Source organism: Semicossyphus pulcher, unplaced genomic scaffold (genome assembly GCF_022749685.1).
Source record: "Semicossyphus pulcher isolate SPU_LCO1_2020_fin unplaced genomic scaffold, fSemPul1.0.p SCAF_4, whole genome shotgun sequence".
Lineage (NCBI taxonomy): Eukaryota > Metazoa > Chordata > Actinopteri > Labriformes > Labridae > Semicossyphus > Semicossyphus pulcher.
In genome coordinates this window covers 2,674,678-2,797,542 of record NW_027211715.1, presented here as the reverse complement: position 1 = coordinate 2,797,542, position 122,865 = coordinate 2,674,678, and the positions used below count along the sequence as shown (strand labels likewise).

Sequence of the window (122,865 nt, the reverse complement as noted above, 5' to 3'; positions counted from 1 at the left end):
GTGACCACCAGATGTCACTCATTTGCTTACAGTATGTTCCAAATATAAGATTAAAAGCCTGCTTGAAAGTGAGTAGATAGAACACTTGGTATCTATACTATCCAGTACAAAGCGATTTTCCCCCACATCTCTTTAATAGGCTAATAAAACTGTAACTAAACAAACAGTTCAGCTAGAATTCAACAGAGAAAATCATAATTTGCTCTATGATAATGTAAGCCATTGTTTTCATTCGACTAACAACATAACATGCCCTTAGCTGTGACCCAATACTGAAATGAGCAAAACATTTTCCACTCCGCCGGGGACAAGATGCTGCTCTTTGACACATCATTAAATTTCATTTATACGATTCAGTTCACGCCCGTTTGACAACGCTAGACGCTGCCTTCAGGAGCTGTTGGATTTTCTAGTTTCACTTTAGTAGTACGATTTGGATTTATTTCCTCGGGTAGGAAATAGCCTCTGAGATATGGCTAAATCCTGTTATGCAGTAAACATTTTTTTTCATACGTTTTGCGGGAAACATTATAGATATTTAATTTGCATCATATACATATTGCTAAACATAATGATGTTTACCCTACAGTCAGGGAAACACACTCAGAAACTGTAATTGGGATATCTATGGGTGAATTGTCCAGACGCACACTCTGTGAAGGTGTTTTATTCTGTTAGGCACATATGAAGAATTATCAAAAACTTTAAATGTCCTACCGTATAACAATTTTCATTTCTTGATTATGTAACTTAAACAATACAAAAATGTGGCGTGTTTAATTGCAACCGTTTTTTCAACATATTTTCCTGACAAAAATGTAATAAGAATTTTGCTTACAAAAAGGGTTTTGTTACTCATGGTCATCTCTCATTATCTATAGAATTCACACCAGTATGTTGGTTGTCCAGGAAGGCAAAGTCACTCAAATTTGCAGACTATTATTTTTACTACAGAGCGAGAGAGAGAGAGAGAGCGAGCGAGAGAGAGAGAGAGGGACGTGTATTTACGCCTTCCCTTTGTAATTCTCCCTTTTCCCGGCAGCCAGTGAAGGCCACACACACTCCCTCCCCCTCTCCGCTTGTTTCCAGCAGCAGAACAGAAGTAGCGTACTAGCATGGCGCTGGGTGTAGTTGGAGTTCCGTTGTCTCGCCTGTTTCCTTTTCATGTTAGGTTTTTTTAAGTATCTAATAGAGCTGTCTTTTAACTAAACATTGTACGTGTCTTGACAAAACCTCCATTAGAAGAACACTTGTTTTTTGTGAGGCGGATACTCTATAGAAGTGGCTTGTAGAGTCTTGGTAGCTTGCTAACTAGCAGGAAAGCAGAAATTGGGAGATACGAGGCAACAAGAGGAGGAGTCCTGTTTTGGAAGAGGTAAGCTGACTTGTATTTAGTGAAAGATTGATTTTAAAGTGTTTTTGATTAATCACTTTCGTCTCAGAAGTTATAGAAAGCATATTTTCAAGTACGGAGGCTCTTAAAAACTTCTAGATACTTAAAATGTGGTCAGATTAAAGTAACCCCCCGCGAGCGAGCGATTTCTGCTGGTAAACTTACTTTAATTTTGCAGTTTTAATTTGTCCCGTTACGGAGAAAAACACTCCCGACTTCGGTAGAACTGCCATAAAAAGTCGCATAAGTATCAGTACATGTTTTTCATGCTGTAAAGTGTTACGTAATATTGACATTTTTCTGAGTAACGTTACGCTGCTGCTTAAAAACCCTGGAAAATTAGGATTTTGTTGTTGAAATGCCTTCTTGTGATGTCAGATTTCATATGATCTGTTACATTAGACTGATTTTCTTGTTGTTTTTTTATTGACCACAAGTTATAGTAAGTTGACGACATTCTGGGTACATTTCTTGCATGTTTTAGCGTTTTAAAGACAAATCACAGTCTCTCACTCCTGCACAGTTTCTGCAGGTTTTTCCTCTTTTCACGGCATGTTGACCGTGCAAAGATCCCGGGTACAATGAAACAGGTGTAGCTGTGCGTGTCCATTAAATTAGATTAACTAGGCAGACAATCCCGAAATGACTCCCAATAAAACAGTAGTTCTGTGTTTACCAGTGCTGTCACTTTGCTGCAGTATTAATGTCAGTGAATGTGTCAGTGTTTAGTGTGACAACTAGGGGTGCAAGAACACATCGTTAACCTGATTTTCAAAAGCATGATCAATTTATATACAATATTAAGTCCTTTGCTCAGATTTTCCCAAAAAAGTAATGCAATGATGTTGCACATGACATTACCTAAATCAGAATACATTAGTCTAATTTTTCTGAAAGTTGAATGTGAATCAGAGCTTTCCTTTCCTGACTGTTGGCAGTACATGAAAAATATTGCAACCAACTCTTTTCTTGCTGTTTCAAGTTGCGTCAACATCTCTGTAAATTTTACCATTAACTGGGTGAAGGATTTTAACCTGCTGGTGAGTTAAAGCGAGCCAAGAGTGTTGGAGAAATGCTGATTTTTAATGTGAAACTGCTTTATGTAGTGTTTGTACCGGATTAATTACCAGGTCTGTGTGTTTTGGAGACCTCTGTAGATAATTAGTCCCTGTCAAAACCTCATGAACAATGAAGAATCATTTTGACAGTCCCTGAGGTTTACAGCTTATCGTGCTGTTGCTCCTGCATTGCTCTGTGTACAATGAGGCTGCTACAAAACAAAAGGGCAGATAGTCACCAGGGATCTCTTCTCTGACAGCTCGAATAATCGACTTTTAGATGGCAGCATTTCCCATGCGCAACAAATGAAGCAACAGCGCACAGTTTAAGCGGTGTGTGGTGTCTGTTGGGTGCATACATTGACCTATTTCTTGTTTGTACAGTTGAGTAATTTGCATATCTTGACCCTGTTTTAAAGCTGATGCAGATGCCATGGCCACAGCCGAGGAATGGGAGTGACGTGACAGCACTGGTCCCTTATCATCGTCATGTTTCTCTGATGAAGTAGAGGCAGAACACACAGAGAATGGACGAGTCAGTGTTGTTGGATTTACTCGAGTGTCCGGTTTGTCTGGAGCGCCTGGACGCCTCGGCAAAAGTTCTCCCCTGTCAGCACACCTTCTGCCGACGATGCCTCCAAGGCATCCTGGGCTCACGTGGAGAGCTGCGCTGCCCGGAGTGCCGCACGCTGGTGGAGTGTGCCGTGGATGAACTCCCCAGCAACATCCTTCTCGTGCGCCTGTTGGATGGCATCAAGCAGAGGCCTCGGAGGGCTGGTCCTGGGGCCGGGGTCTGCACGAATGGTACGTCTGGAGCCGTGGCCAGAGCGCACAGCAGCGCAGGCAGGGACCAGGGCACCCCAGGAGCACAGCCCCAGCGCGCTCAGGCTAAGAGCACCCTTGTCCGGGTTAGTATACTCACCATGACTGAGCATGGATCAGTGAGCTTGAATATGTGTTTCCCATTGTTAGGGTCAAGCTGAAACAAAACAGAGAAAATCTGTGCGGATTAAAAGCAGCATGTTGCATTACTGCCTCTCTAATCTTTGCTGCGGATTAACGGTTATCATGGTGATCCCGAGCCAGCCAGTTGACTAGCAGTCCAACATTAGAATGGCAGTGATTGAGAGCAGTTAATAGTTGAGCCAATAAATGAGTCCGCTCTCTGTTCTGACTGCAGCTGGGCCCTGCTCGTAAGAAGGGTTCTCAGTTCTTTCTTAGCTGCTGACAATGCCGAGCGCCAAACTCCTGTCTTGCACTTGAGATCCCTGCTGTAGTGTGGCTTGTGAATGTACGTGAGAAAAGCAGGGTGGGACTACACTGTGGTTGGTTTATCTGCAACACTGAGAGCAGTTGTGAAGTATGTTGAGAGAAGCAGAGGAGAAGAGTGAAATGCTGGGAGCCTGTGTTTCAGCAGTGTTATTTAAACAGGTGAAACAGAGATGAGCTTTTTAACACAGGAAATGGGAGAATTATACCCAAGATTACATTTTCTGTAACCTTCTGTTAGAACAAAGACGTGAGGATTTTTAAGTGTTTTTTTGGTTCTTGTTGTCATGAGAATAATGAATATTTTAGCTTATATTAAAGGTGTTGCATAAGTGCTTTGGTACCATTTTATTGAGAGCCTGACCAAGATACATTGTTATAAGTCAATGTCATTAACGCTGCTCTCTTCAGTCAATACCCTGTGTATTATTTCTGGCATGTATTAGTAAAGAATTCAAATCATGCTTGTGTGTGAATGTGCTACTCGCTTTGCTCTTTGATTTTTTTTTGCAAAAAGTGAAGTAAATAATGTTGTCTTTAGTCTTAGAATATAAAAATAATGAGTATTTTGTGCTAAAGATGCACAAATAACACTTATATCTCTTGTATCGATCTCCAAAAGGAGGGCACATAAATGGTTGATAATGTGTGGACCCCGTTTTTCAGCAGCACTCTTCTCTCCACATAGAGAGGAGATGAAAAGATGTCAAGGTCCTGTGTAGAATTACTGGAATGTCAAAGAGCCGATAATGTGTCTGCCTGGCCGTGCAGGTACGGAGATCAGAGACCTCGCTGTAAAACTGCTACCGGGGGACCCGCCTCATTTGCCATACTAGTATCACTTCTGAGGATTCGTGCTCGTTTCAAAGCTGTTTGTGCATTGTGGAATTTCCCTCGATTCTGAGGAGCCTGTTTGTTGGAGATAAAGAGGTGGACACTTGAAACTACCACATTCTTTCACCTCATTCTTATGTTTTTTCGGATTGACAGTTGATTATAATCCCTCAGTGTAGGCATGGCGCGTACAATCCTCCCCCATGAAAGCGTTTTGTCTGAGTGTGTAATTGTGAAAAGCACTCAGAAGCTGTTTCCTATTTTTCCTGCGTTTCTAACAATTTTGCAGAAAGGACAAATGGCGTCCCTCACGTCTTTTCTGCACTCCTGAGGCGTTCGAGAAAGAACAAGAAAAGACACGGCTGTGCAGGTGTAACGTTTTTACAACATAAAAGGCAGAGATCAAAGCTGTCACTGATTGCCCGGCCTGATCTGTGGTCAGCGCTCTGTGGGGACTGAGCGCTTCACTGCCTCTGGGCGACACCCTCAAGTCCCACTTCTTTATTGTTCGTCGCCTGTCACCCGGTTTTTCGGGGGAATTTGGAGCCTTCAAGCAGCTCCTCCGGTGTCGTGCCCCCTGTTCAAGCACCTCCCAATTCTTATACGGCTGGGAAGAGAGGGAGGTGGGGACCGCCTGACAGATGCACAACAGGGTTTTGTCTCGGGCCCCCTCTGATCTTCACGACTGACCAACACGTGTAAAGTGGCCGGCAGAGATAGTGTTTGGTATGTAAGGCGACCAGTAACAGAAGCAGATGAGTGTTGAGTGCAGGCGTCGGGACCAAAAGGGACAAATGTTTAGTGAGTCAGCTTTCTGCCCCTCTCGCCATCCCCAGGGTTGCAGCAGTTGTTTGACACTCTGCGCTGGCATGTCTTTGATGAGGGGAATGAAAAGGCCCGTCCTGGTTGTGCTGTGGTTGTCTGGCCCTTCACAGTCAGGTCGGTGACTCACCTCGGCGGTGGTGCTCTGTTTCATGCATGTTTTGTCTTCCTCTCCGCCTTGTTGACTCATATAGCAGGGTATTTTGTTCACACAGATAGAAAACAGATAGCTCAGTGGTGTTTTATGCGTGAGAGTGAGTAAAGCCATTGGAGCTGTCTGGAAGCCAAAGGTCAGGGTTCAGGAGTCACGGCAGTCAGGGGTCGGAGCCAACGAGGGAAAGGGGAGAGGAATTAGAGAGAGATTTCTGCGGATGTCTTTAGTTATCATCAGGGTCCTCTGGACAGTTAAGCCATCACTACAAAGAGTGAAGATAGAGCGTCTTTTAGGACGTCATGAAAGCGTTACTGTTCATTTTAAGTGTTTGTCAAAGTTTAGGTTATGTTTAGAAAACCTTCATTCGAAAAGCTAAGCTAACTTTTGCTTTAGATACAAAGTCAATGCAAAGACACACTGTGCAAGTTGTATTTTTTCAGCGCAAGGGAGATATTCATGTGATGCCGTCTGTTCAGCCTATCAGTGTTGAGATTCTACAAATGTCCTGCTGTGCATCGGAAACGGTGGATGCAAATTCATTAAAAAAAAACTAGTATTTTTTAAAGTGATGTACAGCTTGTCTTGGACAGACCTCACAAAGCATAAACTTTTACTTCTTACTTATCTGCATTATAATGTCCGCATTTTGTAGGCGTGTGAATCTTTCAATATCTCACAGTTCGACTGGATTTCGATTCTTAAGGTCACGCTTCGATCCAAAACCGATTCTCGATTCAAACTGATTCACAATCACTTCCCTATTTGCCACAAAGGGGTGTTTATTTCAGGATTTACTTCAGTCTCCTGTGAAAGACAGAAAGTTTCAGTGGCAAATCATTGAATAACATTAAAGCACAGTAAAATGTGTTTTATATTTGATACAATAATGTAAATGCACAGAGGCGAACCTAAGACAAAAGATTATGTATTAAAAAAAATAAAACACTGTTTATTACTTGACTTCAACTGTAACATTTTAAGAAAAACAAGTTCACGTTATGAGAAATAAGAAATACTTGTACTTCAATTAAAAATCATATTTTTACCCAATAACTTTAAAACTTCTATTTTGTATGTTTTTCAAAACAATCACACAATAATGCTCGACAGCTCTTTTCAGCTTGTGTGTGGGCAACTGCAGATTCAGCTCAAAGCTGTCACTTTCCTGCGTCACTTGCGTTTGTATACAACACTTGAGCTGCCAGGCGTAGGTGATGTAGTGAGCGGTGAATGCATCGCAGGTAAGAGCTATTCTGTGGGCGTTGGTCAGGGCTTTCCCCCGTACATTACAGACGCCGAGAGCTAGCTAACGTTAGCAGCGCTACTGACTAGCCAGGACCGACACACTCCTTGCTGCAACTGTGTACAACAGAAGCTGGAAATGGTGCACGGCAGACAATGCATGCAGCGTGTTTGTCGTGCACAAACTGGCTGATGTTGAACATTAACTGAGGACGAAAAAAACGTATATAAAAATCGATTTTTGGAAGTTTCAAATCGATTCAGAATTGTAGAAATTAAAAATCGCGATTCTGACATTCGGCCCATTCGTTTGAATTCTATCACAACACAACTTGTTTATTCTGGTCTCATACTTTTACATTAAACCAAATTTCAGCTGACGTGACTTAGGGCTTCACGATATTAGAAAAAACGTGTCTTTTTTTGGTGCATATTATATATTGTGTTATAAAAAATATACAATACGTTTACAGATATACAATCAACAATGTTTGTATTTAAAAACTTCCTGTGGTCAAGCTCGTGTGCGAATGTAAGGCGAAAGTATGCTTCACTTTTGCTCTGAACACAGCTTGTTTGTGCGAGGATGCTTAGTAATGAGACTTTAATTGACAATAATCACTTCTCACTGCATGTTGAATGTGAGTGTGTGTTTGTGTCTTTGTGTGTTAAGTTGATGGGAAATGAGACGCTATTCTTTGCTCAGCTCTTGGGGATGTAATTGGGTCATTGTCTCTTCTTTGGTAATGAGAGTTTTATTTAAGGAAACTTTTTCTTCCTTTTTATAGGCCTCTCACATTGATGCCCCTCCACATGCTGTTAATTCTCATCATCTTTGAATCCACTGTTTCCAAACAAACAGGAAGCAGAGCGCAGGTTTTAACCCAGCAGACGTTGAGAAAGTTTTCTGCTTCAAAGTTATTTTTAAATCAAAGTTGTTCTGTGTTTTGTCCGACGTCTTTGTAGTTGATTTATTTCCCCAGAGAAGAAGAATGTTGTTTATGGGTTCCTCATGTTGAGCTATCTCATTAAAATTCCTGTGCACCTCCCTCGTCTGAGGTCGATGAGTCACGCTGGCCCTCTTTGATGACATCATATTGTTGTTGAAGCCTTTCCTCTTGGCCGGCTGGCTGACCTCTGCCTGCGCGACACAACCCCATCATTACACCCGCACACTGCCCACACACTGGCAAACACATACTTACTGCTTTCCACTGGGAACTTTTGGAGAGAGAGCTTGGGTCTATTCATTCCTGCTCTCTCAACACACTCACGCTTTTCTCTCGCCTCCTCTCGATTTCCCACGGAGGTCTACAAGTAGCCATGACCTTCTGGACAGTGCATATCCATGTGGAGTTTAGAGCCACCTGTAATTTTCTCCTACAAGACACAAGCTGTATTTCTTTCCCATATTCCTGCCGCGCTCCTCCTCCCTCCTTGCTGTCTGATCCGGGCTGGAGCCTGTTAAAGGTCTAATGAGATTAGAGTTTATTAGACAGTGAGTCGGCACTGCTCCCTGCTCTCCTCTTACTGCTGACTCTCATTCTGGGGAAACAAAACACTTGTTATTTAGTTAAGCTACCTGTGTGTCTGAGTCTCAGGTCGCCGCCATGCCTTTTTACACACTAATCTAATATCCCTTAAGTCAGCTTTGTTTGTTGTTGACAAGTGCACTTTTTCACTGTTGGATTATCAGTAATATTTTAGCTTTTTCTGATTGTCTTGTTGACTTAAGTATCACAAAGCATGTAGATAATAAGAGATTATTACACCACCAATTTGTGAGTGGAATAAGGTTATATAACCATGGCCAACTGGCGCGCGTATGTGGTCCCCAAATATCACATGTAGGTGGGCGTCTTTGGCCACTAAGTTTTATCCCCATATATTGCGAGCCTCCACCAACGCTCTTAAAGTTCCACAAAAACCCCGGTTCTTTAGCTTTACAGCTCTTGAACTCCTCCACCAGCGAGAGGATTTGAGCAGGTGTAGTTGACAGACTCATACAGCAACTTTTTACGCCCTAGTCTTGGGGGGCAGGCGCGCAACCAAAGTGTAAAAAGATCACTCCCCCGCGCTGGGTCGTCATCGCTTGTTTGGAGGTATTTCAGGTTTTTGGCCAGTGATGTAAAGCAAGAAAAAAAGAATACAAAGAGGTCATGAAACCTGCGTCTGCGCAACAAACGTCTGACGCTACTTCCCGTCATCCAGCGTCAAGTCGGACATGCATTACAGAGACGCTGTACGGCTCTATACCCTATCCAACTCCCAAAGACACTTAAATTACCCATGATGCACCAAATTCAGGTAAAGAAGCTGATTTTAAGTCTTAGTTTGATGAAAATTTGTACATGAGCCGGAATGCAGCACAAACAGCGACATTGTTCCACAGTTCAATCAGTTCCTCTCTCCTTTAGTTTCTCCCTGAACAGTTTGAACACCTCTGTGTTCTTGTGCGTTTCAACAAGCATTTGTGAAATTGTTTGGTCAGCCCATATTTCTATTTCCACGTCGCTCCCCCACGTCCGTCCTCTGCTCATCTTGCTGCATGTCTGTCCACAAGGCTCAGTGTTTTTGTTTGCTTCCTGAATCAGGTCCTACTTTAAGTCCGTTCATGTTCACACCTGAATCGAACGGGGCCGTGGTTCGTTTGGAAACGGACCGAGTCCCGTCTTATCTAGCGAACCGCGGTCCGGTTGTTTGGTTCTCACCAGAGTTCGAATGCGTGTTCACACCTGTACAAACGAACCGGACTTTCCGAGTAAAGTCCGAAAGACGTGATCTAAAAGTCTGTGAGAGAATATGGAGCATATATGTACCATGTACCAGTTAAGGAAGGCTGTGATAAGTTGTGCTTAATTATCTTCTGTATTGTTTTAAGTAAGCTGTAATTAAGGCCACTAAAAAAGGAAATTCAGGGGCTTGGTTCCCTGTGGGGGCCAGAGCTTAAAAATGTTAGCGCCCATCACCGTGGAACGTAATGATGTTGAACTCTGAAGGTTGTGAATCCATCCTTGTATTGATTTCCTCTCCCAGCCATCCCGCAAAAGCTCCCTGTGGGCTTGAGTCGCTGGGTAAGAGCAGGGGTACCTGGACATAAGGCTTGAACAGGTCAGCAGTCTGTCACACACTGCTAACACACACGAACACATTCATCATCACTTTCACAACTATTTGCAATTCCAATGTTCCCTTGCCAACGTTTTGGAAAACATACAGTGAATGAGCAAGTGGCCACTTACGCTGTGGAAAATTACTGTCCCCATGTGTGGTTTTCCATAATTCCCAGGGAGAAGTTCTAAAGACCTCATCATGTGATGAAGGTGCAGCCAAGGCCTCCTCATTGTAGTGAGGCTCTGCTCCCCCGGCGCAGGGTGGGTGCCTTTTCTTTTCCAGACTTTTAGAGGAAAGAGTTAAGTTGTTTTGCCTAATCTCCCTTTAACCTCTTTCTCCCAGACAGAGGAGGATGTTTTGTGTGTCTCTGAGGAATGCCGTGAGCACTCGCAGGTCACTGTTTCTACTCCAAACATCGGGCTTGTCTGGTCTCGTCCTACTTGCCAGCTCACGTTCACCTGCTTCACTTAGCCTACTTTCAGTGTCAACATGTATTTATGTGTGACTTTTTTTTTTTTTTGTTACACATGCAATTCTGTTCTCCCTGGAAAAGTTGTCATCTGGAAGGATTGAGTGCCTGTGAATGTGTCATGAGTGTGTAGTTTCGGTGATAGTCCTGCATGCGGTGACGTGCCTGTGCACCTGAAAGCCCCAGGGCGGACTCAGCTGTGGCGGTCGTATCTTGTTGCAAGGCATCTTTTATGCTCATCCAAGGTGTTCGCCATCTGGCCATCATTTTCTGCACAGTTTGGACTGTCAAATGATCTGGTAATTACATTTAATCTCATTTTGTAGCTTTCGTAACAAAGAAGTGTCAATGTTTGTTGTTATTTCCAGGTTTTTTACACCAATTCTGGGTGGTCCGCCGACCCAAAAATGCCACATTTGTCATTAGCCCCCTGCTTCTTCCGCCCATATCTCATCTCCTGCCAAGTCTGTCAGCATGACAATAGTTACTCAGGCAGCTATGACCTTCTTTACCGCCTCCTGTCGCACCTGTGGGGGCCAATGAAAGCCTGTCTTTAGCAGTAGCTTTACATGTGTGGTCCGGGGTTCCTCTGGAAAAATGTCTTGAGGTTATGTAAAGTTTGTTTTACAGACCACTTCCAGAGTACTTGCCAATTTTATACCAGTAGTTTCAGTAAGTTTATGTCAACTCGTCTCCTGGCCTGGGTGTCGGTGTTGACACCAAAAGTTTTACGAATTCATTCCTCTCACTGTTTTGTCAGCTGTTTGCCAACATGTGTCCCATTGTGTTCCTTCTTTATTCCCAAGGTGCCGCTAATACCTGCCTGGCCCTCACAGAGCAGTTTGACCTCTCACCCTGTGTTGTGATTGGTGGGCCAGGATTGGTCATCCATGGGCCGTTTGACTGCTGGCATGTTAAGTGTTTAGTTCCCATCCCTGAGGCAGAATCATGATTTGCTGGGAGTTTCGTTTTCAGTTGTTTGACCTTTGACCTTAAGCGCTATAACTGGCTCTTGATGCATCTTCAAGCAGCAGGCGGCTTCTCGCTCACCTTGAAGCGGCATGATTGATGTTTGTGATCTCAGACCTCCTTCTGAGATGAAAATTCTATCAAATATTTCGGAGTGTTTTCCTGAGATCTCCGGCCTTTCTTCTCTAAGCCGTGTGCGTGTTTGCTGTTCTGCTATGAGCGGAAAAGTTTCCTGTTTTTCTTTGAGGCCCAGAGTAGCAGTTAATCTGCATTTGTCCCCTGAGTGACATCTTTGTCCCAGCTGTGAGAGGGCATTAGGTCTACATTACAAAGAGGCGGGCTTGTATACTGTAATTCAAAGCAAATATGTTTATTCTTTGGGTATCATTTTTTCAAGATTCAGTTTTTTTTACCCAAATTCTTTGATTTCTCTTTAGATTTTCCTGATTTTATGTTTTAAGAACATTTTATCATCAGAAAGTGTCTCATTATGTGGTGTAAGAATAACATTTAATTATATACTCAAAATGATTTGATCTAAGAAAACATCGGACTATTTTTTATCAAGAGTGCTTTAGTCATTACAAAACACATGACTGCTTCCGTTTGTTCTCCTGACTCATTTGGATTTGGCTCTGCTCTTAGTGTTTGAGGTGTCATATTGACCAGCTGACGGTTTGTAAATAATGTGCCCAGGCAACTTTGCTACAAGCTGATTGGCTGTCCACAGGCTTTGTGCCTTAAATTTTAAAAGGCAGCCGCTGGTGACAAGACGAGGTGGGTGCAAGAAACTTCTTCAGCGTTGCAGCTCGACAGCTTGCTGAAAAATTTTCCCCGCATGATTTTGTCTCACCGCAAATCTTTGGTCTGATTTTAAAGCATTGGGCCCATTAATGACACCAGAACCATTACTGCATGTATCTTGCTGACTGCTGGGGTCAGCCCTACACATGGGTCTGTATGTGAGTGAGTGACTGAGTGAGTGAGTGAGTGACTGAGTGAGTGACGGTACTTTCAGAGCTGTAGAGAGAGAGAGTTGCGACATCGCAATGGCGGATCATGGAGCATATTGGACCTCCACTGACTCGACTCTCTGTCTATACGGCTCTGGATACTTTGTTCGGGGAGTAGGCGGGCCTGCTCCTCCTCTGTCCTCACCTACGTCCGTAGCGCGCACCTGCTTTCAAACACGTTGTCATTGGCCTCATACGGACAGTCCTTGTAACACATTGCCCACAGAAGCGCACAGTGACCTGATGCGGTCAGCCACATACGAGGTTTTGACCTAGTGTTGTTTTCAGTTTATTTAGCGTAGCTGCTGTGAAAGAAAAATCCAATCAGTTCAGGAAAAACTTAAAACAAGTATCCAATTATCTGAATAGCTGCAGAATAATCAGTTAATAGATATATTTTTTGAAGTCAAGCACGACGCAAACAATGTATTTTGTATTTTGAATGAATGTTTTGAATCCCAGCTTGTGAGAATCTGTGTTCTGAGTTCCTCCACATGTCCACATGTGTGGGGTCTCTCTGGCTGACAGTGTGTGATTAATTACTGAAGTGGACTTGAATAAGGGGCGAGAGCTGACAAAGACTTGGGGCTGGGGCTTTCATTCATGCTATGCTGTCTGCACAGACATCCCAGCACAAGCACTGTCTAGAGAATAACATTCACACTCGTATCCCATAATAACTGACTGTATGGAAGTGCACTTTGAGCCTAGTTATTTCACACAAACACAGGCCAAGCCCTCTGTGAGTACGGCCTGACCAAGCAAGGTCAATGTTTGTTTTAATGACTCACAGACTGATTTTAGATCTGCGAGGGCCCTTATACAGCACACGCCCACGAAAACACAGGTGTGTAGTCGGTACACAAACAGATGTGGGGCGACATTATGGTGAAATGTCAGCACGGGTTTCTGCCAAACCAGCCTGTGTTTATATCCTCCATGGTGGAAAGGTGTGATCTTCGTGCTCATCATGACAAGGAAGGGCCCATTAGCTCCCATGTTTATGGACATCCTGATTAGTTTTAGAGCCACCAGCAGCTGCCTCTCCTTCCTCCCAGTGCTTAATGGTTTTACTGTGGCTTAGATAACCACAGCAACCTGGGACTTGTGTAATGTGAGACTCTGCCAGCAGAATTTCCTGCCTGTCAAATGTCTCAAGTCTTATGAGACCGGCCAATGTTGCCATGACCAGTCAACGCCCAGATAGGCAGGAAAATGACAACTTTGCTCTTTGCTTCTTCCTTAACTTTTATGCTAGCTAAACTCCTAGTTACCCCCAAACTGACACCAGTTTAAAGATGATTTATTTGGCCTTTACCTTTGTTTATAGCACAGCTGAAGAGAGACGGGAAACATGGGAAAGAGAGAGTGGGGATTGAGAGTAAGATGGATCCCAGGGCTGATGCAGCGAGGACTTTGGCTCTGTACACGGGGCGCCTACTCTACTGCCTGAGTTAAACTGGCTCCCCAACAACAATTATATTTAAGGGTAGCTGACAGCTCACTGGGGCCAGGTACTCATTTGCGTTGTTTATTGACCGCCATAACAATGACTATATGTTTCATTGGTCTGCAATTATAAGAAGCAGTAATTCCTTACACTTCCAGATACTCACAGTGCTAAAACATAATTTAACCTGGCCTCGCTTTAACACACGTTCTTCACATTTCTTACTGTAAAGGAATAACCCGACTGTCTTACAAAGCATCAGCCTGAGGCCTCGTCAGAACAGAACTGACACAACTAAATAGACTAACTGCTCTGTAGGTGTTGCTTGTTGCTTTTGTCTGCCGATTGTGCATTGAATAAACTACAACATTTGTTGGTGAAATCTCAATGATTGGCTGATCAGCTCAGCGAATCAGTGCTTGAAAGAGAAACGGAAGTGAGGAAAGCAAGCAAAACAATAAACACCAAGGGCATACATCACCTGTGCAGTTTTTACCTTTTTATAAGCAGATTCTCAGTAAGAAGTAGCAATAATATGAAGACGTTTGAGTGGTGAGTGACAGTGATGTGAAAATGGTTAACATACTCCACTTTATCATAACAACAGATTGTATATCCCCAGTCCTCCTTCCAGTGAATGAATTATGACTTCAGTCATGTGCTGGTATGGACAGTTACACCCTCTCAGCCATGTGCAGAGAGTACACGCTATTTTGTGGGCTGTAGTCGCTGCGGTGTGTTCAAGTGCAACTTCTAGGCCAAGACACAAGCGACAAAATTTGCCTGTAGTTCTTTGATGTCATTTTGGTGTATCTGGGGTTTTATTGACTAACCTATCAGCGCACCTTTGCAGAAGAAAAAGAAACCAGTGAGGGGCCCAAAACTCCACAGATTTTCTGTACTTGAAGCCTCACTTTGCATTCAGCGGACATAAAGGAAGCTAGCAGCTACATGTTACATCTGGGCCGAGTCGAGGGTGGAATGGACAAACACTCGGACACTTTCTTAAGGAAGTGAAAAATGGTCAGTGCTGTGCTGCGTCTTGAGTCTGGGAACAGATGCAGTGTTTGTGCCTTGGCCCTTGGCCAGTGCTGTGTCAATATCCTGGCTTTGTTTGTCCACTGTAGAGGCGTACAAATGCCAGCCAGTGCAAGCTAATGTTCTTCAGATGCCCATCAGTCTGACTTGCAACACTGGACAATTGAAAGATAAGGAAGCAAATGAGAGAAGAATCAGACATGTAACTGCTGGGAGGCGACTTAAAGCAGCTTTTTAAGGGAATGATTGGAGTTATCCAGTTCCTTGACAAATTTCCCCTCGACTTGCATCTGCGTAAATCGAAGTCAGCCTGAGCAGAGCGGAGCAGGTGGCTCCCCCTGAAAGACTAAGAGGAACAAAAGGCCACAGACACTGCACGCTTTCACTCGCACAGTGGAGAGTAATGTGAGGAAATGCTTAGTATTCAGCTCATATTGACTGGTACTCAATACACAGATACTGTGACATTTGTGGACTAATCCCTCTGTAGCTTAGATACAAGCTAACTTCCTCCGTCCAGCTTATTAGATACCTGACTTTCAAGATGCCTCCGATCTCACAGTTTAATTGCAGAAAACATGAATGCCCTTCAGTAGGACTGTGTGATATATAGATATTAATCACGCTATGTCATTTAACATTGCTGCCTGTTTAAAGACTATCCTGATAATGACAGAGTGCTAATGGTAAAGTGGTTAAAGACACATTTTTAAAGGCTTTTTAGGAGTTTTGATTGGTTTTGAAACGGTCTCTAATTAACACAGATGCTTCTATATGACGTAACAAAGCAAAACAAACCATCAGCAAGAAGATTGACTCAACCTATGTAGTTATTTTGTATGAATGCCACTTGTAGATGTTTATATTTACCCCATAAACCTGTGTCACATGAAGTCGTATGTAAGCCAGTTAAAGGCTAACCGTTAAGAAGAATAGGGAGATTTTTCTTTGGTGCCAATATCGACACAAAATTAAAGTTCTTCTGAAGAGTCTGCAACACTTTTATGGTGGCACAGGACGTCAGTGTCTGAGCAGCGGCTAAAAACAGTGGCTCAGTTTTTATGTATCTTGTATTCATCGTAAACAAGGTTTCTACCGGCAGCCTAATTATCCACATCCCTCCTACTCGAACAGATCTGGTATGAAGCACAAAATAAAGCAGCGTCACATACAGAAAAATCTGTGTTGCTCCGACGCTCTTAGGTAGACCGGAGGGGTTGCAGGCTGAGCTGCTTCTGACTATCTTAGCTTAGTTTTTAGATTCAGATTTCTCCCCTGTTCATCGTCCAAGATGTTTCTTCAGAGAGCTGAATTCTCTGCAGAGGTCTCCTCTTCAAAGCAACGAACCGGGGGACTGTGTTTCCACAGTGCTCTTTAGGCGCGAGGGGCTGCTAGTGAAGCTGCTGCTAACTTCAGCCCTGCTTTTTTCTTCTTAACTTCCAGACATCAAATGACTAAAATTCTTCTCCCAGTAAAAAAAATACAGATTAAAAGGACCAAGATCTAAAAAGTCTTGTCTGCATGTCAAAGTCAGGCACCCGTATTTTAGGTTCAGGACGGCTTCCTCTCCCTGTCTCATTTTCTTTTCGCTCTTTTGATCTCGCACTGTTTCTCTCCCCTTTCTCTCTAGTTTGCTTCCTCGCTCTCGCTGTCAGCTCTGAAATGTGAGTGGGTTCCTGTGAGAACAGTTGTTAAGCCAAGTGTGTATGAACTGGCACAGAGTTTAAGAGTTGTTCTTTCGCTTTTTTTAGTCAGACAAGCTGACTGGGTGATCCCAGGGCCACCCAGAACAGCCTTTACCCCTCATCCGAGGCCAGCCAGGTAAAGAAAACCAGGCTGTACACACGAGGCTACATAAAGACAAGTGCCAGCTCATGTGCAAGTGGTTTCGTGCTATTGCATTTTTACAGTAGAGCCTACACATACACCAAAACACACGAGAGCTTCATGAAAACCGCATGTGTGACAGCTCTGCAGTGTGTGCATACGCTCGGCCATAAATCCATACCGGCTTCCTGCTGAAAAGCGTTCTTTCTGATGATTAATCTATAGCTTACTAAGTGCACTCAGCTCAGAAATGTCTTGATTGTATGTCCATGTGTTGAATGTTTTTATAGACCCCACCACCACCTTGAGAGAAATCCCAATGTTGGTCCTGGTTTTTGCACATGGCAGCCGTATGGGGCCGGTGTGATCAAAACCATTTTTCTTGGAGTTTGGACAGTCTAGCACCCAGATTCCCCTGGGCCCCCAGGCTGCACCTACAAGGTCAGGAGCTGGCATTAAAACTGGGGTCAGTGAGTGGTTAGCCCTCAGATGTGTTGTATAACTGGCCCTCTGGGATGTAGAGGACATTGTCTCTTAGTATCTTCATATGAGGTTATGGCTGTATTGAGACCACAACCTTTGCCATTCGTAAGTCTGGAGCAGCCTGTATTGTTGTCTTGTTGTTTTGAGAAAACGTTGTGTATTTAGGACTTGATTGGCTGCATCGTCTTGATTCTGGCTGAGAAATGTCCGTGTATTTGATGTCGTTTTCTAAATGTGCTGTTTTCAGAGCATAAACACGAGAAACACCGAGAATGATTCGGTCTCCTGAAAATAACATGAATAGGATTTACCAAAGTTTCACTCCCTGTCGTTCAGATAGTGCTGTCACACAGAAACCTTCAGATTAAATGAGCTGCTCTTGTCACAGCAGAGCCTCATGACACAGTTTACTCATCTGGAGCTGTTGTCTCGCTCGCTGTCTGAGACAAAAGAAAAACTCCCATTCTCTAGTTTCTATGGAAACTCCACACAGGGGCACTTTTTGGGGGGGATATTTATGGTCTCTTGACAGTGTTGTGAATCCTCTGAGACAAAGTCATCCAGTATCCAGTCTTCACTCTGTTCTCAGAGAGCTACCACCTTAAGTTAAGGTGGATAAATCCCAAAAGAAGTTTGTTTTATCTGCTTTCTTCCCAGTTTTTAGGGTAGAAGATCAATACTCCTGTCATATCTTTAAGCTGACATATCAGTCTTCTGAAAACAGATAGTTTAGCATAAACGCTGGAAAAAGGGGGCTGTGGCTAGTCCAACTCTCGCCAAAAATCTGCTCGCCAGCACTTCCATCCATCCATCTATCCATTATCTTTTCCACTTATACTGTTCAGGGGGGCTGGAGCCTATCCCAGCTGACATTTGGCAAGAGGTGCGGTACATCCTGGACTGGTCTCCAGTCAATCCAGTCAGGGCTGACACACAGAGACAGACAACCTTTCACGCTCACATTCACACCTACGGACAGTATTAGAGTCACCAATGACCCTACCGAGCATGTCTTTGGACTGTGGGAGGAAGCCGGAGTATCCAGAGAGAACCCACACATGCACGAGGAGAACATGCAAACTCACACAGAAAGGCCCACTGCGTTCGAACCACGATTCGAACCAGGCTAGCTGTGAGGCAACAGTGCTAACCACTGCACCACCGTGCAGCCCTCACCAACACCTCCACAGCGCAAACTAAATATCTAATGAAGAGGAGGAGGTACTTCTTACTTTTTGGAACCTTTTCTGCAGCGTGGTGTGGAGTGTGCCATATTGAAGCTAACAAGAGAAGCCTTAAATGTCAAATTAAACTTAAAACAAGCAGCAGACGTTAATCTTTAGAATTATATACCAAACTATACCGCTTTTCCTGTCCGTGGTAATGGGGCCAGAGCCTATCCTGTCATTGGGAGAGAGTGGGGTACACCCTGGACTGGTCGACAGCCTAATGTCTGTTTGTATACAACCCATTTTGTAAATGAATTAAATTGTTATTGCATTAGGGAAAATTGGATTTACCGGATTTGTGCATCAGTGTGATCATTCGCCCTGATTTGCAAGGTTTTCATTTCACTGGCAAAAAAGCAGACGTTTCCATTTGGTTAGATGTTCAGCCAGAGTCTATTTTTAAATGAAAAGTTGCCATGTTATTTGGACCAGTCTGCACTGTGCCAGCACCAGAATGTAATAAAAAGTATCAACAAGCGAAAATCAGATCAATAAAAACCTAAGCAGCCTATTTGAAGTGCGAATCATTATTCTACTTGACCGCAGTTTGTAGGGAGGCAATAAACCATTCAAGCTTTCCAAGAGCTTTACTGTATCACAGCTCACTGTGCTTGTTTGTTTCCCTCACTACATAGCAAATCAGGGCCCACACATTAGTCTACAAGCACAAAAACACTGGGAGCAGTCTGGAGGCCAGATGGAAGCTTGGATCACATGTGAGAAGAACAGGAAGTTTTAAAAAGCCCTCGAAACTCTCCTCCTGTTCCTCCTCATGTTCTTCCATGTTGCTTGGTCAGTAGAAGCATCTCTCATTTAGCCAAATATAGGGATGCCCCCCGGAAGTCGGGGATATGAAGCGTCAGTCTTGAAAACCCTGAATCAACTCACATTTTGTTTTATAAGCGGCGTCACTGCACACTGTATAATTCAGAAACCAAAGCATGGCTGGCTTTAGCTGTTTTTAGGTTCCCAGAATGACTCATCATTGTTCATCGTTCATGAGGTTTAAACAGGGAGCCAATTGTCTTCTCAACTCGGGATTCAAATAAACCACTTTTAGGGGGCGGCCCTTAACAATACAGGACTAGAATAAGATTTATCCGCCACAATTCATCGAGAAGTCCTTGGAAAAAGACAAACAGTAAACAGTCTCTCTTTGACGACTGGCTCTTGGCCTTTCGTCTGTCTCTCTTTGTCTGCAGCCCAGTTCCTGCATTTTACACCAAGAAGCCCTCAGGTTTGTAGACAGTGTGGGGAAGTCGGCCCTACAGTGGTCATTAAAAAGAGCCATTAGGAATCAATTTAAACTAATGCAGCTCTAATGGAATCAAGATGGCCCCTGCCTCCGGATTCCTCACTCACATCATGTGTCAGTGTTCGTGCCATGATGCTAGTGGCAATGATCTTTAATAAACAGTGACTTGGTAATGAACAACAAATGTGCTCGAATGACCACATGGTCAGTGTGGCAGATGCTGCTCTTGCTCCCACTGTGTGACATGTCTGGTCCTGAGGATGTTTGTGCAAGGACAAACCAGACAGACTCCCCCTCCTCATCCTGCACACTGTGTTTTGGCAGTAGTACCCCCTGCTCATTCTCCGCCCCCTGCAGAGCTCCTGGAGGTATCCATATGTGCGTGGAGTCACGTCTGGCACTTGCAGGGGTGGGATAAAGGTTTATGTCTGCTGTGGTTACACACCACACTTCAACTGCTGACAGAGCAAAAGTTACCTTGATGTTTTCACTGTACAGACAAGCTGTTGTGCAAGTGTTATGTTTGGTGCATTGCAGGGTCATAGCAATAATTCTGCTCAGTTGATTGATTGTGAAACACTGTTAAACTGCATCATACCAGAGCTAAAGGAAGTTTATTTCTTTATTGTTTTAACGCCTTCTGCAAACATTACTGGGAAAGTCGAGCTGTTAGAGTTATTATCCCCGTTTGACCCAGTCTTACCTCTGCAGCTCTGCATGCATGCATGCATACATTGTGTTTTTATGCCCGTCTGCTCACTGGTTGTTGACATTTGGCTGTGCTGTAGAGCAGAACACTTTGTTAATTCAGTTATAATCCAGTGCTGTGGAAGAGAACACTTTAACAGCCAAATCCCTTTAGCACACAGGTCTAATTGCATTATCTGCAGTACAGGAGTAATTGCACATACCAGCTGATGCTCTGAACGTTGCGCCTAATCTCCCTTTTTTCCTCTCACTTTATCTTTGTCCTTGTTTGTCTGTCTGTCTCAGACTCATACACAGGTACGATAACAGGCTAGTAAAACATGTAATTAAAAAGAGGACAGTCTTACCTTTGAATTCTTGTAAAGGATCTTCCTGAACACAATCAAGTCATATAGCTACTAAAGCAAAAAAGAGTGCCAACACTTCCTGAGTTTTGTTGTGATTATCTGTCCCCATTGAAGTGTGTTAGGGTCCTGACCCACTCGGCCAACGGTCAGGCATCGGTAAACGTCATCAGTGAGCATCTGAGTTCCGCACCATTGGAACCAGTTGGTCCTTCTGCGCCTCATTTTGGCTGATGAGGCTTGTTGGGTGTGGGGAAGTGAGGAAATCAGGCAAACAACTAACACTGTGCTCTTCCACGAAAAATACGGAAAGTTACCAAGGCTGCTGGCATATGAACCCTTCTCAGACACATAGCTTTGACACCAAATCCCCCGTCTCAGGTCTTCGGATTTGCCCTTTTGAATGGCTAATAAAAACTACTGCCGCCTGCTGGTAGGGAGAGTATTACCTCTGATGCAGGTGCAGAAAGTGCATGCTGGTTGGTAGTTGGCTGTGGTCTTTGCAGCATGTTCATGTGCAACTTTTTGGCCCAGACAGGTTGTAGTGATTTCTAGGACAAAAATAAAGACCTGACCTCATCTCACCTGCCCTCCCTCCTCAGTGCTTGGTTGCACATTGGTGGACAAACGTTTCTCTCAGTTACCTGTTATATTGTGACGCTCCAGTGGCAGAAAAAGCATTCAACTTGTTGATTTCCTTTGATACCTAAATTGCTGTTTTAGGAGGTGACGTTTCAGTTAATAGTTTTAATAGTAACAGCTCCTTCTAACCATAAACAATTCATACATGTGGTGTGAGGTGGAGGTTGTGAAATCAGCTGTCTGGTGTACGTATACAACAGTTTTATCTCATTATTTGTTTATCTAGCTGATGGAGGGTAATGACACATTAAATGCTCAATACATCAGTTATAACTGGTTAATAATTGATCTGTTATCTTAGTCGTTAGTCGACATGCTGCTAGTTGGAGACATTTGGGCTGCTGGATGGCATTTTATTTTTAAATCATTTGTTTATAAGATTGTATTAAATGTTGGGGACTTAAAATAAAAAACATTAAGCCGCGTTGGACCCACAGCCTGCTCTTTGGTTAGAATCTGAATGTGGCGTTGCTCCTGTGGCTAATCCTGTTCTCTAAATCATTAAAGAGGCTCCAAGTCTGAGAAGTTTTACAAGTCTGATACAGCAACCCGACAGTGGCTTTAGCTGCTGTGTAATTACTTCCATAAACTTTCACAGCAGATGTTGAGAACAATTGAAGAGGCAACGTGAAGAAAAAACATTCCAGGCCCTCGTCAGACCCGATCTGATCGAGTCTGTTATCGTGGCTTTCTGCTGTTTTAACCTGAACTCAGGGCCCGGCTTTTTTTATGGAGGAGACTCACGCAGAGATGCAGCTCAGTGCAATCTCGCCGTGCCCCTTGGGAGAGTTCAAAGGCGATAAAAGCTTGGAAGATCTGTGTCGCTGTGTGCGTGTGCGTACTTGTGTGTGTGTTTGTGTGGCAGCAGCCTGAGATTACATTTTTTATAGCGTTTATGTGGTTGCAACTCTTGAGCTCTCTTCTGTTAATTCCTGTCAGATGCACCGTCCCGTCTCTTCTCCAGAAGGGGCGCTTGGTCTGGACTGATGTTGCTCTAATATACACGACAGACACAACAGCTCTGTCTTCATGGACGCAAACCGGAAATTAACCCCCCCAGCCATCACCCATCCCCAGTTGTGCTCTGTCTTGCACACAACCTCTAAGGCTACATCCAGAGGCCCCTATAGTCAGTCTTGATTTTCTCCCTCCCACTATGTTAAGTCAAGTGAAACATGGAAATGTTCGTCTGCTGACAGCCCCTATTTTGTGAGGCCAGGACAGGGAGATCAAAAACAAGCTGAGAATAAGGCAGGTAGAGTGTGAGACCAAAACATATTATGCTGTCTTGAGAGAGTTTGTTCTGGGGCTGCCCTCAAAGAGTCAATGATTCAAATTACCAATCGGAAAAGAGACCAAGTGGACGCGCATTTTGTCATTCACATCTCTGTACTTTTATTGTCTAGCTGTTTCATTGGAGATGGAGCAATGCAAGAGAAACCACATGGCAAGTTCTAGATAATACTAGCATGCTAACCGCCGGTTAGCTCGTCCTAACCGGTTTGAGGCACCTACCTGTCCAACAGAAAGAAGGCCAACTCTGCATCGCTCTTTCGCCATGTTCGCTGGTCTGAACGGGGCCCAGCAGCTTATTTGAACCACTCCCACACTCACCTGTACGCTGTGATTGGCTCAGAGAACCACAACAGCGCCCCTCCTGAAAACGTCCCGTGGGTCTCACAAAGGTCTGCACACACACTCACCAACACACATAGAGGCCCATAAGTGATGATTTATATTATATTTATAAAAGTCTATATTTTAATTTTCTAGGAAAATCCTACTTATTATACCTGTAAGTGTTCATTGAGCCAAATCTGAAAAGCCAAATAACCCGAGTTTCTTCAATCGTCTCTTCAGCTGAGAGGGGACATCAGGAGGGGCTCAGAGCTGAGCTGCCACTCGCCTGTTGACGTAATAAATGGATGAAATGGAGGTAGAAATGGGCGTAACCACCATTACAATATCCCTTGATTGGCTTTCTCTCCAGTTAAACAATATTGTTAAAATAAGCCCTGAAGTGATTTGAAACTCTAAGAAGGCTGTGTGTTTGAAATATCTTAATGCCGAGCCAGCAGCCAGCACTCTTGGCAAGCTCTGATTAACGTGTGTGTTACATGAAAGACATGAGACTCAGGTAGGCTGAAAGTGGAGGATTCGTACGGCCAAATCCGATCCAACTGATTGAGTTGGATAAAGCCGCTGTTCGTGCTGTGCTGTCCAGCACAGAAGGCCATCAGTGAAAACTACAAATGCTAAACTAATTCAGATCGTATCTCTTGGGAGTCTAATCTTGCTGCTCTCACCAATAAAACATATTGCACTAGTACAGTGTTGTGTACGTGCAAGACCTTATCAACTGGCACCGTTTATGAGTGCAGACGTGAGACTTACCATGTGCTAAAGTAATTACATAACAATGCTGACTTTGGACACTGTGCTTCCACTGCAGGTTTTATTAAGTCTTGGCCTTGGTGTACAAACTTGTGCTTACAAACTCCACAGTTACAAGAGGACAAGCATTTCATATTTACCATGAAATTAGATCCCATTGGCTTTGTGTAAGCTTGAACCTGTTCTGTCATTTGCAACAAAAATGGCTGAGCTTCAACTTTCATTTGCATTTTCATCACGAAACTCCCTGCCAGGCCTGGGTGGGCTCAAAAGCCCTGTTTTCCTCTGAAAGGAGGCCCAGTTCCAGTGCAGTGTTGCAGGGGGGCTGCAGATCCCCCTCCTCCCACTTCTCTCCCTCCCCACAGGCTGGACCAGCAGAGCCAGAGAGCGATTGGCTCTGTGCTTTAGGCTGTGTGATTCTCTGCAGCAGGGTAATGTCACCCTGGCTCACCATCACAGCTCATTCTGTACTTTTATTCTCTGAGCCTTTAAACGGTTCATTAGCCTTTAACAAGACTGCAGAGCCTGCTCCGAACCCCGCTTTAACCCCTCTCTCTCTGGACCGCTCTCTCACTCTGCCTGAGCTGCAGCCATCTTTCTTATCTTATCTTTGTCGATATTCCTTGTCGACTCTGCAGTTTCACGTCCAGAGTTGAGATCCAGGCAGTTTGCAGAGTTTGTGATTCTGATCACTGCCAAAGATGTCTCACAGCACTGGGGATAAATGGTGGGGGGTTGGTTTGGACTGCAGCCTTCCTCTTGGACACCCACCCTGAATGGAGTACATTGATGCTTCTCTATCCTGCTACTCCCCCCCTACTCGCCCTGTCCCTCTTTCCCTGGATTGTCATTCCCTGAATGGGCCTTTCAGGACTCGCGGCTAGCAGGCTGAGATACAAAACCTTCCCCTGCGAGATAAAGGGACAGAGCCCTGGGCTTTCTGAAGGCATTAGTCAGGTAGTTGCTACCAGCAGAGCTCATCACACTTAAACTGTGAACTCACAACATAAACCTTTTCACCACCAGGAAACAAACAGGACAGTTTACTGTCTTTGTACTAAATCCAGGTCCTTTAAGGCCTGAGGGACAGAACTGACTGTGAACAATGTTTTGAAATCTGATGGCGTTCATACTGACCGTTGACTTGGGCCTTTTGCTAAAATATTTGGCTGTTGTATGAAATCAACTAAGCCTCTCCACAAAGAGAGACCATAAACCCAAAGTTGTGCTACTTTAGATTACTTACTTTAGATTGTTTGTTTTTGCAAAGATCGTTGTTTCGTGAGTTTTCCTGGAGCTGTCTCTCCATCAGGTGGTTGTAATTTATTAATAAACTGTGAACAACTCCTGCATTTCTGTTTTGCAAGCATTGTTGGTATGAGTAACAGCAACACTTAATTTTCTGTTCAGTACAAACTAATGCGTGGTCAGACTTAGTATGTCGTTCATGATTGGGTGATTTAAGACCTAAGATGGGCAACTGTTTTAATCATTGATATACAAAGTCAATGCAGAGACAAGTTCACTCAAGCCTGAAATGTGACGTACATGTTTTGTCATACATTTTGTCCTGGGAGCAGACCTGCATCATGGTCTAGTTGTTTCTGCATCGTTGCAGCCTGTGCATGCTGTTAAATCAAGCAAAATCTGTTCATTGTGTGTTCACACCGCTGTAGTAAGCCAGATTTAATCAGACACGTGACTTAGATACAGTGAAACTACCACTCACAGGAGACAGATGGACAGGCGCTCAGGAGCTACAACCAAACAGTGGCAGTTGATGTCCATTTGAATGTGCAGAGTCTGAGTAAGCAAACAGGTCATCAAACTGGGCACTGGTCAGCCCCAAAAGGCTGGAAGCAGCAGTAAAGTTAATCCAGAGACAGTCTTGGACGAGACAGTGAATTAACCAAGCTGTGTGCAGCTCAGGGTGAAATTATGAGCTCAGACACAAAAAGTGTTTGGTTTCCAAAATGCCTGCAAGGGAGAACATTCTCTGGTTGTGTTTAACCAACATGAATAAACACAAATGATACCGCTATCAAACTTGCATGGGTGAAATTGCATTTTGTCCGAACACGTCTCTCCCTCTCATCCCTCACCCCGTCTAACTCTCTCCCTCTGTTTTTAGGGTGTCCCACAGCTCCCTTGTGCCAAGGCGCTCTACAACTACGATGGCAAGGAACCAGGAGACCTCAAGTTCAGCAAGGGTGACATTATCATCCTGCGCCGGCAAGTGGACGAGAACTGGTACCACGGGGAGATGGGTGGAGTCCACGGCTTCTTCCCCACCAACTTTGTCCAGGTCATCAAACCGCTTCCACAACCGCCACCTCAGTGCAAAGCTCTGTACGACTTTGAGCTCAAAGACAAGGAGGCAGACAAGGACTGTCTGCCGTTCTCCAAGGTGAGACACAGCAGCACTGCAGCACCCTCAGCTCTGCCACGTGGTCTCTGTAGTAAAACAAAAATACCTCTCATTACTGTGACACGCTGTCTTCTAGGCATTCATTTTCTCAAGTTATGTCAGGGCTGTTAACCGAAACGTTCAGAGAAATGTTTTATGTTTTGAGCCAGACATCTTGATGAACAGCTGTAATTAAGCTGCAGAGGATGAATGCCATACAGAGCGAGGCTCTGCTTAACTACAGTAATTAAGAGGTTATATCTGGCCAGCTGTTTGGGTCACACTTTGGGCTTTTGTATTCTGTCGTCAGATGTTTAGATGCCACATGAGCAAAAACAGAAACAAGCTTACTAAGTAGTTTTCCATTCAGAACACCGTACGCCCCGGCGTTTTTCCTCTTGAGGTTTTCTCTTTAATACAACATTGTCTCTACCTCATTATTTCTGTTCAAGGTTTGTTCCTCGAGGATGAGATTTCTCTTAGCTAGCAGCATCCTTAATTAGGTTCTTCCTCATGCAGCGCTCCTCTCTTTCAGGATGATATCCTGACTGTGATCCGCAGAGTGGATGAAAACTGGGCAGAGGGAATGCTGGGAGATAAAATTGGAATTTTTCCCATCTCATATGTCGAGGTAAGAAAACTAAATGTCAAAATGTCACCATCATTAGTGATGTTCATGCCACATGGAGATCAGCAGAGTGCAAAGATCCTTTGAACTACTTTCCTTATACACCTTGCAAGCTGTGTGCGATACTTCTGCTCTTCCTTTTGAAATGTTTCACGGAGCCACTGAAGGTGTCTTTGAAGATTTAGACAGTCTCTCGCTCCCTGAGCTCCACACTCTCACTTAAAAGCTTTAGGAATAATCCCGACATAAGTATGAAGTAAATCTTTGTCCTTTTTAAGATGATTTCATTTAAATGCTGTCAGTGGCAGTGTGCCGTCTTTTGTTGTGAATATTATCAAAACCTTTTCAGCACAATGAAGCAGTCTGAGAATAGAGCCTCTGAATCAGAAGCTGCACTGACGTGTTTTGTGAAGGAAGATGACTTATTTTAAAAGCAGTGACAGTTTTCTTTATTCCTTTTATATGTTTTCGGTCCTTTTTGTTTTCATATCTTTCTACACTGAGTGAGAGAGGCAGAAACAGAATGCTGTCTGTCTGATGCTATATATTGTTTGGTCTTTGCACAGTGGGAGCCACTGAAGCAGAGCAGAATATTTTGTTGTCCTCTGAATAGATGTTTGGGTTTAATATTGCAGCTGCAAATGCAGAACCATCACAAACATATAGAGCGGCCAAAACTCCTGCTTTAGTTGTGCACAATCACTGAGTATCTGAGCTGTTGTTTTTTCCTTGCCTCGGGAGCTTCTGTTTCCTTTTCAGTTGTTTATATTACAGCTGCCCCCTAAAAGTCAACATTCAACATCAGTTGGCAAAACGCAGAGTGTACTCTAGTTTTGTCAGTCAAATCTCTGCACTGCTGCTGCATCATTGTACGAACAACAATGCAGGATTAGCAGTATGGCAGCGTGTAAATGTACAAACCGAGCCTCAACATGACCCTTCAGTGTGTGTCGTTCACAAGGTTTTTACAGGGAGCTGAGTTATTGGCAGAGGCTCCTCCTCTGCAAACAAAACAACCTGGTGATAAAACTGGCAGGAGCACCGAATAAAGCAGTTTCAAGTTAAAAATCAGTGCTCAATGTTTGACACTCTTTGGCAGCCAAAGGGTGTCAGGAGGGGCTGTGAGCTGAGCTGCTGCTGGTGTATTTGCAGGCGCCCATCTTGTTTTTATGATAGGATTCCTTTATTGTTTATTGTTCATGAGGTTTTTAAAGGGGATCAAATTATCCGCAGACGTCTCCTCCTCTCCAAAACAAACTTGTAATTAAAACTAGTAAAAACACTGAATCTAGCTGTTTCACATGAACAGTTTGTGTCACTGCTTTCTGGACTGTGTGCTGCTAGCTTAACGCGCTAGCTGAGTAAACACTTGGTTTAAAGATCCAGTTGAAAACAATGTTTATGTGTTATCTGAAAAAACATGCATCTTCTGTAGGCTCATGTAGGAGTTTGGTGCAGTGGTGAACAGAAGGAAAAGAACAAATAGCCACATCTGATTAGACGGACAAAATTCTCAGTTGGGTACAGCCCATCTATAAATGCTTTAAAAGGTGGTTTTAAATGTAATTAGGTTAAAGTTGCTCACCTGGTGTTTTCTTTTTAGTTCTGCGTCTCTGACTTATGTGCTGACATGTCAGTGATGAACCTGCACAGGTTCTCTCCTGGATTGGAGTTAAATGCTTCGCTTTTATGTCCTAAGTAGAGGGGAGCTGCTCGGGGCAACGTGTGACAGCAAGTGAGCACACCCTGTGATTAACTGAAACCTTTTTAGTGTTCCTCCTTTGATTTTTACCTTGCAGTCGCACATTACAGCGCCTGAAAGGGCGACAAAGCCTGCACTCTCAGAGCTGGCTCTGAACCTTTGACTCTCACAGACTAACAGGTCTAATGTAAAGACTTCATAGATCACTCTGCAGCTTCCCTTTTTTAGATTAGCACAGTCGTCTTCCATGTCTCTTATTATACTTTTAATTCTCTCAGCTCCATCACTCCAGCCTCTCTATCTGTTATTTCCACCTTACTACTCTCTTCATCGCCCCCCCTGCCTCTCTTCCTCTCACAGTTCAACTCGGCGGCTCGTCAGCTTATAGAGTTGGACAAGCCGTCAGACTCCAACGGAGACTCTGGTGAGGGGGCCTCCTCAGGGCCCCAGAGCAACGGCGCTCAGCGTGCAGGGGAGAAGAAGAACAGCAAGAAGCGACATTCCTTCACCTCTCTCACCATGTCCCACAAACCAATGCTAGCTCCTCCCCCCCAGCGCCACTCCATGGAGATCAGCGGGCCGGTCCTCATCAGCTCCAGCAACCCCACAGCAGCAGCCCGCATCGGAGAGATCAGTGGGGGGCTTTCCTGCAGCGCACCTTCACAGGTGAGATACTCCACAGGAAGCGAGAGCTGCAGCTGCAATGCAGGTCTCTTTTTTGAAAGTTGTGATAAAAACAGGAAGCGTACAGTAATTCAGATTTCCATCAATTTAGCCTCTTATTGTATGTTTTCTTTGTCCTATTACAGTTCATCACAATATACATCAGAACCTTTATCATATTGCTTATTGACCTTCTAGTATGCATTACTTAAAGGATTTAAGGAAATTACATATTTTTGGAATGACTCTAGAAGATTGCAGTACAGCCATGACACTGGCTGTAATGGCTGCAGCTTCACTTCTGGCAAATAAGCCTAGTCAAAGTATGTCTCCTAAAAGTGCTGGTTTTGCCACTGACTCAGATTGTTATAATAACTGTGTAAAACAGTTATGAATATGATCCTTACAGAGAAAACCTTTTTTGTTAAGGATTAAGACCCCTTTTTTTAAACAAGAAACAGACCCTACATCGTTCTCTTTAAAGAAACCAGACTCCATTAACAAAACAGTAATTTTACCATGCAGAACACTTGAGTTGCTGGTCTACCGCTGCCTACATGGGTACGTTTGTTTGTGGTATTATGTGACTTTGGTGTATTAAATGGGTAGTTCATGACCAACCCAATATGTATGTAACACACAACAACACAATAAAACTAACCGATAGAGGCAGTGGTAGACCATCAGTTCCTGTGTTCTTTGAGATAAAAATGAGCGTTTTCGTCTATGGAGTCTGGTGGCTCTGAAGAAAGCGATGTAACGTATGTTTCTGCTTTCAAAAAAGGATCTTACCCTTTAATGTACCTGTAACGTAGGAATTCTTTCTATTATGTTGTCAGACACTAAAAATCTGAGCCTGTCAAAAAAGTACTTTTTCCCCAGAATCAATTCACTAAAGTAATTCAAACTTTTCTGTAACTGTTCGTCATTAAGAGTCAAATCTATGTCAAATTAGTTCCCAGGTTTAACACCCAAGAATTCCTCTTTAAATCAGTGAACTGGATGACGGGACTCTTTTAACCAGCTAATTTGTCAATATCCTCTTCAGTGGTTTTTAATTGCAGAGCTGTTTACAAAACAAAACACACAATACACAGTCCAGCGCCAGTCTTCTTTGGTTCTCACAGGATATTTGTTGCTTCTCAGAGGCTCCGCTCTCCTTCTGTCAGCAATTAGGCCGACTTCCCCTTTCCCCATCATACCAAACAGGCCAATGCTCCATCCAAGCGTTTGAAATCATGGATGCGTGACTCCACTCGTCCGCAAAAACGACTCCAGTTTAGCCCTCAAGGTTTCCACACCAATCTCAACATGACATGAGCTCACAGCTGCTTTATGGTTGGTAGCTGCTGGAGATCGTTGCTAGACAGTCAGAACAACAGGTTTACAAGAGCGTACAAGTGTCCTGCGGATTTATCTCAGTCTGAGGATAACATGAATCAAATTTCAGGCATTCAGAATGATTTCTTATTATGTTAAACTTTGGCTGGCGCACACAGTAGCTGCCTTTTTCTCTCTGTAAACCATATAAAGACAAACGTTTTTAAGGGCTAATGGTTTGACAGCACTCTCAGACAGATCCCGCTTATTGCGCCGTTTCTTTTATTTTCTTGTTTGTTTTTCACTACTGAGCGTACGTTCTGTGTTGTCTGAATACTGCAGACTCACTGAAATGCCATGTTCCAAAACTCCCTATTAGGCTCAATCATTAATCTTTCATCTGCAGTCTTTATGAGCTTCATCGTGAGGAGAAGAGGAAAGTGCTTGCCTACAGTATAAGTGGATCTTAAGGAGCTTCTGTCCTTTTTATGTTGATATGATTTATGTATCATCAAAGACTTCTCTCCATGCAGAAGCTGTAATCACGTTTTTTGAATGACTCCAGCCGTTTCCCACAGGTCATTATCAGGCTGCTTTTAGAATTAAAGAAACTTACATTCTCACCTGTAAACAGATCCTCCCCAGTGACGACAGGGCTGTTTGATTTACAGATCTGTGTTTAATAAAAACACAATAGAGACTCTCAAGGCGCTCAACGCACAGCCTCCTTCCTCTCCTCTCTCCCCCTTCAACTCTACTCATCTTCTCTCTTTCCAAAGCCCAGACAAAAAACAACAACGGTAAGCCCCAGTAGCCTCAGGGGCTGAGTTTGTCTCGTACATGAACACAACTCCCATCTATTAATGCACCAGACAAGTCATTGGGCTGGGGAATATGGCACAAATATTTATAATGATATATATTGAGATGAAGCTGCCAGTTTGAAGAGCATCATGATAATGACAGAGGCCTGAAGAGACCAGAGGGTTCATTTGTATAAATAGAATATAGTTTATTAACATGTGCTTAGTTGTCTATGGAAGCGTATAGGGGCCCCTATTAAAATGATAATGTGAATTTGAAAATGTAATTCCACAGTAGCATTTTCAACATATGTATGCGTTATGAGTAAAATTACAATAATCCAATTTGCATTTGCATTTTCACATACTTGTTTTGGTGTTCTGTGACCATATTAAAATTAAAATGGAAAAGCTGTTTGCCATCTCATTTTCAAAGGTTGAACCTGCTTCACAGTGGACTATATTTAAATGTAATAAACGAAACAGCACCCCCACTATATTGCATTTTCATTTACATGTCACCTCGCTCTTTTGGTGTCAAAATGAAAATGCAATCTGTCTGTCCTCTCATCAAGGCGGGGCTTCCGTATGCTGTCAATCATTCTCTGTAGGGGGGACACCATTGGTTACTTAGAACAGTGGTTGTCAAAGTGGGGTCCTAGGACCCCTGTGGGTCTGCGAACCATAGCCTGGGGGTATGTTATAATACATTTTAAATTGTTCTGCGTCATTAAAAACTGCATGTCTGCAGATGAACATGTGCGCCACTGAAACAAGCATATTGTGTCCATCACTCCCGCCCACATTAGCTTTGGACCAATAGAAACTGACTTGATTGTGACATATCACGTCAATCTGTCATGAATCACTCAACTCACTCAGGTCTCAATCGTTCCTGCGGCTGTCGGCTGCTGTTAATGTTCTGAAAGCTTTTAAGATCAATGACTTGAAAAGTATAAATGCTGTCAGGTCGAGTCCACGAGCAGTTTGAATACAATGAGCCTCTGTTTTAAAGTATTGAAGTGATATTAACATGATCAACTGTGGTTGCAAATTATTCATTTTCTCTTTGACACCAAAAGAGCGCGGTGACATGTAAATGAAAATACAATAGACTGGGGGCGCTGTTTCGCTTATTGCATTAGAATATTGTCCACTGTGAAGCCGGGTAAGGCTTTGAAAATGAATATGAGAACAGCATTTGACAATTTATTTTCAAATTTACTCAAATAACACATGTATGAAAACAATAATTAGATAGTAATAAGATAGTTGTCAGTCGTTTATTTCTGCTGTGTGATGTGTCGTTTGATCCTCACTGAGTAAAGAATGCTTCAAGTTTATCATTTTTATAAATGTTAATTTTATTTCAAACCCCGCTCAAGATCTTTTTAACACCCAGCCCTAACAAGTTGAGAAAGAAGGAAGAACAGAAAAATGAAATGTATTTAATTGATTTAGCAGAATTTACCTGCCCTGTACTTATTTGTTTCAATTTCACTCATAGTGTCACCTTTAAGCACACTTTTACTTCATGTGTTCCCGGGGCACACCCAGAGCACAACAGATAAGGACGCAGTGTAGATTGAATCTGAGGCTGGCGTGCTCTCTGGAAGGTTCACCTTTAGAGGCGGCTCTGTCTGGAGCAGTCATGCATGCAGAGAGAGTGCAGGGGCTACAGGGAGATATTGTGTCTCCAACAGTATGGCCTTGTTACCAGGACACCGCCATGACTCACGTGGATGACTGCTTGGAGAAGCCGCCTCTCTTTGCATGTCCAATGAAAGGTCCTGCTGTGTGGTCAGCTGGTTTCCACTGACCAGTCAAATCGCCAGAACACACAGTGGTTCTGGCTGCAGGATACAATCCCACATGTGTGCATCACTGTGCTGTGAGATTCATTTACATACAATGTGACAGGAGTTTATTTTTAGCAGCACGTTCATTCTTCATGAGTGAGGGGAGCTTGCCCTTTGCATTGGATTCATTATGTGACAGTCAACGTTTCTCATTTGTTGACAGGTTCACATTTGCACAACTGGACTAATCGTGACCCCGCCCCCTAGTAGTCCTGTTACTACAGCAACAGTCTTCACATTTCCTTCGGAGACGAGCTACACATCCATCCCCGTGGTAGGTAGAATCCTCTGCAGGTCTTACAAGCACAAAGCCAAAGCAACAAGAAACAGCTGATCATTGTTGGAGTAATAGATGCAAAGTTAGTGTTTCATATGTAGGGCTGTAACTACGGCTTCAGCTAAACTAAATACAGGCATCAAACACTTCAGGCTATTATAAGGTTCAGGCACCTGCCTCTGCTGTGTGTGCATGTGATATTCTGTTGCATCGTTTGTTTACATTTAATACACTTATTATTATCAATCCAACACTTTAAACATTATTATAACATCGTGCTTGTCTTGGATTAAACTTGCTTGCATAACATTGTACAGAGGTAAACTATATTAGAAAAAAAGGGCTTATAACTGTTAAAACTTTGCAAAAGACACGGACCGCCACTGCCTACACTTGTGTTATTGTGATGTCAGTTCATGGAGCGTTTTCAAATGTTTCTCCCTAAATTATTTGCAATGTAAGCTAAAAGTTTATATAAGTTTATGAACAATAATAATTGAAGCATTAAATGTCATAAATTGAGAGAAATGTATAAATCGGATTTTGCTAAATAAAAAAAAAACGTGAATACAAAACTATTCTGGATGCAGGAGCATGAACAGAATATCTGTCACCACAGCACACATTACATAACCTCTACATTGAGCAGTTTTTGAGATATCTATATATATCTATGTATATATTGAAATGCAAAATACAGGGCTGACATTGGTGTTTTTGCTTATTCTGATTTAATTTCTTGGAGTATCTTAAAATATTCCACAGCCTTAAAATGTGTATAACCTAATGGTTATGTAAGTTGTGTGATTTATGCTGTAGCTATTATGGTGTGTATTTTAGATCTATTTTAACATGCGTACAACCATCTGCCATGGCCAGATTACAGCCGTGTCCTGCCGCCCACCTGTTTTTAGCACATGTAACATAATGATCAAATCAATGAACACAATCTGTACAGAGCTAGCTTTCTGCTGCAGAAGCACTGAAAGCTGGAGATATTACAGATTTGATATTGGATCAGTTTGAGCAGGCATATGCAAACAACCATCTCCAGCAGTCTCCAGTCCGTTTCCGATGAGACAACTTGCCTTGTGACTTTTTCCCTCTGCTGCCAAGTAGCAACATAGTTTCCTCAGACTGTGTATTGTAACTATGTTAATCTGATGTTCTATATTTTATGTGGAATAAGACACAGTAGCTCTATTATCTAACAAATTGTCAACACACTCCCTAAAGATAACATGGAAGGATCCTTTAAGCGGAAATTAACTTGTTTCTGACACACTTCTGCTGTGGGAAAAAAAAATCAGTACAGCTAAAAATGTCCAGAAATCCCTTCAGCCCACACAAAACAGCAGGCATACTTCCTGTCTGTCTATGTGTATGCTCTGGCATGTGGAGTTTTTGAATGAGCAGGAATGTGTACACAAAAGGTTGAGCTCTCCGCTTCACTTGGGAACCCTACATGATGTTTTTGTACAGATGATTTCTCTGGCCTGCAGGCAACCTAATTATCTCAGCTCAAGCGTCAGCACTGAACCGAAACGCACATCGACACTCGCACATACACATAGATCTAAACACATACCACAGGGCCGACCGAGTGCCACTCTCCTCCAGCGTTGTGTCATGGAAGCTATTACTCTGCTGCTCATGCTGCCAATGTTTGGTTTGGAAAGACTTGTCTTGCTCCTAGGTATGGGAGTCGTCTTAATCATCGTTCCAACACGCTTTACGCTAAAATGTGTTCAGGTTCATGTTGCTTTAATGTGCTCTTTGTTGACATAGCAGGGTTATTCTATCATTTTAAACCTCTCCCCTATTTGTTTTTCATATTTCTGAGTCTAAATTACTAATAGTTTCAAAAAGTTTCTCCTGCAGATTGCCTCAGGTAATGTCTGCACATAATCCCTAAGGGCAGATGTGCCTTGAAAAACGTCCACTCAAAGTGCTTGTTTTTGCCACTGACAGACTCAGATTGTTGTTGTTATTGTCTAGCAACATAACAGAGTTGATCCCCACAAAGATAAACCTTTTGTTCAGGAGTCAAATGCTTCTTTAAAAGCCAACACAGACAACCATGACTGTCTTCGAAACCAACCAGACTCCGTTGAAAAAAACACAAATTTAACCTTGCAGAACACGAGCTGTTTGTCTACTGCTGCCTCCATCGGTTAGTTTTTTCTGTGTTTCACAAATATTGTTATGACCGTTGTAAACACAAAAGTCACACATTAACACAAACAAACTAAACAATTAAAGCAACAATAGACCAGCAACTCCCATGTCCTGCAAGGCAAAATTACTGTTTTTGTCAATGGAGTTTGGTGGCTTTGAAGAGAGCGATGTTACGGCTGTTTCTTCTTCAAAAAAATGATCTAAGCTCAACAGAAAAGGTCTATCTCTTTAGGGATCCTGTCTGTAATGTTGTCAGACACTTTTAATAATAACCTGAGCCTGTCGGTGGCAAAACAAGAACTTGTTGTTGGATACAGCCTGTATCATGGCTGCCGGCTGAAGCTGGAGCAAGTCCGACATTTTTTTACACCTTTTCTAAATAAACACCAATAAAATGTAAAATAAGGGCCCAGGTTTAAACCAACATAATACCGCTTCTATTTAAATCATGTAATCCAGCAGCACACTAAAGTCAGAGCTCTTTTAACAGCAGGCTGCACTCTTTAGCCTCCAGTCAGGTCTTTTTGGACATTACAGACGATCAAAAAGGGCAAACATGTGAGTCATGTTGAATCCTCTCATGCTTGGTTTAAGGGTTGCTCTGAAGTGTGTCTACAGACATGTTTTTCGTTTCATATGGTCCCAATTAAATGCTGCAATGGGTTTAACATCTAGCTATGCGGTGTCCTAGCAACAAACAAACAAGCAGAGTGGGAAATTCTCAGTTGCAGGGGGAAGTCAGGGACAAGACAACAATGTCTGCCAAACCAGACTCTCCCTTTAGTGTCTGTAAAACCGGAGGGAATATCCCAGATGACAGATGATCTCTCATTCTCTTTCCCTCTTTTGTGGCTCATAAACAAACTGGTTTCTCCACTTGCGCAACACGTACTCTCTGTTTTCTGAGGCTCGAGTTACTTGTTTTTGTCTCTGTGTTTCTTACTGACAGACACTAGATGATGAATTGTTGTGAGATTGTAATTAAAGCCTTTATAACTACTAATATGATGATTTGTTCTTGTTTTACAGGATGCTCTCCCACCTCCTCCACCTCCTCCCCCGCAGTCCTCCGCCGATGGAGCAGCGTATTCATTGGCTGCCGGACAGAGACCCTCCCCCAGCATAAGCGACCAAAGTGGGAGACAAAGACCCACAGTGTGAGTTATAAAAACAGTCCCACAGTAAAATATGCAGTCTTCTTACATGTGCAGTGAAATGTCAGAGTCGGTTTGTGCATCGATGGCCGAGGGCTTCAATTCAAATTCTCGGTTCAGAGGGGGGAAGTCTTCGTCTGTCTGTGACCCCCCCTCAGCTGTCAGTACAAGGCTGCAGAGAGTGAGCATGTGCACAGGTGAAGGGGTCAGAACCTGTAGATGACAGTCTCCTGGGTCCTATTGGAGATCCTCTCTGTCACCCTTGACTTCTGACCCCCTCACCTTTACCCTCATTACTCCCTTTTAAGACACCACACACCTGACAAGAATTAGATGCACTCATGCCTGCCCTCCTGTTGTCATCTGCCTGTGCGTGCATGTCAGACTCTGAGGCATTTCTGCTCCCTTCCCCCTGACAACATGGAAATCAGACATCCCAGCTGAGACTCCACACTATCTTATTGGCTGCCATTCCCAGACTGTTCTGGCTCTGCTGTAGAGAGATGACCCGCAAATTGTTTTGTCCTCCAGTGCTGATTTTCTCCGGGTCAGGGGCCACAGTCCCTGCTGGAGGGTCTCAGTGGAGATGATGACAGATGTCCAGCTAGGCAGCGGGATAAATCCAGAACAAATGGCATGCTGTGACAAATTGTAAAACTGCTTTTCATTTCACCATATGGGAGAAAATCCTCATGTTAGGTCATGTTCGCTCCATGTTTTTGTGCTCGCTAAATTCCTGTTTTGTTTTCCCTTGTGCTTTATCTAGCTATGTGGCCATGTTCCCCTACACTCCCCGTAAGGAGGATGAGCTGGAACTGAGGAAGGGAGAGATGTTTCTGGTGCTGGAACGCTGTCAGGACGGCTGGTTCAAGGGCACCTCCATGCACACTGGCAAGATCGGAGTCTTCCCTGGGAACTACATGAGCCCAGTCAGCAGGTCAGTCATTAATTCATGGTCAGCCATTTATTATCTGCACGCTCAGACACGATTTCACATGCATTTGTCTGTGATGCATAGCTATAGGTTAGTAACTCCACCTGTTTGTGATTTTTTAGATGTATAAAATATAAATTAGATTTATTATGTTTCTTCTATGCAAATTCCCCTCCGGCAGACGGATGAGGGAGACTGTTTAAATTGATCCAAAATAAGAATTAAAAGACCCGTGTCATGTAGTTTTATCTTGGTTGAAGACATCCCACTCACGGCTCTGCTACATCCTGTTTACATTGATCAGAAATAACAACCATCATAGCTCGGCATAACTCACAAAACCTGAAGGTTGTACAGATCTTACCTGTCTTTATGTCCTCTCTCCACAGGACCGGGTCGGGCAGCACCCAGCCCAAAGTGGCCATGAGCCTGTGCACTCAGGCTGGCAGAGGGGTCACCATCGTCAGCCCCTCTTCTGCTCCCCTCGGAGCCATCGTTCCAGGTCCTGATTTCAACAAACCTCTCACCGTGTGCTCCAGCGCCGTACCCGCCAACTCCCAGCCTGCAGCTGTGGTCACAGCAGCTCAAACAGCCACGGGTCAGCAGCCAAAAGTCCCTCTGCACGTCAACTCCCAGATGACTGTGAATCAGGCCCGCAATGCAGTCAGGACAGGTACGTTAACCGGGAGGAAATTAGATGCTGGATTGTTGTATGAAAAGGTTTTAAATGTGTGATATTGTTTTTGCAGCGGCTTGTCACGGTCAGGACCGGCCCACAGCTGCAGTGACACCCATCCAGTCTGCAACACCTGTGGCCTATCTTCCTCACCTCGCAGTGTGCCCGCAGCCTTCCTCTGGTTCCGCCCAGGGCTGCACCCGGGCTGGAGTGGCAATGGGATGTGCTGCTGCCTCTCTGACCCCCCCCAATGTTAGCGCTGCATCCCTGGAGGGTGATGCTCTGAGGCCTGTACCTGCGCTCTCTGTGCCTGTGAACAGCTCCGGACTCAATGCTGCGTCGAACAGCGCAGCTCTCGCCTGCCGACTTGACAAGGACGTCAAGGTTTGTAATGTCTGAATATTTTCACAGCTTCCAGGAGCCAGATCAAAATTCTCTTTGTCTAATCATCAATTCCTGTTGCTATTTTCAGTACAAGTTTTATCAAAGTGGATCATTTGTCTTTGTTCGAGCGTCTTTAAATAACTTGCCAGATGGCTGCAGTTGTTGGGAGTGTCTGAGAATTCTGATGACATTTGTTAGGATGCTGATCACACCAACAGTAATCAGCAAGGAGAGCTTTTTATTATGCACACTTTGTTTCTGTCTTTCTGTCATTTGTAAACAGGCTGCTCCCACGTTTTTTTATACTTCTGCAGTTTGAAACCTGTCAGTTCTAAAAATAGGAATTTCTGCCACCACATCTGTGTCTGTCAGCGGTAAAGAAACAGACAGTATACCTGTCTGCGGTTTGTGGAAATTACTTGTGCCTCAATGCCTGAGGAGCTGTTGCAGTCCTCTAACAAAAAAAAAAACATTCTGTTGCTGCAGAGGGAAAAGAAAAGTCTGCTGAAGCTGTTGTCCAATAAGAAGAAGTCTCGTCCTTCACCACCCTCCTCACCTACCCTTGAGGGGGAGCAGGCTGCTGCTGGAGAGGTGCTACATGGCGCAGTGGGCCCCGAAACCTCCCCTCCCTCCTGCCTCGAGACTGAACCTGCTGCTGTCGCTTCTGCATCTTCATCCTCCTCCTCCTCAGCCCCAGAGTCCTCCTCCCATCGGAAGAGCAGTCCCCTTGATGGATGCGCACCTATTGCTCCGCCCCCTCGCCAGCCGTGCTCCTCTCTCTTATCTCAGCAGCATGATGCACGGCCCATCATATGTGAGAGGTACATAGGTGTCTGTCTACTTTTACATAGCTGTTTATTTGTCCTGTTCATATGTCTGTAGGTGTGTTCAGACCAAAAGCAAGAGGAATTTTTGACGTGGCACAAACATACAAAGGTCGATGCAAAGATGCTTGTAGAACAATAACTGCGAACACTCTTACCGTTGAGTTTTTCCTGACATCTGGAGGTGCATCAGAAATGGTCGATCCGAACTCTAATTTAAAATTGCTTTTTATCTGAATAGTTTCTTGTCTTGCCTTGCGGCAGACCTGTCGATGCATGAATTGAATTTTAATTTTAAATCTTAATCATGCTGCAGTTAATTCTGCATCCTTTTTATCTCTTTTGTGGAATCTGTTGGTTTTGACTTCATACAGGTTTTATTAGACAGGTTGCAGCTTGACTAGCCTTACTGGCTAGTTACAGTAGTCCTTTTTACATTGCAATTGTGCCGCAGCACTGTAACGAAGCTCTGCCACTCTGCAGCCTTTTAGCATTTTACATTGAACCAAGCAACGCCGGCGTAAAGCCGCCACAGTGTGTGTCTTTACACAGCGTTCTGGTGTTGCTGAAGCAAAATGTGTACAAGGTGTAAACAAGCTTCACATACACACATGGAGCTGTTCTGCCCTGCTGGCTACCCCGTTTCACTGACGCCGTTTCACCTCTGTCACTCCCTCCGATGCTGGCTCAGAGGCAGAACGACTTCACCCCACCTTTCCCCCTCTGTACGTTTTACATTAAAGATGGGGTGTAAGAATCCCGCCTTAAACTGGCAGTGTAAAAGGGGCTAGTAGAACTACCACTTAAGGAACATCAGTTGTTATCAGTGAAATCTTCGTATACAGCTAACAGCAGAGCCCAACCTATATGGGATTTTATAACGATACCAGGTTAAGAGAGGAAAAATTGACCGATTCACAACAAAACTGCAGCAGGAATAGTAACAGAAATAGACCTTCTATGTGGTTTGTGCACTAATGTGACCCAGAAGGCTGTTAACTTATAGGACTGTTTATCATTCATTTACATTGTCAATGCAGATGTGTCTGCTCAGCTGTGATGCTATGCAACATGTGCTGTAGACAATCCAGAGTGTTGTAAACCAAGGAGTCGTGTTAGCTCTGCTGGACAGACTCTGTAATGACACCATTTCTGAATCACCCTGAGCATGTTTTCTGCAATGAATGCATGTCATAAACAACTATGCCCACACTTTCAAATCTTTCAATGTTACTTATAAATCTTTCATAAGCCCATGTGGGCTGACAACATCGGACAAGTTCCAGCTTCCAGCTTCTAACAGATCAAAGAAGGGGGCACTTATCGACCTCAGGTAGGGGGAAGCAGCAGGTAAGTTGATTTAGACAGTGCGGTGAAATTAACTGAGCTCCGTAGGATCTTCTGAACCCAGACAGGAGGGCGTTTGGTTTTCCCACATATCTGGAAGGTCAAATATTCAAGGGTTGTGTTTAACCAACACAAATAAACACAGATGATCCCGGGGTCAAACCCAAGTAAAGCAGGACTAGAATTCGCTCAGCTTTTGGTCTTAACACAGCTTAACCTTACATTACAGGTATCTGCAGTGATCATTGTTCCAGTGTGTATCAGTCTCTGAATGTGCCTCTGGCTGTCCTCCCCAGGTACAGGGTGGTGGTATCGTATCCTCCCCAGAGCGAGGCCGAGCTGGAACTTAAGGAGGGCGACATTGTGTTTGTTCACAGGAAGAGGGAGGACGGCTGGTTCAAAGGCACGCTGCAGAGGAACGGCAGGACCGGACTGTTCCCTGGCAGCTTTGTGGACAGCATCTAACACACACACACACACACACTACAGTGAACCAAGGTCAGCACCAACATGACCCCGCTGACTGCTGCTAACCTCTCTACAGTTTGCCATCGCACAAAGTAAACAGAGCAGCACTCGTGAGGCTGCCGGGACAGAAGCATCGTATGGAGAGCTGCAGAGAAGAACAGAACACGTTAGCATTGAAGCACAGAGGACAGACGTAGAGGAGAGCACACTACTCATGAACTTTTTCCTTTTTGTTGGTTATTTATATCTTTGTAACAATTCAGCTGTTAAATGTGTGCCTTGTACTGTTCCTCACTTTATTGTACATAAGGACACAAAGATGATTAGTCCTAAAACAACATATATGTGCTGTTGATATAGATAATTACGCATTTTAACTTATTGCATAGATTGGCCTTTTTGTAGGTGGTGCAACACATTAAGGGGTTACGCTGGCACATGCCTTACGCCGTTTATCCGTTACTCTTTTCTCCCTCTGGCTGCTGATAAAAGTTTTACCATCATTTCAAACTAGGAGTAGATCAGGGCTGGGCGATGTAGCAAAAAGTCACTACCAGAATTTAACGTGTATAATTTGTTGATGCTGCCAGTTTGAGGAGTATCCTGGTTAAGATGGAGGTCTGCAGAAACCAGAAGGTTCGTAAGTGAATCTGTAGATGCACTAAAGCTGTCAATCAGTCGATTTAAAGGCTGTGTTCTTTTTCTTACAGTAAAGATAATTAAAGCCGGTTTTTCTCCAACGTTCCTCAACATACACATGACGTCAGGATGGTGTTGTGAGCAAGAGCTTAGCTTGTATTTAGGTTAGGTTTACTTTAATGTATTTCAAGCAAGAAAGTGCAGATTAACTGGCTGTATTCATATAAAGTAAACTGTCCAAAGTTGACCACATTTTCTCATTTCATTTTATACCCCAGCCCTAAAGTAGGTCTATCAGATGCAGCCGATCATAACTAATGAGCAGTGTCATCATGGCTTGTGCTGTGTAGTATGAAAATGGAGACTTCTGCAGATCTAACAGCATAAGATTGATCTGCTGTGCTGCACAGTTCAAGCGTGTGAGAAATGCACACATAGCAAAAAAAAGTCTCCTGGCCTTTCATGGGCCTCCAGTAGTTTGTTTCTTCCAGTGTGGCTGAGGCTGAAGTGCCAAAAACTGTTACCTGCAGCGATCTAATATTTGCATGCAAGAAGCGAAGCCTTCTGCAGGAGACGGAGCGGGGACGGATGTGTTGCAGGACTGTTTGGTAATGCCTTTTTAATATGCGGAAAACACACTCCAAGATAGACTTCTCAGTCAAATATTGCTTACTTTGTACTTTCTTTGTATTTACTGACCAGAGTAGCTTCCCTCCCAAACACAGACGTAGCTCTCCATCACAAGAGCGACAGAGCATTTCAATAACAGTGCACAACAGAGTCTATTCAGTGTATATTTATGTTAATTTAGAAATTCCACAGAGGCTGACAGCTGCTGCTCTCAGAGAAACTAACCTGTACACTATAACTCATTCCTAATGTGACTTGTGGCAATAAAAACACAGCTAGCTAAAGCACAGAATCTTTGCCTAAAGGAACGTATCATTGCATCACTCCACAGGATGAGACGTGTGAAGAAGTTTTATTGAGATCAATCACTCTGACCCCTTTGATTTTTAGTTTTTTCAGTTGGGTTTTGGTGTACATTTCGTCTATTCAAATTATTCAAATCTTAAGTGTTGTATTGACTTGAATTACTGTTAAGATTTCTCTGTGATTGGAGGGGTTCGGTCGTAGTTTTGGTGCTTGTTAAAGATAAAGAATAGGACGTTTTAGGATTAATACTTTGGAGAATGAAACAGAGCAAATATCTTAACGTATAAATTCCTCATGTAATGTCTAAAATACACACATATAAGAATTAAATTCTCCAGAGGAAAGGAAAATTAAAGACTGACCCCACGACACTTAATGTAATGTGACTTAATCATCTGATCCTCAGCGAGTGCTTTGAGGTCTGAGGGGGATTTGAACACTTTAAAGTTTAGGCAGTCTGCTCAAGCGTGGCTTTGAATGAATTGACTGATTTGGACTCAACTTTCTTTCGGCTTTTGTTGCTAATTGAGGGGGACCACTGTGTAACTGACTGCTGGAATATTTTGTAGTTTGTTTGACATTTGGAGAGCGTGTTGAAGAGGATGGTACAAATCACTGTTAGGGCCTTGTTTGTTTTTTGTCTTTCTGATTTGGTACTTGTGTAGAATTAACCTGATATGTTGCATCGTTGTCTTGGCAATCACCACACCAACCTCAGGCTCTGTGCTAAACGTTTCCTCTGAGTGTCTTTTCATTTCACTGGTAAGCCTTTAATATAAACAGCAAACTTAACTCCTTCACAGATGTTACATATTTATGCACTATAATGACATTTCTAATCGTACTTAATGTTCATGCATAGGCTGCACAGTTCTCAAAACATGAAGCATTTCTTAAAGGGGAATTCTTGTATTTTTAAACCAGGGCCATATCACGACATATTTTCGGGTCTAAATTTCAAATACGTACAAGAAGTTTTGGAAGTGTTCCTGTAGAGTTCTTCAGCTGGCAGCCGAGAAACAGGCTGTAACAGCTGCAACGTGAGCTTTCGGCTCAAATGTGCCCGATCATCCACTAAAAGTAATTTTACAGTCTCAGAAGGGTCTGACAACATTACAGAAAGAGATTGACCTTTTTGTTAAAGAGGAAGATGCTTGTTTTTAAACCAGAAACTGCAGTAACATCACTCTCCCCAAAGCCACCAAACTCCATTGACAAAAACTGTAATTTTACCTTGCAGAGCACGGGAGTTACTGCTCTACTTCTGCTGATCTGATCTGTCAGTTTGTTTGTGTAATAGTGTGATTTTGGTATTGTCAAAGGTTCCAACTAATACAGCACAGTATTTGTGAAACACACAGTAACACAAAAATATATATATGATCAACACAGTGGTAGATCAGCAACTCCTGTGTTCTGAGGTAAAATTACTGGTTTTGTCAATGGAGTCTGGTGGCTTTGAAGAGAGCGATGGAAATGCTGTTTCTGGTTTCAAAAGTATTTTAATCGATAACGAAAAGGTCTGTTGAGCTCTTTGGGGATCATTTTTGTAAAGTTGTCACATATATATTTATAATAACAATGTCAGCCTGTAAGTTGCAACAACAAACAATGTGTTGGATGTATGATGCAGCCATTAGAGCAATTCCAAAACTTTTTGTCCTCATGAGACTTTTTAGATCCCAAAATATATGAAAATAAGGACCAGGTTAAAAAACACTGGAATCCCCCTTTAACCGTTAATAAACTATACTTTCTTTTATTTGGACGGAGGGCAACCGAAGTTTGCCTGATTCATCTTAACAGATTTCCTCATGCCAAGGTGACTTACTTGATTTTTTTTTCTGTTTTTTGTCTGTAGTTAGTCTGTTGTATGTTTGAAAATGGTGAAACTGAAATCAACTTATTTGGCACAAGTCTCTTATGTGAAAAACATTCTGAAGTATTTGAGGGAATAGCACATTTTGTAAAAATCGCTATAACAATAAAAGCTAATGGTTTCCATAATTCCCTCAGGCTGAGTCATTGCTTCATGACAGTAATGAAATGTTCTCCTTCCCTCTGTTTTCTCCTGTGACTGTGTGTAATGTTGGTCATTTGTAGCCAGGGCAGACCTGTCTAACCCGGAGAGATATCTAAGACGTAGACCTCTGTTGACAGGACTGAGTACTCGTGTCCTTGCCTTGCCCCCTTTTTCCCCGTCACAGAGCTTGCATGGCCTAGAACACAAAGGTACTGAGTTAGAGGCAAAGTAAACACACATATGATGAATTAACGATAAAAGACAGTTGTTCCTCATTAAAAGTATTTGGGGAAAGTCACGGTACACGTGGTGATAAATGGTTCTTGCTGTAGTGGAGCTTCCCCTGTGACTTGCAGCGGAGCAGAGAGTTGTAACGAGAGGTGAACCTTCCCAGCGTGTTCAGCAGGGAAACACTGACAGGAACTGACAAGCACCCAGAGAGGTCATTGTGCTGCACACGGTTCCCTGCAGAGGATGGGTTACCATGGAAATAAGTTATTCCAATGTCTGAACATCAGACTATACCAAGCAAGAATATTTGTGCAAATGTATAAAAAAAAAAAAAAATCACGTTTGCTCCATATTCTTTGGCTGCAGAGCTTGATTTAATCATGGGTTGATTAATAATAGATATCTGAAAAACATGCATGTGAGTAAATTTAGGAAAATCAGTAGTACAGTACGTGTAGATAAAAATCAACACTGCGAGGGTTGTACAGAGTTCAGGAGTGTCGGGGTCAAAGGTTTCTTGATAATATTCCAGCTCTGGGTGTGCCGGCAGGTCACCTTCTGTACCAGATAACAGACTGGAGGTCAGGTATTTGGCGTCACTGCAGGAGTCTGTCAAAGAGATTTTACAGTGTATGTTCAAGAAAATGTCCCCACTTTACGACTTGAACCAAAGTCAAAGCTGCCAGATTTTGGGAGTTCAGAAAGAATAAATCTATAGAATAAAAATAAAATAAATGTGTAAAATATGATATAAAGAGAAATAAATAAAAATGAGGAAATATAAAAAGCAATAGAAGAATACATAAATGTATAAAAGTAAAGACAAATAACAAAATGATAGAAATAAGCATTCTTATTTATGACATATTTTACTTGCTCATTTACTTCTATATTTATGTATTTTTTTATACACACTACCAGTCAAAAGTTTGGACACACTTTCCCATTCAATTGTATGAGAAAATGTGTCCAAACTTTTGACTGGTAGTGTATTATGTATTTATAACTTTATGCATAAAATCGAGAGTTACGTATGTAACTACGGTTCTATGAATTCTGGATAACCGCCAGAGGCAGTGCTTAACGATGGATTTCATTTTGGCTGTTACTTCAGTACATGTTTTGAATGTTTTATTCTAATTTAATTGATTTACTTTGTCCTCTTATTATTCTTTTGAAGGGTCAGGCTGTCAATCAACCAGCTTTGTTCTGGTCTTCTTGCCAAGGCTTCTAATGTTATTATATAAAAATAGAAAGAAGTATAGTAACATCAAGTATAATCATTTTTCTTTTGCTTTACTTGCCTTTTTTTTTTTACTTTTTACTTAAAGAGAACAATTTATATGCATAGAATATATATATATATATATATATATATTTATATATATATGATGTATACATTCAAAAAAGATGTAACATAAAAGAAATGCTTTTAATTATTCTTTTATTTACATTTCTTTCTCTTTTTCATATTTGTTTTTTTTATTGTTGTGTGCTTTTTGATTTGCACATTAACATTCACTTTTTCGTTAATTTGGTTATTTTCACTTTTTAAACAGTAACTTTTTTATTCTTTTTATGAATCATCCGAATGAATAAGAAATTTATCAAATAGCTTGTGCTTTCATAAATACCTTCAAAGTCAAAGGAAATAGTTCCAGAAAGTCACAATTAAGAAATCCTTTATGTTTTAGTCGTGCAGGTGTGAAGCGAGTCTCTCAGTGCTGAACAGTGAATACGTGCACAGGCCAGTAGGTCATGAATACGAGTTATCTCAGGAAACTGAAATGATATCGGCGTTAATATTGTGTGTCTGAGGTTGTAAGTGCATCTTCAGGGTTACAGAGATAAGTACGGCATGAATGTGTGTCTTGAGTGTGTGCGTACCTGTGTGTGTGCGTACCTGTGTGTGTGCGCGTACCTGTGTGTGCATGAGACTGCAAAATACGGTTCTGTTGGCAGTTCTCATAAGATCACCAAGGTGTGAAAGAGGGTAATAATGTCTCAGCGTTCATGTAGGTGATCTGAATACAAATCAAGTTCCAATTCTCTCTCTCTGACACAAACACAGTCCATTAAAAACACGGCGATAAGGAGTAAATTTGAAAACAAATTAAACAGTTTGTGTTGCTTGTTTTCCTCTGCTGCAGCTTGAATATGATTCATACTGTCAGGTTCAGTGTCACAGGTTGTGTATGTGATTTACCGTCAGAGAATCAATCCTGCTGGATGTCTCGGTGTGATGGAGCGTCCAGGTGCAGGCCGAGGCCACCCACTCACATCAACATCACTCACTGTGTTGTGCACCAGTGACAGTTCTGCTGCTACTGAAATATGTTTCCATTGGGAGGAGTAATGCATGAAGCTAACAGGAGAATACATGAGTGCAATTAACAATCAGTGAGCTATTACAGTGTGCAGGATAGGACACTCCGGTCACCAGTGTGTCAATATAAATAATTAATCTTCTTAACGCGGAGAGAACTAATTAATCCTGTGAAGTCATATTGCAGTAAGTGCTTCTCTCCATGTTGAAAGAACATTATAGGAATACAGTCAGGTCATTAAAGACAAAGGTAGTGCAGAAACACATTTCTAAAGTGACGCCCATGACCTTTGCAGTTTCATCGTTTGTTAGAGCATGCTTCCTTTCACAAAATGTCATTAACTTTTTCAAACACGCAGGACTAATGCATTAGTGTTTTGAATTTCCTCGGTTGTTTAAATGACTACTGAACTTGTAGCTCTCAGAAAAACAATGTCAGGTTGTTGTGGTTCGAGTCCATGTGTGCAAATATCAACGTGTACTTTGGCTGCTTAGAGGTTTCACACATACCTCAAACAAAAACAGTGACATTCCTGCACTGCTCTGTGGGCTGCTGTGACTTTTTATTTCTTTATTGAAAACATTTTATAAGTACTTAACATTTACAAAAGAGGACAATAAAAACTAGCATTTATGTAAATGTGTTACATTTTATGATATTAAATATCTTATGTGCATATTTACTTTATGTTTTAACCGTATGATAAAGACAAATGAAGATCTGTATAAACATTTGTAACCAAGGACAAGCTTTTATACTTGAATTGCCATTTGTTCCTAGAGTCCTATTAAGTTGAGTAAATCTATTATATGCGCTGATTGCTAAAAGCAATGGAGCATAGTTCTTACCTGTCAATTTACAATCATAAATACGGATTTTGGCAATTATAGAAATAAGATAGATCAGGTCCACACAATAGTTTTTTTCTGTGTAGTAGTAAGATACAACTTTCATTAATATTTTTCCCCTTGCGTGTTGTTATGTGTGCACTGCGCCATCTAGCGGCTGATGACGAGCAACGCAACAACAATGAAAAAGAAACATGGCGGCGTCCATGAGCAGCAGCTCTCCTGATGTGAACTGTTTTCTCAGTCAGTAAACTTATTTACGGAGGAAAAAGTTTTGTCTGACGGAAGACGACGGTAGAATATAAGGTAAGTTACAGCTGACTTTATAAAATGTATAATGCATCTATAGTTATTTAGCTGAAAAACTGCTAACGTGCTAACTGGACGGAGAAGTGACCCTAACGTGTAAACAGCAGCTGTCATTAACAGCTTTACATGAGACTGTCCTCCTCATGGAGACAGTAAAAAAAACCCCGTTCTCTTAAACTGTGTTACGCTAACATATATATTCAAAGCAGCCCATGTCAACGAAAACATTAAGTAAATATTATACACAGATATGCCAATATCCAAAATATAGTTTATGATGATATTACTTCTAGGGTTGCAAATGTATGAGATTCTGAGTAGCCTACAGTGTCAGAAACTAGTACGGTGTACGATATTACATTATTTTGTTATTAATGGTTAAAAATCGTTTTTTGGTAGTCTAACGTTTTGATTTTACAAAATATTATGTTCTAATACAGTAAATACAATATTTTATAGGGCTATACCAATGACTGTATATATAGTCTATGGGCTATACAAACAGTTGGCCTGAATACCGTAGTTTTGCAAATGTACATGGTATGATAACTGTCCATTAGATCATAGATCATAGCCTACTGATGCAACCTGATGAGCGTTAATGTATTTCCGTCTCATTTCAGCTTTTTACACGTTTAATAGTGTGGAAGTCAAAAGAGACTTTATGTCATTCTTCTTTATACTAAATTTTATCTTATGGTTGTATCTTTTGTGTGGTACATGGGATATTGTTCACTTTTAAGCCTGTTGCAGCTTCATGTATGTTTTACCTTCTCCCTCAATCTAACTTTCCTTGGGTATATGATTAGAACAAAGAGGATAAACATGCTTTCACATACATGTGCACATAAAAATTATATCATATTTATGGCACGCCTCAAACCACAGCCCTGATTAAAACAGTATAAAGATTGCAAAAACCCTGATTGCAAAAACGCTGTTAAATCTCTTCAGATCGTTTACATACATCACATACATTATTTCAACATCCATATTTCCCAGTACTAAAGAGAAAATAAAAGTTAGATGTTGAGTATTTTGTTCATATTTTCTTTAATTCCTATTAAAAATGTTAATTATTTATTACTTGAGTGATGAAGTATGACAATTTATTCCACTGAGAAATGGCTCTGCGTGCATCACTGTTTTTTTTTTCTTTGCATCTGATGGAGGCTAAAGAACTGTAACATGACCTGATGTAATCGTTCTTGTTTTATGGCCGTATCTCTTGTGGGAAGATGTTTTTTATATTATTTACAGCTGTACAGTTGTGTTTGAACGCATATATTCCTGAATGTTTTAAAACTGCAATTTAATCTGTCTGCCACTTTGAGCCAGGCAAGATCAGTGTGCATTTGATCTAAACCATGTTTTCTGGTTTTGCATAGTGTAAAAAAAAAAAGCACTGAAAGGTTGTTGTAGTTATAGATATAATGGTTCAGTCCTGTGTTGATGTTCTGTGCTGCTTCTCTCCTGCAGTGTGGTGTACATCATGTCCAGGCTGGCGGTGGTGTGTGGGGGCTCCAGGGGCATTGGGCGGGCTGTGTCCCGCCTGCTGGCAGAGAGGGGCTGCAGGGTGGCTGTTGTTTCCAGGAATGAAGATGCTGCCCGGGCCACAGTGGAATCTCTACATGGAGGTACAGGATCATTCTGTTTGTGCCAATCACTCCTGTACTCTCCTTTGTCTGTCATCGACTTTCACACATTTTACCAAAAGATTGCAGCTGCTGTGATTTGGACGTTGCCCTTATTGCAATTTCAAGAATACCTAAAATAATTATCCAGCCTTATTCATAGCACAAATTTCTTTTTGTTAACACGGAAAAAAATTAAACTTAAAGTTCTCTGGTCGACAAATCAGGTTTTCAACGACCAATAAAAATTTCACATCACCAGGATTTTGATGAGATTTTTTGTGAATGTCACAGATACAGAACATTACCTCCCACCCTCTCCACCCCAGGTTAATCCAGCTACAAATAATTATCTTTCAGAAGCCAGATGAAGTTAAATTTAAATTGTCAGTTGCCTGATCTCGTGCATTTGCCCTTTAAAGTAAACGAAACATAGACCTGCAGTTGTTAGCAGCAGACTGTAGCTTTGTATCCATGAATGTACCCTGTACCTGTACCTGCTCTCTAGCTGAACACGTGGCTCTCGGCTGTGACGTCTCTAAAGAGCAAGAAGTGCAAAAAACCTTTGAGACGATCCAGAAGACCTGCGGAAACATCTCTTACCTTGTGAATGCAGCCGGCATCAACAGGTGAGCACGATGGATTTACTCTTAAAGCTCTAAACTTCATGGCTGACTCAGTTTAATGTGTTGTGTCTTCAGGGATGCTCTGTTACTGAGGATGAAGCCGGAGGACATGATGGCTGTGCTCCACACCAACCTGCTAGGCTCCATGCTGACCTGCAGGGTGGCGCTGCGCAGCATGCTGCACACACAGGGAGCTGCTGTTGTTAATATAGGTACTGAGAGCTCAGAGTACAGTGGCCTAGTGGGATGTTTTCAGTGTGGTCACTAGGTGGCAGTGTTCATCAGTGTTTTCTTCATTTACATTTCAAGTTTTTTGTCATTTTTAAGCCTTAAAATGATATATTTAAAATCACAAACCTCGAGTCTTTTTCCAGTTTTAGATAAGCAACAAACCCTTCAATATACTCAAGTTTGACTCAAGTCAAGTCATGTGACTCGAGTCCCCTCCTGTGTTGTTAGGAAGTTAAACCCGGATCACAAGCTATGACTAGGATCATTATTAGGCTCAAACAATCCTTGAGCATCGTGACATCAAGCAGTAACTTCCTACCAGTGTTTTCTTTGAATTATTTATTTATTCTGAGTCATTGTAATGGAAGTCTGTGTGTTGTCTGCAGGCTCTGTCGTGGGCCTGAAAGGAAACGCTGGTCAGTGTGTCTACAGCGCCAGTAAAGCTGGTTTAGAAGGTTTCACTCGCTCTTTGGCTAAAGAAGTCGCTTCACGAGACATCAGAGTGAACCTGCTGGCTCCAGGTACACTACAACTCCATCTTTACCTTTCCTCTTGTCACCTTGTTTTTCTATTTATTTATAGTCCTTCTCCTGTCCCTGCCTTCTCTGGCCTCCAGGTTTCATCCACACTGACATGACGGCAGGGCTGAAGGAGGAGGACGGGCGGCGCTCCATCCCTCTGGGGAGATTTGGCGAGCCGGAGGAGGTCGCCCAGGCCGCCCTCTTCCTTTTGGAGTCTTCCTACATCACAGGGCAGGTGCTGGTGGTGGATGGGGGACTGCAGCTGGCCATGTAGGGAGCCCAGCTTTCCTCTGGGTTTATCTCAGCACTTAAAACAACAGTGAGCAGCGAGGCAGGTGAAAGCCTCGCTCTGCCTTTTTCGTGAACTTTGTATGTCTTGATTAAGGCAAAGACGTTAGACAGTGAAGAGGCAAGGATGAGATAAAGGAACAGTGCGATCTATGTTACTCATGACTGTGGAACATTTACACTCAAAGGGTCACTCTGGGCTTATTTTTTATGTATTTTAGTCTCTAAATGAGGGCTGCAAGGTGGTGCGGTGGTTAGCACTGTCGCCTCACAGCTAAAAGGTTCCTGGTTCAAAGCATGGTTCTGGTGTAGTGGGCCTTTCTGTGTGGAGTTTGCATGTTCTCCCTGTGCATCAGTGGGTTCCCTCCGGGTACTCCAGCTTCCTCCCACAGTCCAAACACATGCTTGTTAGGTTCATTGGGGACTCCAAAATTGCCCCTAGGTGTGAATGTAAGCGTGAAAGGTTGTCTGTCTCTGTGTGTCAGCCCTGTGATTGACAGGCGATCAGTCCAGGTAACCCCGCCTCTCGCCCAATGACAGCTGGGATAGGCTCCAGCCCATGAGACCCTGAACAGGATAAGCGGTATAGATAATGGATGGATGGGTCTAAACGAATATTGGAATTTCTGATGTACAATGCTTCAGCCCACAGACGAGAAACAGTCTCTCATGGCTAAAATGGGCGTGATCAAAGTACATCTCCAATAAGCCTGCAGAGCAGAGGAGCTGCTGGTTTACAGCTGCGTTAAATGATTCATTTATTTATGTTATTTTTGCAAAAAAAGTGTTTCATCCAAACTAACTGTTCTGAAACACCTAAGTCACACAGTTAGACAAACAAGCTAACCGATCGAGGCATCGGTGGAGCAGCACCTCTTGTTGTTTTTGCCATGAGAGTCTGGTGGTCTGATGAGAACGATGTACAACCTGTTCTGGTAAAAAGAAAATAATCTTACTTTTTAACAAAATTCAAATAATCTATCAGTGACAAAAACAAGCACTGTAAGTGGATGTACTTTGATAAAGCCCATATGTTTGCAAAGATTCAGATTATTGTAGCAATTCTAAAACTTTATGTATCTATTTCTTATTTACACCCTTAAATATGTACAAAATATGGCCCAGGTATAAAAATACAGGAGTTCCCCTTGTGTCCTCATGTTGACTCAGAGTAATCTTTGTTGGTAGAAGTGTGAGATTAAATATCAAGTATTTACTATCAGCTTCTTTTGCAGATTCTTTCTGTAAAACACAAAGTAAACAAACACTTTGCATAGTTTCTGGTTGCCTCCGCCGTTCAGAGGATCCCTGCGCTGCTGCTCGGTCCTTCTGCTGAGTCACTCTGCTCGGCCGCAGCAGGCCTGATGTGTGTGTGTGACAGTCGGTCATGACTAACGCTGCTGACTCCAGAGTGTCTGGCCCAGTCCGGACCTCTGTGTCCTGAGCCCCTAAATTTGATCAGTTGGTCTTTTTCCATGACTGCTCATGTTTTGCTCCCCCCCTGCTCCCCAGGGAGACCCCCTCTCACTGACAGCACATGTTTCCCCCTCCACCAGCGGCCCCCTGAGCCCACCTCTGGAGGGGCCTGTCGTGGGGCCGGCATGCTGGGCTACAGCTGGAGGAAATTAGGAGCAGCGGTGGAGGTGGGGGGGTATTTTTAGCTCGGGGAATGTTTTGAGGGTCCTCTTACAGCTTCAGACCTGCGGTGTGGATGGACGGGGTGGGAGGTGACTGTCATGCTCGGTGATGAGGTTAGAAAAACTGAAACATGCTGACACCATCCAGAAAAAGAGCCACTTAGATTCTACCTTTTCTGCTTTACATGCACTTGTATCCTGAATGTTGTATTCCCTATATTCCCTATTCCGACTGTGTTACGTTGTCCTCTGATTAGCGTTCTTCGTCAGTGTGCTATTTCCACTCTGGATGAAAATGTGATTTTTGGCATCATCTTATTGTTTTAGGAGGAGCCTGCCAGTCTGTACAAACATCTCACGCTGTCTCTGAAGAGTTTTATTAACTTTCATAACCTAAAATAATATCAGGAGAACAATCCATATACAGGCATTGATTGGCATAGAAATGTGCAAACACAGAGACTGTCAGCTGAAGCGAGACAGGAAAAGATGTCCACTTTGTATAGTATTACAAAGGTGATGAAAATAGATATAAATATACCTTGTTTTTAACTTGTCACCAGCGTAGAGAGAAAGTGAAGTTGTGTTTTTATACATCCTGTTTGGCACTGTACAAGTGTCCAAAAATAACATGCAAAGAAAGTTGTGTTTGCATTAAACCTAACGGTGATTTAAGGCTGTAAATATATTTATAAAACTTAATAATACAGAAAAGTTTGTTTTATCGGTGAACAAAATGCTGCTGCCATCATTTCTGTAAAGATTGCTGGGAGAGTTTTTTTTCTTTCATACAAAAATAAAATGGACGATCTGTGACGTCTGTGTGACGAAGACACTGAAACCTTTCACAGCACCCTCTCTCTCAGTGAGGACATCTCAATTCACACTTTGAAAATAAACCGTCAAAGAAAAGATATCGCAAAAACTGTCATCTCCACCACTGCTACAGTCACTCACATCCCTCCATCAAGTGTTAACCTACCACCTAAAAGTTAATCCATCACTAAACCTGCTCTTCTCTGTTACTCGACCTTCCTGTGTCTGTTTGATCCGACTCTCCTTAAAGGGGAATTCTGGTATTTTTAAACTGGGCCCTTTTTTTTTTTTTGCATAGTTTTGGAATTGCTCCCGCAGACTGCTTCAGCCACAAGCTGTGAATCAGACACGATCCTTTGAGGCCAATACGACAAATCACAGTACGTCCACTAAAAGTTCTGACGGCCTCAGATTGTTATTCTAAGTGTCTGACAACATTACAGAAAGTCTCCCTCTCTTCAAAGCCACCAGACTCCATTGACAAAAACAGTAAATCCGCTGTGCAGGACGCAGGAGTTGCTGCCTCTATCGATTCTTTTTGTGTCGGTGTGTGTTAAGGTGTTAAGGTAAGGTAAGCTCAGATCAAACACAACACAAAAAAACTGCTGTAGCAATGGATGGTAATGGAGCAATTTCAAACCTTTTTGTATCTTTTCATCATTTCGACCCTCAAATATGTAAAAAAAATTAGGCCCAGGTTAAAAAATACCAGAATTCCCTTCATACCTCTGCTGCTCCGATCTCATCCGTGCATTCTTTTCCCAAAAACTCTGTCTTTACCAAAACAAAAAAATCTCAATGTAAGGCCCGGCCTTTTCCAATATCTGTCAGCTAATCTATGACAACTACAATCGTGTCCTGTAGATATCAGCACAGTGCTACACAAGCCCACATAATAACACAAGATTGTGATCTCCTTCGTCAAAGCCACCGAGTCATTCAGTCTCCTTTTAAGTTGGCAGAGCGTCGTGCTACGTATAGATACAGTTTTAATCTGTGTATTTCAAATGGCACCACTTGAACATGCAAAGTAATTCTATGTTTTATTTCTAAACTGTTTTTAAATCTTTACAGACATGAAAGGCACTTTAAAAGACAACCCTTAGCAAAACAGAGTCCAAGCAGAGTTTGTATTTACGAGCAGTCTTTCCTCGTCAATCGTTTTCCAGGTCCAGTTGATGAAATGAAGCTTGGGGAGAAAACATACTGGGTTGTGTCAGACTATAAAAACATAAGAAGACCACGGCTGCACCAGCTCACTCTGCCCACCGACCCTTTAGTTCTGAGTTCCTCCGGTGGAAAGGTTATATTTGTCTCAGGAGTGCTGGGAGCAAGGGGCAGCTTCTTGGGGTTATTTGGGGGGGTTGACATCACAATCCCCACGCCGTCCTGTGGTCTCTACAGGTCGTCACTTTCCACCAGGCCTCCGGGCTGCAGCGGGCTGGCGTCGGGGAAGAAGGCCGCCTTCACGTCCAGGCCTCTCTCTGTCAGTGCGGCGTAGCGGCTGGTGGAGGGACGCACCTTCTTGGGCTTGGGAAGGTGGGGCTGCTGCCACTGAGCTGAGGACGGAGCAGAGGGGGGTTAATATATATACCATCTTGGGGGTGTTCTAATGACTAATACTGTGTTTCCCAGATTGAAATAAGCATTTTTAGCCTTTTGCAGAGAGTGAAAACTTACTGTGGACATCGAGGCGTGCAGTGCTGGATACAATGCCTGCATCATTCTTGGCTGACACTGTGTACCAGCCGGCATCTTCTTTCATGGCCGGCTGGATGATCATGCACAGGTAGCCACAGTTGTCCTGGTGCATGCTGGGAAATGAAATTGACACAAATTAAAGGCAAATGATTATTATAATTTACTACTATCTGCTAAAAGGGTTGGATGAAACCGGCACTAAATATATTAACTTTATTACTTTATTAACTATTTTATTTACCTGATTCTGTCTGTGTTGTGAGTGAACGACTCGTTCTCTCTTTTCCAGAAGATTTGCGGGTAGGGAACGCCGATGACCCGACACTCCAGTCGCACAGGATGACCCTCAGCCACACTCGTGTTCTGCAGCTTCTCCACAAATGACGGGGCCTTGTGCATCTCTTTAGCTGTGGAGACAGTTTGTTACTGAGATGTTTTCTTGACCCAAATCATTCCAGCATGTGTCCTCGAACCAAATCTTTGTTTGTGTTTACCTGCAACAATGAGTTCCAGATTGAAGGAGTTCTGCCCAGCCCGGTTGCTGGCGATGCAGGTGTAGATGCCGGCGTCACGGCTCGTCACCGGCTCGATGACCAACGAGTGCACGCCGTTTTCCCTCACCAGCATCTTGTGGGCGGAGTCGGGACGGATGGTCTGTCCGTTCAGCTGCCAGATGAGGTCAGGAGTGGGCAGGCCGCTCACCTACAGAACAACACAAATGTTAAAATTAGCTGAGTATGTGAATGATTATTTGTGGTGCAGCCGGTGTTTGCTTTTGTTGGAGGATATGAGTGTATTCGCTGCATGTGTGTATCGACTGGGAGTATGAAAACAGCATTGTTTGGTTAATCTGTCACTGTTGTGTTTGACTGGAGAAGCCGGGTCGCCTGCACGCTTTGTCATGGGAATAAACTGCACAGAGAAACAATAAAAAAAACGTGTCTCTCCTTGCAGAGAAACCTAACACCTACTCCACCCTGCCCACCTGACAAATGTGCCACGATGGATGTGCACATGTGCAAATAAACAACAGCATCCACAGTTATAAGAAAGCAGACTAAGCAGTGATGAGTATTTTTAGAAGTCGGGACATTTTAAGCAGGGAAAGTTTGCAAAGAACCACAAATGATCTGGAAATAAATATGTGCTATAAATATCCTTGACATTAAAGGCTCTGAAGGAATGCAGACTCAGTTTATTTCTGACTAGCATAAAAAAGGCGGTCTTTTTATAGTTAGTTAATGGTGGGTCTATTTTATTTTATTGCTTGTACCAGTTTTCTAAAAGCTGGAGGCAAGACAAGGAGAAGAAGATAAAGAGCTGGGAGGGGGGAGGGGGAACAACTGTAGAAAAACTTGATCCTACTTAATCCCTGAAAGATGACACCTCTGAAGTCGCCCTGTGCACTTTGAGCCGCTCAGAACGAGAGGAAGTGATGAAACATTTCTTTTTATTCCCTAAAGAAGCCGGATTGCGTGTAAAGGAAAATGTTTGTTTGGCAGCGCAGACACGGAGCCTCCCGGAAAGCAGCACAGACGCTGAATTAAAGGGCAGATCTGAAACGGCTTTCTCTATCACTATGATTAACAGATTCTCTTTGGTGCGGGCATTCTCCTTCCAGTCATGTCTCAGTTAAATTCTAAAAGCATCTCTACGTCTCTCCTTTATCAAAGAAAAGCTGCATGGATTGGATACACTGTAAACTATATTACTATATTGCAATTTCCATCACATGTTGTTACGAAAGCTTATTTATAACAGGGCTCTTTTTTCATCAGCGGACCAGGAGTCGAACCTGCGATCAGTACGTTGAGGACTGTAGCCTCTGTACATGGGCGCCTGCTCCACCAGCTGAGCTAAACCAGCGACCCAAGCACTCAGAACCTTTCTAAAGTCTCTTCACCGCAGCCACCACAGGGCTTTCATCACATTGTACACAGGTTCCTAATAAGGAGGCATTTATTTACCTTGCAGTCCATCCGGCACAGTCTGCCCTCCTGAACGATGAGGTCACCAGGTGCCTGCAGGAAGTGAGGGCGGAAGTGACGCTCCTGGATGTTATCGTTCTCGTCGCCACTGTCTCTGGACCTGGACCTGGGTCTGATGGAGAGAAGAAAACATACAGTGTTTGGGATTAATGGTGCGATACGGTACGATATGATACATGATACGATGCGATGCGATACGATACGATACGATACAGGAAATCTGTCTTGGACTTGAACCCTGCACACATACAGCTGCCTTAACACAAACAATATGTAATCAAAGTAGTAGTAACATGTTTGTTGGAGAACATCCAGCTTTACAAATTTAATTTGCTTTGATAATTTTTTCATAATGAAACTTTTGCATTCAAACATTTAAGAAACAGAATGCAGCCCTGCTCATTAGTAATTTGGACGTACTGTAGATATGTCCTTTATAAGACACTACATGAGCTCTTTGATCATTTCTTGCCTCTGACTTTCCTCCACTTGCTCTTTCTTGATCTATGAGAGTCTCAGTCAACCCTGTACAGCAGGTCAGGACCCTGAGATGTTCCTGTGACTCTTCCCTATAACAATGACGTCAACACTTCTCCTGCACATCAACCAGGGAGGGAGACGAAGGAGAGTGGAGGACACTGATTGTTATCTCAATCGCACCCAAAACATCTCTGAGCTCAGGGAGTGTTCATCTAGATAACAGAGTACAGGTGTTTTTGTGTTTGATGTGAGGAGTGTCTGCGATCCTCTGTGGCTTTTTTCAATACCTTGGTCTTGGATGAATGCACAGTGTATATACAGGGTGATTAGAGCAATGAAAAACAGCACAGAGCAAACAGGTGTTCCCTCTCATTAACGCTGAGCTTTTCTTCCTCTGAACGGAACATTCAACAAGGGAGAAACTGTGATTCAGCTCACAGCAAATGTTTGTGTAAATAGCAGCTTCTTGGAACGTTTTACGTCAGAATAACGCAGTTTTAAATCAGCGTGTGTGAGTACAGAAGTTGTGCAGATGGTGAACAGCCGGCTGCACATGTGCCAGCCAGCCAGCAGCTCGAGGTCGTGAAGAAAACAACCGAGATCTTTTGTTTGTCTTTCCTCTCCCTCCCCTGTCAATCAGTGAAGCCTCACCTGCGCATGTGTCCAGGTGCGGAGCGTTGGCTTCGGCCTCTCTGGTTCACAGCCTGGACCATCATCCGGCCTGTGCAGCTCACCCTGCCCTGTGAATAAGAGGAAGAGAGACATGAAGAGAGGGAGCTTATGAGGTGTTGACACTCCAGCACACCACAAGCAGCAGTCAGACTGGGAGGAGGAAATAAAATGTGAGTGTTGGAGCTGGAAAGGCTGCAAGAGAGCCTGTAGCACATGAACTTTTGACACTCATAAGGGCCTTCGTGATTTCCTGTCTCATTCAACGCCCTCTTCCTCTTCAGGCTGGAGACATTATCTTGATACTCGTTATTTTCTCCCTAATGGACTCTGTCAGACATGTGCACGCTTTGTTTTTTTACACTTTTTTATGCTGATTTCTGACTTTTTCTCCAGAGCTCTGCACCCGTCTGCTCACCTCAGGGTTGCCTGCCATGATGGTGTAGTTGCCGTCGTCATCCAGCGAGGCTGCGGCGGTGTGCAGGGAGCAGGTTCCATCAGCATCACGGCTGATCCTGTAGTGCTCGCTCCTCTTGGAGATTTGCTTGCCATCTTTAAACCAGTATACCTGCGACACAAGGTAAGGAAGAACAGATGAAAACTATGAGACAAGTTATGGTTCACCAGACTTATTATTATATTGCAATATTTTAGTGCTTTCTCCCTCCTTCCCTCTGTCTCTCTGCTTTTCTTAAATTTCATCAGTTCATTCTGCAGCCTGTCATCACCATGTCATTACAGTGGACAGAACCAGGCAGCCAGCCCAGGCCGCTGTGTGTTCTTGCAAAGGGCCTCCTCTTATCACAACACAGAGCAAATGTACGATATCTGCACACTCCATCATCAACATCACACATCAGCGACTCCCGAGCAAGGAGGCCGAGCCGTCAGAAATGCTTCAAATATTTTATCTCATATTAATAACACAGCTTCATCATCAGCAATGTTTAATCACTCAGGGGGATGAAATTCTTTCAGTGATATGCACGCCCTCCCACCTTTGGTTTGGGGTCTCCATGGACCTTGCAGGAGAAGGTGACTGGCATGCCCTCAAAGACCTTGTAGTGTTTGAGCTTCTGGTCGAAGGACGGCACCACCCCGTGGCCGCCAGAGTCTTCATCGTGCTGCACATCATCGTCCGATTCCTCCACCGGAGAACGCTCCAGACGGAATTCAATCTCACTGATCAGGCGCTGCTCAAAGCTGGACACTTTGTATTCCTACATGCCGCAAAGAAAGAGAGAAAAGTTTGGGAGAAATGCTCCACTAGGTTTCTGTGATCATGTGGCAAACACAAGCACATGTAAAAGCGTGCAGAAAGCTCTCAATAATCCCTGTTTGCCCTCTTCCACATCTTTCACGCACCCATTAGCCTGTCTACATTGTCACACAAACTACCAACTTTCTCTCAATTTCCAAATTTTCTCTGCCCAGACGAGCCACTCCTCCTTCCAACCATCTCCATCAATCTCTCATCACTGCAGCCCTGCTGAGGCAGAGGGAACATCTGTGGAGCAGCGAGGTCTGATGACACATCACACAGATAATGACAGGCCTCGGGCACAGCTGCACAACCAGCATTTATCCTCCTAAACTCATTCTGCTGCACGTCAGCGATCACAGAAGTGGCTCATCCTGATCTACAGAGGGATTATCCTGTAATAGTCTGAGGCAGCTGCAGCAGCATGTCGCCTTTTTAAAAATTACAAAGTAATTTTCAATTTTTCTATTCCTATAATTACTGCTGACACGGCAGGGTGCAGTGCATAATGAAGCACAAACAGAACAAAGTGCAATTTGAGTAAAAACCAAACATGCTTGTGTTGCAATCAAACTCAAACATGCTTCAGTGTCTGACACAATTCACACCACAACCAGAATGAACAAAAACAAACTGCAAAAAGTGCACAAGTTTTGCACATGCTCAGTTAGTGTCGGCCTATTCTGTTGTGTTTAGCAGACACACCTGCCCGTGAATGGACTACACAGTGAAACACAGGGACCCGTATTGCTGCCTTTTGTTCCCTTATCAGCTGATTCCCAGGCCTAACCCTGTGCTGGCCAACGCATGCTAGCTTTGAGACTTTGTGTGCACGCTAACGCCGTGAGATTTAAAACAGTGAAAGAAAAACCAGAAGGTAAAGAAAGAAACCAAAACCTTTTGAGGGAAAGATTCTCTATAAGAAGACCTGTGTTCCTGTTGAGAGAAAAGGGATCTTTGTTTGTGTGTTGTACGAGGCTGTGTTTATTTAAGAGGGGGATCTTTCAGTTTAAAAACAACTCTTGCAATCCTTTCCCTAAAAACCCCGCCGCTGGGACTTTTGCAAGGGCAGGGCTTTGAGGGAAAGCCTTACAAAAACATTTGTGTTGTTCTGTCACTGTCCGTCACAGAGGGTGGGTCACACACTGATCTGAGTGTGTTTCAGTGTGTGCTCAATCTTACCTGCTTCCAAAACAGAATATACAAAAGCACATTAAACACACAGCATGATGTCTCATGAATCACTGGCATTGATAGAGCTGTGCTCAGAGTCATGCAGTGCTGTAGTGCCACAACCAATCAGCTCGCTTCTCATGCTAACAGGCTCCATCACACTGGGATGGCACAGTGCTAACTTGATTTCACGTGTCAGTGTGGATACAGCTTGCACTGTGTCTTCACTCTACTAATGAGTGTGCTCTCAGTGAACAGAGGACTCTGTGTCATCAGCGCCTGTTTCAGCTCCATCCATCCGATGTGCAGTGACTGGACTGTTAAACAATCTCAATACTTCATCCGGATCATATTTAGCCTGATAACGATGACACACTTTGGACATTTTTGACTCTACTGATAGATTGAACAGCCTATCACACAAGAGGAAATTAGTGCAGCGACAGCCTGCAGTCAGTCTGCAGATTTTAAGTTGCATTTCAAAGTATAAGCTCTTTTTCTACTGCCTGACATCATAAACAACTATTTGCACATTTTAAATTATACTTATTGAACCTTTATTTAACCAGGAAGTGCCTTGAAATAATAATGTCTTCTCAGAGGGAACCAGGCCACCACTGCTAATCAAATACATCAAATAAAAACGAATGCTAGTTTATCTCTAGTTTGTCTCTGAACAGGAAGCGCTGTGTGAAGAACAACTCTTCTCTTCACAGTCCAACAAACAGCTGCACAAGCCTTTAAATGTTGTTCCTCCCCAGCACGTCTGCAGCGCACTGGTTCCTACCAGTTTGCATAAACAGAGCTTTTTATGGAGGCCTCTGGAGGCCTTTACAGTGTTTATACTCTGCATTCATAACATGCTCTTCAACAGTGTTTGCTGATACTTTGGGTGGGGGTGGGTGCAACGGAATATAAAGAAAAGCCAGAAGTCATAAGATAGGAATGACACCAGCAGAGTATCAGTGAGCAAAACAGAGAAGGTGCATATAGGTGTCGTGTACATGCAGCAGAGTGATTTATGGTTAAAGATAGAAGGTGGGTGTGTGTGTATGTGATTTATCCCCCTCCAGGTGTGTGGATCCCAATAAAGAGCCAGCGTACCTGTGTGACCGGCTCCTCCTCTGTGTCCTGTGTGTTTAAGACTGTGGCAGCGTTGTCAGCACCCAGCAGTCTGCGAGCCATCTTCTCCTCATAGGTTAACCTCTGGAAGCAGGGATTAATGGGGTCAGCTGGGGTTAGTGTGTGAGTTGCAGAAACACACACTTGTACACACCATCAGCTAATTTCTGTATCTAAGCTTTGTGTTAATGAGTGATGGCATTATTTATGGAGAAACACCATGACTTTATTTGAGGATGCATGGCACAAAGCTTGTTTAATGATTCTTTCATGGAAAGTTAAACTGTTTCATGATTTGTTGTCTGACTTTTTTTGTTAATCTGTTACTAAAATGCTCATTCTCTAACTGCCTGCAAACACACACTTGTTTCATTAAGAGAAGAAGGCTTGAACACACAATAACACACACCTGTTGACCATTGCTTATGCGCTCCTCCTTAAAGCGCAACTTTCTCTCCAAGTCCTGGATGACGGCGTCCTTGGATCCTTGGATGTCGGAGTCAGAGGTCATGCGAGGCGTCCGGGTGACCGAGGACTTCCTGGGGAACGCTTTGCTGAAGGAAGAACAAAACAGAAACATTTGTCAACATTAAAGTCTGCGCTCTGTGACGCACACACCTTATCTCAACTCCTCTTTCCTCTCTGGCTCCCTCTAATATCCACCCTTATCTGGACATGTCCAGCTATAGCATTCCACAACGTGTCTTCTTATCTCTCGCAACTGCAGCAGGAATGCATGGGCGAGAGGGGGAGTGCAGGACTGAGTGAGGGGCTGGTGAAAAATTACTGGCAAAGAGTTGAAGGTGGAATGTCCTTGACGGAGGTAAATATCTCCTTCCAGGACGGCCATCAGAAGAGGCTTATCAGCACCCCCAGAGATTTCTATCAGCTGACTGCAGCCACCCTGCAGTCCTTATGAGCCTGACCAAGAATTCTGTGATGGACTCCGACAGCCGGCGACTTTGTACATCGTATATGTAAACTATGATACTGAAATCTGAGTGTTTATTTGACTTTGACACACCTTTCAAACTCAGGTCCCTGTGCATAGCTTTGAGCCAGATGTAGACTAAAGCTCCTGTACCTTGAGCACACTTGTGTCTACGTGTGTGGGTTTGTGTGTGTGTTTAAAAGTGCTCCTTTTTCCTGTAAACATTCTGCGTAAAAATGTAAACATGTCATCTTCCATCTTGCAGACATACGACCTGCAGATGCCAGCCCGTTTATCTGACAGGGGCCTCTGAGATTCACGGTGTAACTAAAGAACCCATAAAGCCTATGTAACTTGACAGACAGTGTATGTGTGGGATACTCACACAGTCCCGTTGCCTTTAGGGAGGCCCAGGGCGTTGACGATAGGACTGCCAGGTGAGGAGGGTGTGGAGGGCAGCACTGAGGACAGGAAGCTGGAGGCAGGAGATGGAGGGACAGAGGAGAAGGGCGAGGACATATCCGAGTGAGCTGGGGACAAGGAGACAGGCAGAGGGGGAGGAGGAGGAGGGGGAGGGAAGTCTTGGGCGGGGCCTGATGGAGAGGACAGGTTACTGGAGCTGAGGAAGGGCGGAGGTGGAGGTGGGAAGGAAGGAGAGCTTGGAGACTCCACGCTGCTCGCCTTGGTGAAGGGGGGCAGGGCGACCCTGCTGAAGGGCTTGTGTGAGGAGGGAGGAGACAGGGGGGAGGACAGGCTGGACCCAGAGGAGCCAGAGGACTGGGTGATGTAGCCCGTCCCGCTGCCGGGGCTCTGGGCAGCGATGAACTGCTTGGGCCGGGCGTAGTTGAAGGTGCTGGCCTGCATGGTTGCGCTACTCTCCAGCTCCTGGAAGGAGGGAGGAGGGGGGAGAGGTGGAGATGGAGGAGCAGGTGGAAGAACTTCTTCTTGAGGTGGTTGCTGAGGTGGAGGCGGGACGTCCTGTTGCTGCTGCCAGTTGGCTGCTTCCTGCTGCTCCAACAGAATCTGGTCCTGCAGCTGCTTCAGCTGGGAGGCGTTCCTGTGGAGCAGAAGAAAGAGGATCAGAAATTAAAGTTATGTTTTGTTCAGAAATTCTTTAAGGGGGAACAAAGAAACAGAGCTGTGAAAATGTTACAAAATCATGCAGCTGTTTCCAATTGATGCAAAAACTTGGCTTGTCTTCTATCCAACTGTAGTCACAACACAAACTGGCTGAACGTTCGACGCCAGATGTGATAGAATCAATGGAAAGTTAAAAGTAAGGCAGGAAGACATCCGATGTTTTACATATTAATTATCAAAGACATAAGCATTAAGCATTAAGCATATTAAGTCCCATTTATATAGTTCCAATTACAGCAAACTTATCTCATTACACCGTACATTTAGAGCAGGTCTGGACCTCAGACTGTGTAAACGTATTGGAATAGGGAAGGCACTTCTGCAGTGGATTTACTCTTGTAACCAGAGGGCACCTTCAGAGGACACCCAACAAATTCCACCTTAAGAAGCCGGCAGGATTCTTTCTTTTAACTGGCCAAAACCTCGAGCAGCATGTGATCAGTCTGATGGTTTTCATCGGTATTTGAAGTGAGCTGTTTTCCTTCTGGTCTGAACGTGATAGCTTGTGTTATGTGGACTAATTGTGTGTGTGTTCTGGGAAGGAAACCACTGCAGCAGCAGCACACACTGATAGGTTATCAGCCTCGAGGCTTTAACAAAGAGTTGTTAAAAAGCCAGCCTGTTGACAATACTTCAAGTATGGTAAAGGAATCAGGAGATAAGTGAAGCAGCGAGGAAAACAGCTCTGTGTAACAGTTTAATGGTGTGTAACGCCGTGTGGTGCACAGGCAGAGGTCAGATATGTTTTTCTATCTGAGGTCGAGGTGTGGCCCTGAATGGCATCGTGATGAAAGAAAAACAGAGTAGTAAAGTTGTGGTGTCGTTCTGCCAGGGATGGGTCCTGCTGATGAAGTATTGTGTTTTCCCACAGAGGTGTGGTCCTTTCTCTCCCCCACAGCTCGGTTGATTCACTGCCTTGTCACGTCATTGTGGGAGAGAGGAAGGTCAGGAAGTCTGTCGTGTCATCAGCTTTAAACTTTTTATTTTCTCGTTGCATCAATGGAACGAGCTCTACAAGCGCCAGGAGGGTTTTAAAGAGGGCTCACTTTGAAAAGGACAGAGGGGAACTGTTGGAAGCTCTCCTCGAGGACCAGGAGGAGGACACGACTCTTTGGGAAGTTATAAACCCTCAGAGTATACAGCTATGTCCATGTGAGGCTGATGAGTTCTTCATAAGCAGCCTGTGCAGAATATAGTGTACATCCCAGCGGTGCGTGTTGTCAGGAGTCCACCAGGACCAAGTTCTCGTGCCCAAATCTTTTCCAGATGTTGAACAATCAGTGGAGTCTGTCGGCTATTTTTCATCTGTGAGAATGCAGAGCCCCCCCCTCCCTTCAGCCTCCTGTATACTTTTTTGCAAACACCACTGAATATTTCACAAAACTGACAGCTGTAGCGGAGTGTAACAAATCCACCTCATAATCCAACAGCAACATGACTGATTATTCTGTCCTAGCCAGTTATTTTGGTCCAATGCTCCCCTCCTGAGGAGACTACACATGCCCAAATAAATAGTCTTCATTTTAAAAAGTCCATCGCGATCATTCCTGCTTGTCGCAACCTGGTTCGCGCTCCACAAACCACAGAGCACACAATTGATTCAACGTGTGTCCTCCTCTCTGTATACATTTTGTTCCTTTACATTCTCTGAACGTCTCCTGTTCGGGCCCTCTCCACCAAAAGAGTGCTTTTACAGGAATAGTTTGGCAGCTCGTGAGGCTCGCAGCGCTCTGCTTCCTTTTTTGGCTGTGTTCTCGTCAGGGAGAAGCACCCTGCCCGTCTGCTCCAGCAGAGAGGAAACACACTTAATTTCCTCACAGCCTCATCCCCCTCAACCCGGCACAGGGCTTTACTGCCTCAGCATGAAAGACCTTTATGTTTCTGACAGAAGAGATAAGAGTAAAAAGCAGCTCTGTTTGAAGGAGAACCTGTGTTTTTGACATAAACAAATGTATGTCAATGCAAGAAGAGGAGGCAGAGTGGATGTTATCCAGCGGTCACAGAAAGCAGCCCTTTGCCTTAAAAGGTTTCTTTCTATATAAAGAACCTAAACAAGCACCTTCATTCATTACAAAGTGCTGTGCAGCTCTTACATTATATCATAACCAGAGACTGAGTATAAGAAAAGGACGTAGTCACTGTTATGTCATCCATTGGTTTGTGGACTAAGCCTCAAATTTGTACTTTTGGCTGTCACCATCTTGGTTTTTTTGGAGCCATATTTGGAAGGGTGGATACACTCCGCTCTGACTGTGAGACCATAGTTTATAAAAGTCCCTCGAAGCTCTTCTTGCCTGTTGTTGTCTGCCTTTATACTGAGGTCCATAAACCCATGAAACAAAGGAGTATAAGTCCTCTGACAGAGGAAAGGTGATGTTTTGTTGTGACAATAAAACACAATGATGCGGCCGCTCATCTAAGAGGCAAGCCCCACCCCAAAGTTCCTGTACCACTCCAGTACAACCCCCGAGTAGGGACTTTTTAGAGGGGTAAAATATGCTCTAACAGCTTGGATATAAGAGACCCTGGTACCTGCGGTGGACATGGAGTTCCTATAAAGGTTACTTGTCCCTATGGAAAGTTCTGGCATTGAAAAGGCAGCTATCATGATGAGCTGAAGAAGGCTCGAGATTGAGACCATAAACTCATTAGGAAAATGTTAACAGAGTTAATAAATCAATAGAGATATCGGCCCAGTTTCTTATGAGAGAAAGAATGAGGCTTCTTCTTCTTGCAACCAGTGGAGTCGCCCCCTGCTGGCCATTAGAAAGAATGCAGGTTTAAGGCACGTCTGCATCCTCTGTACTTTTGAAACCACACACAATCCTTATATTGTCTATCATCATGATCAACTCTCTCTCTTAGGTCAATAAATCCCTGAATAAAGTAGTGAACACAAGTTATCCACCCACATTAAAATGCACTGACAGCATCTACATACAATCAGACAGATTCATCGTTTTGTCGGATTAGGTTGGGCTTTGTTTGGACATTTGGCGTGCTTCGTATTTGACCGTGCATGAAAAGGTCAGCTTGTATAATTTGCAGCTGCATGAATAGTTTTATGGCCCACTCGAGGATTTACATCAAGCACAGAACTGGATCCTTCCAGACGCTGTGAACCCTGCAGTCCGGCTCTGATCGTCCAGACCACTCTGACCACAAAGTGCAGGACAAGACCGCCGTATACGCACACGTCCTGTCTTTTCATCCCAGCTGCACTCTGCTCAAACCTCACCCGCGTCTTGTGTAAACCAATATCTGCAAATGGCTTGAGAAGCAGAGCAGACCTTCATTGCTCGCTCATATTCTGTGTCCCTGTGGCGGAGCAGGGCTGAGTAAGGAGGGAAGTGTTCCTCTGTCACCATGTCAACGGCCCTGTGTTTTGCTGCTCCGCTCTGAGCCAACTGGCCCACAGAGCGCCGAGCTTCGCTGGGAGAAAACTCTCCAGCCTCTCTCTCTGTCATTCTGCAACACAGCATAACTCTTTAGTCTCTCTCCCTCACTGCCTCTGTTTTTTTGCCCTGAATTCTGGTGGTATAAATAGGCAAAGCAGTAATCTCAACCGTTTTCATCCAAGGAAATACTTTCCTTGGGCTGGATCCTGTCTGTAATTTCTTTAATGGGGCTAAAAAAGAAAGACGAGTAGAGAAGGAGAAGAGGAATCTGATCTGAAGTAACTTTGTCTTTCCAGTTTTTACACGTAACAGCTCAATAAACAGATCCAGGAACAGCTTTACAACTTAATTAAAAGAGGGTTAACAGTGCAGCGATGTACCAGTCAGCTAAGCCCTGAGACGAGCCAGACACAGCGGGTCTTTACCAGCAGCATCTTGCTTTAATAAATGCAGACCTCAACATCTTAAATGGACATGTTTACTCGTTGCAGCTTGTTTGTGCTTCCTGAACAATAACGACCCGGGCTGCGTGAGAAACTCATCCACTGTTTCACAGAGCAAGCTGTGAGCCATCCGCAGGTTTATCTGCCGCCCGTCTCGTTAGCTCTGCAGCTGCACTGGAAGACGGAGCCGCTTTATTAGCCTCGGCCAGCTGATGACAGGAAGCGTGCGAGCGGGAGAACAGGAAGTAGTTGAGTGTACATAACCGGTAATGAGGGCTTTCCCTCTGTAAACAACAACATGAGGAGGAAACTAAGGACGCGCCTGTTCTCTGTAAAGTTCTGTAGGTGTTTATAAACAGAAGAAGTGAGATTAGATGCCTTTAACGTCTTCCAGCAAATGGAACAAAGAAAGGCTTTAGTGGGTGTTCTGGCTGCTCTCAGGCTATCGGCCCATTCAGTGTTTGCATTACACCTCAGCGTATTTGTTTCTGCAAACACCTGGAGCTTAGTAACAGCATGGCCTTGCTGGTAAATGATTTATAACCACATCGAGCTCCGCTATCACACCTGCAATACAAACACAGCCTTGGAAGGCCTCCCTGAGATCACTGCATACAAGGTGTTTGACCCAACCTGTGAGGTCGTGACGGAGGAGGGGTTACACGCCTTTCAACTCACACAAAAACGAGGTGCATGTTTCTGTGCAGCACCGACACACACCTGGTTCACGGTGTTTCCTCACCGAGCATTGCATCATCACAACAGTGCGTCAGTTTGAACTCGTCTGATGCCCCCGAGCAGGAACAGATCAGCCGTCTGACACCGTGACGGAGCTGATTTCTGAACGAGTGTCGGACTGTGAGTAAGAGTGTCTGTTTACACTGGAGGACAAGTTACGTCTGACATACGCACGACCTGATATGAGGAAATGTTTGTCACCTCAGACAGGAGATGCTTCAGGCATGGCATTCGTATACACTGACTGAAAAGAGAGAAACTTTTATTTTGTAAGATTGTGATTATATGTGATTTTTTAGTCTGCTACGATATCGATTTTAGCGGATAAAATACGCTGATTACAGATATTGTCGATACACTGAGATGGGATGAAAATACGAAAAAACGTTTTTAAGTTGATTCTGCATCGATGTGATTCTGCATCGGTAATCAGACGTCTGCATTCCTGCACAACAACTACAATAAAGAATATTTAACATTATTACATCAGACCACTATCTGCTCTGCTACATGTGCTGCAGACAGTGCTGGAAGTTCTGTAAACTAGTGAGTCTCAGTGCGCTCTGCTGGACAAACTACATGATTACACCATTTCTACATCAACCCCACCTTTACTTCCGTGTTAGATGTTCTGTAGTATAAATAGCCACGTTTATTGTATTAACATGTACTCCCATATTTACATCTTTAATAGGCCAACAGAGGCCTGATGATAGCAGTTAAAAACATACCTGTTGGGCTCTAGTTTAGCCTGTAAACATTTTGATTAAAGATAAAACTTTTAAACTGTGAAGTCACAGAGAAAAGCCGAACATAGTCAATAAAATGGTGCATGTAGAAGTTCAGATGCACTCTGTGTGTCTCTCTCACACACGCATCACTCTCCCTCCTCCTCTCAGTCTCCGACCAGCAAAGGACCTCCAAGTTTCCAAAAACATTTCAGTACAGTCTCAGGCTGTTCGACCCCCAAAAACAAGACACCAGGCTGCTGCTGCTGAGCACACGATATTCAATATGTTAAACATCTGAAGAAGTGTTTTATTCACCTTCTGCAGCTTCCATTCATTCGCTTCTTCCCTGTCAGCTGACATATTCCCCCTCTCTAAGCCTTTGTTCTTCTCATGTCCTTAACTTATTTTCAGCCTCCCTGGGTACCCCGGCCCCCTTCCCCCCCTCGTTCTCTAATTGCACACACACCACATAAAACAGAACCAGACTGTTTTCCTTTCCCCCCTCTCTTTAAAACACAGCGTTTTTCTTATTCCAGCCACACCAACAGCTCACGGCTGCCCTACTTTCTTTCTTTTTCTATTATTTCCCCCCTCTGCTCCCAATCTGGGGCTCGTATTTCATATCCAAGTGTAGGTGAAGAGGGCTCTCTTCAATCAGCGAGGCCTCCTTTTCTCTTTATACCTCCATCAATCCCTCCCTCTTATCCCCACTCCTCCTCTGCCAGAGTAAGGTTTTTTTTCTTTCTCTATAGCAAGAATGCTGAAGACATTCTTCCCTGGATTGGAGTGGGAAAGACATTGCCATCAAATGGGATTAGCAGCAGGAGTGGAGGGAGAGGAGGAGGAGGAGGAGGAGGAGGAAGGGGGCGGAAGAGAGGAGCAGAAAGTGGAATGATGGCTCAGAGGAATCAAGTCAGTGAAAGAGTTAGAGCTGAGTAAGACACAAACTTTCTAACCTAACAGACTCTATTGTGTGAACTAATCCGTCTGACTCCAGCGAGGAGCTCTGCAAACAAACCAACCTCGCCACAAACAGTCTGTCTGCATTAAAGACGCTACACAGGAAAGAAGTACCGACTGAAAGGCCGCTCACAGTGATGCTGCTTCTTCTCTTTCTTTCAGGCTGAACTCACTACCTCTCCTGAGCCTCCAGCAAATGAATGGGTGTCACACTCAGCCTCTCTGTGCTCCCACTAAACCACACACCCATTCTGAAAACATGTGATTTAAACATTAACATGCCGAGCTGTTAACCAGGAAAACAAGAGGAAAAAGGTCCTCATTGTACCTCAATCATTCGACTTTTTATCCCTCCTTAACTCGAGATAAAAAATACAGAACAATTGTAAATAAAAATAAAGATTAAAATCCCAAAACAGAAAGAAAGCAGAATTTTAAATGATTTCTCTGAAGTTAAAAAGTAAAAGAAAAGTCATAAAGTTAGTCTTTCATGTATTTCCTCATTAGTCCAGCTGAAGTTTAAAGAAGTCTTATAAAGAATGAGTTTTACCTTCAGTGTCGTGGTGTCGGTGTGCAGCAGCTCTGTTATGTCCCTGCAGGAGAGTAAACTACTGCTGCCCTGCCAGGTATGAGCAGCATATATAGAGCGCTGAGCAGCCAGACAGTGACAGACGCAGTCGCTCTCTCTCTCTCCCCCTCTGCATGAGTCAGTCTGTCTGTGAGCTCCTCCCCTTCACAATAAAGGCTCCCTGCCTGTCTGAAACTAGCCCCTTTCAGAATAAAAGCCCTTTGCTATCCTGCGGGCTGCTAACCGAGGAAGTTCCCTTTGTGGGTCAGGAAACTAAAATAACGACAGCTTAAAGAGTTAATTAAAGAAGAAAAATGAGAGAAAGCGAGACACCTATATCTTATAGCTTTTACTTGTTCTTCTGTGTCCACATTTATATTCTTTCCCGAATTACTACAGAGACAGTATGAGGGGAGAGAATGGAGGATAGATCGAACAAATTAATCATCTAAACAATCGTCTCGGTTTCAAGTGACACAAATGGAATCAGTCCAGTGTAAGGTAACAGCTGAACCAACGCCCTAACTGGAAATAAAATCCAGATTTAGTAACATTATCTGCACAGTGGATATTATCTACACACTAAGCATAAAGAACATAATAGTTTTATATAATATGGGCTGTATTGGAGCTATGGAACAACCTGAGTGATTGAGATTCAGTTTCACTGTGTGTGTGAAAGAAAAGTTTATCAGACGAGGAGGGGACGAACTGGAAGAGCCTTCAACCTGCATTCCTTTTAATGGCCACCAGGGGCGACTGCTCTTGTGTTGAAAGGATATCAGTTTGTACTTCTCAGTTAATTTATTACCATCCATCCATCCATCCATCCATCCATTATCTTTTCCTTATCCGTGGTCGGGTCGCTGCAACAGCAGGCAAAGCAAGTTAGCCCAGTCGTCAATCTCCCAAGCAACGTTTCCCAGCTCCTTCTGGGGGATCCCGAGGCGTTCCCAGGCCAGACGGGATATATTATCCCTCCACCTAGCTCTGGGTCTGCCCCAGGGTCTCCTCCCAGTTGGACGTGCTCAGAAAACCTCCAAAGGGAGGTGCCCAGGAGGTAGGGCTGGGCAATATGACAATATACATATATCGCAATACGAAAATGTCTATTGTGTTTTTCTATATCGTCTCTTTCATGATGTCACAAAACCAGCAGTTGAACTGTTCTACGCTTTATGTTCTAATCCTTGAATCCTCCTGAACCTGGAGCGAACCATCGAGGGAGGCGCTGTTTATTTGCCCATTTTGCCCTACCAGGAGGCATCCTGATCAGATGCCCGAACCACCTCAACTGGCTCCTTTCGATGAGGAGTAGCAGCTCGACTCTGAGCCCTGAGCTCTTCACCTTACCTCTAAGGCTGAGCCCAGCCTTAGCCAAAGCTTTGCCTTCAGGCTCAGCTCCCTCTTTACTCTTTAGACTGTCCGGTACAACGCCTGCATTACTGCTGATGCTGCACCGATCTGTCTGTCAATCTCACGATCCATTTTACTGATTTATTACCATACTTAACACTTTCCTAATGAGTTTATGGTCTCAATTAGAAGTTACAAGTCTTCTTCAATACAGCATGATGTTCACTTTGTAAACTATGGTGCCATTTAGACTAAATTAGACTATAAAACAGGGTATGGTTTTGTGGCTAAAACATGGCCAACAGTGATTGACAACTTGCTACTAGTTACTCTAAGGAGCCGGCTGTTCAGTTTTCCGTTCATTATTTTTAGCCTGTTTTTTGCTAGCCAAAGTTAGCATAGAGGCATAGCAATGTGTATCATCCAAATATGGTCACTTCCGGCTCGTAAAAACCAAGATGGCGACACACAAAAAGCTCCAGGCTTCTGAATGTTCTCCACAAACCAATAGGTGACATCAGCTCAATCTATGATGCAAACAGTCCCATCACAACCACAAAGATCTGGTTCCATTCACCGAAATATGTTCACAAATCTTCAGTTTCCCAATAAAGGAATTTTTGTGGGATGAAACAAAACATTTTTGGGAATTCGTCATTTCTATTTTTGTGTTTAATGATTAATCTATTTTTAGGGTCAGTGTGCGTTTTCCAGGCTGCTGATGAGTCAGAGTGTTGATGGATGGTGGGAGGCCGGGGATCCGGTTCAGAGGGGTCTTGTGTGGGAAGTTAGAGTCAGAGAGAGTTATCAGGTGAGGGTCTCCCTCTGTCTGGAGGTGCGAGTCACTCCCTGCGTGTTGACTCACTGACACTCAGAAACAAGTCAGACTGATTCTTCTCTGCTCTCTTGGTGACAGCAGCGTCATGAGATTAGCGCATGTATACATTGTTACACCCAATAATTAACATCCACAAGTGGAAGTGGTCTGACTGGGAGTGTGTCTAAAGGGAAATCCAGCCGATACCACACATGCAGCCACACACTCCGCTCGAACCGACAGCCGGGGTCAGGATCCAATCAGAGGATGATTGACCTCACCCAGAAACAATGTGATTCCCCAAGTGTGTGTGTGTGTTTGACGGTAACTTGTATTTATCTGGTGTGTTTCTCTGTGTTTAACATACCAGGGTGATCTTTCCTGGGAAGCACAGCCTGCTTTCTACGAGGGGATCACTGAGGCCGGTTAGTTTCCATGCTGTCAACTCCCAAGCATACACCCTGCCTGGTCTTTGCTCCCCTCATCTCTCTGTGTGTCTTTTCATCGCTCCCTCTCCCCTCCGCTCACCCCTCTTTTTGATCCAGCCTCCTCCTGTCCGTGTTATGAAGGTCAGTGCCGACAACTCTCTTCCTTATTTGGAAAGTTTCTCCATTCCATGCAGGTCATTCTAGCCTGAGCGACCAATCCAGTGGTTTGTTGGTCTGTTGTCTCAGCCAATCCTGTGTTTCCCATGTCCTTTTAAGGACTGCCCATCTCTGACTCTGGAGGTTTATGTGAAATTATCTACTTCTCCTGTTCTCGTGTGATTTTATTTTGCTTTTAATTTTGTTGCACAATGTCTTTCTCTCCGTGTTACTTTGTTTTCATTTGCTGGTAACCTCACTGAAGCTTAAGTATTCATTAGGGAGCTGATCCACAGTTTCACTTCCATTCTTAATTACTTTTCACGATGATGAACCACAAGCAAAGCTCTCAGTGTGTAGCCGGTACCATATGTGGTTCTTTACCATGCATGTGTCTCGCTCTCCATAAAACCACGAGCAACACCTCGACAAGAAAGTGATTGTTAATACTTCATTAGCGAGTTCATGACTTGCACCTCGTAAACACAAACACACTGCTGAGAGGAAGCTCTGAGTCACCGCATAGATATGCGACAAATCCTGGCAGGAAGAGCTCTTTGCTCCTGGCAACACAGGAAGAACATAGAACTAGCTTTACATGTAACACAACATGCCTGAAAATAATATATTATAACAATACAGAGGCACAGACAGCAACTAAGAGTCCCTTTCTGTAGCTTCACAGGGTAAATACAGTTCTCTATGTATAACAGTGGGAGACTGATGCGGGCTGCTGGCAGAGAGAGTTTGTTGCCTTCAGTTTGCAGGCTGCTTCCCTGACAACAGCCTCTCTGGTGTTAAAGAGGTTTGGAGCTACTGCAGAAATCATTTAATCACCGCAACATGGCTATTATGTCAAAGGTATAAGGTCAAGCTGTATGCAATTCACTCCACATTAAAGTGGATTAGGCCGTTTTTCATTTTTATCACTGCGGTGTGTAAGCATGCAGAGCCTGGAGACATTCAATGATACACATGGTGTCACAATGTTGTTCTGAGCTCCTGTGTGTTTCGCAGCCAGTATTTGTTCACATCTCCAACGCTGAAAATTAAAGCAAATGTGGAAGTGTTGAAAAACTGCAGTTCCCCCAGTGGCCACTTGAGGCTGGCGCCAAAAGTGAGTCAGTCCCCATAGAGCTCCATGTTAAAATGTCCAACTTAATAGCAGAAATAAACCTGTTTATATCATTGTACAAAACATGGTCTCCATTTTTATACTCATGACAACTGGAATGGGGGCAAGTAATATAAAATAGGGGCATGGCTGCTTGATTGACAGGTGACGCTAGTATGCTAGGTGTCAAACTCAGCTAGTACAAACCACTGACCCTGAGCTCTTGGCTGTTATCCATGTTGTCATGTTTAGTTTGGCAGTTATTTCTATTAACATAATTTGCCTAAATGCAGAATCTGTAGACAAGTCTGTTTGTAGTCCAAGTAGTACTGTCCACGAGCGCTTCAGCGAGCATGCCTTCCCATCTGCGGTATTCAATGAATTTAGCTTATAATTAATCTAAACACACATTTGCATGCGAGTGCAGCTAAAAACTTATAGATGTCGTCTCTCAACTCCATCTCCATTCACGCTTTTCAAGTTGGTAGTTGAACTACAAAGAATGGCAACGCACAGAACAGGAAGTCTAGACCAGAAGTCCTTTGTTGCTAACAGCTTGCTACAATCGAGGACTGAAAAGTTGGCCGTTGCTAATTACAGCAATCATTCCCAGCCCTTAAAGTTTCTGATGCGTGCTGTGTGTTGGGTCATGCCAAGAAGGTCCAACAGTATTTTTGCATACGACAGTAACTTTGATTGTTGATATTAGAAAGCTAATTGTTGAACACTTGTTGCTTTGTTATTTCCTCAGAGACTTTACAGTTCCTCCCTTGACACATGCAGAAACTGCTTTCTGTATGTACAGCAGGTGTTTGATCTGAACTTATACATGCATTCTTTCTCTGCCTTTATGCTAACATGTGCGTCAGTTATTATTACAGCATCCCTTTTTAACAAATCAGCAGCAAAAGACGTGAACCTGACTCATTGAGTTCCTGTGTTCCTGAGTGCCAACATGTGCCTGTTTCTCATCATCTTAGCATGCTAAGTAAAATGAACTTACAGTAGAGCTGTGTGAAAAAAAGAGAGAAAGTTCGACTGACACATAAAAAACACTTTGTGGAATGAAATCCGTGCAAGAGAACAATTTGGACTGTCAGAGTTGATTCCTGGTCTTATGAAAGAGAGATTAAGCTCTGGAATGGTTCGAGGATAATTGTTGCCTCTGCTTCTCATGTTTGGAGTGTGACGCCCACCCACACATTATCCAAGACTATAATATAATGCTTTGCCCCTATTATCACGGTCAATATGAAGCTGGTCACACAACATGCTGCACTGGGGCGACACTTTTCACTGTCTCCTCCTTTGTCTTATAGTGTCGTGTAATTGTTTCAGTGACGGTGTTTGTTGAAGCTCACTATCTTAATGTTTCACTGCAGCATGGGTAAACGTTTCCTTCAACCTTGAGGCATATGAGTGACTTTGCATCACAAGGAAAGTATTATTTTCCAAAGCAAAACTACTACACAAAAATCTGTTACAAGCATTTACAGTTTAAAAGAATTAGCTTTCATGTCCCCTGGTTTGTGAATCCCCTTCTGAAGCCTTGAGGTCGGCATTTTTGATGTTGCCATCTTGGTTTTTTCGGCCATAGAAGTGATCATATTTGGATGACGGCATGAATAAGCATTGGAACATTACTGAGGTAGGTTGTCAATCCCAGGTAACCCTAAAGCATACGCTTCTTCTATTTAACTCTAAAAGGGACCATCATTTTAAAAACACGTTTTTCTTCTTTTTGCAACCAGTGGCATCGCCCCCTGCTGCCCATTAAAAGAATGCAGGTTCACTTTGGAAACAAGAGGCTACATCCACTTCTCATACAGTCTATGGTTAAAACACATGACCACATGCACGTGTTATCCCCTTTTGCATTACACCAAAATGAAAGTGAGAAACATTCCTGTGAAATGTCACACTGGGCAAACATGTTCCTTGATCAATACAGGAGAGCTGACACTGGGCCCCAGCAGAACTGACATCCCATCCATCAACACACACTCACATACATGTGCATGATGTGCACGGGTTAGTCAAAACACAAAGATCACACAGATCTAAAAGCTCCAGGCGTTATCAGTCTATCAGAAAGTCATGTGTGTACAGCTGAACCCTGGAGAGTCCTGAACAGAGGTGAGGTGTCTTGTTGAAGTCCATAACTCCTGTCGGCATGTCTCATAGTATCCTCTGTTAGTATGTTCCCGGGTAGGTCAGTTGTCCTAAATCCTGTCTTTATTTAGACTCCTCTGCAGCAAACAATCGTTCAGTCTTTAACCCATAGACTGGATAAAAGAAGCAGATGTAGCATTTGTATTTTTCTTCAACTGCAAAGTGCCTTAAACCTGCATTCAGTCTCATGGCCAGCAGGGGGCGTTTCCACTGGTTGCAAAAAAAGTTAAATCATTCCTTTGACTCCAAAAACACAAGATGGCAATGGTTTAAATCCCAAACTCAAAGTTTATATAGAAGACATTTCTTCTATTTAGTCTTCAGCTGAACCCCAAAATAACTTTTAGTTTCCTTACATAACACATATATTCTTAAAATAATGGGTAATTTTAGCAAAATGTTTTTCATTTTGTATCCTTAGTCCTTAGAGCAGTTTCTGAGAGGAAAGAAAAAACAAAGGATAACACAGCTGGGTCAGTGCCATGTGTAGCTAGCTAATTCAACTAGCAAGATGGCAGAGAGGGCAGCGTTTAAGTCATGGATATATTATTTAACATTAATAAACATTATTCTGAATGTTTGGGAGAAAGGGACGAGACGATGATGGTGAAATGTAAGCTGTGTCTGGAAGGATAAGTGCTCTTCAGCTGTGAAGAGCTCGACTTCAAATGTGAAGAAGCATCTGCAGATAAACACAGCTCCACAACAATGGTGGGACTAAGAGCCCGTGTTGTATTGTTGTCATGGAAACTGCTGTGCCTCATACTGTATGCCTCTGCCCAGTCCACTGTCAGGCTGTTAGCATAATAAAGAGCTGTAAAGGCTATACTGCATCTGTCATTCCTGTCATCAGGCTGCAGAGTTACAGATTATGGGCCGTAAACGAGGTGATGCAACGACGGTAGAATCAATACGTTCATAGGTAGACGTACAGCAGGCTACAAGCCGTCCTGACAATATAACGCACATGTGTAACGAGTCACAAAGAGGGTTTAATTTTTGGTAACGCAAAAATAATCTAATGTGTTACTTTTCTCAGGAGGTAACGCAGGAACGAGTTACTTTTAAAACTAATGTTACCCAACACTGCCTACAGTCAGCTCAAAATATGAAGCTTCAAATTTAACAACTAAAGCACGGAACGAAATACACTTTCCTTTTTATGTGAAAAATCAATATGCAAAATACTGCATAAAAAGCTGCTCCCAACTTTTGGAACATACAATGAGATGGTGCTACCAATTTGCAATCCACCTATCCTCCATCTCTTTGCTGAAACTCTGCTTTCTCTCCAAACCTGCCTCTTGGATCAGATCCATCTGGCCGATCTGAGCCGCTCCCCGGAGAATTTCCTTTGATTCTTGTCCTGACATCTGACATCAACGCCGGGCATCAGACCCAAATACCCTCCAACCCTGCTCCCTCTGCCTTGAGCACAGAAAAACAGCAGGTCTATTTTCACAGTCCAGGTCTCCTGCAGTCTCTCCTGCCTGCCAAGTCACACAACGACTTCCTCCATCTCATCAGCCCAGTGTTATTGAAGCAGAAATCACGTCTTACATGGGCTTTCACTGGGTTATTCCTTTGATTTAGAACACTTTATTCTAGATTTCTAAGTATGAACTCATCCCTCCAACAGCTATAAACACTGGTGTTAAGATTGTAATTGTATTGAGTACACCTGTCCCTTTCTAAATAGTAAAGGGTGCTGTGAAAACCTGGAATATTTTTCCAGGATTTCCACACTACTTTCATTTAGTTGGTGCAAAAAGCTTAAATAGACAAAAATCTTTAGAAATAACTCTCATGAGATTTTTTACTGATTTTAGGAGGGATAGAAATTAACCGATTACTGATGAGGCAGCCGATATTTTCTATCTGGACATAAATGGACCTTCTCTATTGACTATGCAACGTTACTCAGAACCAAGACACATTCAACAAGGTAATAAAAATGTAACACTGATCAGCTCTACTCCATGTGCTGCAGGCAGTGTTGAGAGCGGAGTCATAGCAGGACAAAATTGACCCTATTTATTTCACCCCAACCATTATAGAATATTTCACATCGACACGCATCAGAAAACATATTTGCCAGAACTGATCGGTCTGAGTTAGGGCGATATTGACTGTTAATTTTGGCAGAACAATTGATTGTCGGGCCTTAATTCTCATTATTTAAAGTTAGACACTCGAGCCTTAAGCTAAGTGAACTTCTGATGATAAAACTCTATCCACGCTCATCCCTCTCTTCTGTAAATGAAGTGACACAAATGAGCTTTTTCATGATATTGACTTGTTTTAAAAATAGTTTCCACTCTGTCTATTAAATTTATAGCTTTTCAAAAGAGTAGTCTTGGTGCTTGTTAAACTGAACTCCTGTAAAATGTAAAAAAAAAAGCAAAGCAATAAAGTCACAAACCCAGAGCCTTCAAAGGCTGCAGGCTTTACTGTGCTCTGCTTCATAGCACCATGTGGCTCAAAGCAAAGAAGCAATATCTGTCCGTCTGTACGGGATGAGACACACGACAAACAGGATACGATGAACTCAGTGATAAGCTCCGGGGTTTTTCAGGTCGAGCGTGGTCAGTCTCTGTTCACACATGTTACCTGAGGAAACAGAGTGCAGTCTGGCAGAAGCGTGACCTTTGGTTAATGGCAGGGCTGCTGTTTATACTGTGTAATTTAAAGGGTAGAGGGCAGAAGAGGGACAGCTTATGCTTTCTAATTGCTTCACGGTCGGCAGCAATTCACTTGTTATTGGGGAAAAACTCTGAGAGAAGGTTTACTGCCTCATTCATCTAACACAGAAGTCTCAATTAAGGACAACATTTGTTCATTTATCAACTGTTGTTCTATTTTTCTCCTTATTGCCATATGTTCAATTTCTAATAAACTTTAACAGTGAAATTTGCTTCACAAATACAGCAGCTAAACTCTGTATAAACCAGGGCATTTCACATATGGAGTTTCTGTGGTAAAGCCCAGTAACCAATCCAGATGTGCTCATTCAGAGTGTGCAAAATCTGCACCAACAAACATGCATAATTAGTTCACAGTATGTCAAAATGATCAGCTTATCCCGCTTTACTCTTGTCTAACCACTGCTCTGATGTTTAATCCTACAGTGTAATAAAAGCAGAGTAATTAACATGAGACGAATCAGAAACGTGCCTTGACATAATGTTTTCTGCTGTGTTTGTGTTTGTTTCCATGACAGCTTGATTAATGAGGCTAAATGTGGCGCCACTCAAATCACATCCAGAGCATCACCCTCACAGCCAAATATTTACCTGTAATTTTCCGCCTCCTCCTCTATACCCTCAGCTCTGGAAGCACAGAATTAAAAAGTCATAACATTTATGTAAACGGACACATGCAATACTGTAGCATCCATCAGCAAATCAAAGTCACCACACATGCAGTGGAAATCGACTGTGCAATGCAAGAACCAAGCTCTACTTTACAGTCATTAAACTCTACGATGTGCCTTTGAAGGTACATACGGCTCGCATTAAACACTGTGAAAGTCATCCTACTGTAATATTAGAAACATGTTCAGAAACGTTCCCCATTAAATAGACTTCTGCCAAACTAAAAGGGAAATTATTTAGAGTGTAAATAAAAGAAGCACAAAAAAATGATCGAAAACAACACACGAGGGCTAGCATATCTGTACTGAGCTAAATGCTAATGTCAGTGATGCTGACAAGATGATGTTTAGCAGGTATGAAGTATACCATTTAATGTTGGTAGGTTTTATGAAAACATTTGGGTTTTTTTAGCACAAAACAAAGTATTGGAGAAGTAGAATTAACCCAGTGGTGGTTCTTGATAAAAGTAAAGGTATCAAAGTTTGTAGAAACATCCTTAGGAGATATTTGTACCAAATTCAGTCCACCCAAAGCTAAACAAACATTTTGCAAATCATTTAAGTTATGGGGATTCAATGTATGAGGACAATGAATGTTTGGTGCCAATCAATATCAAAACCCATTGGCTAAATGTTTGATTTGTTTATATATTTCAGGGTAGCCAGCGCATATATGGATAACTGTTGACGGATATCTGGTCCAAGACTTCCTTTTCCATCAGTTGGTCATTGTTTACAATCCAGCTAGCATTTTAAGACGTCAGAATGTAGTTGAAGGAGGTTTAGGACAGGATTGCTATCTGCACAGATGTCTGTTTGAAGACACTAATAAAAGATTAATAGTTGTCGGATGATAGCCTACGCACTCTGCCCTTTCTCTGTGCTTGCCTGCGTGCAGCTGAAGCCCACTCAAGCGTGACTGGTCACCACAAACTGCATCGCTTTTGAAACAAAAACCGTCTCTCCTTCAGATTCTACATTCATTTTCATAAAACAAGGTGACAGTACATCTCATAGATGATTGCATTATTTAGTTTTTTTAAAGGCAATGTTTTTGGCCTTTTGCCTCTATGTGATAAGACAGTGGATAGAGTCAGAAATATGTCATGCAGCAGAGGACCGAGGGGGCTGCTCGTCGAGGACTGTGCCTCTGTACATGGGACATGCAATTTAACTGTGAGCTAAACCGGTGCCCAGATGATGGCATCGTTGACCTTGAATTCTGACCTGCTGGTCAAACTGGAGGGAAAAAACAGCCAGTCACTTCATCTTCTTACTCTGAACCACAAAATGTCTTCACGGTTGAGCAAAAGGAAGAGCCAGGGAAAAGCCTAAATGGGCAGGATTAATCTTATGGGAATTATGAATGTCAATATTTATTGACCATCTATAAGATGATTGTCCAGAAATTGAAGTCTGGAACAAAATGGTAAACAGCCCAACTGATCAACTGTCAAAAAGACTGACATGGCTGGCATAGCAATAAAGCTAGAGAAAGAGAAGAAAATAAATATCTGAAGGGAAAGAAAATTATTTGTTTATGGTCTGCTGTCATTTCTCATCAGAAAGCACCTGTAAGGCATTTGGAACCCTTTAAGGGATAAATACCTTTATAATCCCTTTGTATCCCTAGTTCCCTAGTTGGAGTCTGGAATAGGACCATCCAGCCGTTCTTTCGCTCACACTTTCTTTCTCCTTATTTCTTTGTTTACTCTCGACTGTATTCTGTCTTATAAAAGCAAAAAACACTTGAAAATATAAAACAAATCCATCTGCAACATAGACGAAAATCCATGCTTGTCTATGGCATCTGAAAACACAGGACGAATGAAAAAAAAAGCCATTCAATGCCCGACTCTCTTCTAATAACAGTGACATCCTACCTGCCCCCTATAGAGCGCACAGAAAGGTGTGCAGGAAAAAAAACAACACACAATGGCTCTGTCCTGGGCTGGGCATGCAGTCCGGGGTCAGACAGAAACAATAGGAGCCATCCAGCAAAAGCCACGCAGATCTGTTTACAGCCACAGATAGACAGACAGACGGCAGCTGGCAGACTCGCCCTGGCAAACACGATGCCACATTGACACCAGCATAAAGGCAGGGGAATGCTTTTGTCTCCAAAAGGGTCTGGGATTCCCCTGTTAACCCTTTCTTTCACAAAGCTGAGAGACTATAATTTCCAGCCTGTCGCCTTCCCACCGGCCCTCACTTGTGACTAGCCCGCCTCCGAGGCACAGACACATGGGGACACTACAGGTACTCACAGCTTTGGTTTAGGCTTGGTAGGCAGCGGTGGCCCATCCTTCCCAGGGGATGGAGACATCTTGCCTGGGGATGGAGGGGAGTCTGGTGCTGGGAGTGGGACATCTGTCATTGGGTCAGACTGTGGTAGTGGTGGAGGAGGTGGTGGAGGTGGGGGTGGAGGTGTTGTTGCCTTAGGCGGGCTTGGTGGTGCTGGTGGATTTGCAGGTTGTCCATTCTGTATAGACCCCTTTCCCTTATCCTCCACCTCAGAGCCCATCTGCACCAGAGGCCGGGCCGAAACACTGGGCCAGATCTCCAGCTGCTTAATTTGAAAAAACTCCATCCCAGGTGGAGGCGGCATCTTGGGTGGCAGCTCCAGGAGGCTGATTTCTGTGGGTGGGGGAGGTGGTGGGAAGGCTGCCCCATCCTCAAACCCTGAGCTATCTCCAGACATCCCATTACTGGATGAGTCCTCAGCTGCAGAGAGTAACAAACAACAGAAAATGTTGGACTTTAATGTTTAGTTTTTTCCTCAGGCCACCACATAGATGCAGATTAGACACACAAGAATGTCTCCCAGCTGATGTGATCTAAAGCAGCAGCTGGGTCCAGTCAGGCTGATGAAATTCCTGTTTATTCAGCCTTTCCTTTGCGGCGAGTCATGTACAGTACACACACAGTTCTGTCTGTGGGATTACACACAGAAATATTTGTGTCCTGCTGCCCTCACAAAGAGCTGCTCATCCACTCACACCCCACTCCTCCCCTGTACAGATGACACAATAATATACACAACAAAGAATGTCATCTTATCAATAAAACTTTTATACCTCACCCCAAACCATAAAAGCTTTTTTTTATTCAAGATCTACATCTTGAATGTGTTTTACTTAAGAAGTTTGGGGATTGAGCTGGAGACGCACCCTCAAATGATAGTGTATTTAAAACATTATAAATGACCATGAACAATTTAAAGGACATGAACGTATCTTGTTTAATGTAAGACATCATACTGAAGGACCCCTTTCAAGCCTAGAGTTGGTTATGACTTCATTAGCTGTTGCTAAAGCTTAAAAATCAATATGTTGTTAATCTGCATCCAAAAGTCTTAAAATCCTTTGAAAAGACTAACAGTTGGGAAAACTACCAAAAAAACACAGATCGATACGTCAAGTTATTGCAAATATTGACTGGCTTAAAATCTTGGTGGTGTTGGTTTATATGGTGGCTGAAACATCATGCAAATTAGCTTAACATGTTGTTAGCATGCTAGTTAGCTTAACAGGGTGTATAACTGTTGTAGACAGGAGTGTGAAATGATTGGTTGCTTGTTTAGGTGAGATGGCTGAGGAAGAATAGGGTGTTTCGTAGGCACTAGGTTGTGCAAGACATTGCCAGTGATACATCATGTTTGTTAACTTAAAACGTTGTTAGCATGCTAGTTAGCTTAACAGGGTGTATAACTGTTGTAGACAGGAGTGTGACAATGATTGGTTGCTTGTTTAGGTGAGGTGGCTGAGGAAGAATGTTTGGTCACCGCTTGGTGGCTTGTGAAACATTTTGCCGGGGATACATCATGTTCCTTAGCTAAACATGATGTTAGCATGCTAGTTAGATAAACAGGATGCAGTTATATAGTGCGACTATGATTTGATGATGTAGTTGAGTAAGGTTGTTTGGTCATTTGGCGGGTTAAGCAGCATGTTGCCGGTGATAGCACCATGCTAGCTTGACATGCTGTTAACTGATGATACAAGCTGGTAATGTTTTAAACTAACGTAAATATAACTATATCGCTGTATTGTGATCCCAACTAACTGAAATGCTTATTATTGATTAAGTACTAACCTGGTGACCCTGTGCACCTACTGTCACTCTTATACTCACACACAGACCAAAACAAAGCCTGCTCTTTCATATACTTTTTGATGTGATGGTGAATTGACAGTTGAGTGGGCCATGGCACCCACTAAAAGTTGCCAGCTACTTGTTGATGACTGCTATCAACCATCTTGTTCCTGTCTGTGTTGGACGCACCTGCAGTGACGGTGAGTTGGGCTGTGCTGTTCAAGGAGCCATACGGGTTGGAGGCGGTGCAGCAGAACAGACCTCCATCCTCTGGAAAGGCCTCGGCTATCACCAGGGTGCAGATCTCCTCTGGAAAAAACGACCACCAGCAAGACACCTTTAATGTGATCCTAAAAGCTCAATTTATATGTGCAGAATTAGAGACTTCACTTTGATGAACTGTAATCTGCACAGGTGTGGAGTGAAGTGACACGTTGACACTCGATTTGTTATGTAATGACATGTAATGAGACTTTAGACGGATATTTGGCGGACATGTTATGTCATGACAGACATGTCATCTAGACTGGTGAATCACTTTTCAGAATCAGACACACAGAGAGCAGCAGGGAAAGACAAACAAGCGCAGACGTAAGTACTCATGAGGAACAGACAAACACACAGAGCGCAGATGTTCAGGGACGTCTGAGTGACTCACAGCCTGAAAGTAACACCTGAAATGACCCCTGAGTCACAAAGGTGGGAAACTGTCCGACATAAATGATCACGCATGTCATAGTTTATCAGTGATTACTTTGCATGTGTGTTGGAGTTACCAGGTTATTGGGTTTCTCAGACTTTCCAAGGGACTCCCTCTGACTAGTCGATTTATCATAAGCGAGTGAAAGGCTGCAGCCGATAATGAAAACATCAAACTGGGTTTGAGCCTCCAGACAGAGCGAATAATCATTACTAATTTGGTGTACTGACTGCGGTTAGGAACATTAAAGCAGTTTCGTAATAGCAAAGTATGCATGTGGATACACCTGGTGTGAAGTGAGGTGACATACCTGGCTCAGCTGCAGATCGAGGCTCTGATTCAAAACAAATTATTGGCAGAAAGGAAGAAAGAAAAGACATAGTTTGGTTATAAGCATTTATCATTTATCAGTTTTGGCGAATAATCACTATGGGCTTCATGACCAGTAAGAGGAATGTCTCACTTTTCTGGAGGATCCTAAAATCAGGGGAGTCCAGGATCTCCTCTCCCTGTCGGTACCATCTGACCTGAAGAGGAGGACTTCCTCGGACCCTGCACTCAAGAACCACCACCTGACCCTCGGACGCCTGGGCATCCTGCAGCAGCTGCACAGAGGAGAAATAAAGCAGGAAACATGTAATGAGGAAAAGGAGTGAGTAAGTCAATAATGATGAGGAAATGAGAAGATGCAGAAACGGGTAATGAAAAGGGAAAACTTCAAAGTAACAGCATGAGATAAAAGACAGATCACTGAAGATGACGCACTGTCATGAAACACCTTTTTAAAGAACAGAGAGGCCAGAGTTCACTACAGAACAGTCAGCTGCTGAACGACGGGCTAAACTGAGCCAAACAAAACAAGACATTTGTTTTGGGGCCGCAGGTTTAGCTCAGAGGCTATCGTGCTTCCCAGAGGCTACAGTCCTCAATGCAGCGGCCCGGGGTTCACCTCCCATCCTCGGCCCTTTGCCGCATGTCATCCCCACTCTCCTGTTTCCAACACTATCTCTCTTCTTTTTTTTTTTTTTTAGGTACAAGTCACAGAGTCCTGCTGGAACCAAGCTCCAGGATCTGTTAGTTAAGTTCTTTGTTATGAGATAGATAAAAAATATTTAATGGAGTCTTATTTTTGTACTCTGGAAACCTTCCTCCCAATGAGCTGTCCAATCAAGAATGCTTTTTCAGACAACTTCTCACAGTCTCTCTTCACAGGAATAACAAAATCACTTTTTAACACAACTATACAGTTTACCATTATTTGTTCAAAAGCAAAGGTGCTTTCCTCCAAGAACTTAATATCCACTGATTTGTTTTTAAAGATCTATGTAGTCCATTGGGCATCGCAATATGCAAAAATCATAAAGCTTAACATTAACTCTTAACATTTGTTTCAACTTTTAATGAAAAGCATTAGTTTTGGTGCAAAACGCTGTCAGGAAACGCTGATACCTCAGATTTACTTCATAAAAAATAATAATTAAATGTAAGTACAAGATATATTCAAATATACACACACACAAATATATATATATTTATATAAACAACCAAGATGGCTGCCACTGATGTAGAATGTTCAGAATCAGCTATCACATCATTATAAAACTGACTGGATGGCAGTTAGAACGATCAAATAATGCCAAATGTCTGTGTATTATGTTGATTTAAAATAAATATGTATTGGATGCTGTAACTAGCTACCTAGCCTATTAGCTTACTTCTTCATCGTGCACAGAAAGAACAGGTTCCAGACTACATTGCATTTGCAGATTTGTCTGGTGATGGACATCCTCTGACAGAGGATCTCTCCTCGTCAGGGTTTTTACAGTTTACTGTTTTATTCTGTGAAAATGATATTTTGAAACAACACAGATGAAATAATTTGTTTGCTTCAGGAACCTGATACCCACAAACATTTAATTGGATCGATCCGGTCCATTAGGCATAATCCCAGAATCTGTTAGCTGTGTGCATTTGTTTCAACTTAACTTAACAAGCAACTGTTGTCCAAAAAACTGTCACAAAACACTAAACCGCAAGGTTTGTGTTTACGCAAGCACTTAGCTTTTAGTATAAGGAACAAAATATTGGCCACTCTTTCAAGGTAACTAACATCAGACTTTGCCGTCTGCTGATTATCACTTATACAATCTTATCTCCTAAACATAGACAAATTTACCTTCATTAATTAACACAAAAAGTGCTTTCGTGCAATAAAAAGGTGATGAAATGAGCCAACCCCTATAGATGCCTTTAATACAAGACGTCCTCTTTATACATGCTAATTAAACTCTATTCCATTCAGTCATGAGAGAGCTTATAGCCTTGCAGAACTAAAAAACATATCAACATAGGGGCTGTTGGAGAAGCTGCTGTCAACACTGTGTTTTATCTTCTGCTAGTTAGCAGGGCGAGTGTTAAGTAGGCTGGTATCCATCAACAAGAGGCTCTCAGTGTCAGTGTAAATAAACGTGTCTCTTTCTCTCTGTGACAGTGTGTCTTTGGCATCGGTATATTTTAGGAACATCAGGGGTAGAATGCACATCAAGGGTCTGAAAGCGCATGTGTGTATGTGTAAGGGTGACATCACTGGAGGCGACCGTCTTCTCACTGAGATGATTAAAGCCCACAACAGTTTTTAAAGGAGGCGGGTGTAGGTGAAGAAAAACAAATGTCTTTCTGTAATGAAGTGGAAAATGATTTAGGGCCTGACTGGCTCAATGAGAGTGAAAGAGACCTGACCCTTGTGGGTTTGGCAGGGCCGTTTGAAGCTCTGCCTCAGCCCGTCTCAGTCTCGCCATCACAAGACCCACAGCCTGAGGGAGAGGGAGTCGGGGGCTGTTAGGGGAGTGTTGAGGAGTCTGAGCTGGAAAAGGGTGTTCTTGAGCTGGAGGAGGAGCTCTCATCAAAGTGTATGTTTTATCTGACCCCCACTGCTGAAAGCCACAGCAATGCAAACTGTTATTATGGGAAGGCAGGGAGTACATGTGTATCTGGTTCTGCATATGTGCGTGTATGTGTTGCATGCATGATGTAAGTATGTATCTGGGCTGGGTTCCAATCAAGGGATATCTTAGCGCTACAACATAAAACATATTTTGGACGATGGTATGGTACAAACTTTATGGCAACAGCTTTTGGAGTGGCCCTTTTGCTCCATGCCAATACCTCAAATGCACAGAGCCCTGACCTCAATACCATCTAAAGCCCTTTTTACATTGCAGTTCCACCACAGCGTCGTAACAAAGCTCCGCCATTATGCCGCCTTTGCCATTTTATATTGAACCAAGCAACGTCGACGTAAAGCCCCAGTGTGTCTTAACATAGTGTTCCAAGCTTCACATTCACACACAAAACGCTGTTCCGCCCAGCTTAATCTGCTGTTTATGCTGTTTCACCTCTCTTACACCTCTGATGCTGGCTCAGAGGCGGAACAACTTCGCCCCACCATTCTGCCTCTGTGTATTTTACATTAAAGACGAGGCGTAATAATCCCGCCTTGAACTGGCAGTGTAAAAGGGGCTTGAGATTTTCCAGAATAATGGATTCAAAACTGCAACAAATACAAACTTAGCTTAGTTATATTATATATATTATTTTATTATAATGTCATTTAATTTAATTTAAGTTGTGATTTATGCATTACTAAAAAGAAATCAAATGCACCACGGAGATACGTTACAGTGTAAGTAACTTTTAAATAGTTACAAATACACCTAGAACTTAAATCCTAAAATGTCATTAAACTGTTCTCACTGCTGGTAAAACAGCAGTATTTTGCCACACAGCATTACTTCATATTACAAACATACTTTGATGTGCTTCAGTGCCAACTGACTGATGCCAGTTAACTCTCTTGTTTTTGTGTTCCAGTTCAGTTTCTAATTCTTCCTAAATTCTCTCACTCATTGAGCGTACATGCAGGGACATGAAAACGCACCTGATGGTATCCTTTTCAGGTAAACCAGCCTCTGCTGTCACCAGTACTTGTCTACTTTTTAATATTTTTCTGAACCCTCAACCTCAAAGTTTAAACTGCATCTAAATGTTTATCACTAAATACCTATACTTGACCTTAGTGATACTTTTGGAGCTAATTAGGAGCTCATCTCTGCAGCCGGGTAACAAAATCTTTTCCCAGACGAGTGGATTATGTTAGAGCAACAAGGTAGCGTATGTAAAGTATGGTGTGCATGCACACTAACCTTGGTGAATATAGGAGGACCTGACACCTCAGCGCCATAGAGTGACAGTGACACAGGGCTCTGCATCTGGAAGACAATGAAGACTTACTGAGTGCATACAGAAAGGCATCTTATTCTGTAACTGAAGAACAGTTTTGACTACGTGCATGAGCTTCTGTTGATCTACTGTCATGTAAGCTGTTGGTGCTTACTCTCTGTGGGGGCTGAGACAGGGACTGGACCAGGGTGGAGCGGTGAGGAAGGACGTCTTGGGTTTTGGGTGACGACGAGCGTATCGTCAGAGACATCGAAGTCGTCTTCTTCTGAACTCTAACGTGAATAACGAACAAATCACATATAAAAACGCCATTTCTAGATTATGTAGGCTTTTAGTTAAAATATGATGGTTGAATCAAAGAAAAAGGTCAACACAGCAATTAAGATGATATCTGTGATCTTGGCTTTAGTGTGTAAACAGAAAGCGAATCAGGAAGTAGACCAGATGGAGGCAGATTTAAACAACAGATAATGATCAAAAACATCCAGAGAAGCACTCGGAGTTACAGTTAAAAGGATTGCATGATCCTCTTTGATGCTACAGAAGAACAGAAGACATTTTGATTATGCATCTGACTCTAATCTTCATGAAAATAAACATATATATGTTCCAGTTTTTGGCAGACAGCTAACTGCTAAACTGAAACTAAAAGCTAAACAAATCCTGCCCACTTTGGTCCATGGCTATCTATCTTACTTATTATAAGTTAACAGCCTGTCATATGAAGAAGGATAAATTGTTCAAGAGAAGAGAAAGAAAAAAGTGAAAGCAGGAAATGGGTAAAAAGTTTCACATGAGGATATAAGTATAGGGGACAATCCTGACGGGTGATTTTTCACCATATTAACCCTCTGCTCCTCTCGTTATCTGGAGCGAGGCCTGTGCACTGGCTCGGGGTTATGACTCCTTAAGGGCCTTTTAAGGGTCTGGTTAAAGGAAGCAGGGCTGATTAGCTGCTGCAGGGCTCAGTTGACCTGTTCAGGGGGTTCAAGGTTCATTGGGTCACAAGAGGTCATGCTGAAACACACGTACTGAGGCATGTTTCCTGATCTGGACTTTGACCCAGCTCCTTCCCCTTCTGAGTCGGATGACGAAGCTCCTGCAATTGAAAAACAAAAGCAGTGATGGACACAGGCTACTGCTCTAAAAGGAAAAAATGCTGATAAAAACTGATCAACAAAAGAATCCACTGGTTGTAAATGAACAAATTCTAATCTAAATTATAACTTTATTTCTCAAAAATCCTGTACAAACAAGCTTCTTTTCCTTCTTGGACGTACAATCTTGTCCACTCACAAAGAAGAATAGCTGCCAAGTTGTGCCATAACGACATAAGTACATTATCATTGTCAGTCTCGTTTTACCTTCGATGTAAACCTCAGCAGAGGTATTGTCTGCTCCGAGACTGTTGGAAGCCACGCAGGTGTATCGTCCTGTGTCGTCCTCGAAGGCTTCGGTAATCACCAGCGTGTGCAGGTCACCATCCCTCCAGATCTGAATGTCAGGTGAGGTGTGCAGCTCGCGGCCTTCACAGAACCACCTGGTTAAAAACAGTTGAACAACAACTTAACTAAAAATAAAGTACAAACAGCTTTTACACTACACTTCTTAATGTCCTGCTGCCTGATCGACGTATGGTTAGTTTGGAGCTTTCTGATTGCAATTATTACTTTTTGCAGAACACAGCCGAGACAGTGCTGCAAATTAAGTATGACTTATGTCTGTTGAGTTTCGCCTACCAGAAACAACGCTCAACAACTTCATAATTGAGATCTGAGGTCCCAGATTCTCACAGAGAAAGGGTTCTTTCATTTGAGTCATATAATTGCACCCTCTTCTTCTTAGCTTAATATTTATGCCACTGCTTGCCAAAAGACATGAACATTCTGTGAAACCTGACATTATGGACCACATGCAACAAGAATCATTACTGAAATACATGTCAATAAAATCTTATTAGACAAGCAAGGGCCAGAACTCTTAAATATACCTTTGCCAAATATGATGGAGGCCTGCCAACCTCACTTACATCAATAACTACTCATTCACACATTCACACACCCTCGGGCCATGTCTGGGTTTCCATATCTACCAAACATCAGCCACCCCGAGGCACTGACGAGACGCCGTGTTACGGGAAGCAGATACACCCTTTCCCTCCTTCCAATCAGAGGTGTGTGTGTGTGTGTGTGTGTGTGTCTGTGCAGGCGCCTGGGCCATGTACCTCCTCCCTGAGGTCTGCTAACACCAGCTTTGTTCCCCGATCAGACTGAGACCCAGGAGGGATGAGAGAGTCTACAGCGCGACCAGCTTCTTCTGTCTCATCTCTCTTCACAGGGTTATGATTAAAGGAGAATCCCCTCTAGCACTGTTTTACCACATCAAATAGAGGATCAAAGGACAAGGGTCACATCACCCATCTCCTGCAAACACAAGTGCTGGCCCCAAGTGTCTTGATTTATGGGACTCTGTTGCTCTTAGCACTGCTAATGTCTATTTTAAGTGCATTATGACACATCTAATCAAGATAACCAGCCCTCCCCTTACTCAAAATATAATATATTGATCTAAAGGTTCCACTCTCGCATCAGTCTGGCATGTTCAGGGTTCTGCGGTCAAGTTAGCTTTAATACATGTGGCTTCAAAATAGTCATTTATGCTTTAATAAATATGCATCACTTCAAAATAAGGCTTGCCGACAAACGCAACATTTTATGACTTTTCGATGTGCAACATTCATCAATAGGTTTAGGGAAAAGATCATGTATGGTAGCTAAAGGTAGGCCTAACGAATGCATGTTACTTAATTAAAGCATTATACTATATGATGCAAAAAATATATGTACGTAACTTTGCACATGGGAATTGTACACTAATCTCCTGGATAAAAGTCCCAACTTTTACTCTGCGCTCCTTACACTACATCACCTGACGCCAAAACCACATCAAAACAATAAGTCAGAGGACAGTGTGGAGAAATGATGCTAAAGGATTTCTACAGCATTTTATTTTGACGCCTTGGGCGAATGACAAAGTTGCTGAGTCTGACAACTTGAGAGTGACAACCTGCTGACATTATTCAGCCTATCAGCATTCTTTTAAAAGAGAGGGAATACACTGTAGTCTTGTTCACCTCCCGACCTCTACGTTGACAGGGGGAGGAGGAGGAATTCCCAAAATGCCGGAAGAACAGCTGCTCTGTTGGCCCAGAGCGCTGACCTGAGGACATCTAGCTATCTTGGAGAGCTGTATTAAAATTCCCAACATCCTGCTGCACGGACATTACAGGATTTTAAACACCCTGTTGTGTCAGTCAAACAGCATGCTGACTCCTGTTCCAGAAAGCAATCCATCAGCCTAAATATGCAGACAACACTTCATACTGGAGGATTCACACCTCACAGAGTGGGAGCAGACACTGAGACAGGGAAAGTGGATATATGAATGGCAGGGACATGAACAGGAGGTGAATGAGCATGAGTCAGACCGGGTCAGACAGGGAAAATTATACGCTCTGTCATAGCTCAGACGGGTAACACTGAGCGATTCATCAGGACCAGTGACAGGTGGAGCCTTGTCACTCCTTCACTGTTTAACCCAAAACTACGGCGGCCCTGAGAGCTCAAGATTCTGCAGCTTAAAAAAACGCAGTCAAATACACAAAACACAAGAAAATCAGTCAATGGTGGTTTTGAAGTGTTGATTTGCTGAATTTGGTTGTGTTGTCAGTGTTAGCTGGTGTTGTGGTATCTAGCTGTGTTATGCTGCTCTAAGGGCACCTTAACAAACCAATTGTACACCAGGCTCCTCAGAGTACTTCCTCCGTCTTATCGCTCGATGATGTGAAACAACGGAAACATCTCTAGCTCTGTTATGCAGCCAGACGCCGGCCGGTGTGTCAAACGATAGGAAACACATTGTGACATGAGGCTAATGTGGAGTTGTTCATGGCACGAGCAGGGAGACCTTATCCACTGCTGTGTCAGCCCTCCAGGCAACAGAGACAGAGTCATCCGCCACGCTTCAGAAACCCCAGCAGCTATCTGTGCATCAAACACTTGATCCAGACAGAGAAAGGAAGGGACAACACAGACATCCTGTGTAACATGACTTTGTTATATGAAACAGGCCAAACTCTTTGATACAAAACTGACAGCAGCTGGCTATGGCGTATGAAAAGCTGATTGTTTGAGCAAAGCAATATGTCTGTGTGGTTTTGAAATCCATTTTTCCAGATGATAGTCAACTCCTCTGGGTGACTGCCATGTCTGCTGGGGATTAGCTCGGGAAACTCAGGTTTCTTTTGTTGCTTAAACCTCACAACTTTCTTTTAAGTAACTCTGCATAAATCAAAAAGGTTCACAACGGATCTTGCAGCCATATGCTCTAAGCATAACGGGGACGGCACAATACAAACCCCAGGCAATATAGGAAAGTAATTTGGACTTTTGTTGTGCAGCATTACATCAAACACATAAGGAACAGGGCTTTCTTTAACCCATGACATCATCACACTAATGTTAAAGCTGTTGGAGGTACTGTAAGAGTGTGTAACTAGTGAATAGAGGCCAGCAAGCACACAGCAGGGGGATATGTTTGGTAGAGAAGAAAATAGGGCATTTCCACTCAGTCACGTGAAGTAAAATGCTTAATTAGAGTTGTAATTCGGGCAATCATCATCATCAGTGGCTGAGTTCTGAGTTAAAGTCTTTAGTAGTTTTCCGTTCTGGTTGGCTAAGAGGTCTACGAGGCTCCTCAAGCTGTAAGTAGAACAATGACCATCGTCTCTGTCGGAGTAAAGGAATGGAAATGTGCTTGACGAAATACAGAGACTCATCCGCTTGTTCCCCCCTTGGGGTTTGACTGAGCTTAAACCAGGAAACACAAACCATTCCCAACAAGCAAGCACACCAATAAAAGCCGGGATTAATCAACCTTAATGATCCACCATTATGCATAATTACTGAGTAAACTCATTTAGAGACAGACGGTAATGTTTATCTAATCCCCTATTTCTCTGGAATGTGCTGAACATGTTGCTGTAGGCCTGAACAGCAGGAGTGTTTTCTCCGATGGGGGGCGGAAACTTTGTACAGTTGGCAAAGAGAAACTTCAACCACTCCTCCAGTTAGACATTCATATGAGAGTTCATATTTATTGTTATGTCCTGAAAATTTTAACCAGCGATACTGTTTGAAAATTATCTTTTGACAAATGCATAAATAATTTTATACTCAATGTAAAACAACAATAAGCTGTTAGTACAGACTTGACAGACATATGGCCAGTAGATGCTGCTAGTCATACTGCAACCTTTCACAGGTGCTGTGATGACCTGATGTCACGACATGATCTTTGTCAAAGTTAATGAACTTCATCTTAGTGTTGCTTTTTCCCCGAGCATCCCTGACTGCTGTACAAAAACACAACTTTATAACTTTAAAAAGATGGCGGCTGTGGCTCAGTGGTAGAATCGGTCTACTCTCAATTGGAAGGTTGGTTGTTTGATCCCTGACTGCTACAGTCACATGTCGAAGTGTCCTTGGGCAGACACTGAACCCCAAACTGCTCCTGTAGCCATCGGTGTATGAATGTCCATAGATCCTCGTTGGTGATTGGCACTTAAGCCTTTGCCATCAATGTGTGAATGTGAGTGTGAAAGGGTGAATGTGACATGTTGTGTAAAAGTGCTTTGAGCAGTTGGAAGACTTGAAAAGTGCTATATTAGTACAGTCCATTTACCATTATTGATTTAGGTAAAAATTAAGACGATTTTAAGGGTAACATACTTTCTGGTTTTCCCTCAGTTGCCCTCCGGTTGCTCGGCCTGAAGTTTCCTGATGAAGACTTGTTGCCATAGCACCAATGCCAGGCGTGCAGACACTACCACACGCAATAGCTTCCCAGTGAACACAGCCAGACTGGGACCAATGGAGGCCAGTTTGATCACAGGGAATACTGAGATTAGTTACAGCTGCTCCGACCAGAAGTCTTACTCAGTAGACAGTGAGGATGGCAGGTTTATTGCTGGGTCAGCCGTTGCAGGGCCCAACACGTCAAGAAATCCACCATTGTACTGTAAAAGTCCTCCTCCTCAACTTATGTTAGACTGCATGCTAGAATGGCAATATGGTCGCTATTGTAATGGATTACATCCAACTATTGGCCAAATCCATTTTTCTGAACCTTAACTGAAAAGCACTTTAACCATCAGCAGTCTTATTTTGAAAGGGAAGCAGGGTGTGTTAGAATAGCAGTGACACAGTACTTTGAGAAAACTGAGTAAAGGCACAGATTTCTTGGCAGCACGTTGCTTTGCCACCCATTTCCTCTTAACACAATACCATTATAAAACACAGCTATGCAGAGCATGCATACTAAATAGCTTAATATCAATAGGCTTGTGAGTAACGCCTCACCTCCTCATTCATCTCCCACCCTCAGGCTCCCAGCCAAGATGGTGACTAAACTTCCCAACCTCACAATCAACCAGCCTGTCACCAGCTCTCTGAATAAGATAGCATGCGAGAAAGCAATTTACACAACTCATTTAAGACAATAGATGCCAGATGATGCCTGCAATATCATCAGAAGAATGGTCTCAGTTTTATGGGGCTCCCAACCTTCACTAACCTATTCAGAAGAAGAAGAAGAGAGGCCGAAGCAGAGCCTGCTGCCCTGGCCTCCGCAGTGCGTCTCCTCGTCTGACCCTGTTGTTATTTGCTGCTGTTGATGGAAAATTTCATGAAGCCAAGCTCAGTTTCACCACAAACCCAAAAACGAGTGGAGGCCAGGGCGAAGAGAAAAAGGAAGGAGGAGGGTTCAATCACAAAAAAAAAAAAGACCTTGAGAGGATGTAGGAGTGACAAGCTGGCAAAAACACACCCACAAGCCAATTAAAGAATCAGAGTGGACTTAAACAAATAGGTAGACAAGATGTAAACTTCCTGACCCACGTTCGTCTTTGTTTTATCTCCCAAGTTTGCTCATAGTGTTCAGTTTCGAGGCTGCTGACCACAGAAGTCAACCAAAGTGTAACTGGACAAGAAGAGCGGCACCAAGGCTGTCTTTATCCCTAATTACAAACTACAATAGAGGTCAACTGAAACTGCCCAGAGTCTATAGCAAGCAGCAATGTTGGTTTTATTATCCGCGACAGAGAATTCTCCTAATTCATCCAAACACAAGATGGAAAGCATATTGGGTTTCCTCTTTCCCACGCAAGCTGACTGAAACCGACAATGAATGCAGCTCTACGAGGCTCAGTGAAAGGTTTTCAGACACAAACTCACTAAAGCTGCCAAATGTTTATTCCTACCACAGCCCTCCTTAGTGCAGTCATTTTCCATAATACAACATAATGCAAAATGTTACCTCTCCAGGTATGCAGTGGTCTCAGTATTCTGAATCCCATCATAACAAGGGGAAATATTTAACATGTAAATGTAGAGCTAATGTCTGTTTGGGTGTAAGACAAAGAGGAAATGTTAAAGCTCCACTTGAAGAAGTATTTAATAAATGTTTCAGTAAAGCTAACATGGCTATATTAATGGTAATGTTCACCTAATGGTCTATTTGTCTTGTTTGATTTTTGTGGAGAGCAACGATGTGACCCAAACAGCACACAGATTCCATTCACCAACAACCAGAGTACGACTCTCAAAACGAGACTTTAGAGTAAACAAACATGGCCGACGACAGGCAGGAAGAATTGGCGATGATGGGCCCAAAATCAGTGTGTACCCCGCTTTAAAATCACACATGCAAATTAGTTTAGCAAAGCCAAACTAGTTTCTCTCAGGAGTTGCAAGAACTTTGTTCCTCGACTAATTATCTAGTCTCATCCTTCAGAATTTTGTCCATTGTTGTCCATTACTTTGGTATATGGCTAAATACCTGCATTCAGCATGTTGAAGCTCATTGTTTTGGTTTTATGGCCAACTTTCACTGCTCTTATCACTTCCAGTCTATCACCTGGTAGCAGGCAGTAAAATTTAGCAACTAGCTGGTGCATATAGTGCAAAATGCAGCAACACAAAGGGCCAGTTATATGTATGCTTGTGTAGTTGTTCAAGACCAAAATAGAGCTAAAAAGACAGTTAGTAATCAGGTTCAAATTAAGGCTTATGTTGCTCTTAATATGCTGAATGTTTGAATATGCAGAGTTTGCTAACGTATTTATTTCCAAAATCAATTATATGTCAAACACATGTTTTTCTTAATGTTTAGTTTTGCCTCCAAGTGGCCAAATAACTAACTAGTTCTGCTTACTTTCGTATTCCTTAGCAGATTTCGGCGGCAGTAGGTTATCAGACTGTATTTAAAGGTTAATAATTAAGTACTGAGCAATTCAATAACAATGTTCAATATTACAATAATTCTGGTTAAGAACTACTTGTACCAACAAAAAGCTACTGCAGACTGTAGATGTACTAATTCTATAACAGTGCACCAGTTTGTTTAAATGCTGTCCTTCAGCGGACAGGAAATCTTAACATTCCACATTTGAGATTGAGCTAAGTATAAGTGTTCTGCTACGTGCTGATAAACACATGCGAGCACAACTGTCTTGATTAAAGATGATACATGCAGGAATCCAGCTTAATAAAGCAGCAGAGAACATCTGATGATAGAGCTCTGTTAATCATGGAGAGAGGGGCGCAGGAACATGGGTCAGAGGTCACTGGAATATTCCGGACGCCTGGCAGCTGCAGATGACAGTGGTGGCTCTGATCGGAAGCAATGGAGGAGACGTTTCTCAGAGGAATTTTAACCAAGGAGGAGGGGGGCTTCACTGGAAGTCCGCTTAATGTTGACCATCAACAGACAATGTTCACTGATGCATTACAGGAGAGCAGAGCTGAGTGTCGGTGAGCCAAGAAGGCAAATGGTCCAGCCTGAATCATCATGGGCTTATGGGAATATTATGGTCAGTGGGTAGTTATTTGTAGCTACAACAAATACTGTTTATAATTATACTCCCATGTACAGTACTTGCTGTTTGAATCATACAAACTCAACTTTATCTGTCAGTGCAGGAACGAAGTGTTGAGTTGAATGACGTGTCTCTCTCGCTCATGTGTGTGTATGTGTGTGTGTGTGAGAGAGAGAGAAAGAGAGAGACTCAACTAAAATAGTGACAGACATATGCAGCAGCTGAGCTACAAATGCACACACCTCGGCACTCACGGGGATGCCCCCGCATGCTCACACACAACACAAAAACACACACACACGCCCAACCCAGAAAATGTTGTAGTTTTGTCAGGGAGCAGAAAGAAGTCGGCAAAATTCAAATAAGGGAAAAACAAACAAGGTTTTCTTTTTGTTCACAGAGACAAATTTAATAGTTTCATTTATTAATTAATAGAAATAATTCTGAGAATAACCGCGGATGTTTCAGAGAGCAACATCTCATTTTTCCAAAGTAAAAAAATACAAGTTAACAGTGTTCTCCTGAAATCCTCAACTGGGTTCAATGAGATGTCAACCACACGACTGTACACCCATCCACAGCTAATCTCCTCTAAAACCATCACTGTATTTCTAGGATGAATATTTATCACTTAAGCTTGACTGCCACAAGTAAGGCAAGAGATCAAAGCGTGACTTACCTGAGCTGTCCCGCTGCTCCCCGATACTTAAACCAAAGTCAGTACAGATTTCCTTGATGTGAGATTGCACACTGAGCTTCTCCTCCTGACAGCATGACACACACTGAGCCGCTGACACCCTCACACCAGGACTGCCACTCTGAGTCACACAGACAGACGGACGTACACACACAATACTCGGACTGAGCAGCGGGGTTGAGAGGGGAGGGAGCGGCCCCTGAACTGCCAAATTCCACACAAGACAGAAATTACACATTTAAGACTCATTTAAAAGACAGAAAATGTTTCATTGCTTCCCACGCTGAATGCAACCATATAATTCCAGCGGTTGCTTGAATTGTCTCTATGTTATTTAAACCCTACCCATGCTAGTCAACAGCTAGCTTAAAACAGGTTCCTCTAATTAGATGTGAGATACAAACATTTTATCAAGCAGATTCATGGATTTTCTAGCTCTTTCTTTGTAGAATCTGTATCCCAAACAAACCACCAAACTTTGCATCTCCTATACAAGTCCAGGCCACAGTCTGCTGACCATCAAAAGCACCACAGCGAACCCTGAGCTCCAGCCAAACAACCCATGTAAACCTCTAGGGCTGTGATGTGTGACTACAGTAAGGAGGATGAAATCATGAAGAATAAACATGACAGTGCTATGGTGTGTGCTACAGTGTGACACAAAAAGAGAGGGCACTAAATAAACCGGCACTCGCTTAATAAATCCCACATGCCAGAACTGAGCAGGCCACTTAAAAGCCCAGCTAGGCCTGAACAGAAATAGCTCGGTTAAGTCAGGATCTAAATAGACCACTTTGAGTTGGCAGCACCTGGCAAGTACAAGACAAATGGCTGTGGCTACTGGGACTGGTTACGCTCAACTAGAGACCATAGTATAATCACACGCCAAATGTTGAATTTACCCATGTCAGCAGATATAAATCAAGTATTTGTGGTGTGTTTAGAGCCAGAGAGTTGATGCATGATGCCCAGTCCACAGCAGAATGAAAGGGTGTGGTGTGTTTGTCTCTCTGCGGGGGCTCCCTTCAGGCTTTAACAGACGCGGAGCTCGTGATATTTTGGTCGCTGTCAATGAAGAGCATGAGAGCGTACCGCTGGGACAAAGCAGGGGGATTATTTGTGGTGCTTGTTACTAGGACTGCTGTCTATGTCTGTATGTCCGATTATAATGTAATCATAAACCTTGTACCAGCACGCTGGTACTAGTACATATATGTGGGTACAGGGGAACAATATGACGTCATGGAATAAGGGGAAAGCAATTTAGTATCAAACAAAATATTTATACAGTAGTTATTCTTTAATTACAGCTGCACCTATTAATACAGACTATGGGTGAGTTACTGTTACAGCCCACACACCCTGTAGTTACCCTGTAAACAAGAGGGGAACTAAGAGTAGCAAGATTACAGCCCACATACCCTGTCATTAGAGGCGTATTTACACAGCAAACTGTAGCATGTATTGATGCAATGATCCATGATCCGTAATAATCAACAAAAGGGGAAAACATCGATCATTGTCTTTAAGACGCAGCGTTAATTTCAAATACACAGAGCACATCTCAATTTAAGGGTCTGTGTCCACTAATGGTCACTTCTGCGCTGGCAGCGCCCCAGAGCGCTTCTCACTGCTGCTTACTGTTGCTAGGTTACAAACGTTGTCTGGCGACACTTTCACTTCCCTTGGTAGTGACCGTTAGGTCTGTTTTAAATCGCTCTGTATGCTTAATGATTGCTTAAAAACAATGGACAGGAATGGTGTCCTGGCATCAGCAGCAGCTCTACACCTGGAAATCTGAACCCTCGAAAAAAACGAGAGAATTAGCTTCTCCTCTGCCATTGTTGTTGACAAAGTGGATATCAGAAGCCCCGCCCCTTCTTGATTTTGGTGCTCTTTGTAATATCAACAAATAAATGGTGTAATGTCCTGTCCCAGTGGCACACACTGTAACTATGTGTAACTGTAACTTATATTAATCCCATTTGTAGCGATAACATCATCAAAAGCACCGTACTTCCCCTAAGTGACTATAAAACACTGGTTAACAAGAAAAAGGTCTTTTACAGTCTCTGGATGTTCCCATTAATTACTGAATGACTGACAGCGGCCTTCCCTGCTTTGTCTGGTCGACGACCTCCTGGGGCAGAATAAATTAAAAACAAAACAAAAAAAACAGGGACATGTGCAGATGGATGCGGCTTTCCAAAATATGAGTCAACAAGAATAAAGAGATTCCTTCCTGCAAGCAACATGCTGGGTTTAAGGGCAGACAAACAGGTGCACAAGGACTCAGCTTTCACACGCACACACACGCACAATTATGTCTCAGTCCCACCACAAACAATCAAACATTCATGCGTATTCAAACACACACCCACTTCCATATTACAATATTTCACAGTTCACATAAAGGTCATAACAGGGTCAGTTGACATCAACAAAAAAATGGGAGCATGTTGTCAGGGCAACTTCTGTTTTCGCTCCAAGGAGACCGAATGACAGTAACAAAAACAGAGACTCTGTCCTCTCATGATGTCATACTGTAAGCGCAATATATCCTCCCAAACTGTCAAATAAATCCAGCATGAAACCAACAAAAGCAGCATTCAGAAGAGCCCGAAATTAAACATATCAGCCATATAAAATATATGAGGCCACATATTAAAACAGCAACATGAAGCCTCCACTAAAAGGGCTGGAAAACAAGATCAGATGTCTCACTATGGCTGAGATCAACAGTGAGGTTTTTATGTTTCTGGCATTTCTGAAAATTACCTGTGGGTATGAATGAGTGTATTTCTTTCTGGTGTGGCACGGAGGAATTTATCTTGAATTTATATGGAGAAGTCGTGGGACGAAGTAAAACAAAGTCTTTCCTCAAACCTCCAAGCCGTATAAAGTTACTACATATTTACTCACACTCGAACTGGAGGAGGATGTTTACATCAGATGTTGTGCTTCAAAATTCATCAATTTACAAATTCTGAACTTCTTCCACAGCCACAATCATCGATCTTCCTGCCACTGAGTAATTACAGCTGGAGACAAACCACATAAGAGTCTGTGTCAGCGCTAATTTAAGGTATGTATCATAACTTTCTGGGAACAACAATTAGATGGAGTTAATGCAAGAGCAGCTGAACCACATAGAGCGGATCTGTGGTCACATGTTTTTTTGATTGATATTCGCTGAACTACAGTTGAAATTCGCTTAATTTCACAGGCCAGGTACAATTTCTGCTTCAGTGCTTAAACACTGGAGCAGCCTCCTTCTGGGCTTCTGTCGACCCAGACACGTCAAAAGACCAGAAAAAACAAATGTGCAAGATCTTTTTTCCATGAGCCACCCGTGAACTTGCCACAAACATGCAAACACACAAGCATTTAAAATTATCTGTTTGCATGACAACCAGACCACCTTTCCTGTTGTGTGGTTGAGTAGAGCGGCTCAATATCTCTGTCCCAGCATACTTTCAGTGTTAAAGTCAGTCTGAGAAAGCCTTTTAAGGAGAATTCAAGTTTAAATGACTAATCAGGACAAAAAGGTTATGAAATCGCTCCAAGAGATGACTTCAGCCAGCCGCCACAAAACAGGCTGTAATGGCTGCAACATAATCATTACGTTATCATCAGCATTACAGAAAAAGAGCTTATACAGCTTATCCTGTTCAGGGTCACAAGGCAGCTGGAGCCTACCCCAGCTGTCATTGGACGAGAGGCGGGGTACACCCTGGACTGATCGCCTGTCAATCACAAGGCTGACACACAGAGACAGACAACCTTTCATGTCATACTCACACCTAAGACGGAATTTAGAGTCCCTAATGAACCTAACGAGCATGTGTTTGGACTGTGGGAGGAAGCCGGAGTACCCGGATGGAACCCACGCATGCCCGGGGAGAACATGCCAACTCCGCACAGGTCGGCCCACTACATCGAACTGGGATTCGAACCAGGAACCTTCTAGCTGTGAGGCGACAGCACTAACCACTGTACCACCATGCAGCCCATACACCTTCTTATCAAGGTTAAATCCAGTTTGTTTGTTTTTTACCTGGAAACAGTTGTTATATCGTTCTTTTTAAAGCCACCAGACTCTGTAAAATAATAGTAATTTTAAAGTGGAGTTTCCGGTCCATGGCCGCCTCTATGGGTTTGTTTTTTGTGTTATTGCTCAAGTGTTGTGTTTTAAATGATATATTCCAGTCAAACTCCATATTTGTGTAAAACACAAAAAAAGTCATGGCAGTAGTAGTTAAACAACTCCTGTGTTCTGCAAGGTAAAATTTCCCTTTTTGTCAGTGGAGTCTGGTTGCTTTCGAGAGGCTGATGGAACGGCTGTTTGTGGTTTAGAAACATCTTACTCCTCAAATAGTTCTGTCTATGGATCCTGTCTGTAACGCTGTCAGACAGTGAGGATGACAATCACAGCCTCTCAGTGGAAAAAGCTTCAAAATGTTTTGTCCCTATTGGTCATAAGGCCCAAAAACATGTCAGTGTAGGACCTGGGTTTTAAAACAACAGAATCTCCTTTCAGGGTGGAGATGGTGAGCAACACAATGATAAGATACTTCACAAACTGGACTCAGTACACCCTGTAATTCTGCTGTTAGAGGACTGAAAATGACAAGAAATGACTGTAACACTACTGCCAACATGATACTAGAGGAGATAAATGGCACTTGAGGCAACAGGCTGAGGTTGCAGTAGTCAGAGATTGAACTCTGTGACTTCTCATTCACACTCAGAATTTATAGGCTAAAATCTGGGCTCTGATCAGACACACATGAGCCAGACATGGAGCATCTTCCTCTCTCCCTCCTCCCATTTCCCCAGTATGAAACCAAATCCTTCAGACCCTCCACTCAAACTCTTCCTGTGACATCAGAGGAGTCAGAACTGAAGTGGTTAGAGGCACGGATATTTTATTCAAGGGATATGCAAAAGGCAAACACGGAGAGACGGAGGAATAAAGATGAATATCTTGAGTTTCTATGAAAGACAGTTTGATATTCACACAGCTGTTATCCTGTCACATGTACATGGGAAGGAAGACTTGAGCCTGTTTTTATGAGTCCCATTTGACCTCTTGCCTGCTTGTAAAACAAGTATCTTCTCACAGGCTCAGCGAGAAACATGTGCTTTTTAACAGTTTTACAGTTTTCAAGGGAAATTCTGGGATTTTAAACTTGGGCCCTATTTTCTTTTAAATATTTTTGGGTCTAAATTGCTCCTTTATACTTTAGCTGGCAGCCAGTGAAGAGGCTGTTATGGCTACAATGTAATCCCTATGAGCAAACCGGAACCTGCCAAAAGGTTGTGGATGAAAAATCGCTCAGAGCTAACTCTGGTTCGATGCATCGAATGATAACATTTACTGCTATGTGTAATATTGTACATGGTCCTGTTTAAAATAAATATATACTAATAATAAATGTTCTTGATAAAAGTATGCCCACTTAAAATCGTCCACTGTCAGGCTCAGATTGTTATTATATATGTCTGATCCAACACAAAATTTGTGAAGCGCAGAAATAGCAAGCATACTATGTTTTAGTGGACGTACTTCGATCGGGTGTATTTGCCCACAGGGATCATTTCCAGCAATTAAAGCTTGTTTAATAGCCGCCAGCTGAAGCGATCTACTGGAGCAGTAGGTACTAAAACATTTTGTACCTATAACTAATGTAGACTCCAAACTATGTAAAAAATAGCGCCCAGGTTTAAAAATACTGGAATGGCCCTTCAAGCACCAAGAGAGTTTGCAGCTATTTCAATACAGACTAAAACACTCAAGACACACAAACACTCACACACACACAACAGCACACACTAAATTCCAGCACTTCAATAACGTCAAAGATACATAATTGAATCGGGCTCAACATCAAACACTTTTCTTTGGCAGCCACGCAGGAATCCAACATCCAGGAAAAATAAAAGCCTAAAATATCTCATCAAAAGGCAGATTACTGTAAGCTGAATCTAATGGCCATGCCTTATCAAGCATGATGAATAGCACAGAGTCATTTCACAGGTGAACAGAGGAATGTAACCCAGTGCTTACTGTTCACAGCCCAGCTGTGGAACAGACCCCGAAGCCCGGATGACTCAAAGCTACGAACCTTTACGGAGGGCAGAACAGAGACAGACAGAACCAGAGAGTCACAGAGGAAACCTGGAGGCCATGACACAAGGCGGGGACCAGAACTCAAATACATAATTTACATTGACATGAATATTGGATTTAATAATATAAAACTTGTCCAATTCAATGTGACTTTTGGTAGAAATATATCCTGTTCAGGGTCGGGGCTGACGCCTATCCCAGCTGTCATTGGGTGAGAGGCGGGGTACACCTGATCGCCGATCACAGGGCTGTCACATAGAGACAGACAACCTTTCATGCTCACACTCACAATTTATAGTCACCAATGATTCTAACGAGCACGCCTTTGGACTGTGGGAGGAAGCCGGAGCACCCAGAGGGAATCCACGCATGCACGGTGAGAACATGCACTCCCGAGTCCCGGATTTCGAACTAGAAATCTTCTTGCTGTGAGGCGACAGCGCCAACCACTGCACTGAAGGGTAACACTGGTATTTTTAAACCTGAGTCCTATTTTGACATATAGGGAGGTACAAAAAGTTTGCTCCTGTAGAGCTGCTCCTTACTGCAGCTAACAGCAATGATACACAGGCTGTAATGGCTGCAACTTAAACCCTTAATCCCCGATCAAGGCACATCCACATAAAGTGCTTGTTTTTGACACTAACAGACTACAGATCATTTTTCAAGGTGTATGAAAATACTTCAAAGAGGATCCCTACAGACATTTTTGTAATGGTAAGATCCTGCTCTAAACCAGAAACAACAGTTACGTTACTCTCTTCAAAGCCACCAGACTGCATTCACAAAAACAGTCATTTTTATTGCAAATGAATATTAGGTTACAAAATACAACACAGCCCAATTTAAAGTGACTTCCAGTATAAACCATGTCCGAATACAGTTACAGATGATTACAGGTTAAACGGTTAACGTCCCTGTACATCTTTCTACTGTCAACAACACAACTTCCACACTCTTAAACTCATGTGTACCAAACCGCCCTCTACTTGAAATAATGAAGCTTCTGGTCCCATAGCTGTTGTGAGGCCCAGGTAATTTGAGCAGATGAGAAGTGACTGACTTCATGTGTCACTGACCATGCGAGGCTCGCTGGAGTTGGTTAATGGTGATGGTGAAGTGTGAGCATGTTTACCAATGAGGTCAAACAGGAACTGCTGACACTCTGTGAGGAGGAGAGGCTTTGGTACACAGTGAAGATTTATGGAGCGTCCTCTGACCATCCTGCTGTTGAACTTGTCTTGGATTACAGTCCTCCTGCCGTGCATGACTGCCGCCTTTGTCCACAGCAGACATGCTTCATATTAAATCTGGTATTCCACTTCTTCAACTGTCACTGATCCACTTATATAATGCTCCACAAATCCCATCTCATTTCCCCCATCTCTTACTTCCTTTCTTATTTAACTCTATCCCTCCTGATTGGTTGGTTTAGTGGCAGCTTATTGGCCCTATGTAGTTTTTTTTATACAACAGGCAGAATGAAAACATTCCTCCCAAACAACATTTTTGTAATTTTTAAGACTAAAAACAGTGACAAATCCTTTTTCATGGTGTACAAGACTCACCCACTAAGCACTTAATGTGATTTCAACATGGTGCTGTAATTGAGCCCAGATTCTTTACAGCTGTGTGTATGTTCTGTGCATAACGCTAACACTTAGGAGCTTTATTTGCTCCATTAACAGCTGCAAATACACTGGATTTACCCTGAAGATCACACAGTATGTACAAGCTCATGCTTCATTCTGTTATACTGTTCTGTCAAAGATAAAGACGTGTACTAAACTTTAAATTTGAAAGGGGATTGCCGGCTTGTTGTACTGTAACACTTACCCTACCAGTATACAAGGAGACTCTGAGTGGAGGCTCTGTGAACCCCGATAATAAACTGATGTGTCGAATGTCTGTCTCTTTCAAAATAAATGATGGAGTACCTCTAGCTCCTGGTAGCGTGTGATACTTAAGCAACATCACACAAGAGGGAGTGATGTTGTACTGAATATCATCACGGCTGTGATGCGGTCGTAGGAGCGAGGATGCAGAGCAGTTACAGTTATACAAGCAGCAAATAGAAGTAAAAAGTTAAGAATCAACAACAGATTACCTTTAGCTCCACCAACTCAACTAGTTCCACAACTTCACTGAAACTGGACTTTTGTTGCCAAGCAACCAAAACATCCTCCTGCACTCTGTGTCCACAGGTAACCACAGGTCAGCTGTTTTTATCATGTACATTTATCTGTTTTAATTTATCACCAACCAGTGAAAGAAGAGTCTGCTGTGTGATTCAGAGGTACCAGCCTGATTAATGTAGACATACATGGTCTGCTGTGATGTTAATTAACAGTATTCAGATCACGTGGCTGAGGCGGAGTGATACCCAGAGTGAAAAGTCCCAGTGATGTTCTCTATATCACTACTCATGGAATGCCTTTTGTCCAATCACATTACTAGGTCGTAACTAACTGTTGTATTATATACAATTAGGAGACATGGCACAAATGAACACAAGGAAAAGTTTTATGATATTTCTAAAAAACTGAACAGGCAGAACTGGATGTTTTTGATTTGGGTTAACCAGTCCAATATATCTATCGAATGAGGTAACACAATGGTGACTGAGCCTATGGCCCACTGATGAAAGCCTTTGCATTTGCAGAATTACAGACTAGCAGTGGTTGGTCTGCCAGAGAGGGTAGGCGGAGCTAAGCGGCTGCTTTTCCGCTCTCTGCAAGTGTTGCGAGTAAACAGTAATCTACTATGGCTGAACAAACAAAGAAAAGATGGATGACTACAGATACAACTTCAACAAGAAGTGAAAATCCAAAGAAGAAGAAACAAACTCGACGCTCAGATGAAGCAAACAGTCTGAAAAGGAAAGCGACCGTCAGCCAGGAAAATCAAGAGTTACAACCGGAGCCAACCGTGGACGTCACACACAACACTGTTTGGATATCTGGGATTACCGTTAATCACCAAAGGTGCCGCCAAAGAGAATGAAACCTTCCAGATTACCACTTTAAGGCTCTATTTATTGTTATTTTTTGATTGAGGAAGTCATGAGGAAGTTGGAGAGATGGACTTAACCACCTGTGAGAGATGCAGCATTGGCTGTTTATGTCCATAGTGGAAGAAGCATGTACAAATGAGCTTACTTAACCAATAGGATAAGTGGATTAGTGTGAATTTGTGTGCTGTATGTGATAAGGGGTCAAGGTCAGGGGCCTTCCAGACTGCCAGGCTGAGACAGGAACAGGAAAAGTCTCACCTCACTGGGTGAAACTTCACACCATGTCTCCAGCTGGCAGAGGGCCAGGGGCCACCGCGGAGGCTTAGATACAAAAGGTCCATTCGTCACAGCTGCCATTAACATACCGCTGAGGAATAGTTCTGACGTGTGTCCATCCAAATGTTTTACTGCTGATATCCTGATGTGTTCAAGTGTAGAATCTGGAATTACAGTCTCTTAACTGTTGAGGTAAAGGTGTATAGTCTGTTCAGTGGTGCCGTACATTACATGGGAGTTGTTTCATCTATTTATGGTTACCTCTCAAAACTCTTTGGCAGCCTGCAGTGAACGAGCTCAAATGTACTCAGCATTTAAACACAACTTTGTACGCATATAACACACACAGTCATGAACAGGGATCAGTTATCAGCATGGTGAGACCTGAACAATACGTCAAACTGACTACCTCACATCAACCTGCAAAATCTCCATACAGTAAAGTTCCACCTTTTAAATGTTTTCACCTTTCAGGAATGTTAAGCTGCTGGCAAACAGTCCCCATATAGTATTAATTTTAAGCATGAGTGCACCCCCACAGCCACTCCAGACTCGCTCGTTATTTGAGGTTAAATATGAAATGACATCATGCTTGTAACATTTTAAAAAAAAGCAGGTATAAAAATACCAGTGCTTTTCCCTTTCCCCTCCTCCTGCAGAGATCAAATGAGCCCATGAGGGAGAATTTAAAATTATGGCCTTCCTGAAACAGGCCAAACAGTCAGCATTACAGTCAGGCTGCGTCATGAGTCAGCGGCGGGTCACCTGCTATGACCTCATACAGAGTCTGTTTCACACAATGCAGGAGGCTTCTGGTGGAGTAACTACTTCTGCAACAACAGGGTGGTTATGTTTGTCAAACGTGTGTCTTTAACTAAAGAGTAGAAGAACAGATGATGTCTAAAAGGTCTGCGAGAAAAAAACTTTTAAACCAAGAAACCAAACTCCAAAGAAATAACAGTATGTTCTTCTCATGTATTTGCTCTTTTTCAACTTCTTGTTTTTACACTTGACATTGGTTGAATTGAAATGCTTTGTTTCTTCCTCTGAGCACATTATCTTTCATGGCTGTTTGTCGGTCTCTCAACAGGATTACAGAAAAACCACTCACTGAGCCATAAAGAGACCAGACCCAGATCTGACTGTGACTCAATAATAGAGGATCAGACTACGGAACATGTAAAATGTTCTCCTTGTGAACATACAAGCTGCAGTGTTCATGTTTTAATATAAGCATTTGTTTGAAATGTCTTTGATAATGAAAAAATAGTTCCTGTTTTTTATATATGTGAAATATTTTCAGTTCAGAGGTTCATAATAAATGCAAAGCTGAGATGATATAATAGGCAAAACCATTTTTCACATATTCTAGTGTTACAGATATTTCATGACTTATTCATTGGATGCATTTGCAGATATAATATCATAGAAGAATGTACTTTTGGCTCTGTGCTCTCAAACTGCTCTTCTTCTGCCCATTTTAGATTAACCAAAAAACAAAAACATCTGCAATCATAAAACTGCATAAGAAAAATAATTATTCTCTGCCGTCTTTATGGGCCTTAATTTGTCTGTCGATTCAGTTGGAAAATGTTATGACCGGATTGAGTTTGATTAAATTTCCTCCAATTTACGTGCAAATTTTATAACATTTTCATTCGACTCCAGAACGAATAGTTGAGGATGAGGCTGTTTAGAGATCACCTGTGCAGGGTCCAAGATTTTGTGTGATACATATGCCAACTTTAAAGAGCAAAGATACATCCTTCAAGTAATGTCCATTTACCGAACCTAAAACAAAAGACACAGAACTAAAAAATATCAGGATGTGACACGAGGTGTTTTCCTGAAGCCTTAGATTGGAGGCGTTCATCCTGTATATTTGGTAACAAATTCCATCATCAACGTACGGAATGTCGTCTCCTCTTGATGTTGGAGACTCCGCCTTGTGCAGAGCAAAATCCACTGGCAACCTCTCATTTCCAAAATTTCCACTGTGGTTTTGTGCTTTTGCTTAAAATCCAGAGGGCTCGAGGCTGCTCTCTAACTGCGCGTCTCTCTTCCTTCAACTCCAAGTCAAGTTTTGAAATGCTTGTGCTTTAATTTGCACAACAGGCAGTTAGCAGGGTAATAACATGGAAGAGCATCAGACAGAATGCCTAAAATAGCGCAGTGAGCATGCCACAGTCAGAGATGGATTTTGTCTGTCTGCTTTGTGATGCATTTAAATAGTGAGAAATCAGTCATCAGGAACCCGCAGCGTGCTTGGTGTTCTGCACAGCCCGACCTCACACCATCAATTTTGTTTAGAAATGCTCTCTTAAACACACACACACACACTGACTGAATACACCCCCTATTCTTACATGCCAACATCGATCCTTTACTCAAACTTGCCTCTTGAAGAAGTAAAGAAATCCTAAATGACCTCAGACAGCAAAAATGCACAAAGTGGTTCCCACAAGGATAAAACACACACGCAGCTCAATACCAGAGATGCATCATTATAAACAGAGCGTTGCATAAAACATTGTGTGTGAGGAGCATGAGAACATACTGAAGAATACCCGGCGCTCAGCACCGCTAAGACTCTCTCCGGCCGAGACAAATTGTGGCTGACCACGGAAGGCCGCTCCCAGCACCCAACCACCAGGAATGTCTCTTTAACCGGCCGTGAAAAATGCTGGCATCAGCTCAGCACAAAGTCATTAGTCTGAGAGAACGAGGAAGTGAGGTGAGGAGATGAGGAGGTAAGTCACCTGATTGGGCTGGAAACTACAACAAAAGTGCAGCCCACTGAAGTCAGTGTTGTAAAAATACACAAAAACATCACACATCTACACTCTTAAACACATGTGGGTGAAGACTGTAACGAACAGCTTTGTGTAAATGAGACAAAAGGTGAACAGAAGACATCAGCCTGCAGGATGAACAAACAAAAAACAAATGCACAAGACGGGTCACACTTTAAGTTATGTTACTAATTAGACAAAACAAGCTGCACAGTGGATCAAATATGAATTAAAACACGGTCATTATTAGACTGTACACAAACACAGTTTTACCCTCATCGGACTTTAGACACCAAATCTATTCTGTAATCTGAAACGGCCTGTATGTCAGTCCCTCCAGGAGTTCATGGGATGTTTTTCTGATTGTTGCAGCACAAAAATGCCTGATTTACCTGCAGCTTTTAAATAAAGTTGCAAAGTTGCAGTGTTTTGAGGCTTTATTTTTGCTGTTTATCACATTACACATCCACTGTGAGCGACTTGGACAAGTGCTCCAATAAAGCCAGCTGAGCAGGCTGTTTGCCTTTTGCGGAAAAGTTGCTGCAATTGCCCAAAATTTCAAGGTTGAGAAAAAGTTGTGGCAAATGGTTGAATTTGCTTCAATTTGCAGGAATGCAACACCCTGGGCTGATCACTTGTCAGTCAAAGGGCTGACACACAGAGACAGAGTTGAGTTGAGTTTATTTATCTTGAACAATCAACCACATGAAATTACATAATAAAAAGAAAACACAAACATAAACTGTTAAATCTTACAGTCAATATAACCTTTGACGCTCACTCTCACACCTACGGGCAATTAAGAGTCACCAATACACCTAACGAGCATGTCTTTGGACTGTGGGAGGAAGCCGGAGTACCCGGAGGGAACCCACGCATGCACGGGGAGAACATGCAAACTCACACAGAAAGGCCCACTACGTCCAAGCCAGGACACAAACGTGGAACCTTCTAGCTGTGAGGCGACAGCGCTGACCACTGCACCACCATGCAGCTCTACAACAAGCACACACTACAAAATTACTTTCATTTGAAATTAAATTGGAGATCATAACACACTATTATTAAACCATTTGGCAAGATCTAAGTGTAATCAAATATAATGCCTTCTTTTTTTTTTTCTTTTTTTTTTTACAATTATTGCAATCTTCTACCCTCCCTACAAAAGACTGCAGACACTTGATTTAATGCTTCTAACATGGGCCTATGAAAGCTTAATTAAACAACAGAGGCTGTAAAAAATGAAAGAAATGCAGAATTACTGTACGTCCAGCGTAGCATTCACAAGAGTCAGACAGAACACAGAGCTCAGTGGACGTTTATGTGGTCTTATGTTACATAATTTCACTTTCTTTTATGGTCATTTGATACTCTTAGGAGAAAAATGGACCTTAAACTAAAGAAGATTGATCTAACCACCAAGATGGTACAAAAAAAGAAAACACACACCTATAAACACAGGTGCTCTGAATACAGTCACACATGCATAGCTGAATAATGCATGTATATACTGGTCTCAGAGAGAAGTTCTGCAGGTTAGAAACTCATGCATATAAGTGGGAGATGTATGAGTTGAAACAGACCAAAATGTAGAAAGCTTGTGCGTTGGTCCACAAGAGTTCCTGGTTAGTGTCAAAGACAGCAGAGAACACACTTGCTTTGTGTCTCCTTCAGCTCGTATGAGATGTGAGGATAGATTATAACTTGTATGTTCATCTTTAGCACAAACAGAAGAATCTGCTTTCAGGAGATGCTCAGTTTAGTTTGGAATATTTTATAATTTGCTGCCATCTAGTGTCCACAATCAATACCAAACACAGGAAGTGACAACACACTCTTCTAAGAGCACACAGACAATATCCAGTGAGTGTGATTGACAGAGCGAGGACTAAACCTGATCGATCAAACAACAAAAACTGCAGCACAAATCTGCCTTCTGTTCAAAGACTCCCACCTCGTTCTGTGACAGCAGCTGAGTGCACTTTCAACAGCACAAAGATCCAGACTTTGGTGACATTTTAGACTCAAAATAAAAGGGGATTCAATCATTCGATTTATTATTGTGTCGTGCTTAAATAATATGCCCTGCACAAACATAAAATCATTACAATGAAAAAGGGACCAGAATCCAACAAACATCCTAAAAAATACTAAACAAATAAATCATCCTGAAAAGCTTTAGAAACAAGCGCAGCCAACTATAAGCATTGAAATTAATCAACCATTCTATCCTGCTGTTGTTGGTGCACCAAGACATCACAGGGTTTTGAACAAACATTTCAATGACATTACGGCCATGACATTATGCCCACCTGCGTGATGCATGATATTGTGTACCTGCCCCCTTTTTGCTCCAAAACAGCCCTGTTTTTAAATCTGGCAGCTTCAAGGGCCAACGGGAGGATTCCTGTTCTCAGCTGTGCAACTAAAGACTCTGGGTTCAGTCTGTAAGTTTCAGGGTCATAGTTGTGCTCGATTTGGATCAATATTCATAATTTTGATTTAAATAAAGAAATCTCTGGACGCCTGTTCAGAGGTGAAATCATGCGTCCCCTATACAGAGGCTTATAGTCCTCCACGTGGCGGCCGCATGTTTGACTCCCACCCTCGGCCCCTTGACACATGTCATCCCCTCTCTCTCTTCCCCTGTGCCTGACACCATCAACCGTCCTCTCTCTTTCAAAAAGGCATAAAAAGAGCAAAAAAAAAATTCGAATAAGAAATCTTTCTTTTTCTCTAAAAGTTAGAAATAACTTATTTTCTAATTGTAGTCATGCAGGACGGATTATTTATGTACATTTACTTTGTTTCAGCTTTGTCAAAAACAGCATGGAGCTCTGCAGCCCATGGAGAATTGTATGATTGACACCATGTTTTCAGTTTATTGATCCAGGAATCCAAACAATATATCGCCCTCAGCAGCCAAAGCAGAGTAAACTTATAGCTTCCTCAAACACAGCTTGCACCCCGCTCCGTACAGAGTCTGTCATCTTACTGTCTTTAACGAGGAAAAGGACGTAACATTTATTTCTTCGTCAGTATGGCGACAGTGTCCGGGCTCTCCCGTTTCCCTGTGGTTAAACTTCCTTCATATTCCCCAAGAAGGTGTGGGGAGATCTGAAGCCTGGTGACTGAAACGCCGTGTCATTGCATTGCCTGAATTCCTGTGCCTGGCTCCTGTTGGCCTGAAGACTATTTATACAGTGGCAGAGGAGGCCCCCTTATAGCCTACTGGGGAGATACACGTCCTGGGCCACTCACTTTATGTCTTCTGATTACACAAACACCTAAAAACACACAAACGCCTGTTCAAAGTGGCCAGAAAGTGAGCCTCACTAATACAGAAGAGCTGTAAAGTCCTGCTTTAGAAAGAAACAAGAGGAGGAATGTAGAGAGTAAAGTCAATCTCTGTATTAGAACCAGGTATAAGAATAAATAACTCAGAGAAAGAAGATTTTTTTGGGTTATTTTTAAACTTTTTTCTCAAAATGCAAAACTAATCTTTCTCCTCTGACTTTTTTTCTTCTACCTGGCACTGAAAGTAAAGGTAAACTTGTGCTTGACTTAATGATTGACATTTTGACTTTATTCTTGAAATGCAGAATAAACTAAATCTTCGTCCTCTCATGTTTTTCTTCCACAGTGTAATCCCTGACAAAACAATGACCGGATAAACCCAAAATAAGCTCAAAAATTAAAATGAAAATCTCCGGCCGAAAGTTCCTCTAAATGGATCCACAAGACATTCAACTAACTGATGTTATATTTCAGCCTTTAATGGCGTATTGATGTGTAATGATCCAGTTAAGTCCTGCAAGAAGATACAAGAGTAGAGCTTCAAATGAGCATTAAATAATAAAGTTTAAAAGTCTAAATGTCGACAATAAGGTGATTGAAATTAAGCCATAAAATCTCAAGTGTCAGGAGGAGCAGACACACACTGCAGAGAGACCAAAAATACAGCACTGACATCATTAAATGTAATCTTAATTAATACAAGTATGCCTCTATAGTAAACAACAAGCATGTTGACTGAGCTGTGAGGTTGACACATGTAGAAAGAAGAGAGGAGTGTATTTTTAGTTTGCTGGTGAACCGGTGCAAATAACCAGGGTCGAGGGGTGCTGTCCTCTCAAACAGTTCAGCCCCACAGGAAGGAGACGGGGTCCCTGCTTTAACTGGCACAGGTATCAGTGGACCAATGTGTTTATGCGGAGTGGAAGTCCCCTCAAATCCGAAACCAGGTGCTCTGCTTGTCAACACACGGTAACTCTCACCTCCTGGCGGCCTCCGTCCCCGCTCACCTTATCTCTAACGGACGGGCGAGCAGGGCTGAATCCTGACGCCTGCTCTGCTCCTCATCACTGACACATGACTGTGATAACGTTCATATACTGTAGGTCAGAGCATTCATGGGTCGTGTTCGTCCAATATCTTGGGAAGGTTTCCACTACGTTTACCTGACCTTTACCTACAAGACTTTTTACGAGAGTTTAGTTTGAGTTATCCATCTGTCCCGATGAAAACTGCTGTTCTGTTGATTAGCTTCAGGAACTGAGGTTCTGTTTCCTGAAATGTTTCTATGGTAAAGAAAAGTCATGTTTTAAATGTTTTAAATGTTTTAAATGTTTTAAATGCTGTGAGCACAAATTAGGCTCCATTTACCTCCAAGTACTGATTTACCAGTAAATCTCAGTGACTCAAAACCATTTGGGTGGACTGAGCCTTTAATCAAGCTTTGATTGGCTCACCAGTGTCAGCACAAACTTCTTCATGTTGTCTAATTAATACAGTCATGGCCTCCAACAGCCGATTTAAACACAGCAGGTGAAGAGTTCTTCTAAAGATCTACCTATGCTATTAGCTTAGAAAAAAATCATTGTGCTGCTAACTGCTGTCGTTGTATAATGTGACATATGTGTCATAATTGTCATGATGTTGATTTGTTATGTAGCTTTATTACATTTGTGCAACTATGTGTTAAATTGTTGCCGACACTTCTTGAACAAAACTGCCAATGTCAGGTTAAACTGAAAATAAGAATGCATCGTATCGTATTGTGTTGCATCTTATCAGATTGCACGTTATACTACAGCATTGTATGACTCTAACCATGTTGCATAAACACATCATTAGCATTATAATCTTTTGAATATCTTGATTGTGTTTCTGCATCGGCCGTGCACGGTTCAGAGCTGATTTAAAGTTGTAGATAACTTGAGCAATTTTCAAAATACATTTTAAGAAATGTCAAAATTAATATCATCGTGAATGAGCTTCATCACAATACAGCCTCCATTTAGTTTACAGCTCAAAAAACACAAGCATGCAGAACCATTTCACAGATATACAATATGTGATAATGCGTCTACTTATTCTTGTATGAGCGCTGCAGGTTCAGTTTCACTGGGCTTGTTCTTGCTGCAACTACATGTGACAATAAAATACCTTGAGCCCTGACCGAAACAGCAGCCCCCTGTCAAATCCTACCCCCACAGTAAATTCATATTTGTTCCGGTCAGATCACAAACCTTTTAAGCCACCATTCGCAGGAAGTTCTTAACATGCTCAGAAATATAGAAATGTACCATCTTGACTTCCATGAAAACTGGGCAAACAACATCTGCCGAGGACGATTTCAGGTGTGGTACCACTGACAGCCTCAGAACAACTGGTTAAAGGATGTTTTAAAGAGATCAAACCTTACCTGACGAGCGGCTGGGGGTTTCCTGTGACTCTGCATTCCAGACGTATGGGGCTTCCTTCAGCCACCTCCTGACTCTTCAGCTTCTGGAGGAAGCAGGGAGGAGAGAGCGGCCCATCTCTGGCCGGAGCTCCTGAGTTTTGGTACCCTGCAGAGGTCGTTGCTCCTGTCATGCCTACAGGCTGAGGCTCCAGGCTCACGGCTGGCTGGCTGTACTGAGTCTCTTCTTGCTGGCTGGGAGGCGGAGGGGGAGCAGAGACTGAGCCCTGGGGGACCGGTCGCTGACTCCTCGGAGTCAGATAGCCACTATCAGGAGAGGAGGAGTCCTCCTCTACCTGTGGCTCCATCTGTGCAGCTCCTTTGAAGATGGATGACAGCTCCTCGATGAACGTGGCCGCTCGGCTGCAGAACTCTGAGGCTGAAGCTGCCCGATCATTCAGCTCCAGGCCTTCATGAACCAGTCTGGGTTTGTCCTGCTTATAAACGGGATGGATGGGTTTGTGGCAGACAACCTTCACAGCAGAGGACGGAGCCTCACTGAACACCTGTACAGGTTTACTAAGGGGGGCGCTCTGGCTGGAGGAGACATCAGCTGCTGCATTTTCATCTTGGCAGGGGGCTTTGGTCTGGTGCTGCAGGTTTGGGCTTGTGATGAGGTTTTGAGAAGTCTGGGGGGGCACAGAAAAGGAGGGGGCATGTTGGAGAGCCTGCTCCTGGGGTCTAGGATGAGAGGGGCCTGGATCTACAGGTTCAAATGTGTCACCGAAGGCCTCCCGGGCCAGGTCCAGGCTATGATTGATCTCATCTGCACTCAAGAAGGCAGTAAGATCAGCAAAGTCCCCGTCTCCAGAATCCAGCTCTGTCACTGAGTCCAGGTACAGTTCCCCGTCAGAGGACGCCTCAGAAAACACGCCCCCATCGCCCTCCAAAGTCCCGCCTCCTGCCGGGTCCTTCAGCAGCACAGAGATGGGGAGTGGCTGATTCCAACTCCCGTCCTGCATCCTGAAATACACATCAGCTGTCATTAAGCAGCAGATTACACAGTGCAGACAGCAGCGGAGTTTATCGTGTACATGAGATCTCTATCAATAGAAGAAGAAGGAGTCAAAGTTCAAATATAGACTTCACAATACTGGCTTATGTGCTCTGGCAGCCATTGCTGGCAGGATGACTCAGGTTGAATCCACTGCTGTCTGGACACAGTTGGTGGGTATTAGCAAAGGCCTTCACTGAGGTCACACAGAACATGAACGGCATTTCTTACTCGCTCTGTGTCGGGACCTTTTACTCCATCACTCTGTTCTGTGGTGAAGTTACCTCACACGTTTAACGGTGTAAAATAACTTTTACTGTCATGTCACTGATTGTTGAGTCATCATTTAATCATTTTCTTCAATAAAATGGCAACAAAAATGATCAAATGAACGCCTGTCTGTCCTTTAAATTGCGTGAAGAGGAAGAAAACTGAAAGGAAATTGTTTCCTTCCCCTCTCTTTTTATTTACTATGACCATCCTGTATGCTCGTATCATTATTATCATTTCATACAGTTACATGGGCTCTAACATGTTTTCTAGCTTGTCTCTTGTTGCTTACGTGTCTTTATAACTGACTGGCTGTTTAATTATCGAGGAATCTGAATTATGACTGTTTTTAACTTTAAAACCAGTGAAAGAGAATGAACAAAAACACTCTGTAAATCTTTGACTTCTAATCCGGAGTTAAATCAACTATCGACTGATACGTTCAGTTAATGACACTAAAAGTCAAGTGGCTCGAGTTGCATCAGTAGAGGAGCGTCAACAGATAAAGGCTGTTTAGCAGAGCTGCACAGCGGCCATTTTCCTCTCATGTCCTCTGAGTAGAACAGACGGAGAGAATCTGACACATCTTTGTAACTTCACCACTTCCTGGTTGATCAACAATAAAAAAACAATGCATAGAGACATCCTGGAGGGATCACTACAAGCTCTGTCCCTGCTCACTGCTCTCTTCATAACAATGTTAACAAACCACGTCCATGTTTTCCTCTTTTTTGTTGTTTGGCGCTACTGGTCAGCAGGTGTCACTGATTATCACCATGGTAACCTGGGTCTTAGAGCTGAGTTAGCCTGGGGGTTAAAAATGAATGTCTTCATTTTTGTTTACCGTTCTAACGTGCATTAGATTAATCTCTGAGCAAAGCTGACCTAACACTAAAGAGCAGTCTAAAACATCTCTGTGAAAGCGGCCCCTGATTGATCAGCAATAAGAAGACAGAGACTAGAGACATCCTGGAGGAACATCTGGATGTTTCAAGGTCCAAAAGTGATAATAAAAATAACAATCCATCACATTTATATCCATGCTCTCATTTCTTTGCAATAGTTAGTCGTCAGGAAAGCAATGTTTAAGTCAAGCCGGGTGTTTCCTCACATATTAAAGGTACACATTTTTACCCATTAGACTCCAACAGCTCTCGTTAACACTAACAAACCTGCTAGGTAACATTACAGTGAGCTAGGATATCAAACAGGGGGCGCGGCTTCAGCTCAGTGGGTAGAGTGGGCGCCTCATATACAGAGGCCACAGTCCTCGACGCAGCAGCCGCAGGTTCAACTCCCACCATGTCACCCCCCACTCTCCTCCCAATACTTCCTGTCTCTCTCAGCTGTCCTGTCAATAAAGACGAAAATGACCCAAACAATTAATCTTAAAAAACCCCAAAACAATATCAAACAGTAACGTGAGTTTAGAAGCGGTTGATGCGAGCTGTAGTCGTCAAACGGTGGCGTAATGGGTGATCAAATGTGCTCTTTTAACCTTGAAACATGACCTAATGACCCTCCGGATTTTCACAACGCATTGTCTTTTTAGTTTCTTGATGATTGAGAAGTCAGGAAATGATCAATATTTGTCCGAATTCGTACAAATGTTCGACACTTTAAACCTGGAACACGTTTGAGCTCCCCTCCCACAGCGTGATGTCAGAGGAAAATGGCCGACGTGAATATGCTGAATACCCAACAATATACCAAATATATCGCTACATATATAGTATATATATGTATATATATTCAAATATAACATCACCTATAAAGTGTAAATATTCATACCATACATTTAAAGCATTTCTCCTCTCTAAGGCCACGTATGTGTTGTGATGGAGAGTGTCGTCACAGAGGCTAGGCGCGTCTAAAGCATCATCCAAAATAAACAGACCACACAGCATGTGTACAGTTATTTCACCTATGCATCCTTACAAACTAACTATAGAGCACTGTCACTATTTAACTCAGGTGTGAAGTAGGTCACCTGTAGTTTTTAAAGGGTCTGATCCTTGTTGATGTCCTGAGACGTTGACTCTACATGTATAGTATGTTGTGAGGCTGTTTGTGGAGATACACGCATGACACACGGTGTGATACTCAGAGCGTCATGGCGTCCTGAAGACCAGCTGTTGTTATTTATAATCCCCTGGGCTATGTTTCACAGCAGCAGCACAACCTCACCCACCCTGAGCTCAGGAGAGACTCTACCTTCACACACACACAGGTACAAGCGGACACATACTCTGACAGCGTCGGGGTGAAAACATTCAACAGACAAGCAGAGATCACGTCTATCAAAGTACAGCGATAACAACAGGGCAATGATCATTAAATATGAATGTGGAAAATGTTAACCAGTGAGACTGACAGACAGAAAGGTAACAACTGTGAGTGCTATCAGAGTTTCCACTGCCTCCTCTCCTGTCGAAGGCTTCATCACCATTATCAGCCTAACTTTAACATTCACATGGATGTGTTCTCACAGTGTTTGTTATATTTATTACATGACTGAGCTGATCCTGTATGATTTAAATAACTGCTTCTACATACACCCGACACATTAAAGACAGGACCGTTACATTAAATGTTTAAGGTCACACTCTGGATGAACAGTTATAAACCAAACGTTAAAAACGGAGCGATGCTCACCTTACAGCGGGCTATCTGTCCTCCTGGTTCTGTGCTTCCAGGTTTGTCTTGTTTATTTAGTAAAACTGAGCCGAAAAGCAGCTTCTCTTTCCAGAAGAGCAGCCTTATTGGTCGGACAGTCAGCAGGATCTCTCAGGTTCAGGGTCCAATTGCGTACTGCCTCTGCAGTGGCCTGCTGTCCCATCTGTCCCGGTCCCTAACTGCTCACTGTGTGGGGCTATATTTGGCCCCCGGCTCAGGTTTCACCGCCAGAATACTGGCAAGAGGAGAGAGTGTTATGGTAGAGCAGGGTAACAGAAGGTGGTGGGGAACAACTATTTGTTAATTAAACACAGTAAACAAGGAAAACACTGCAACAATGATAATATGATATCGTAGCAGACCACAAATATGCACTAATAAGCAAAGTGGACTTTATGCAACATTGAGCAGCTCTCAGCTCTCAGCTCTCAGCTCTCAGCTCTCAGCGTGCAGCGGCCACTGTTAAAGAACAGGCTGGATAATGAAGACATGTCAAACTTCCTGCATGAACTCTTCCCTGACTGTAACTGAGGTTATGTTAGGACTCACAGATTTATGGCTCCGTATGTTTTCTGGTTGTAACTTTTACAGAACACATCCTGCAGAAAATGATGCTTGAGGTGAATTAGAAATGTTGCTATCACGTTATTTGTCCTGCAGCACGTCCAACAGAAAACAATGCATGGGTTAATACAGATATACATCCAGCAGAGCAGGGCGGTGTATTAGCAAGAAACTGACGATACAGAGGTCATGATACACACGTTAAGATTCTAAACATTTGGATTATAGGATATATTTCACTACAATAAACACATGTTGTTATTTTTAACAAATCTGATTATAGGAAGCTGTCATAGAATAAAAAACATAAAATGTGAACAAAACAAGTTCACTTTGTTATCACATCAGATCTGTGGGATCTGCATTTGTGTTCCTGTAACTTCCAACGTGTTAGCACTACATTTAGTCTCATCTGAACAAACATTAAATGAAACAAATTAAATATTTACAAGTTGCAATGGTTAGCGCTGTCCCGGTTCAGACGTAGTGGGCCTTTCTGTGTGGAGTCTGCATGTTCTCCCCGTGCATCAGTGGGTTCCCTCCAGGTACTCCAGCTTCCTCCCACAGTCCAAACACATGCTCGTTGGGTTCAGTGGTGACTAAAAAATTGCCTGAAGGTGAG

General features: G+C 43.0%; 3 protein-coding genes across 4 annotated transcripts; 2 read left to right on the top strand and 1 right to left on the bottom strand.

Annotated features, from left to right (window-relative positions):
- The first annotated feature begins 18,518 nt into the window (after positions 1-18,518).
- On the top strand, positions 18,519-44,107 carry sh3rf1 (SH3 domain containing ring finger 1). Its single transcript, XM_069679784.1, has 11 exons — positions 18,519-18,557; positions 25,839-26,114; positions 26,650-26,745; positions 28,805-29,110; positions 33,253-33,363; positions 36,574-36,701; positions 37,465-37,635; positions 38,022-38,305; positions 38,382-38,692; positions 39,179-39,513; positions 41,160-44,107. The coding sequence occupies exons 1-11, from the start codon at positions 18,519-18,521 to the stop codon at positions 41,326-41,328; spliced, it is 2,226 nt and encodes a 741-aa protein (XP_069535885.1). The 3' UTR covers positions 41,329-44,107.
- Positions 44,108-48,566: 4,459 nt separating this feature from the next.
- On the top strand, positions 48,567-52,283 carry cbr4 (carbonyl reductase 4). The gene is made up of 6 exons (XM_069680513.1): positions 48,567-48,641; positions 50,124-50,281; positions 50,787-50,907; positions 50,980-51,116; positions 51,522-51,656; positions 51,752-52,283. Exons 2-6 carry the CDS (start codon positions 50,137-50,139, stop codon positions 51,928-51,930), a joined length of 717 nt encoding a protein of 238 aa, XP_069536614.1. The 5' UTR covers positions 48,567-48,641; positions 50,124-50,136; the 3' UTR covers positions 51,931-52,283.
- Positions 52,284-55,134: 2,851 nt separating this feature from the next.
- On the bottom strand, positions 55,135-121,737 carry palld (palladin, cytoskeletal associated protein). 2 transcript variants are annotated; one of them, XM_069679818.1, is made up of 23 exons: positions 121,659-121,737; positions 117,704-118,702; positions 91,515-91,690; positions 91,183-91,249; positions 90,305-90,422; positions 90,114-90,179; positions 86,375-86,516; positions 86,222-86,245; positions 85,401-85,520; positions 83,384-83,840; positions 81,037-81,072; positions 64,108-64,779; positions 63,201-63,345; positions 62,774-62,875; positions 61,394-61,432; positions 60,234-60,455; positions 59,654-59,803; positions 59,218-59,306; positions 58,066-58,198; positions 56,593-56,800; positions 56,340-56,505; positions 56,078-56,211; positions 55,135-55,956 (listed from the first exon to the last, which is right to left on the bottom strand). In XM_069679818.1, exons 2-23 carry the CDS (start codon positions 118,699-118,701, stop codon positions 55,796-55,798), a joined length of 4,425 nt encoding a protein of 1,474 aa, XP_069535919.1. In that variant the 5' UTR covers position 118,702; positions 121,659-121,737; the 3' UTR covers positions 55,135-55,795. The 2 variants fall into 2 exon arrangements, with proteins under 2 accessions (XP_069535919.1, XP_069535920.1); XM_069679819.1 differs by lacking the exons at positions 81,037-81,072; positions 85,401-85,520; positions 86,222-86,245; ... (5 more) ...; positions 117,704-118,702; positions 121,659-121,737 and having other exon boundaries at positions 83,384-83,565.
- Positions 121,738-122,865: the final 1,128 nt, after the last annotated feature.

Bases quoted from the DNA above. Each gene is read 5' to 3' on its own strand.
- sh3rf1 (XM_069679784.1), top strand. From the start codon at position 18,519: ATGGGGCCAGAGCCTATCCTGTCATTGGGAGAGAGTGGG. The intron at 26,115-26,649 runs GTGAGACACAGC...CCTCTCTTTCAG, and splicing joins ACTGTCTGCCGTTCTCCAAG to GATGATATCCTGACTGTGAT. The intron at 37,636-38,021 runs GTCAGTCATTAA...CTCTCTCCACAG, and splicing joins TACATGAGCCCAGTCAGCAG to GACCGGGTCGGGCAGCACCC.
- cbr4 (XM_069680513.1), top strand. From the start codon at position 50,137: ATGTCCAGGCTGGCGGTGGTGTGTGGGGGCTCCAGGGGCATTGGGCGG. The intron at 51,117-51,521 runs GTACTGAGAGCT...TGTTGTCTGCAG, and splicing joins AGCTGCTGTTGTTAATATAG to GCTCTGTCGTGGGCCTGAAA. The intron at 51,657-51,751 runs GTACACTACAAC...TCTGGCCTCCAG, and splicing joins AGTGAACCTGCTGGCTCCAG to GTTTCATCCACACTGACATG.
- palld (XM_069679818.1), bottom strand. From the start codon at position 118,701: ATGCAGGACGGGAGTTGGAATCAGCCACTCCCCATCTCTGTGCTGCTG. The intron at 90,180-90,304 runs GTAAGCACCAAC...ATTGTCTTCCAG, and splicing joins TGTCTCAGCCCCCACAGAGA to ATGCAGAGCCCTGTGTCACT. The intron at 86,517-90,113 runs GTTAGTGTGCAT...TCCTCTGTGCAG, and splicing joins GTCCTCCTATATTCACCAAG to CTGCTGCAGGATGCCCAGGC.